The sequence below is a fragment of the Sebastes fasciatus genome, chromosome 1, assembly GCF_043250625.1.
Source record: "Sebastes fasciatus isolate fSebFas1 chromosome 1, fSebFas1.pri, whole genome shotgun sequence".
Lineage (NCBI taxonomy): Eukaryota > Metazoa > Chordata > Actinopteri > Perciformes > Sebastidae > Sebastes > Sebastes fasciatus.
The window spans coordinates 29118494-29240389 of NC_133795.1; the positions used below are offsets into that span (position 1 = coordinate 29118494).

General features: G+C 40.4%; 4 protein-coding genes across 6 annotated transcripts; 2 read left to right on the plus strand and 2 right to left on the minus strand.

Moving 5' to 3' along the window:
* Window positions 1-6696: 6696 nt before the first annotated feature.
* On the minus strand, window positions 6697-28564 carry znfx1 (zinc finger, NFX1-type containing 1). 2 transcript variants are annotated; one of them, XM_074641818.1, is made up of 19 exons: window positions 28432-28564; window positions 25935-26031; window positions 24973-25847; window positions 23609-23831; window positions 23120-23460; window positions 22772-22951; window positions 21475-21581; window positions 19566-19804; window positions 19301-19432; window positions 18915-19063; window positions 16789-16932; window positions 16563-16680; window positions 15262-15497; window positions 13746-13885; window positions 13073-13205; window positions 11549-11716; window positions 9809-9919; window positions 9508-9603; window positions 6697-9274 (listed from the first exon to the last, which is right to left on the minus strand). In XM_074641818.1, the coding sequence occupies exons 2-19, from the start codon at window positions 25978-25980 to the stop codon at window positions 6821-6823; spliced, it is 5892 nt and encodes a 1963-aa protein (XP_074497919.1). In that variant the 5' UTR covers window positions 25981-26031; window positions 28432-28564; the 3' UTR covers window positions 6697-6820. The 2 variants fall into 2 exon arrangements, with proteins under 2 accessions (XP_074497919.1, XP_074497910.1); XM_074641809.1 differs by having other exon boundaries at window positions 15262-15500.
* Window positions 28565-32919: 4355 nt separating this feature from the next.
* On the plus strand, window positions 32920-43554 carry tbc1d20 (TBC1 domain family, member 20). Of its 2 annotated transcripts, none has more exons than XM_074641840.1 (8): window positions 32920-33369; window positions 33452-33637; window positions 34274-34354; window positions 36169-36355; window positions 36805-36906; window positions 38671-38812; window positions 39389-39567; window positions 40744-40932. In XM_074641840.1, exons 1-8 carry the CDS (start codon window positions 33321-33323, stop codon window positions 40790-40792), a joined length of 975 nt encoding a protein of 324 aa, XP_074497941.1. In that variant the 5' UTR covers window positions 32920-33320; the 3' UTR covers window positions 40793-40932. The 2 variants fall into 2 exon arrangements, with proteins under 2 accessions (XP_074497941.1, XP_074497932.1); XM_074641831.1 differs by lacking the exon at window positions 40744-40932 and adding an exon at window positions 41909-43554 and having other exon boundaries at window positions 32921-33369.
* Window positions 43555-45368: 1814 nt separating this feature from the next.
* On the minus strand, window positions 45369-56434 carry rbck1 (RanBP-type and C3HC4-type zinc finger containing 1). Its single transcript, XM_074641853.1, has 13 exons — window positions 56230-56434; window positions 56083-56130; window positions 55082-55226; window positions 54615-54711; window positions 53444-53642; window positions 52838-52971; window positions 52558-52731; window positions 50590-50750; window positions 50314-50410; window positions 48283-48462; window positions 48097-48195; window positions 47055-47198; window positions 45369-46927 (listed from the first exon to the last, which is right to left on the minus strand). Exons 2-13 carry the CDS (start codon window positions 56120-56122, stop codon window positions 46847-46849), a joined length of 1551 nt encoding a protein of 516 aa, XP_074497954.1. The 5' UTR covers window positions 56123-56130; window positions 56230-56434; the 3' UTR covers window positions 45369-46846.
* Window positions 56435-58514: 2080 nt separating this feature from the next.
* Window positions 58515-116598, plus strand: necab3 (N-terminal EF-hand calcium binding protein 3). The gene is made up of 13 exons (XM_074642093.1): window positions 58515-58849; window positions 67994-68018; window positions 85722-85830; window positions 88719-88744; window positions 90505-90602; window positions 93931-94067; window positions 97448-97569; window positions 100957-101036; window positions 103552-103605; window positions 108231-108343; window positions 108992-109069; window positions 110266-110357; window positions 115441-116598. Exons 1-13 carry the CDS (start codon window positions 58718-58720, stop codon window positions 115467-115469), a joined length of 1095 nt encoding a protein of 364 aa, XP_074498194.1. The 5' UTR covers window positions 58515-58717; the 3' UTR covers window positions 115470-116598.
* The last annotated feature ends 5298 nt before the right edge of the window (window positions 116599-121896 follow it).

Here is a 121896-nt window from a genome sequence, read left to right on the forward strand (position 1 = left end):
GACAACGAGATCAACTAATGTGTGTGGATGAACTGTTTCATTGCTCGTGCCCTTATTTCTGCAGATCGAGTCAAACACACAACATAGGAAATAAAAATAACTGTAAAAGGAGCGGAGAAATTGTTTACTGTGAATGTAACTACCCTATCCTGGGAGCAAATCAACAATTGGGTGAAAGGACCTCGTGATTATTCTGCAGTGAATGCAAGAGGTCTGACGGTCAGGAATTTAAAGGATTTATTAAATACCAAAGGGAAAAACAGATGTTCAAGGAATTTGGCTTAAGTCAACATTAGAATTTGTGATAAAAGGTTATGATAATATTATTGTCTGATACGGAGGAGAGGGCAGTGGGGGGAGGATGTATGAATATTTTTGACACAAGGAATACAATGTTGATGTAGATTTTTGTAAACGTATAAGGAAAAAAAGTTATTTGCTGTGGAGGTTTTGCTCATTATTGACTGTAATAATGCCAATATATATAGTAGGGGAGAAGGGAATGTTGCCATAAAACTGGATGAATGGATAAAATGATAAATGAATGGTTAACATATCAGATGGAAATGAAAGGACATGCATCAAAATATCAGAGTGGCTTCAGAAGGGATAGAAATACAATGAACCCAGCTTTATGCTCAGAATATGAAATAAGAAAAGCACCCCTTGGTGCCCCCCATGTTCAAACAAACCACGGCAAAAGTGCCGTCTTGGATGCCCATGGTAACACAATAAAGTCCCCTCTATAGGGGCTCCTCTAGGGCTCCTACCAGGAGAGGAAAAAGTGATGCAGCGCACTCTAGTGTGCCCTTCCAGTGGAGAAATATGATGCAGTGCCTTCTAGGGTGCCCTTCCAGTAGAGAAAACACAAAACGTGCCCTCTAGGGTGCCCTTCCCATAGAGAAAACACAAAACGTGCCCTCTAGGGTGCCCTTCCCATAGAGAAAACACAATAAAGTGCCCTCTAGGGTGGCCTTCCAGTGGAGAAAACGAAAAAGTGCCCTCTAGGGTGCCCTTCCAGTAGAGAAAACACAATAAAGTGCCCTCTAGGGTGGCCTACCAGTAGAGAAAACACAATAAAGTGCCCTCTAGGGTGGCCTTCCAGTAGAGAAAACACAATAAAGTGCCCTCTAGGGTGGCCTTCCCATAGAGAAAACACAATAAAGTGCCCTCTAGGGTGGCCTACCAGTAGAGAAAACACAATAAAGTGCCCTCTAGGGTGCCCTTCCCATAGAGAAAACACAATAAAGTGCCCTCTAGGGTGGCCTTCCAGTAGAGAAAACACAATAAAGTGCCCTCTAGGGTGCCCTTCCAGGAGAGAAAATGTGATGCAGTGCCCTCTAGGCTGCCTTTTCAGTGGAGAAAGCGTGATGAAGTGCCCCCCTAGGACTTTAATATTAAGGAAAACATGTTGCAGAGCCATATAGGCTGCCCTACATGCTAGAAAACTCCTAGGCCCTCAGACAACCTGAGTCCGCCACTGGATGAATTAAATCTGTATTACATTACGGTGCGGGTGTTACATCAAATACATGTCTCAAAAAGTTCACTTTCATTATCAGGCTTTGAGATCATGTTCATAGAATAGTTCCTAGAAATAAGAAGGATACAGCTTTCACTTAATTACACATTAAAGCTGGGGAAATGAGAGGGAAACAATAAACTTTTGATGGACAGACAGAAACAGAATTATCTCAAATAAACATTAGTCCAACTGTTACTGTTACTGTTATCAGCAATACTATTAATCCAAAACAACGAGTGTAGTTTGAATTCACAAACAATAAAGACCTTCACAGAAAGTCATATTCAGTGTATATTCAGATTTACGCTTCAATGAATTCAATCAATTCAATTGGAATTGCATTCATCGTTCCAGAGTTGAACCTTAAGGTGGAGAAAAGAATCAGTGACGGTTTATCAATTCGCAGCGGAGAAATGTTTGCAATCTTGTTAGCATTACAATGGATTGAAGAGACCATTGAGAGCAGTTGTTTGTTCAGATTCAAGCCAGTTTGAGATACAGTCATTCAACAAGCAGACCAGACATTTTGAGAGAATTACAACAGGCATCATGCAGAATTCAAATGATGGGAGCGAGTGTGCTGCTATCTCTGTGGATACCAGCACATGTTGGAATCAAAGGAAATGAATTAGCAGATACATTTGAAAAAGAAGCCACTGCAATTATGCAGTGCAGTAAAAAAAAAAAAAAAAGTTTTAAAAAAACAACTTCTCTGGAGCACAAATATGTAAACAACCTCTCATTTATTATTTAGCCTAGCGGCATGGTTCATCACACATGAGGAGGCTTGGAGGTACATTAACACATGATAGTGAAAGCTAATCTTTTAGTAACTTTGCTTTAGATCTCTTGCTAAATGAGCGAGGCTGTTATGTATTCCATCTATGACACAGTTTCTGTCTCGAGTATCGCGTGTTATGTAGAAACCTTGTTCCTCAACCAGCTTTACTGATGAAAAGCCACCAAGGGAACACTAATAAGCAATTTTCTGATAATACAAACCCATTACCCTTACATAATACCAACGGTTAATTCTGTGAATATAGACCGTGTTGCATTTTCTCAGGGACAGAGTAGTACTGACCCTTTTTTCTTTGGCTACATTTTAACTGCAAAGAGGTGAAACTGATATCATCAAAACCAGATAACAAATAAAAACATTTTCACGTTTAGATTTTATTGATTCAAGACCACGGTTGCATGTCATAAACAAAATATACAATACTAAAATGATAAAACAGTGGCATCTGGCGAGAATTAAGTGCAACATATAAATAAAAGCAGAACATTCTGTAAGACACCAAATTTACTATTATGTTTTGTTTATTCACAAATAGACAGTTTGAATTGTACTTTGGCAAGTGTTTTTTTCCTGTATTAATCATTATGACCATATTCTGACATTCAAAGTATCTTTACAAAGATTGCAGACCTGCTGACTCCTATCCAAGCCTTTATATCTGAGTGGCCTTGGGGATTCTTTACCAGCACAAGTTTCAAATATCTATCTGTAATTTCAGTTTTTACACAAAAAGGTACCTTTTTTTCTTTTTACAATTTAATTCCCTGCTTAAATTCAACATGGAGATCATATGCTGATGTACTTTACCCACTTGCCCACCCTATGAACTGAACCTTTTCAATTTGTATTCAACAGTTAGTTTCAACCACCTGATGTTGTCACATTGTCGAGCCAGAGATCTGCTTAAAGGTCCATAATGAAACATATATGTACATACACCAGAGATATACACGTAAAGTAGTCAATACGCTATCCGACTGAGTTTAGCTTCTTCATTTTCTAGCTTTAAATGATCTTTTTAACAGCAACGCAAAGGGAATATCTCCCCAGCTCCCCATAAACCATACAGGTTATTTGAACTTCCAGGGTAAGGGTACTCATATTAAAGTCTTAGAGGTCTACCAAATGTCCATAGTGTCATGTGTCCAGTAAGGGTGGATATTTCAGTTTAAGAAAACTTCTGAACTGTGTACACAAAAATTATTTTTGTTTTAGTGGGGTAAGTGACACCTTTGTTGTTTAACAAGTTCTTAAACTTGGGCTCAAAAGGTGGACGGACACAACGAAATAAGTGTTGCAGTATGAGTTTGTCATTATTCACGGTTGAAAATGTTGATTCCATTGACTGCTCTTTCTGTCACCGACTGGAGTGATTTTCAAAACAGCCATGTTTAGTGTCGTGAATACATGTTTCTCAGTCCACTCATTCTTAAAGGTGCAGTGTATGGGATCTGCCGGTATCTAGTGGTGAGGTTGCAGATTGCAACCAACTGAAGCTCCCGTCTGCCATGCTTGTAGAACTATGGTGGCTGACGTGAAAATGTGAAAGACCCTCTCCAGAGCCAGTTGTAGGTTATTTGGAGCAGAGCCAGTGCGTAAAGTGAGTGGTGAAGCAAGAGAGAGAGAGCGGTGGCGACGTTATTTAAATGCATTTGGCTCCTGATCCGGACCAGTGTCTGGCCATTAAAGAGGACCTATTATGCTTATTTTCAGGTTCATACTTGTATTTGGGGTTTCTACTAGAACATGTTTACATGCTTTAATGTTCAAAAAATGCTTTATTTTTCTCATACCGGCTGTGCCGCAGTACCTCTTTTCACCCTCTGTCTGAAACGCTCTGTTTGAGCTCCTTCCCCCGCCCTCCCGAAAAGTCTAGTCTGCTCTGATTAATCAGCTGGACTATTGTGATTTGTCAACCGAACCAAACTCTTTGGACTCCGTTCTAACTAAATTTGTTTGAGGGCATGCCAATAGCCGCTATGCAAAGTGTGTTACTTGGTGACATCAGCACGTTACGGATGAAAAAGTGGGACTTAAATCAAGGCACGTCAGGAGCAGTGTTTCTGTGGGGGAGAGTAACTCCCTTTGGACTTTGGGCTTTATAATTTTGCAGCCCATTTACGTGCACAAATTACTATACAACACACTAAAGGAAAGGGAAAAAAGCATAATAGGTCCTCTTTAATTCCAGTGTTTTTTTTTCAAAACATCCCTCCTTCACATGCACACAACATACCTGGTGTGACTAACCTATCAGAAAGATCTAATATAACGTCTACCGGTAAATCAAATGTTCTGCATTTACTCATAGTGTTAAATTGCAATTTTGTATCGGGACATCGTTCATACTCTGCTGTCAAGAAATGTGGATTGTTTTTATCTTGCTGTACCTGTCTGCTTGACAGTGTCATCAAACCTCATCACATATTTGTGTTCATTACTGTGCTTTGTCTGTCAATGACATGTTTACTGCACACTGCCTTGAAAAACTTCACAAACACAAAGCTAGTTGCTCTGTCACCTTTGTTGTAGTTTTAAACTCACAGATGGCACCTTTGTCAGTATAAATGTTTTATCTCTCACATTCCCTGCAGTTATTTGTCTTCACAGATTACCGCTGGGTGTGTCAGATCCTGTTTGTTTCAATGATGCCTTTTCCACCCACACAGTCTTATCAGTTCTGCTAGTCAGTAATCAAACCACATATACAGTACATGTGTGTGTATGTGTGACGGGGCGGGGAACTTGGTAGTTTTTATTGCAGGGCCTGGCTAGCTGACAATAACATATTCTAAGGCCACCTGACATGATAGACGAGACAGTCCACCCTCTAGGATATTACCATTTTTCTGCAGTGCCTTCTTTCGTCCAGCTCTCTCTCTCAGCCCGGCGCTTGAATCCTATAAATACTGAAAGAGTGGCACCCTTTTAAAGTTTGCTCAATTTTAAACACTTGTCTTGACAGCGCATTTTTGTTGCTCTTCTTTTTTTTTTTCCTCTCCCTGCAGACAGCACAGTTTGCATTGGAGCTGGTTTTGTGACAGGGACACATTCATCATGTAATAAAGTGATGCAAGCTGTTACAAAATGCCAAAATGAAACTCAGCGACTGGGAGTCCTGTACAGTAGTGAAGAGGAATTGTAGCCATTTCAGGGTTGTTTCTTTGGCTTCGATGAAAATGATGTGCTATTAGAGACACAAGTGATTAACTCTTGCTGGGTCAACTGTGTGTGTGTATGAAAGAGAGAGAGAGAGAGAGAGAGAGAGAGAGAGAGAGAGAGAAAGAGAGAATGGTTGGAAAGACAATTCATATTTGTTGTAATGGTGAGGAAGATGTTTTACAGGCATTAGATATGTAATATTTCTACAGAAAAGCAACTCTAACAAGGCTTTATAAATATCGATTATTCCCTTGTGTTATGTTTATGTGTCTACATCAGCTTTTCTATATATGCACGTCTTGCAGCAGCATTACAAGTTCACATGTGCTAAACTGAATGCTCTCAGCCTATGATGGCCCATATGGAATATACAGTCATCATACAGTTTAACCCTAATTATATTTACAGAAAGCTGCTATTTGAAGGCACGGCTCTCCCTGCTGGTGTTTCTTACATGTGTGTGTGAAATTAAGACAAGAACGGGCTTATAGATTTAAACATGTTTTATTCCATTTGAGCAAGCATGATAACTATCGAGTCATTTCTCTGCATGATCTTTTACAGTGTTTTACTGCCACCTATTGGTGAGGTACAGAACAGCTCTTACTTGCACAAGGGATTTTCAATCTATGTGGTTTAACATAAGCATTGCAGTTAATATTTGACACATGATTTAGTAAGCTAAACATTACAAACCTGTCTTGTTTTAGATCCTTGGTACATACTTTCTGCAGCAAAGCCATATTTAAAGCAAAACCCACTACCCACTATGTCTAAAGCAGGAAATGTTAAAGACCCATGAACAAAATGTAAAAACAGTGTACAGACTCCTCCTAGTCCAGCATGACTTAAAGGTTATACTGATAACATTTTTATATAGACTAATAAAACAACAACAACAACAAAAACACAGAGCTTTTAGAAAGGTGCCAAATAAAAGTAGCTTTTCCTAAAAAATGAAATGATGATTGTGAATGAATCAACTTAAAAATCTTGGCAGGTCCAAAATTAATGTTTTGTTCATCTCTGTGGAAGATATCTGACGTTTGGTTCCCACTTAACAAAGCCTGTGAGCCAATAGTGTAACGACGTTGGTATCTCGTGGTGCCTCTGTGTCGTCAGCGATCAAGTTGCCAGTTAGTGTGGAAAAGAAACATACGAGTTTTACACTGGTGTCTCCATCAAGCTGCAGAATGCGTGAATATTAACCATGGCAACAAGTGACAACTGACGTTCACACATATAGCAATCTTAGCCTAATTGTCTGAACATAACATTATAATGCGGCATATTTAAACAAAACCAGCTGGCAGACTTCTCTAAGATGGCTTTCAGAGGTGAAACTGATCAAAGTTTAGAAGGTTGTTGACTTCAGACCAAGCAGAGTGCTGTGCCCCATCCATCTCTGTGGCGACTCGGTTGCCACTTGCCAGAGCGTGACTGGCCCCACCAATGGTAGCCTTACAATCGGGGCAGCGTCGACTCTCCATAGCCCCTCCACACTCTGTTATAACATACACATGGCCATTAGGACATTTGTGCCAGTGCCCAGACGGCATTTGCATAGCCGAGACGATCATCTTTCTCTCCTCCTCATTGATCCCCAAGCCTGTGGTTGGAAGCTTTTTGTCTAGTTCCTTCATGGCTTTTTTCACTCGGTGTTGATCTAGCTCTGTGAATTTGCCACACTTTTCCAAAACCTCTCTCATTGTTTGCACCTCGGATTTAATTTGGTCTCCCTGTCCTCTCGTGTCTGCCGCATGGCATCGGGCGTTGAGTTCAGTCAGGAGGGTGAGTCTCTGTAGCTCTCTCTGCAAATCAAAGACCTGCTGGTCTGTGAATTTTTGTTGCCAGTCATTGAGCCAGCGCACAAACTCCTCGACACACTTTCCAAAGCTCAGGCTTTGCTCGGCTGACATTTTTTCCTTTTGGATCTTCTTCAGCTTTGCGATTCTTATTAGGAAATCCATCTTGTTTTCCAGGATCCACATATCCTTTGATGTGAGGTGTTTTTTTCCCAGTCTGTCATCGATCTTGATATAGTCGTCTTGGTGTTGCAGGTCATAGAGGAGAAAGTTCTCCACCCACTGATTTTGAAGGGCCTTCCTGTGCTCCTCAATATCTGCCTGACATCCATTTATCTTCGTCTTTACCATCTCTATCTCAGAGAGACAGCGGTTGATGTGAGATCCGTATCGTAGATTCTTGCGGATTGGAGTCCGACATCTCGGACATTCCTTCAGTTTTATGGCCACCTGCTCTCCTTCATTTGCCTCCTGGTTGTCATCCATCGTCATTTGTTTGTCCATGCCTGTGGATTCAAAGATGTGTCCACAGTCCTCTAGCTGAATGAAGTGAGCTTCAGGCTCATCCTCAGTGCCGAAGAAGATCTCTGTGACCTCATCGTGATCACAGATGAGGCATTTGCTTGGACATTTGTCTCCGCACAGACCTATGCATGGGTGGCCGCAACCCAGGGTCTTGGCACAGGGCAGGGTGCATGGCAGACGGTCGCATGGCTCATGGCAAAGCTTACTGCAGCTTTGGTGAGGGCACTGCCAAGCGCAGGGCTCAATGCACGGAGCGCAGGGCTGTCCACATGGGTTCATGCACTTGCTGTGCACGCAGCAATTTTCACATGGTCTCGGACAGGGGGGGCAATCGCGAGTGCAAGGCTCCTGGCACGTGTGAGAGCAAATCAGGAGACGCTCACAGCGGTGAGAACATGGGGTATGGAACCGTCCCTGATAACACTTGCCGCAGCTCCCACGACAGGCATGGCCACACATTAGCTGTCCCTTACAAGGGGTCCTACATGCAGGCTCCTCCATTTCGGTTTTGTAAAAGCACGCATCTTGCTGGCTGTGGCCACACTTTAGTTTTAAGGGGACCTTCTCCTTGCACTGACTGGTGCATGGTGATCCACACAATGAATCACATCGATGTCCACAGGGAAGCAGCTTCATGCATGGCTCCCGGCATGCAAAGGCCTCCGGGTCCTGGTGGCAAGGAACCTTCTGTGTGTGTTGACACTTGGGTATGATCTTTTCCACCATCATTTGACATATCTTTGGGCATTCTTGATGGCACAAGAGTTTGCACTTGTGTCCCAGATCACATAAAATCTTCTGGCACTTCTTACGACACAGGTGCTTCTTGTGCTCGGGGTCGTAGGGGTGGCAGACACTTGCGCAAACGTGGCCACAATCCAAACGGAACTCGCAAGGCTTGTTGCAGCCCCCCTCCGGGGCTTGTTTGAAATCGTCGGCGCAAGACGCTTTTATCTCCTGATCTGGATGATTCTGACAGCTCAAGGTCAGAGCATTCCCGACCTGGTTCTTCTCCTTCAAGGTGTGGAAGATGTTGCTCCACAGTTTGACTTGGCCCAGCATTTCCCTATTGCCAATACAGTAGAGACCTTTCTTGGCACGAGACAAGGCTACACAGACGCGATTGGGAATGCTCAAGAAGCCAACTTTACCCTGCGGGTTGCTGCGGACCAGAGACAACAACACAATGTCGTTCTCTTCTCCCTGGTACTTGTCCACTACGTGCACTTTGACCCCATTGAACTGGCTGGCAGGCATAAGGTTGCGCAGGCAATGGAGCTGCCCGGTATAGGTTGTGAGTATGGTTATTTGCTCTGGTTTGTAGTCCTGAAGGATAAGATAGCGGCAAAGAGAGACTACAAACATCGCCTCATGTTTGTTCTGATGGCTTTTCCCATCTCTGATGTTTTCTTCATGGTGGCTGTGCTCCACAAAGAATAAATTGGTAGTAATGCCCTGTAAGACAGCATTTAATAAAACATATGTTATACTTTGATATTTAACTTTTATCATGTTTTTTTTCTGAATCTTGTACACATTGCCCGACTTTGACTCAAAATATATTTAAAAAGTCTAGGAGACTATGCAGATACTTTTTTTTTTATCCATGCAGGCAAGTAAACAGATATTCTCTGCTAAGAAAAACAAGCAGGATGGAGACGCAGCAGGAGAGCAAATAAAACGCGCACCTTGATGTTTTCGTAGTCCAACACAGAGGGATGGTTTTCCAGTTTGTCATAGATGTGTGGGGTCAGAAGACGGGCAATGTCTGGCCTCATACGGTGCTGAAGAAAAAAAAAAAAAACACAAACACAGATAAACACAGGCAATCACGTATAGATACGGAGGCACACATGCACCTACAAACATATACACAAACACCAATTCAAGTATAATGCTTTCAACTTTGTCTTTATCTGAATCATCTAAATATGTCTACACTTTATTGATTGATAGCAATAAGTAATTAATAGATGCAGAAACACAAACCTGGTAGTCGAGTCTGACAAAAGGAAGTCCCATCTTCACCAGCCTCTCAAACATGGACATCTCCAGGTTGAAGTTCTTAGCCAGATCATATACTGTGGCACTGGGGCGCAGCTAAAAGGAAAAAGATACATTTTTATTGTTCAGAAAAAGTTTAAATTAATGGCTTTGTTTATTTTTTTTGGTAAAAACTGAGAACTTGTGGTCTTCTTGTAGCCTAATGGAGGTTTTTTTTGGACTTGAAATACGCTTTTATGATCAATATAGCATTTTAATGCAAGTTTTGTCATCCAGTTGTTGTTCTATCCAGTGGTGATTAAGTTAATTTGGCAGGATTACTGCCTTATAATAGCATATTTAAAGAGCCCTAGATGATAACCATGCAAGTGAAGAATGAAGGGATGACTTCCATAGCCACATGCTAAGGTGATCAGACCATTTTCAGTTATGTAAATGCTGGTTGGGTGCTGGAAACACAGGTGGAAGCAAGCATCTATACAGTAGTAAGCCTACAAGGGATAAACAATACTCTGCTATAGGTTTCTGTTTTAGGGTGACTGGATGGGAATATAGAATGTATGCAAATGCACTCCAACTTTTTGTTCCTGTCCTTTAAGTTTTCCACGGTTTTGTCTGTACAGCATGTGCAAATTTAGCTAGAGGACAGAGTGTGATTGTGCATGTATGTGGGAGGGGTGTGGGGGAGGCAAGACGAATCCTAGTATAAATGTGAAGCATTGTGTTCCACTCGATTCAACACCAAACCTGTGATTAATGAACAGCACAACAATGCCAAAGCTTATTTTACTCGAAAAGTGTGATCCAACCACCTCCATTACATGCACAGATTCAAGTTTGGTTTTCACAATAACAAAGCTCTCAACACTTGTTCATAGAATCAAAACCAAATACTATTAAATGGCTTTAAACATTTTTTTAATCTTGTTTGCTTTGTCTACATGTTTGTTTGTTTTTTTGCCACATCTGTACTAATTTGCACAGTAGTTTAAATTAATAAATCAGACCTACTTTAATATTAATTTATTCATATTGCACATTAAATTTGACCGGCTTGTATAAAACAGTGACGAAAGCCTCAAGCAAAGTGTTAAAAATTACTTCTATATCAATGATAAACATGATGATTTACATGACTGGGTTACAATTAATGCAATTTTCAAGTAAACCTGTATTTTGAAGTCCATTCTTGTATTTGCTAAAGTTTCAGTGCAACTGTAAAGAAGTCAGGTTTGTTTGTATATTCAAATGCATGCATAAATTGATGCATAAACACAGTACAACGAGCAAATATTAGGAAAGGAGCAGACAGAAGTTACACAGCAAGAAGTGACCAGGACAGAATATTGAGAAATGTGTTAGAATTGTGTTTAGTTGTGATCGCAGATTGCTAGACAGGCTGCCGTGGCCATATGTCCTTGGCAGGCCTTGACAAGTTCTTGTAATAGTCTACTGATGTCCAGCATATCACTCCTCACTATTCTCCCTTTTGTAATGGCTGCCTTTTTTTTGCCATTTCCCTCAAGGCAACGTGCACAAACCACACAAATCCCTCATGACAGGTTGTCCTTCAAATTTTCAACAAGGCATGTACGTGTGGTAATTTCAGTCAAGAGGATGATGGCTTAATAAAATACACCAGTGCACAAATTGCCATGCAGAGTTTAATGAGACGACACCAACAGTTTAGGAATCATTGCCCTGTTTGTCTGTGTGGGTTCTTACCTGCTGGTGGTCTCCGATGAGGATGAGGTGTTGGCATGCTTGGCTCAGCGTGGTGATGGTGTGGGCCTCGAGAACCTCTGCAGCCTCCTCCACGATCACCAGACGTGGACGCACTTCCTGCAGAACTTTACGGAACTTGGCTGCCCCTGTTGTCGTCATGCCAATGACCTGATGGAGAGTATATATATGTTTATAAACACACATCTGCTATTTTTATGATTAATTCTAGTACCACAAACAGTTGTATTGCTGCCGGCTCTTAGAATTATAGTATTGATAATTTTAATGCAAGCCTATTTAATAGTGTTATGACTTTTATAGACTACAGTGCCGACTCCCTTACGTGAACCTGTTGTATCGGAGCCCCACGGTTTGTCCTGACGTTAACCTCTTACAACTACAAAATGGATTATTTCACAGGCACAATTCCCTTAAAGGTGCTAAATGCCAGATTGGGGGCTTTTTTTATTGCCTCCGCACGGCTCTCAACATGGTGACAGCTGAGCCGGTAGCTCGCAACTAACGGTGTTAACAGCGCTAACCGTGAAAACTAAGGCAACACTGCTGACAGAGCTGACAGTGTTAACCTGGGGCGTGGGAACTGGAGGTTGGGGGCTACGCTTACGCAATGGCGCCTTCGGTCGGGACGGCATTATCAGCTGTAACCGCCATATGAGCGCAGTGTAGAGCGGCAGCCGTGAGCTAGCCAGCGCGGCATGCTAACGTGCACGGAAAAGCTCAGATTACAACACACACAGAGGGAGAGTGACTTCATTCTCTGCTCAGGTAGACAATACTCCTCTTTACATAACAAATATCGGTTTGCTGTTATATTTATGCTCTGGGTATCATATAGAGCACGTTTTAAATCTACAATAGCTGTATTTCACAGTCCTTCATTTGACATTGTGGGAAATACTCTTATTCACTTTCTTGCTGAGAGTTAGATGAGAAGATTGGTTCCCATTACTACCAATTGGTTAGCTCTGTCAGCAATGTTGTCTGTACAATAAATAGGAACTAGCTAGCCCGCCTTGTCCAAAGGTAACAAAATCCTAAAGCTTAATTAACACATTACATGTTGTTTGTTTAATCAGCACAAAAACCCAAATGTAAAAGTGACAGGTTGCAGTTTTATGGGGGGCGGGGGGGGGGGTTCTGTGCCGGACTATTTCTTGGCCGGGTGCAGTAACTTCCTGGAGTCTCTGCTGATTGCCTGGCAACCTCACTGTGATCCACGAAAAGTTTTTGCTACTTTCTACTAGTTCCGAGTCACAGTGTTACGTTATTTCAGTATCATCGGGTTTGGACTTCTTAATGTCATGATATTGAATGGAAGTAAAGCAATATGCTTCATTATCCTCTCCAAACATGAAGCTGTAGGCTACATAATGCAGATAACATATGAATTCAACAAGTGTTTTACTTAACTTAGTGTGAAATTGTGTTGAAGTTTTGACTAAACAAATATCTACAGTTGGATCATTAATAAAAATGACATCAATTACTGCATATATACCGTACCGTGGCGTCTTTGAGGAGACAGAGGTTCTCATGGCGTTTCACATCGGCCAATCTGTCCACTGTGTCCTGATAGGCCTGTTCAGACTCGAGCACTTTGGCGCAAAGTTCTGCTCTGTAGCGTGCCACCCACAACCTGCAGACACAAATTAATAATAGTAAAAACACTGTGACAACTGGCTCAATTACCTGGAAATAGGAAGGCTCATTATTTGCTCTGCATCTAGAAGTATACTCAGAGCCGGGGTAAAATACATATGATGCCGTTGTACTTGATACAACTGTAAGTGTTAAACAATTACAGCGAGACATACCATATCTGTCTCGGAAGGAAATTGCCCTATTTGTTAGTTTTAAATGATAATTACGACTATGTAAACAAGAGTCTTTTTCAGTCCTGTTACGTAGTTATGGCTCGGCTCTCTGAGGTGAGAAGATCCTCTGGGAGATGTTTTCCTGGTGATTAGTGGATTTAATTATACACACTGGGAATAGACTACTTCTACCAGACTGAGGTTGCTTGGGGGATGAGAGTGGCGAGGGAGAGAGAGAGAGAGGAAGAAGAATGATGAAGGAGGATAGAAATGTAGGAAAGGTACTAGTAGATGTGGTGGAAAGTTGAGAAAGAGGCACATTGTTAGTGAACAAAGGAAAGAAAAGTGAAACGCAGACCTACCGATAGAGTCTCCATCTGTCTGGCTGTCTCAGGGTCCAAATATCCAAGACAACAGCTTCCTGTTCTTCAGTCATGGCCGTGCTCTTTGCCAGCTCTTTCCTGATTTTGTGCTTCATCTGTTTCTTCTGGTGCCGTTGAAACTGTACAGATCAGAACAACTTTGAACTACAGACATTCATTAACTATTTTAAATCCTTTTGTTATTATTTAATTAAAATATAATGTTGCACTCTCAAAAAAAATCTTAATGAACATTAAAAGGGGTAAGCTGTAGTTTAATGGAGGGCGAAGTATGACGAGGCGACAGCGTGACACAAATAGTGCAGAATAGTGACTTCTGTGACAAAGAGACTTCTGACTGGTACTCTAAAAAGAAGCAGCACCACATCGGTACTAGCATCTCTGCATTGGCTACCTGTCAAATACAGGATTGATTTTAAGGTTACTTTGTTTTTGTCTCTGAGAGCCAACTGTCAATCACTCGCGCACTTCGATCAAACGGTCAAACTAGGCAGCGCTGATCAAATATGAATCAATATTCTGTTACTGTGATGCCTATTTCCCCACAACACTCAGAACACTTGAATTACAATATGCTGAAATGTTATTATGGAGTTTTTGCCCAATGATGCTAAAATTGCAACAAGAAGCTTTAATGTTTTAACGTAAAATGTAAATCAGCTTTTGTTGTCACACAGTACAAGGCACAGCACACAGTTGTATTTACGATCTGCATTTAACCCATTATAGTATTAGCAGCAGTGGGCAGCTACTTTATAGCGCCCGCGGAGCAGTTTGGGGGTCTGGTGCCTTGCTCAAGGGCACTTTGGCAGTGCCCAGGAGGTGAACTGGCACCTCTCCAGCTGCCAGTCCACAGTCCGTACTTGGTCCGTGCGACCCTCCGGTTGGCTGAACTCCTGCCGTGCCCCATGTTTTAGTATTTTATAAACTTTTATTTCTTTAAATTGCTCTTTGTTTGATTCTGTTTTAGATTTGTGCACATATTATAATATTTTCATGTATTTTTCCATTTTAACCTATTGTTGTTTTGTTGCATTTGTTGATGATATTTTACTCGCTGTTCACTTCAACTTGTGCAGCATGTTGGTCAATTCCAGTGTAAACGTGCTTTACAAATAAACTTGACATAGAAGTAGTGTATATTTAGCTGTGTTGTGGGGAAACAGTTTGGAACACAGTAAAGATATGGATCAGTGGCGGAGAAATGCATTCAGCACATTTTTTAGACCTCAAAGACTCACATACATTTTTATAACAAATAGTTCATTTAAAACCTTTAAGTACAGTGCAGCACCAGTGAAGATATGGTTCAATTGCACAGCTCTTAGATAGACTACAAGCATGTAAATACATCTACTTCTTTCAAACCAGTCTGCTCTAAATAATAGCATTCTCATTCAATTTGTCTGATTAAATAGGGTTTGCAAAAATGTTAAACTTGTGAAATGTTAAACTCGTTACAATCTCCACATGAAAAATCGCCTCTTAAATTTACCTCCCATCCTGCTTCGCTCTGCTCAGCCTGTATGTCAACTGTATCCAGGTTCATAGCCAGCATCACTTCCTCCAGTTCTCTGACAGCCTCTTCCATTTCTTCGTTCTTTCTGCCATCTCGACCACCTTTGGGACCAATGTTGTCTTCAACAAACCGCTCCGCGTGGATCAGATCTGCCTCCTCTGCGATATCAATGAGGTCGTCCTCATCATCCTCCTCCATTGCTTCCTCTGCTGCTGCTGCTATATCCAACACGAGAATGATTTCATTCACCAGATCAATAACTGTGCAGAATTTTAGTTTTCATTAACTTATAAAGTTGCATGGAGCCTAATAAGACACAAGAAAAAGGAAAGGTCCTAAAATAGAGAAAGATAGCATGGGAAGTGAGAGAGGGGACAGACAGTATCATGATAAATGGTAGAGGTTCATGGTTTATATAAACTTCAGTTACTGAAATGGTCCATCTGAAGCGGGAGCTGGATTATCTATTGTTGTTTAGCTACAAAATCCAACTGCAGCTGTTTAGGGTTTCGAATTTGATGGTCATTTTGCAATTTTTTTGAGCGTTTAAGTGTTAATTTCAGCTTGTTTTGAGACTGCTGACATGGAGCTGCAAGGACTACCTGGCTGAGTGGCTGCTGTTTATACAAAACGCTGTGGACTGGGATTGAAAATATAATGATAGTTAACCTAAGCAGTTACTTTATGACTTAAAAAAAGACAGATCTTAGATGTCCGGCGCCATAGACTGTCGCCCATTGGTCTGTGGTTTGAGGTTATTTCAAATTCACAGTTCAGTTGAATTATTATAAATGAAATCGACTTGTAATGCTTTCTCAATCATTTATATCAATCTGTAATGATGGAGTGCAAGCAAAAGGTAAGGACAGTGTGTCCGCTGATTGACAATCCCTTTGACGTCATTACTTCTTTAATAATAATATAATGCTTTTACCTTGTCAATAACATTTTCAATGCATCCCAACAATAGCAAGGTGACAACAGCTACACAAAAACCACACTGGATATCCTGTTGTCACTAAGGTAATATGTGGAGAGTTGCGATGCAAATTTATCTATGAAAATGAGAGCAGTGCTAAACTGGTTTTTACTTGTTTTGCTTGGAAAATGTAAAGGCCTCTGTGGAGGGAATCTTGTGCTCTTACCATGATCCATTCACACCAACACAGTTATTGCTCTGAGGTGCTGTTTACAAACTATCAGTGAAAAGAAGCCAATTATCACGTCCTCTTACACTGTTGCAGTGAGAGCATCACTTCCATTGAAAGCCACCTTACCTCCATTTCCATTTGCATCCTCTGTCTCCCTCTGCAGGAAGACGGTGGAACCCAAACCCAACCACTCCATCATCAGACTGGTCTTCTTCACACCCCAGGTCGCAAAACCATCCTGCATCTACAAACCATTTCACAAACAGGAACGGATGAGTTTGCGCTGTCTTCATCTATTCTGTCTCGCTCAGTTTACACAAATGCATACAATGTTTATAGTTTATTCCCTTACAGGTGGTTGATGCAGACCGTCCCAGTGTATGTGGGAGATGAACCTGCGTAAGAAGGTTTCACGCAGGACGCCCTTCAGAGAACACTCCAGCTTTACAGTCTCATTCTGGATCCCGCGCTCCTCTGCACACAGCTGCTTGAAAATCTGTTAAACAGGTTATGAATACAGTGATTAGGTGGCGACACACATATACTAATTGACACACATATACTAATTGACACACATATACTAATTGCTACATGTATATAAGGCCTTTCTCAATCCACCCCCTTCACCCTCTCCCTACCTACTTCCACTCCGTTTGCGTGTTCGTGTGGAGGGTCCGCCATATACAGTATAAGTGCCAAACCAATTAGTGCGGAGTGGAAGTGGGTTATAAAACCCTCCAACAACAAAGCCTGCAGCGATGCCGACTTACTGGTCACGTGCAACGGCGTTTTGTGTTCATCATGGAACACGCTCCGTACAAATGTAAGTTCCGCGCGACTACCTGTACAAACATGAACTGCTCAAACTAAGATATACATTTAATATTGTCATACAGACATTAACAACTTCAAGGTTACATTGTATTTAGGATCAAATATACCTTTGTCTAGTCTAGAAAACGGTAGACGTGTTCATTTGATTGTGAAGTGTTGTGTATTTACATCTACAGGGACTGTTGCAAAAACCAAGCAGCTGGTAAACATCAGAGTTAAAAACGATAAGATGTTTACAACAAAAGAAAAGAAATGCTACCACAGAAGCATGGGAGTAAGTTTAATTTTAAGTTTCTTTGTCTATTGCATATTGTCGATCGGCTCGGAAGTCCATCCTGACCGATCTCAAATCTTAAATATTAAACATGTTTAATATTTACGGATATCCGTATTTGATCGGATATCCCGTTGTATGTGTGTGGAGAACCCCGAGGACAGCCAATGACACAGTCACATGGGAAAGAACGATAGCCAATTGAGAACCAATCTGACTGAAGCAGAAGGACAACCGCCGCCGTCATGGTGGCCGTGGCTAATGCATGAGCTACTGCCTGTTGCCCGACATGTTTGTTTTTACACTAAAGTCACGTTTGATCACGAGAGATGTCGCGAGAGTTCAGTTTTTTTTAGTCGGGACTCTTGTTGTTCATGATTGGAATCTGTTAGTGTGTGTTGTGCTGTTTTGGTCAAATCGTAGCTCGCCACACACTACAGGAACAGAACTGTTAAATTTAACATAACATGTCGTTATGTGTGGGCTCTCTCACATTTTGAAAATCTGTTAAGATTTGACATTTTTTTAAGTGTGGGCCAGCCTTAACAGTGATGTTTAACTCCTGGCTAAGACAAAAAAAGGGCAAAGAGCTGGATGGGCGTTGGAGCTGAGTCGGGCCGGGGTGACGCAGCAGAGCAGACAGCTAACAGCTAGCGACCTGGTACGGCATCCACCTGTCACTCAAAGCGGCCACGCCCTTAATTAAGCCTTACTTTAAGCCTTAATATAATTTAAACGGGTGAGTTATATAAAAATTCTTCCCCCCAGTACAGTTGTCATGATTAGCTGTAGAGACCAAAACCTTGTTTTTGTACCAGGCTGTAAACATGTTTATTTCTGCTGTAAAGTTTGTCATTTTAACATGGGGGTCTATGGGGACTGACTCGCTTTTGGAGGAACTGCAGTTTGTGGCATTTCCTTATTGGCTTCATTTTTCTCAGCACCAGAGGTTGCTGCTTGGCCGTATTGCACACGGTTTGTGGGTGTCTTTTTGTTCTCTCTCCCCCCTCTCTCTCTTTTCCTCCCCTCTACCCACCTTCTTCTACAGGAGTGGAGCACCTGAAATCAATGACTCATCAGAGAGAAGGAAAAGGACCGGAGGAGCAGTGTCCTTCAGAGACACACAGGCTGGCCAGCCGGCAGCACAGTTTTTAGGGACTTCTTTCTCTTTTGAGAACATGAAAAACTAAAAAAAAAGACTTTTTTTTATAGAATATAAAGTGCTAAATCATTAGGAATTATTTAAACTTATATCCTTTCATATATTCTCAACACGTTGCTATGCATGAGAGAAATAAAGTGTGGAGCAACTTGAAACATCAAGCTAAGTTGGAAGAGTCACTGTAGGTCAGGCAGCATGAGGAGCTCACCTCATTAAATGCAAGACGCAGGTGAGACGGCAGCGAACTTCTGAAGTCGCGTGAGCGGGTCAGCTCCCTTAGATTGAAACGCTTCAGGATTTCACTGTTGCTGCGGCCTCCCACTCTCACTATTCCATCTGGCAGAAATGTGTGAATACCTTAAATGCAGAGGCAAAACAGAAAGCTTATTTGTCTTACATCGCTCATTCAAGGTCACAGTTTGCAAAGAAAAATAATCAAATAAAACTTGAAGGTGGCCCATTAGCAAAAGTTTCTGCATATATACAAATATACTTCTAAAGAAAAAAAAGATATTCCCCCTTTTGTTGATAAGAGGCTGTGTTTTTAAATCCCAAACCACTCTGATATTCAATATTATTGGCATCAATACTTACCCTCAAGAAACTGATCCAGGGCATGGTTAGTGTAACACACTACCAACATCGGAGACTTATCACCTCCACCTCTCCAAAGGTTCTGATTGGTCAACAAAGCCTGGGCAATCTTAAGGCCACAGTAGGTTTTTCCTGAAAAAAAGGAAAGATACCTGATTTTAATGTGTTTGTTTTTTGACATTTTACAAATGTGTGAAATACATCTTTTTCCATTCACATATCAATGAAGTCATCCTTCCAACAAATGGGCTTTTCAGTATCTCACCAGTGCCAGGAGGTCCCTGTATGATGGTCAGCTCCTTTGTGATGGCCAGCTTGAAGGCTTTCATCTGAGACTCATCCAGGCCCAGCGTTTCCATTCCCGGCCAGTCCTGTGCCCTCAGGGTGTGAAATGGCCGTATTTTGCCCTTATGATTAGGGTCAGCCACAGACGACAGGTTATACATATCATCTCTTCGCAGATAAGCTGGGGGTTGCACATCTGGGCTGCACTCCACAATGTACCTGCACACATCATGGATAGGATTACATCTTTTAGCGTCTACTATCTGTGTAAAAGGAGAATGTAGAGACTTGTCATTAATAGATTCTTGTTAATATGTTCTTTCGCCAAAGAACAATTAAAAACGTACAGTAAAATCCACTGCAATAAAAATTTTCAAACTCAACACGTTTTTATCGTTAAAGGAACGGTGTGTAACATTTCGGGGGTCTTTAGTAGAAATGGAATATAATATTCAGAAATATGTTTTCATTAGTGTATAATCACCTGAAACTAAGAATCGCTCACGTTACCGCAATCTTGGAAATGGAGGAGTGAGCGGAGGGCTACTCGGTTGGTTGCAATCTGCAACCACACCTCTAGATGCCACCAAATCCTACCCAATGGACCTTTAAAGTGAGCCTATGCAACTCTTGCTGAACAAATTCCCCCACCCTGCATGTTAGGAACTAAACAGTCTTGGTGAGGTGTTGAATCACCTTATTTTGGAGGCTGTAGTTTGTGGTCCTACACAGTTATACTGGGAAATGTTTTTGAATATATATAATATATGTGATTATCATAAAGTGGGCATATCTGTAAAGGGGAGACTTGTGGGTACCCATAGAACCCATTTTCATCCACATATCTTGAGGTAAGAGGTCAAGGAACCCCTTTGAAAATGTGCGAGGCCAGTTTTTCCTCGCCAAAATGTAATGTGACTTTGTAGCGTGATTTAGCATTCTTCCCGACACGCTAAAATGACAATGGTTAGCACCAATGGATTCCTTAGGTTTTCAAGATATGTCATATGATACCAGTATCTTCACTTTACTTTTTACTGCTTTAAAACTGAGCCCGCTACAACCTCTGGTGAAAAATGTACAAAAATATTTACAATAGTTAGAGGGCCAGAGGGGGGGTCCGGGCTTAATATTACAGCGGCACTGCCCCCCTCCCATAGAATGTAATTAGATTGTGTGGATCCAGTAGTAGATGTGAAATGTATCTGCTCCATAGGTATTTGGAGCAGGTGGCTAGGCATTACACATTGCACCTCTTAAATACAAGCTCAAAAGCAGCTTGTTTTTAGTTTTGATGGGTGAAGGACAACAGTGGGTGATCTGGAGAATTGATCTCCAAATGACCCCATCTGAAGTAGGGGGTGTCTGAGGATTCACCAGGAAACGATCCGATGAAAAGATGGTTGTCTGGGAAAGAGCCAACTAGGCTACACTGTTTGCACCACAACACTGACAGAAATTAGAATCTAACACTAAGCAAAAATGATAGAAAAGAGAACCGTTTTTAATATATATAGATATTATGTTACTGATAACTCCCATGGTGCACTTCTGAAGGAAAAACTTTTTAAAGTAGTTTCAGGTCGTCACAAGAGAAAGATGGCCAACAAAGCGTATCATAGGATACATTACTTTGTGGTATCTATGAAGGGCGCTGGGAGTGCAGACAATAACTGAACTTTTGAACTCATCCATGCGTGATAGCTTTTTGGCAATACTCATGACAATTAAAACCGTGATTGCTGAACTTGCCTTGTACCATGTCTCCCCCGCTGCCCCTTTGAAAATCAAAATTTGTTTTGGAAGTGCTGTGGGATTAAATAAAAACTATGACCCGGACGGTAAAATGTGAAACTCCTCCACAGCACACAAACACACACTCGTCCTACCTCTGAAAGGGCAGTTCGTCCTCCACCTGCTCCTGTAGGCCCTCTAGAACATACCGATAGGCCTCAAAGTAGGCAGTGGTCTCAGCCATCAGGAACGATTGACCTTTCTGTGAGATAAAAATAAGTTTAGTTCTTTCTTTCTTTTTCTTTCCCCCACCCTGCATGTTAGGAACTAAACAGCCTCGTCGAGGTGTTGATTCACCTTATTTTGGAGGCTGTAGTTTGATGTGTTATATGGTTATACCGGAAGGTGTTTTTAAAATTCTGTCCACCCCATTTATATCTGTGAAGGCTGGATTAAATATTAGAAATACCTCTCATTATTTTAGCAAAATATACCTAATGAACTGGCAACTTGCATGGCAGCCTCTGCCATCAGTGTATGAATGCTGACATGTAATGTAAAGCGCGTTGTCCATTTACCATTTACCATAACTCAATGTACATTTCCAGTTATAGCTTTTGTAGATTAAACCTGCAGTAGGCAGAATATTTTGGCCATTATTGGGCAAAAATCCCTTAATAACTTTGACTTCTGCACCTCCTCATGGCTGTTTTCAGGATTTAAAAAAAACTAGCCTGTGACGGGAGACTTTGGCCAATCACAGGTCATTTCAGAGAGAGAGCGTTCCTATTGGCTGTTCATTCAACGGAGGAAGCTGTAAATCACTTGCAAACTCCAATCAAACGGTAAAACTAAGCAGCACTGATCAAATATGAATCAATATTCTGTTACTGTAATGCCCATTTTCTCGCCTCAAATGTTTTCAGAAACATCTTGTAGTGTACAGTTTAGCTGTAAAATGAGAACGTGTGCTCCGGCTGGTGGGCGGTGCTTGGTATTTCCTCAACCGATCTCAACATGGCTGTCAGGTCACAAACTTTCTCATTTTATAGCTAAACAGTACACTACAAGATGTTTCTGAAAACATTTTATAAGACAAATAGGCATTAGAGTAACAGAATATTGATTCATTTTTGATCAGCGCTGCCTAGTTTGACCGTTCGATCGGAGTTCGCGAGTGATTGACAGCTGCTCAGAAACGGCGAGGCTCCAGCTCGGCTCTGATTGGTTGTTTTCCTCCAGTCTGGCCATTAGGAGCACCAGAGGACACAGAGGCCCAGGATTTTTTTTTCAGATTACCTGTCTCATGCACTACTGTCAGGATATGATGACAGTTTTATAAAAATAACTTGTTTTAATCATATTTGATTCAATCTGCCTGCTGCTGTTTTAAGTGGCTGGAATTAGACCATAACATCACATGCTTTCTGCCTATACAATTTTACTGCCCACCTCCATTGTGGCCAACTTGAGTCTGCTTTCTTCAGTAAAGGCAATCTGGACCAGTCCCTTCTTCAGGTCTTTGGCATCCCGATCCGACACCGTGGCATACAAGAAGTTCTCAAAATTATCACAAGACAGGCAGACCAGGGACCCATAGATCAGCCTCTTGGAGTTCTCCCACTGCACAAACTGTCGGATAGATGGAGGAAGGATTTGTAATATACATGTTAATATTTCTATTTTCCATTCAATTGGCAAAATACCATTGTATCTCTTAAAGACTGTGCTTGATTGTATTAGTCAGATGTCATATAGACACTAAAAGTAACAAATATCAAAATCCACCCAGAGACTAACCTTAAGTGGCTCAATGTTAAACTGGACTTTGTAGGCAAGGCCAGTCGAGGTGCACATGGGCACCACCAGTTTTGTGTCAAAATACACTCTGATGTCATCCAACTGCTTCGCAAGGCGATGATCCTTGTCCATTTGGTTCCGAAGCAATTGCTGGATCCCCTCACGGAGGGGCCGCACAAAGTCCTCTCTCAGCAGCCGGAAGTGTGTGTCAAGGTAGATGTGGGTGCTTGTGTAGCGCCGAGACGTGAGGTTGGGTCGAAGGAAGGGCCTCTGTTGCTGATGGAACTCCTCACTAGTGGGGTAGATGGGTATGGTCCTGAAATCTTGCTGATCTTCTTCACCTGGGTTAGACATAGTGGGAGTTTCAGTTACTCTATGAAATTGTGGCAATTATCAAAACGTCCCACAATATTGTATGCAGTGTTGGCTTAAAGGCAGGGTGTCAAAATGTTAAAGATATCTACAAAAGGCCCTTAGTTGGGTTATCACCTCCAGTGCGTAGGAGGGCGTAAGCGTCCTTGTCTGAGCGCAGGGTACCCTCCTTGGATTTCTCCTGGAGGTGGTTGATCAGGTCCTGAATACTCTGCGCACTCTCCTCCGTTTGAGGCTGGATGTCCACTCCTGATGCCCTCAGGCTGTTGATGGAGGCTTGGATCACCATCAGGAGCAAACTCACAGTCCGGACCGAGCTAGCAGGGAAGGTGCTGAGGACCTAATGTGCATACAGTATATTGAGGATAGTTAGTTAAAACAGTGGTTCTCAACCTTGTCCAGGCACGACTCCCCCATCCGACTTAAACAGTGGTTTCTACGCGCCTCCCCCTGCTGATCTTTAGTGATTATAGTGACTGTTCTGATTAATAAATAGGCTAAAGAAATAATGCTTTTTTGTGATGACAATTTTGTTTAGTTTGAACTAGAGCTGTCAAAGTTAACGCTATAGTAATGCAACGCGTTAATGCAACTTGCGATTTTTAGGTTGTAGCGGGCTCAGTTTTAAAAGGTAGAGTGAAGATACTCATATCATCATATCAAACTAGAAAACCTAAGGAACCCATTGGTAAATGTCCTACTAGCTTGTCACGAAGGAGGTTAAATAACACTCCTAACTTGCGCTAAATTTCGGCAAGGAAAAACTGGCATGGCCATTTTCAAAGCGGTCGCTTGACCTCTGGCCTCAAGATGTGTGAATGAAAATGGGTTCTATGGGTACCCACGAGTCTCTCCTTTACAGATATGCCCACTTTATGATAATCACATGCAGTTTGGGGCAAGTCATAGTCAAGGCAGCACACTGACACACTGACAGCTGTTGCTACCTGTCGGGCTTGCCGTGTTATAATTTGAGCATTTTTATTTATACTAAATGGACAATTCTTGTCATTGTTTTGTGTTGTGAATTGAATTGATTTCCAATAATAAATACACACTGTGTCTCACAAACACATTCAAAGACAAATTATATCACTGGTACAAACGATGTCATGTAAAATCCATTCCCCAGTCTAAAATATGTTATTTTATTTTTAAAATGTTATTTATTTTTTTCTCCACAATCATCTGGCGATCCCCAGAAATGATCTTGCGACCCCGTTTGGGGTCCCGACCTCCAGGTTGAGAACCACTGACTTAAAGTATATTCAACTATGAAGAATTGTCAACAGAAAGAAACACAATCAGGCTAAAATAATACGGAACGCAACATTTTCTGTAAAAGTTTGAACATTGTTGCTTGGACTTGGACCCCTTAATTATTTTAGTGCACACTCACGGTGTTATTTTTCACATATTGCTTAATTCATCGCTCAGCTGAATATACTAACTGATGTTTTTTTTCCATTCACGCTGTTTACCTCTGACAGAATAGCCAGGATGTTGTCCAGATGCTGTGGGTATTGTGCCGTACGGAGGGGGTTGGACTCCGTCCCCATGCCCATCAGATAGTGGGGCAGGACGGTGCGGAAGAACCCTGAATCTTTTAGGATGTTAGCAATGTGCTGCAGGGTGCTTCTGTCGGTCCGTGCTTGGAAGGCTTTACTCAGCACCAGGCAGAGGAGTTCAACCATGTCCTGCCTCATTGTGGTTGCGCTCAGGACCTCTTTCAGGGCAGGTTTAGCGGACAGGGTGATGGCCACTGCAGATGGATCTTTTTCAGAGAGTTCTTGCAGTGTTTTAAAACCCAGTCCATTACCACGTGGTGCCCCAGCAGATTGTGATCTACCTCCATTCCTCTCTCCCCCTCTTCCTCCTGTTCTATCCACACTATGTCCTCCTCTCCTTTCACCCGCATCTGCCATCCGACCTCTAGCTTCTTCTCCGTCAGTTGCACCTTGCGCTTCATTTCCACCTCCCCCCCTCCCTCCCCAATTCGGTCTGGTTCCTCCTCCACCTCTTCTGCCCCATCTCCCTGCCTCTGCTCCTCTTCCTCTCCATCCTCCTCTTCCTGCATCTGCTCCTCTTCCTCTGCCTCTCCACCCTTCACGTCCTCCTCTCCCATATGTCTCCTCCCTGCCTTCTCTTCTTGCACCTCTTTCACCCCATCCTCCTAGCACTGCTCCTCCTCCTCCTCTTCCTCTGCCTCTCCCATGCATCCCTACACCTCCTCCTCCTCCTCCTCCTTCATCTGTCTCCTCCCTTTCAGCTGGAATACTCCCACGGCTTGGTGTTTGTCTTCTTCTACTTCTCCTTCTGCCTCCAGTAGCATTTTCATTTGTGTCAGAATCAGAACCTGGGGTAAAAATTCAATTAAAATTAACACCTAGTTTGCTGGATTTGTACTCAGGGTTTTGCTTGATTGCCTCTACTGTATATTTACCATGGTTAGGTCGTCCTCTCTCCGTTATTAACGTAGGTCTTTCCATGGTCTTGCATGTGCTCGTTGCTGAAATTTAGGTTGGCAACACTGATGATATCTGAAATGAAAGGGAAAACAACAGATTTAAGGATGATCACACAAGAATTTGAAGGATGCGTTATGTATGTATAAGCAGTGGTGGAAGAAGTATTCAGATATTTACTTAAGTTAAAGTACATACGTACAGTATTAGCTCAATTCATATCAATACGTCATAATTATCAGCCGCGACAGCACTGGTATCGTTTCCACCTCGTGAGTTTGTGTGTGAGTCATTATGGCAAAATATGGTCTGGAGACGCCTACTGTAGCGGGAACTACCACAGAAATGGTTTTGAGTACTTTGACAGATGTTTATTTATTTTTTGCCAGATATTTAATTTTAGTTTTATTAGTTGATTTATATTTTTGTCTTAAAGCTGCAGTGGGTAGAAATGGAGCAAATATGAAAAAAGTTATTTTTATAAAACTGTCACTATATCCTGACAGTAGTGCATGAGACAGGTAATCTGAAAAAAAATGATGTGCCTCTGTGTCCTCCAGTGCTCCTAATGGCATCTGTAAGATTTCACAGACTGGAGGAAAACAACCAATCAGAGCCGAGCTGGAGCCTGCCGTCTCTGAGCAGCTGTCAATCACTCGCGAACTCCAATCAAACGGTCGAACTAGGCAGCGCTGATCAAATATGGATCAATATTCTGTTACTGTAATGCCTATTTCTCGCCTCAATTGTTTTCAGAAACATCTTGTAGTGTACTGTTTAGCTGTAAAATTAGAAAATTTGTGACCCCGCAGCCATGTTGAGATCAATTGAGGAAATACCAAGCACCGCCCACCAGCCGGAGCACAGCCAATAGGGAACGCTCTCTCTCTGAAATGACCTGTGATTGGTCAAAGTCTTCCGTTACGGGCTCTCAGAAGACTTGAATTACAATATGCTGAAAGGTTATTATGGTTTTTTTTGCCCAATGATGCCAAAAACATTCTGCCTACTGAAGCTTTAATAATCGAAATCTGAATAGTAACTAATGCTGTCATATAAATGTAGTGGAGTACACCAGTGTATCAACTTTCTTCATTTATTAGAAAAAGTTCTCTTTTGATGATCTGTTATTTCACCCATTAACTTTTATTAAGAATAAAGTTAAAGTCAGAGAGAGAAGGAGGGTTTGTCTTTTACACCTTTTATATAATTTATCCTCATTTCCATTCAGTCACATGTGAAGCTGATAATTCCTGAGCGTCGGGTTTGATATGAGTTACATCATTTAAATATTCCCTGAAACATTCAGCCTAATAAATAATTTCCAGTGTCAGAATATCAATAACTACAGACGCTAACAATGAATAAATAATATAAAGATATTGTGCCAGTAGAGATGGTTCCTGGTCCTCTAAGTAGGACTCAGCCCACAGTATAAACACAGACTGCAGCTGTTATTCATGTGCAGGTGTTTGTTAAACAGGTAACAGGCTACAGAGAGAAAACACTGCTGCTTGGATAACTCTGTTTCTTTATTAGTATTAGATCAGTTCAAACACAAACTCCATCAAAAGTCTCTATAGCTGTTAAAACCTATTGACAGCTGGTCCAGCTGTGATCAGCTGCAGCTGTCATCAGAAACGGAAGCGACGCTTCAGAGGAAACGACGTCTCATGTCTCAAAAAACATATTTCCTCTCTTCCTCTCTCCTCGAGTCCTTTCCTCGCCTCCTCCACTCGCATCTCCTATGCGCGGAACTAAGATGCGAGGAGAGGAGTCGAGGAGGGGAATCGAGCCGTATAAAATGGGAAACCGAAAAGGCCCACTGAGTCAGATAAGAAGAGATGATGTCAGTGTTTACAGCTTCTGAGGAAATGGAAAGCAACCATTGTGTGTGTGCTTGCCTAGGTCTCTTCATTCTCAAGAGAAACATGTTATTTTGTGTGATATAGACTTGAATTGTAATTATGTGACATGTTTAATTCGAAAGCATCTTTTTATTCCAATAACCTACTTTATTTCAGAGTGGACTTTGCTTACATCATTACAATGACAAAGCAGGAAGTCGCCCTCTGCTGGCTGCAGCAGGCTATAGGACTCACATAGGTTTCTGTTCTCCGGAAACGGGATGAGAGCTTTTAACAGCATAACATGTCTTTATCACGGATGTACTGAAACACCCCTAAGGCGTTATAAGTATGCCTACCACACCCAACAACAAGCTAGTACATGTGCAACACCTTTTATTTTGTTTTATCTCATTTTCTCATATTGGAAACTTGGCAATAATTCTCTGCATTTCTTTTACTGACTGACTAATTATTAGTCAGGATGTGTATTTATTATTCTCAGTCTATTCTCAGTCAGCTTTATTCATATTTCCTAATATATTATTTACCCAGCATGCCCTTGGCAACACAACACAACACAACACAACACAACACAACAAATGAAAAAGAGAGAGAGAGAACTTACCAGAATGAAATATCCACTTGGCATTAATATGTCCACCTACATGAAGCTAGCAGGCCATTAGCTAGCATTACAGCACATATAAAGCCTTCTCTCAGTCAGCCGGTAGTCTGTCTCTGTGTCTCTCTGTCTCCACTGTGGCTGCTGCTCTCACTGCTGCTGCTCAGTTCAGAGGAAGCTGCTATTTATACTCTGTCATTTTCGTTTTCGTTTTCGTTTCATCAGAACAGACCGACCACACCTGCTGAATGAGCGACAGGAAGAGCACGTGTGTAACATCTACGTACACATGAGCCCGACTATACAGTGCTGTTTGTTTAGTATCATCAGGCTGCAGGTTTTATTTATGGTTATAGCTAGTGGTGGTATTCTGGTGAAAATCCTACTACAGGGGGGAAATACCCCATTATAAGAAGTATGGATCAGCAAGACATTTGAAGACAGCAAAATGGCTTATATAATACGAGGAAACGACTTTTGTTTTTTTCTCAAGATAAATGAACTCCATTGAATAACTCATGATTTCCAGTAGCAGGGCCGGTTCTAGCCCTTTTGGTGCCCTAGGCCAAATTCAGATTTGGAGCCCCCCACCTCCTACCTCCCACCACACATCAGAAATCACAATGGTTTTAAAGGTCCCATATTATAAAAAAGTGATTTTTTTTCATGTTTTTTTTAAATTATTATTATAAAGCAGGTTTAAGTCCTATATAAATACTGTGGAAGTATCGAAACACTCAATCCACAGGGAAATACACACAGCCCGTATTCAGAAACTTTGCATTTGAAACAAGCTGTCAGGATTTCTGCCCATTTGTGATGTCATTGTAAACATGTTCAAGTACAAACGCAAAATACAAGTATGAAACCTGAAAATGAGCATGATATGGGACCTTTAAAGTGGTAGTATATTTTTGGCATCATTGGGCAAAAAATCCATAATAACCTTTCAGCATGCACCTCCTCATGGCTATGTTTTCAGGCTTTAAAAAATCTCTAGCCCGTGGTGGGAGACTTTGGCCAATCACAGGTCATTTCAGAGAGAGCGCGTTCCTATTGGCTGTGCTCCGGCTGGTGGGCGGTGCTTGGTATTTCCTCAACAGATCTCAACATGGCTGCCGGGTCACAAACTTTCTCATTTTACAGCTAAACAGTACACTACAAGATGTTTCTGGGGGAAAAAATGAGGTGAGAAATATGTAATACAGTAACTATTTATTAATATTGATTCATATTTGATCAGCGCTGCTTGGTTTGACCGTTTGATCGGAGCTCGCGAGTGAATGACAGCTGCTCGGAGACGGCAGGCTCCAGCTCGGCTCTGATTGGTTGATTTCCTCCGGTCTGTGGAATCTTGCAGATGCCATTAGGAGCACCGGAGGACACAGAGACACATGATTTTTTTTTTCAGATTACCTGTCTCATGCACTACTGTCAGGATATAGTGACCGTTTTATAAAAAATAACTTTTTCCATATTTGCTCTATTTCTGCCCACTGCAGCTTTTAGACCAAAATTATGATTTTTATTTTCATAAATAACTCTATTTATGGAAATATAAATAAACAATTGGTCCCTCATATTGTTGGCTTAAAAGTGTTAGTCAGTTTCACTACAGTTTACTCTTTTATTTACACATAAATTCGGTCGAGCCGTTGAAAAATTGTGAGAAAGAGAGTAACAGGGGTGAAAGGTGCATTTCTGTCTTTTTTTATTTATTTATTTGTTACCTCAATGCAGAAAATGAGGAAAGGCACCCAACAGCATTTTTTTTTAATTATTATTATTATTATTTTTTTTTTTTTTTTTAAAGTACAACAAGTGCCCCCAGGAAGGTGGCCCCCCAGGCAACCGCCTCTATGACCTATGCCTTAAGCCGGCCCTGGATCTCGAGATAACAGTATTAAAAATAATAATAATTGCAAGCATGGTTCTCGGCTTCTGTAAGTAGGCCTAAACATATTTTGTATGTAAAATCTTAATTTGCAAGTTAGGCCTAACTATTGCTGTCAAATACACCAAATGTAAAAAGTACAATATGTCCCTCTGCAATGTTTTTTTTTGGGGGGGGTTTTCTTAGTTTTTTTTTTTATTATTGAACAAATTCAGATTTACAAACAACATGGCTCATAGATCATTGCATTAGAGTAAAATGCCAAGGTGCATACAGAACGAGAACAGATAAAATATGTAAAATTATACATGAAAATAATAATAAATTATATTAAGGGCTAGGGCTGTACCTGTAATTCATATTCTTCTATTATGCTAGGAACTTTCAAAGCATTTTTGTTTTTCATGACTTTAAGGGCTTTTATGTAAGACTTTTGTGGAAACATTCTGTGTTTCATTTAGAATGAAAACACACTTTCACTCACTTTCATATAGTGTGTATATGAAAGTGAAACCTATTGGTAAACGATGTCCTTTTGAGAGAAGTTTCCCAGATGAGAAACTTTTGGGAAAAGCCTGTCATGTATATCAATAAGCCATAAAGCTCCAGAATACATACAATGAAAAAATAAATGATCAGTAGTTTCAGTATCATCACAAAATACACAGTTAGTGGTTTCAATTCCAAATCGTTGTCGCAACAAATCACTGGATGGATGGTGATACACTCCATTTAATATTTCAAAATGGATTTCTTTTGCTTTGGGAGTTATGGGGAATTTTAAATATTTAGTTCGTAACATGTGAATAGTATTTTTCTGATAGATTTGTGAAATTGAGTTTCTGTAAGATACTATAGGGTATGAGATGTGATTAAACATATTTCATTTGTTTTGTTTGGGATTTTGATTTCATTAAAGTCACAGCCACCAACTAAAAGTTGTGGGAGACGAGGTGTGATAGGGGTAGGATTTGTTAAAATTCCTCTAATCAAGCATATAATAGAGTTGGGGATGGTCCCTCTGGAATGTAGAAGAGTGGAAGTAATTAAGTAGGAGAAAATGCCCAAAATACTCAATCTAAATCGATCGGTCAATCAATAGATTAATCATTCAACTAGTTAACTGTTATACTAATAATAATAATACGATATTATTGTCATTAATATTATTATTATTGTTGTTGTAGTTATTTATTTTATTTTTTTATTTCAAAATGGCAGTATACATAGTAACAGCAGAAAACATTAAAAACATTTACATACAGAAGAAGCATAGCGAAAACATAAACAAAGAGCTATGCCAAGCATAAAAGGACAACAGAAATGAAACAAAACCAACATAAAATTTAAAAAAAAGAGACCACGCGAGAGTATGACAATAATTTCACTTAAAAACATTAAAGATATTGCATACAATCAATGTTTTCATTGCTGTTTTGTTTTGTGAGGAGGAAATTTTTGACAGAAATAGTTCCATTTCTTTCATAAATACAAAGAAATTAGGCTTTTTTTTGGTAAATTTACACTTGTGAATCTGGAACTTGACGAGAATTAAATTAATAAGAAAAAATGCATTACTGTCTTTGTCAGTGTAATCATAGCAACCAAATATAATATTTTATATAGTATAGTGCAAAATCTGAGAAAATGTTAACAAGTATAAAATTATTGACATCTTTCCACAATTCACATGTAAATTTACAGGAGCAGAATAAATGAGAGCAAGTTTCAGGATGTGATTTGCAGAAGGAAACAATTTACATCTATGTCACTCTTTAACTTTTCTAAAAAAATGTTTTACTGGATAGAATCTGTGGATCAACTTAAATGACACCTCTTTTACTTTATCTTCAAGATTCAAGATTCCTTTATTTGTCATTTTTATGCTCCACATAAAAACGAAATTGTGTTTCTTACATCCACCACTCAGAAATTCAGTGCAAAACAATTGGTGAAAACTATAAAATAATTAACTAATAATTAAGAGCACTTATAATAAGCTAAAAGTATTCTAAAAATAGAATAGAATAAATAGTTAATTTTTTTTTTTTTCAACATATTTTTAGTATTTTCAGAACAGAAGGCTCACAGCAATGTTATGTTCAACAGTTATTCTATACAGTCAGACCCCCCCACCCTCCCCCAAAACCAATAAATAAAAATAAATGAATTATAAAAATGGGTGAAAAGGGACATTTTACATAAAATAACAGTGGTTAAACTGACCGTAAAAATAAATATATATATGTATACATATATACACATACATACCTACATATACATACACATAATACCTACATACCCATACATACAAATAAATACATAAAGAAAAAAGAAAAAAAGAAGACAATAAGAATAGCAGATAGTATCTCATAGAGTAAAGTATATTGTCCTCAGACTCTCATGAATGGTAAACGGTGATCTTAGAAATATATTTTATGTTTTACGTGATAAATAGTTAATTTAAAAATTAAAAATATTGTTAAAGGAACAGTCTCTTAAGTGCAGTTCTGTTAGAAGGATCTTTGTAAGGACCAAACTTTCTTCCAGTCAAAGTTGTTAGTAATTAGTATTTGATAAACCCAGGCGGTGACGTCCCATCCGCGTCACCGCCTCCCATCATCCCGAGCTACGTCATCATTGAGTCAGAGCAAGCTAGCTAAGCTAACGCCTCCGTCAATGTAAACATGTAAACATGTAAACATGGAGCCCTGTCAGCGGTCTACGGAGTAACCTGTACTGCTATTACGCGGCGTTTCCTACTGGTAACCAGTTCGTCTGTAGTATCCGGGTGATGAAGGCTGTGTCGTTACCGGGGCAATGTAGTGTTGTTAGCTTGATAACTAGCTAACACTGATAGCTGGTGAGCTACCTGTCAGACAGGCCGTGTGTGTGTGAGGCTGGCCTCGCTGATTAACGCAGCTACATCCAGGTTAGCCAGAGCAAAGGGAGGATGGCAGGTAATGTAATCTAACAAGGACACATCGAGAGAGAGAACATGAGTAAAGCTAGAGCTGGTGCTTCGTCACCTGCGAATGGAAGACAAGGTAAGTGTGCCATATGGTCGCTAAGGTAACGGTAGTTAGCTGTCTTCATTCTGGGTGATCATGGGTGTTTACTGTGTCTCAGGCTGGGACAGCAGACGGAAGAGGAAGACTGCGGACATCTCGCAGGCCCTCAGTGCCAGTCCAGTGGATGTGGCTGCTCTGAGGAGGATGGCTATCAGTGAAGGAGGACTGCTGACTGATGAGATCCGCTGTCAAGTCTGGCCAAGGCTTCTCAACGTGCCTCTTCACGTCCTGGAACAAGAGCCAGGTACCATGGCTTACATGGCTACATATGCACAAACCAAGCAATATATATACACTGTAGACTACATATCTATATAAGCATCTGATCACACATACCTTCCATTTCCCACTATGCATGGCAAATGTTAACATATAGAGGCTTGGCAGGTGCAAGATCTCCCACAGACTCATCCCCCCCCTCTCGGCACAACACAAAGCGCCTGGGTCAGTCCTTCATGCTGGTAGCCATCAGGCTCCACAACCAAGGCTGACCCCCACATGAGAACTATGAGGACTTTAAGACCTTTAAACATGCACTATCTGCAACCATGTTGGAGTCTAACCACTGGCGCACTTTACACTTTACACTATACATCCTATATACCAATTTATAGACTGCACATATGTACATACTATATTTATTTATTGACGGACTGTACACACTATGTTCACCCATTCACTCTGTATCTTTTATATCTCTATTATTGTTTTTATAATCTTTGTATACCTTTACCTCTCCTGTGTTTCACTCTGTTTGCTGATGTTGCTGCTTTGACACCTGAATTTCCCTCCAGGGATTAATAAAGGTTCTTCTTATCTTATCTTATACAGTATTTGACTAGTGTATGGTAATGCTGATTGTGATTCATGTCTTGTCCAGAAACGGTGGAGCGGGAGAATAACAAGGACTACAACCAGGTGCTGCTGGATGTCCAGCGCTCGCTGCGGCGGTTCCCACCTGGTGAGTAGAAGCCATACCTGCTCAGGGAACGGGTTCACGAAGCCCTGCTGTATGTGTATTCCTGCAGAAACCACTGATACAGCTACAGATGAACACACACTACCAGGCAGTGCACCAGTCCTGTGCACCAAATGTAGATATTTTGACTTACAAGTTAATGTGTTAAATTTACTGAAGTGCAACTTATAATTTGTAAATCAAGGTGGTTTGAACCAGACAGAAAACAACATATTTGCTCAGGGGTAGAGAGATTAGTTTTAATTTGGAACTTGTTGATAATTTGTGTTATTACACGGCTTTGCTGAATACTTGATTCTGATCGGTCAATCACAGCGTTCTACGGTCTGTTATTTCTTTATAGCAGACCGTTGCTATGTATAACAGAACGTTATGGATGCAGTTCTGATCTCAGACTCTGGCGGACTATTTTTGTGTCAAATTATTAATTTCTTAAACAAGTAGCAGTGTAATAAGCGGGATAATGTACAGCTAGCGGATCATTGTTGTCAGGGCGATGCAAGACCCCTCCGCTTCGCATCAGCATCGCCCTGTCGGGGTATATTTCACAATAATGACCGGCTCGCTGTACATTATCCCTTACTTGTTATAATGAGTTCAATATCAATGGCAAATGCAACATTTTTGACAAGTTGTGTTAACAGTCATTTCAGCTCTTTCATAAAGCCATCCACTTGCCTTTGCAAATGACTAAATGTCCTTCACTTAAGAAAATCTACGTATGTATCTAATTTACTACGTAAATCTATGTATTATCCTACAGAGCAATGCAATGTCAAAGCTTAGCCACTACTTGCCGTTAGTATTACTTTTGCTTGTAGTTAAGTCGGCACACAGGTTGCGTTTGAAATTCCATACTAATATGTAAATTATACACGATAACAGTGTGAGATTTTTTAGTATGTTCGAAACTATAATATGAAGCCAATAGTATGCAAATTGCATACTATTTCCAGTGAAATTTCAGAGTATGCAAACGCTGGACACTACGGCGGCATAAATATCCCACAATGCATTGCGGTAGAGACGACGACGTTTATAACAGACATTGACGGACAGCTCTGTAACGCCAATAATGCTTCAATTTAAGTGTAGGTATAAGATTTCACTTTGCTAGGCATAACTTATTTTTTAAATTAGTTCAGACTGTATGATTCTCACATATCATCGTTTGGTCACAACTCTGAAGTACTCAAATCTCTGCCAGTCCATCTCACTAGTATGCATACTCAAAGGTCATGTTTATCAATGTAACACTATAAGATAAGGTATACTTTATTGCCCCAAAGGAAATTTGTCTTGGACACATACGGTATCTATACTTCAAGGAGCTGCACCCAAAAAAAGCTTTTCTGGTGGGAAGAAATCTGCCTTCAAAATAAAACTGTGGAATTTATTATTGTTACTTTTGGAAGAAAAAAACCCTTAGCATTAATATACTGTACTGCACTTTTCAATCAGTGCAGAATTTGTACCAATTAGTTTTTTTTTCCTGAAATTTATTTTTTATTTGTTTGTTTGTTTTTCATCTTTCTGGCGGGTTTGATTGACTGGTAGGTGAACCAGCAGTGAATGCTGCCCTTCATGCTCCTTATTATCTTCTATATAATACAACAAGCACTGTTTCTACATCGGTTAATCATCCACCAGTTTAAGTCAGCATGAACAAATTATGACTGAATTGGTTATGTAAAATTGGTATTGCTGCACCTCTTACATTTTACATATTTGGGGTCATTGATGTAGTGGCCTTTATAAACTGACAGATGTATTTTATTTTGGGTGGAATTGTGCAGGTATGCCAGATGAGCAGCGGGAAGGTCTCCAGGAAGAACTAATTGACATCATCCTCCTAGTTCTGAAACGCAACCCCCAGCTGCACTACTACCAAGGATACCATGATATTGTTGTCACCTTCTTATTGGTCCTGGGAGAGCGCCTTGCTACTGCTCTTGTGGAAAAGCTCTCCACGCACCACCTCAGGTACTTAACATGTTTAATCTGCAGCAGCTTTGTTACTTTACTACCTACTACTACTACTACTACTCCTACTACTACTACTACTACTACTACTACTACTACTACTACTACTACTACTACTCCTACTACTACTACTACTACTACTACTTCTACTACCTAGACATTTTAATACTTGACAACATAAACATTCTAAATGGGCTCCTTCTGTATTTCCTGTTGCAATGTTTGTCAATGCACTAGCTCACAGGAAGTACATTTGGACCAAAGATGTTGCCCTAGCAAAAGAATAGCAATAAAAAGGTCCATTTTCTCAGTTTTGTTTCTTTATCTGTCCACATGTCGGAATGAAAAACATCCTTTCTCTCCCTCCCTCCCTGCCCCCTCCTTCACCTCCTTCAACAGTGGTCTATTGTGCACTCTGAAAGTACTCTCTGTTTTATCCTCTTTTTTAGGGACTTCATGGATCCTACCATGGACAACACGAAGCACATTCTTAACTATTTGATGCCCATCATTGAGAGGGTCAACCCTGAGGTGCATGACTTCATGCAACAGTAAGACTCTCTGATGTTTTAGTTTTTAACAGGCCAAATCAAATGATTTTCTATCTCTCGTTAGAGGATACCTGTTAGTCCCGGGCCACGTAGGACGCATGAGCAGCACGTGTGTGTCGTGGAACCTCTTGCTTTTTATTTCGCTGTCCATGTTAACAGGTTAGAGCAGCCACACACGTGTCAGTTGCGTGGTTCGCAGCAAAAATAGACAGTGAAAATGTTCCTTTGACTGTATATTGACATCATACTTGCAACATTACTACAGTTTTTTTTTTTTTTTTTTTAAATGTTATTTTTTTGGGGGGCATTTTTTAAGCATTTTTTATTGATAGGACAGTGTTGAAAGGGGGAGAGAGAGAATTGACATGCGGAAAGGACCACAGGCCGGATTCGAACCCAGGTCCACCGCTGCAAGGGACAGAGCCTTGGCGATACATGGGCGCTCGCTCTACCGACTGAGCTAACCAGCCGCCCATTACTACAGTTTTGATGTCTATATCTGTAGAATATGTCACAGACATGGAAAAAAGTAAATATTTATTTTTAACTCAACACTTCCTGTTTCCATTTCAAAATAAAAGCCCTCTAGCATTTTTTTTTTCTGTACACAGAATTCCTGCATTTGTTAACACAAGGCTTTTATTCTGAAATATTTGCAGGACAGAGTTGTGGAAAATGCAGTGACTTGCAGGGCTTCATAAATGTATTACTGGCTTTTAATCATGGATTATTATTATTTACAAATGAGCACACGCTTCTTAACCTTTTTCTGTCTGAAATAAATAGCAATGACATTTATTATGAAATGAAATGGCCATTATAAAAGGCAAACTATGTAGAAAGACAAGGCTGTTCAGTAGCAGCGCAGCCGCAGATCAACGCTGTCGGTGTGGCCACCGCAGGCATTAGAGGCGCCGCAGTTCAGCGAGGCAGCCGCCGGCTGAAAGACATGAAACTTCGCAAAATGAGAAATCCATTCTCACTTTATATGCGGTATGAACATAATTTGCAAGGTAATGCAGCAATAATTACTGCAGTAACAGTATGAATATTAAAAGGCTTCATACCCAACACAGCTTTCCCTGTGGTTTGGAAAATAATTGTTCGTCTTACGGCTGCTCCCATTAAGGGTTGGCTCAGCAGATCATCTGAAATCTTATCCTATGATCTGCATATTTGCTGTGGAACAGGTTTTACACCAGGGCTGACGCATCCTCCCCATTCACAGCGCCCAAGGGAGATGCATATTTTCATTATGAAATGTAATACCATTTATATCTTCTCTACAAATTGTTTCCACCGGTGTGTCTGCCGTCTTAAATGAATCCATTTTTTCTTAACAAGTGAGTTTAGTTATCTGAAGCAGTATTGTTCGATGTGAATCCTGCCGTACCCTGTTAAGGTCTTCTTCCAAGTGTTTTAAAACAATTATTGTTAAACTTCAGCATGCTCAAATCTAAAGATAATGGTAATGTTGTAAGAGAAGGAGAAGGGTGACTGTGCACTTACAGCATACTGATCCTATTACGACAGCTCGAGTTACGTCCGTAAAGACTTTACAACAAAGGTCATTAAGTCCTCCGTTTTGAGGGCTAACACATGACTGCTGCCCTCTATGTCTTTCAGTTCCAGATACCATAGCATAACTCCCATTTTTAATAATGAATGCTATACATTTGTCGCTGATGTGGAGCAAGAGCACACAGTTACAGATTTGTGTGCTGAATGTAAGTTGATCTCTGCCGTGTATCGATTGATTCTCAGGGCTGAGGTGGGGACAGTCTTCGCTCTCAGCTGGCTGATCACCTGGTTTGGCCACGTCCTGTCCGACTTCCGCCATGTTGTCCGGTTGTATGACTTCTTCCTGGCCTGCCATCCATTGATGCCCATCTACTTTGCTGCTGTGGTGAGTTTCCTACCGTATAATCAGCTCTCCTAGTGTGCAATTTCAGAGGGACTGATTTAGAAACTCAGCTTTCATTTACAGTACATGAACGTAAGTCTGCTGAATCAGTTATAAACTAGAACATGTTTATGAGCTACATTTATTGATGTGTGAGTCAGAGGACAAAGGTTACGCTTTGAGGAGGTGTTCTTTTTGTATGCGGCTTTGCATACCTCAGTGTCTTCACCCTTCACACACTTTGCGTGAGGAGACTCCGGGTGTCCGGTCATAAAGATAAAGCCTTAGAGAAGTCCCAGCTCCAATGATAAGCAAAGATGGGAGCTGGCCTTGGCTGCATACGTTGTCTGCCTCTTCCCATGGTCCTCTTTTAAGTTTTTGGTATGACGTGTCCATGCATACAAGCTTTACCAAGATCTCTAATAGTAAAGACAACAAAGGCTCATCAAGTTTATTCTTGTATTCATCAAAGTGAAGATTCACCAGACGTTCACAAGTCTTCCTCACCACGGCCTTGTTCAGTTATCAATGTCTAATAACAAACGTGCCTGTTATGTTTTATTGGTACTTGTTTTGCAGATTGTACTGTACAGAGAAGAGGAAGTGTTGGATTGTGAATGCGATATGGCCATGGTTCATCACCTATTGTCTCAGATTCCCCAGGACCTACCATATGAGACACTCATCAGCCGAGCGGGAGACCTCTTTGTCCAGTTCCCTCCCTCTGAACTGGCCAGAGAGGCTGCTTCACATGACAGGTACTTAACTCCTTAAACTGGGGACACACCAAGCCGACATCAAAGAACCAGCAGCGACGAAGGCCACCCGTTGAGTCGCCTCATGTTGCCTTTGTCTTGGCCAAAAAAGTTGCACTCAAACACACCGCAAAAGACTACAGCCAACGGCCAACTACCACGTGCATTCTGCACCTGCGAGAGATGAAATTATCTCCCTACCAGCAGGTCGCGGTAGTCTGTATTTGTCATTCAAAAAGGGAAACCGGAAGACCGGAGACGTCAGATATACAAGCCGTTGTTATGATACGTACATGAAACAAAGCGGTGTTTGCCGACCATTTTCCCACCACTCTCACTCACCACTTGGCTTTATTCCAGATGGCCATGTCGTTGTGAAAACATGGGTGTATTGAAATGATCAGATTAGGGCTGCACAATTAATCGACTATTCATCACAATTTTGGCTTCCGACAATTAAATGAACAAGATCGACTGCGATATTGACGTTTGAAATGCGTGCTCCACTCATAGAAAACTCCGCTGCGTATTAAATCAAGTGCTTCCTAAACTAACAGCCAGCCGGCATTCAAGATGTTTTGGCTTCACTTTTGGGGAGCTGCCACACCACTGCGCGTGCACCTTACAGTGGCAGCCTGTGAAAAACGTAACTGAATGTTGAGGCTGCAGTTCAGAGTAGAAGAGTAATGTACTGCATATTACTCGTTTTAAACAAAAATGCACTAAACTCAGGTGAAGAACATCATTTTTAAGTCTTATTTTGATGCAAAGATTTGCACAATGTGAAGGTGAAAACAGTGCTGCTATTTAAAGGGACTGTTTGTAACTTCTTACATGTATAAATCAATCCGGGTCGGTGTCCCATGCGCGCTCGCGTGTTGCTACGCTGTTCAGACTCAGACCCCCAAAACAAACTACACGGAAGCACCAAAACGGCAAAGTTTTATCTAGTGAAGCCCGTCTTGCAAAACAGTGTTGGCCACGGTCGGAGGACACGGGGGAGACCGTAGCTTTGGTCTCCAGGGCCGGAGTCTCTGCTGCACTCTGCTCCTCTGCTCCTCTGACTGCCTGCCTTCACTCAGCTCGCTCCACCTCACGTGCATGCGCGTACACTACACACTGCAGAAGAGTTAGTAGCTCTGAGAATATTTAGTGAATGTACAGTGGATGTTTGTGCAGAAAATGCTGCAGCTCCTCCAGACCTACAGAGGTTTCCCGTGTCTTGTGAAGTGACGGGGCTCCGCAGCGAGAAACGTTAGTGTCTCCGACCGGGTGCTGGCCGGTGTCTCCCCTGTTCTGAACCCGGTCGAGAGGCTGAAGCAGGAAAAGCCAACACTAGGATCAGCATTGATTCATGGAGAGAACTTCGTCTGGTCAGCTCACATTACTGCCAAGCAGGTGAACTATAGAGTGATATTGTGATTTTAGCTGACGTGTGTCACCTCACTGTTTTGACGGATGCTCGCTTACAGGACGAGCAACAGGACACTGACTTTCGTTAACTTAATGGCCACAGGTGTCGCTGTAACAACCAATTTCTGATTCTTACAAACAGTCCCTTTAATTTTGAGTAAAAAGTTTTGGTACAATTTTCTTTTGATTATAGGAGATGCACTTTGAATAAGGATCAGTCTTATTCTGATGCAAATATTTGTACATTAGCAGGAATGTAACACAACATGGAAGTGAAAGCAGTATTTATTTAAATGTTAAAAAGTGCATTAAAAAATATCTGTTGACCCTAAAATCAATGAATAATCATCATAAATAATCATGATCTCGATAATGATCAAAATAATCGTGATTATCATATTGGCCTTAATCGTGCAGCCCTACATCAGATGACATGAAGATGAAAAATGAAAAGAGCAGTCTGTGTTTTTCCTCTCGACTTTACTCGTTGGTTTGCTTTCCTCACATACGTTTCTCTTCTGCATTGATTCGTTTAAGCTGAACCGCCAATCAGAGTTATATCTCTCACCGACAAGGTCCGCCGCCGATTCAGCATGTTGAATCGAAAAAACGTTGACACGGGCAGACTAGAGCCAAAAGTGCGGGACACACCGATAAAAATTAGGCTCACCGACGGCCCCAAACTGTCCAACGGCCGACCGTCGGCTTGGTGTGTCAGGGCCTTTAGGGTTTCCACCTTGCCTTTACAGATACTAGCAATCACTCACATCTCTGCTACAACCTTTGCACTCTGAAATATCAATATTTCTGTATATAACAATAATCACTTTCTTCTACTTCTCAACTGCGGTTTTCTCACCGTTCTTTCATTAACACTTTCATTTTCTGTTTGTCTTGGTCTCTCTCTGTATCTGTCTCTTTTCCTCCTAAGCATGGCAGCCTCTACCTTTAAGGACTTTGACCTTGCGTCCACTCAACAGCGACCAGACTCTGTTCTCCGTCGCCGACGCAGACAGAAACAGGCCGCGCTGGAGAGTTCGGCGGCGAACGCTGTAGCGGCCGTGGCCCAACCTTCAACGGCACGGCGGTTGGTTCGCCTGGCCGTCATGGGTCTCACGGTGGCTTTAGGGGCGGCGGCTCTCGCTGTGGTCAACACCGCCCTGGAGTGGGCCCCCAAACTGGACTTGTTTCCTTGAACTGCTCCTCTTATACCTCCGACATATGACTGAATCCAGCTGGTGGGGTCTGTTTTCCCACGAACCATTTAATTAATGAAACCACAAACACGCAGTCGACAACACTGTCTGGAGTGTTCTCTCTAAACTGAACTAGTTAACGCTCCTCTTTCCTCTTCTAGGATGTGTGGTAACATCCTATGTGGGGCATCTAAGTCTCCAGCTGAAGGTCCTTTTTATGAACCCTGCTATTATAACAGCAACAACTGCTGGTGTTCTGAAACAAAGCATCCATCCTGTTATAACGAAGAGACTGTTTTTCTAAGAACTATTACTAATGGTGTCATTAAAGTGTATTTATATTTGGTATTAGGATAATCTGAATATTGAGTTATGCTCACAGAGATACAGTATATGCTGAAAGCTTGGTGGACTCGCGACACTTGAAACTGCTGCCAATTAAAAAAGCTGGGGTGAATGTATGAGAGTGTGTGTGTGTGTGCGTGCGTGTGTGCGTGTGGTCGCAACCCATTTATTCTATCTATTTGATACCTGGACTGAGACCAAATAGAGGATTGTTAGAATCCTTTGTATAATTTACTGTTTCTTAATTTATAGGGATGTAAGCAGCTGTATAGAGAGATGGTCATGAAACACGGGTACCTTTTTTTAAGGTCATCATTTTATTATGTTTTAGATCATTTTGTCCCGTTCTTAAGTTCTTCAAATACGCCTTTTTAGTCAAGAAAAATCTTCCTTTCTGGGACCGAGTATCTTTAAAACATGTTAACAGTTGTCACCCTTGACGACATTTTATTTCTGGCTCATAGTTGGGGGTCAGCTACACATATCTGTAAGAAGTTTTAAACAAAATGTTACTGGTGTTATCAAAGTAGATGTATTGTAGCCTTTCGTATCCCTAAACTTCTGAGGATTCGGCCCCAAAGTGGAGTATAGCTTTGTCCAGGAAGTAAAACAAATCTGACTCTACTTGAGCTTTTCAATTATTTACTCACTGAATTGTTTGGTTGCACAACCTTAAAAATGTGTCTGTGTTTCATGGCCTCTAATCACTAGGGTATGCTTTCTGCATCACTTTTTTTCTGGAGTAGATGATTAAATCTCTCCTTTATAGTTTAGCAACATATAGCTCACTCACTCAATGCCTGGTAACAGAAAATATCAGATACACAAGTGAAATGAAGGAGATATATACTGTAGTCTTTGGGTTGGCACAGTGGGGGACCTAGTTTGCACTGACTGCATTCATTTTGCAACATCACAATGAAAATGAGTTTTGATAGGTAGGTGCTTTTGTCACTCCTGCTGTAAGGGTGCTCCTGTCAGAAAAAAAAAGCACTTCAGCCTTCAAATGAATGCTATCCAATTTTTTTTTTTTTTTTTTTAAAACATGAATTTAGCTTTAACACATGCCACTTAGTAAGTTGGATTGCGTTGAGTGTAGCGTTTTCATTTCCGAGGCGGTCCAGCTCATTCCAGTCATTTTCATTCAATCACATATATAAAGTAATAACTTAGGTTTCAGTTGTGTGGCACACGCCTGAATAGCCAATTCTTATCAGATTAATACATAGGAAATAGTGTGTCAGAGCACTTCGTTCTGAGATAGTGAATTTGGGTTGTCTGTAATCTTTATAATGTATTTTGCTCAACAGAAAATCTACAGAATTATTGACTTAGTTCTAGGTCAGCTACGTTGTACTGCACAACAACCAGTCAGCTAAAAACATCTCACTTCAGGTGAAGTCATTGAAGTGACAAGTTAAGAGAAGATGCTGTATTAGGACAAGGGCATCCTGTTCCTATATGATAGTCGATTGGTTTATTGCCTTTGTGGTGAACCACTGATTCAGCTGGTAGTGGATCTACAAACTGATCAGAATGAAGGTGACCTGGAACATGGTGCCTGAGGTGTAGTCCTATTGTAATATGCACCATGTACTCTGCACTCAGTGGTTTTCATTTGTTGTCATTGCACTAAATGATTAATCTGCCTTTTATGTTTATTTTGTTATAATAAAACTGTCATACTAATGTAAAGATGTACAAGAGAATGCTAATAAACTAGAGTGATAATATTCAATGTATTTGTCTGGACAGTTATTCATATGTACCTGATCATTTGTACATATTGTCACATCAAAGTACTCTGGTATTAATATCTGCACTATATTGGTTTACAACTAAATACCATTTTTATACAGCAAGGATGTTTTTTTTTTTTTCAGATTTGATGAAGATCCACCTGAACCTGTAAATATTACATGCAAATAGTGAATCTAACTAAAGTCATGTATGATTTGGCGGCATCTAGTCTTGCAACTAACGGAGTACCCCTCCACTCACTACTCCCTTTCGAGACTGCAGTAACGTGAGCCGCCAAGTGCAAAACCGTGGTGACGTGACGTGGTGAGGACATCCTTACCATAATAACACTACTTTAGGATCGATGGAAGTCAGACGGCGGCTGGCGGTACCACAGTTTTGCACTCTCCGGCTCACGTTACCGCAGTTTCACAAGTGCGTCGCAGAACTGCGGTGGCCTATAGGTAACGTAAAAACACGAAAGGCTCTCACTAGAGCCAGTGTTTTGTCTGGCTAGAAACATGGCGGACTGGGACCCGCTCCCTATGTAGATATGAAGGGCTCATGCTAAGCTAATGAAAACACGATTCTTAGTTTCAGGTGATTATACACTAATGAAAACATATATAATAATATTATATTCCATTTCTGCTAATAGATCCCCAGAAATGTTACACACTGTTCCTTTAATAATGGTACATGGGCCATTTTAGGACATTTCAGAATCAGCTGTACGGTGAGGCTCATCACTACGTTGGCTAAACTTTCCTCAGCCGAGTTTTTCTTTGAGCTTAATGTTAACATATTTCATTGTGTTACAATAATGCTTACATGCTACTGTATGCTTTGGTTCCAGTTTATTGGAGTTGAGGCCTGTCACTTAAAAAAAACAAAAAAAAACGTTGAAGTGAAGTAGGGATGTACCGATGCGACTTTTCCAGTCCAGATACCGATACCTGATCTTTGGGTATCGGCCGATACCAGTGTTTAATTAATAATCTGTATGCCTCACTGTGTGGAAGTGACAGGGATCATTCTGTTATGGCAACATCAGGCTTGACTTAAACATTGCTTAACTTTGTAAAACAAAATGTAACAAATATATAGATATAAATTTACTGAATTGTTATTTATTATTAAAATAATAAATTGTACACCAGCAACTTGGGAAAAAATATTCAACATTAACAGTAATTACAATTCAAGTGTAAACCTTTTTAATGCAGCAACAAATTGGTCAAAACTTAAACAGGAATTAAAATTCCAGTATATAATGTATATAATCTATAAACGTAGATTTGAATTGAATAGATCAGCCCCATTGTCACCGATACCTGATACAGCTATTTGAGTCAGTATCGGCCCGGTATCCAATATTGGTATCGGTGCACCCCCAAAGTAAAGCCCAACAAACTTCATGGATACAAGACATAAACAAAATATATTGCATATGTAATGCACATTGGTTACTGTACAAACACCTGCCAAAAATACAGCATCATTTATTTGTCCACGCGTCGTATTTCAAACTGATACTTCAACGTCAATTAGTGCATCAGAGCAGCTTGTTTTGCTTTATGTACACATCCATTCAATGTAAACAACATCCTTCACCACAGTTTGATTATTCGACTGAAAGAAAATCCATTGCTATTGTAGCATTGATAACAAATTCATATTTTAGTCACTTATCAAAAACAGCAAAACATACACTGGTAACTTTAAAAACAAATACAAATTTTGGTCAAGTTCACTTAGGAAGACATGTCACTTTGGTATCCAGCAATCTTAACGCTCATTTGTCTTTAGTTCTAGTATGGACTGAATGACGGAATGAAATAATTCAAATATTCATGAATCAGCATTATAGTTAGTTGTAGTTTAATTAATTGTAACCATACCTCACACAGGTATGAACAATGGGAATTCATCAGTTATGGAGTTGTTAGCTGTGGGGTGAAAGTTTAATATACTGATTTTGAGTATTGGCCCTTTTTGCATTTTTGTCTAAAAAAGATTAAAAAAAATTATATTTATTTCAAGTTTTGAATTAAACTCAAGTAAATAAAGCAACATGATCGCTGGCTTCATCAAACTCAATTGTGATGAAAGCAGTAGCCAGAGGTCAAAATGTACATTAAGCATTAATTCATGGAAACAGAGTATTATTAAAAGCAAAAGATCCCAGTAAAGCTTATTTTCTCACACTGACAGGTAGCATCCTCAGCTGAAGAGAAGTAGAAGATATAGCTGGCCGTTTTTAGAGCTTGTGTGTAGCATTTATATCACATCATTTTTACCACACCAGCGGAGAAAGGCGTGCCTCAGTGACAAGACAACGTACTCCTGTACAGCGTCTTGTTACTACACCATTGAGAATAAGGCTAAAAGTAAGTAAAGAACACATTCATGTAGACAGCATTAAGCTAAGAGCCTAAACATCAGCTGAGGTTCTTCAGACGTTGCATGTGCTTCCAGCGTTGTATGTGTGTGTGTGTGTGTGTGTGTGTGTGTGTGTGTGTGTGTGTGTGTGTGTGTGTGTGTGTGTGTGTGTGTGTGAGTGTGTGTTCATTAGTGTGCTTCTTCCCTCAGTGGCAATTTTGGCAGTTGGGATGACAAGGCTGTTGATTGACTCGGCATCTACAGCCCCCAGATGTGTCGCCACTGCCCTGTAAGACACATCAAAAGAAAAAGTCACATGCACAGTTCCAACACTTCCGCTTACTTTCCTGAAAAAGTGTTTTTTCCGTTCCGCGTGCAAGTGAATATATAAATATATATATTTATTTTTTTTACATTTGGTCCCCAGCGAGCTTGTTTGGTGACCCAGCAGATTTCCGTCTTGCACATCAAACAGCAGATCCAATCGCAGCCATCTTTTTTCTGGACGATGATGTCACACCGTGGACATTTCATGGCCTCCCCGTTCGTTAGCAGGCTCTATATGTTGAAATACAGTGAAAAAAGCACGTACAAATGTTAAGTAGCCACAGGGAGAGAAATGCACAAATAATACAACTACTTAGACAATCAACACCTGCGGTACAAAAATGCAATTCAAGATGATTGATAGTGATTTTAAAAAGACACCCGAGGTGTTCCTGTAGCCAAAAACCTATTAAAATGGATATTAAAATATAGAGTGTGCAACAAACTAAGTCAGAGGGTCAGAGCAGGAACGTATAAAAGTATTTTTTGTAAACATTAATTGAGCAGGATTTGAAGTAAGCATTCCCATATATATTCATGTTTCATCATAAAATAATAAGTTCTATATGATGGCTTTTTTGTAGTAAAATATGAACTTTTCATGTTTACCAGTGTTTTAGTTGACTCCTACAGGATGTAATGGAGCACTTAGCTACCGTAGCAGTAGTAGTGCATAACAGTAGTGCTACACAGGAGGTGATATGTGATATATATTATTTGTGAAAGGGGTTGTATGACGGCGTATTAGGGCCATTGTAGGTTAAAAAAAATAAATTTTAAATTACGAGAAAAAAACTCTGAATTTCCGAGATTAAAGTCGGAAATTTACAAGAGAAAAAAAACATTGGATATTCTCTGAGATTAAAGTGGCAAATTTACAAAAAAAAACTCACAAATTTGCAAGATTATGAAATTCAAACTCAGACAACATTTTTTTTTCTCTGAATATTAACCCCCCTCCGCCAGCTCCGTAATTGTTTTACCTACAATGGCCCTAATACAAGGTCGTAAGGGTTGCTACTGTTACACGTGTTTCTAGATCCACACTGACCTGCAAGCGCCAAGGAGCACACAAGTGTTCAAACTTCATCCAACAGTGCAACAGACTGCAGCTTTAAGGCTGACCTACCTCTAACATCTGCTTAGTCTGCTGAGCCGCCTGGTCGTTCTCTGCTCGGATGCGCAGGTCATCCTGGTAGTCCTTGCAATTCATGTCGTTATGGATGGCCTGCAAACACACACAACCCCCTTTATGTCTCGGCTTCTACTATCACTACACAGTGAGAGTTAATATATTGAATGTCAGAAAAATTACCCTGCAGAGAATGCAGTTGGTTTCGTCGCAGAGTTCACAGTGGAACTCGTCCACTTCGTCCTCGTAGATGCACCACCCTCGACAGTTGGGAGTCTGACAGTGGAAGCTGTGATCCGAGCGGCTTTCTGCGATGCTCAGACGCAACTCCAGAAACCGCTGGTGCTCCTCTTCTGTGAGCAGCTGTATCCAGGATCATGGTAACAGAGAGAGAGAGTATGAGTGTACATACTGTAGGGTTGTTATCTTTATGAAAAAGAAATAGAGAACTTGTTATCTGCTGCCTGTTAAAGGCTCTTGAGGTTTCTCTTGAGTTAATACTACTATAACCACACCCACACTGACTGACTTGTCATTTATTACTGTAGATTTGCCATTTTCTGTTGCTCAACATGTTGCAAAGTTCTTTTTTACTTGACAGGATTTTCTTAAATAATTAAGATTAACAATAAGCATCACACATGTTGTGCTGTAATCATTGACTGCGCTCGAAAAGTTAAAAAAAATGACGTCCTAAGGTCTTTTCCTAACCACTTTTGAGGCCAAGGAAAGATGAGAAGGAGAATTCAGAAGGACTTAGGAAAAGACAACCACGGTATTAAGACAATCCGGCTGCACTTTCACTAGGCTCCGCAATGATGATGCGACGGCGGCGGATGTTCGTGACATGAGTCTGCCGTGGTGAAACTACAATGGTCTGAAGATGGACTACAAAAGGTTCCTCCGTGCGTTGTTAAATAGGTCTATCAGTGACAGGCTCCTTCACTTGAAAGAGAGATACCACAGGTCCTTCTACTGCTGGAACACTTTACATCAACATATAATAAAGGATTATCTGACCTAACATGGACAACAGGTGAGAAATATCACTTCATTACCAAGGTTGGAATTGAAATAAAAAAAGGAATATATGATAAATATTGAGTTAATTGTTCGAGTTATGGAGAAGGGCTAGGACCATATACTTCTTCCAACCTCTTTTCGGACATGTAATATTTATTTATGTTGATTATTTGTTAATAAGTTTGCTATATGTTTAATGTTAATTTTATCTGTTATTCTTGTTTTGTTTTTTACTTACATGTTCAAAATAAATAATTAATTAAAAAATAGAGGGAAAACGAAATGGTTGCCACTGTCAATTCATATTTAACATGAATCCCAATTAGTGTATGAGCGTATGAAAATATTTTGTTTGTTATCAGGAACGGCCGAATGGTGCGTCGCTTTAAATGCTGCGGCCGCAAGAAATTGTGGGATGTTATTCTCTCTTTTCCTTTGGTAAAGGACGGTCCAGTGTGTCCTATGCTAAAGGAGATAATAAAGGAAGCATTGAAGCTCCTTTCCGTTCAGAGAATTAGAACAGCTCTTATCATGGCTGATACTTAGATAATTCCGGGTCATTTCACTCCGTTATGAACCTTCCTAAGCAAAAAGGACTTTGTCTGTGCACTGAAACAACTGAAATGTCAAAGGTCACAGGCACAACAATATGCAACTCTCTGGATTATCATTATTTTTCATCTGTTATTATTTTCCATCAACTGTTAGATGAGATGGATAGACGGATATGAGGCAACAAACTTTATTAGAGGACTAACGTTTCAACGCCAGGTGCGTCTTCATCAGAGTCAAACAGTACAGAGAGTAACCTCCCCTAATCAGGGACTAATTCCGCAGACAGGCTGGAAAAACAACCCTCCCTATCTGTCCAGCCTGTGCTGCTGAATCAGTACCTGATCAGGGGAGGTTATTTAAAGAGAATGTGACTCACGACTAAAGACGAACCTGCCGTTGATATGTTAGTTCTCTGATAAAGTTTGTTGCATCATATCCGTGTGCTCCTGTATACTTTGGACCAAATCTCTGAAGTCTCTCTTGATACTAGATATCCCTGCTCTGAGAGCACTAGACAGGCCTGTTTTTTTCCTTGCAAGGTGGTTGAAGCGTGTCCCAACTCTCCCTTTTGTTTTAGATTTTGACTTTTTGACCACCCATTCTGAAAGTTTCTTGTTCTCCAGTCTTAACACTCACCGCTTTGATTTCTCGGTCCAGCAGCTTGCTGTCACATGTCTCAGGACAGGACACCTCAGCGTCTTGACTGTTCACTATTGTCCCCTTTAGACACTCCCTAAACAAGGACACACACACACACACGTAAGAAAAATACTAATAAATAAATGCTTTAAATACTGACATTTTGCAGATAATGGCATGCATGTGGCCATTGTAGCCTTTCAGAAAGCAGATGCATTACTTTGATCACTTTTAAGACATGACAAAGCTACAAAATGATGAACTGTGTGAGACCTGCAGAAGGTGTGTAGACACTCTCTGAGCACGATGCCCTCTTCTGGCTCCAGGGGAGCGAAGCAGATGGGACAGTCTGCCTCTGTGGCGTTGGTGATGAGGTTCTGTTCTTCTGTTGCCAACAAGTTCAGGAAATTCCTCTCTCGTTCCTCCTGCTGAGCCTTCAGGAAGTCACAATACAGAGATTATCTACAAATCACCAACACCCTTATCCTGTATTTCCAGAAAATGGAAAGTGAAACTGCTGCAGCCTGTCGAAAACAAAAAGCTCTTGGCATCAGCTTTAACAGTTTCCATGAGCATCACCAAAAACATCTTCTGCACTCTTTTTTTCTACTCTGTAGGGGTGTTATGTTTACTTACCCATACTTCAATCTATTAGGCTGTGTAGTGTATAAATGTCATCTAATGGTTCCGCATTTATCATACATACCATAAGCAATGTTAGTTCAACTATTGAACTTCCTCTTCTGTACAAAAGAGCCACAATAAACACAGAGACCACTGAGGTCACCACAGATCAAGTTTCTGTTTTTTTACTTTCCAAAATCGGTGCATCATGTTTTTGATAAATGACGAAATTACTTACGCACACATTTTCATCTACAAGTCATCAAAACGTGTGCAAATTGAAAAAAAAAAATCAGTATGGCGATATTGTTATTATTGTTATATTTACAAAAATGTGTCACAATGGAAAAACTGTAAAAATCTTTTACAACAAACCCCTGGATTACTATACACTCAGTAGCCATTTTTTTGTGTATGTCAGTACAATCAAATGCAATTCAATACGACTGTTCTGCCATAAAGTTTAGTTTTGTGATGCCTGTAATGTTCAGTTTTATTTTACACTGTCATAGGGCTGTTAATATGTAACTTCTGTATTTTTCAACCTGGACTTTAATTCCCCATGTTTTTGTTTCTAGGTGATTATTGTTGACAACAATTTCGGAAATTGGTCCAGTATTAAGAGATAACGCTGGCAGCCACGAAACGAGCTGCGAGAGCAAGTGAGCAGCATCAATGTCACGTTACGTCCACTAAAAGTGCTTGTTTTTGCCACTGAAAGGCTCAGATTGTTATTATAAGTGTCTGACAACATTATGGAAAGGTCTCTACAGATAAATAAAACCTTTTTCTTACCTTTCACTTATTCCATCTGTTTGTTATTGTGTCCAAGTCCCGCTCAAGGAGAAGTCTCTTTGGGAAATCTGAATATCCGTATACTCTGGCTTTAATAAATATGCAGCAATAACATTGAAAATCTTTTAGATAACACTAAGCTACGCTTTCTGTTCTCCAACACAACAAACTGCACAGCTGGCACTCACGTTTCCACCATGGATATATTCCACTATTCCACCGTTGTCTTCTGGCAACACGTCACCTCGCCATATTTCAGAACGTGACTTCAGACACTTATAATAAGAGCCTGTCGGTGGCAAAAAATAAGCACTTTTAGTGGACGTAAATGATGGTGCCAGCTTGCCCCAATAGCACCGTATTGCAGCCTGTGAGCAGCTGCCGTCTACAGCGCACTCTCTCTCAATACTGGACCAATTTCAGAAATTGTTTTCACTATTAGTCAGTTAGACACAAAAACATGAGTGAATAGGGTCCAGGTTGAAAATGATCAAAGTTACCCTTTAATGCAATTATATGATCCAGCATTGAGGCCATAGTAAGCGATGGTGTTGTATTGGACTGCATTATATTGAGAGGTGTTTCCTCATGTATGTAAATAGAGAGGACAACTATGACTTCAATAATAAACGATTCAAGTTTTAGAAATACAAAGACGACTCCAGCTAAAACACCAGCCGCACTGTGTTGCAGGTCTATTGTCGATCGGTCCCAACACAACAACCATATGTGGTGATAGGTCTAGGTGATCACGGTCACGTCAAATTTAGGTATAAATTTGTCATCAGGCTGACAAGATTTCAGGAATCCTAGCACTGTTACCTGTTCATACTGCAGCATGGCCAGGCTTTCCTGCTGAATTCGAAGAACCTCCTGCTGGTCTGGCCGGTAGATGTCAGGCACCTGGTAATCCTCTGGCCGGTCCCCTCCACACATCTCACAGCCAGGACGCGTTGGTTTGTTCAAGAACGTGCACATAGCGCAGATCCAGCCAAACTACACACAAACACAGATATACAGTATATGCTTGTACAGTTACAGTATGGAGACACTTCCAGGCTCAGTCACACTACAGACATGATGTCAGAGGTTGTATTCTGACCTGAGGTTTAGGAAACACCAAAGGTTTAGGAGGAGGAGGAGGAGGAATGTGTTGAGCCTCTGGAGGAGGAGCCGTCTTCTCACCACCTAGTCCGCCCAGCCCTCTGGGAAAAAGCTGTATCGAGTCCACAATGCCTGAGAACAGATTATCACGCCATAATACGTCACTTTAACCAGTAAATTGACTTGTTAATCCCACCTGTAATCAAGGTGGGCATTGAACCTCAATATATTTTCAGTATATGTGTCTGTATCAAATAACAAACACATCGTTTGCATCGTAGGATTGGACCGTTTCTTTGGTTTGTTTACTTATTAATTAGGCAATGTCTGATCAAATAATAAGTATTGCATAAGTAATTTGTTATTCAATTTCGTAACAAAAACTAACAAAAGATATTAAAATTGGCACTGCTGATGAAAAAGAGTCATATAAATAGTGGGAGTAGATAGCAGTTAAATTAGTGCATTCATCACTTTGCACTCAGGTTGCTAAGAGTCAGTATTCAATAGTCGATATTTTTGACAGACTGAAAAAAATAATTAAATGACAAAGAAAATAACAGTTTTTTCAGACTAGATCTCTGTGCGTGTATGTGTCACTGACCGTCTATGCGTTGCTGCTCCTGGTCCAGCTTGTGTTGGTGCCGCGTGAGGTGGGCAGCTTGGGCCGAGAGGATGAACAGGAAAGCCTGGTCTCCGTCCTGACGGACGCCGTGGCAGTACAACGTCTCCCTGTCTTGAGCCAACCGCTTCCCGATCACCCAGCGCTGCACTGAAGGGTGGAACCCAAAGTCATGGCTTATCTGTGAACACAGGATAGACAGATAATTCAATGACATTTTGATTTTAACATTTGTTACAGAAAGCGTTGAAGCACATTAGTTGTGTTTATGCACATGCATCTAAATAAAGCCACACAGACAAATCTGTATATGACAGAATAAATTACATTTCATGCTATAAAGAATTACAATAACAATATAAAACTTCAGACACAATAAAAGATGACTACTGACCTATTACCATATACTACAGTATATTGCTTGATAACAAAGGATACAAAGGAAGCACGAAAGAAACAGGTAATATTTTAGAAATAAGTTTTACGTGTTTGTAACTTAAAGGGACTGTTTGTAAGAATCAGAAATTGCTTGTTAACAGCAGCACCTTTGGCCGTTAAGTCAACGAAAGTCAGCGTCCTGTTGCTTGCGCTTGCGCTTGCTCTACATATACATGAACGAGCATCGATCAACACAGTGAGGCACACGTCAGCTAAAACCACAATATCACTCTATGTTTCACCTGCTTGGCAGTAATGTTAGCTGACCATATGAAGGTTAGAGCTAAACTAACTCTTCTGCGGTGTGTAGTGTGCGCACATGCACGCGAGAGGTAGAGCGAGATAGCGAGTGAGAACTAGCACGGTGGTGTGTGAGTGAAGGCAGGCAGAGGAGCAGAGCAGCATCGACTCCGGACCTGGAGACCAAAGCTACGGTCTCCCCTGCATCTTCTGGCCGCGGTCGAGGGGGCTGGAGCAGGATTAATTGACACTGTTTTGCAAGATGGGCTTCACTAGATATAACTTTGCTGTTTTGGTGCTTCCGTGTAGTTTGTGTTGGAACAGCGTAGCCACACGCGAGCGCGCATGGGACACCAACCCGCAATTATTTATAAGAGTGTAAGTGTAAGAAGTTACAAACAGTACCTTTAATATATTTTAGATGTTAAAGTAATGAAAAAGGCTTTTACATCATCTAATATAAGTGTTCCAGTACCTTGTCTTTAAGTTGTCCAATTGTCATGTCAGGAGAAACCACAACAGTCACTGGGATGTAGTTATCCGACTGAGCATCCTCCACTCCAACACGTAACCTGTTGAAGCCACAACAATAGAGCCTTGATTTTTATATTGAATATGCATCCAACCTCCTCTTATTCTCAGATTTCAAACAACAGTAGTAACCGCACACAGACACATACAGTACACGCACGCACACACTTCCGTTGTTCATTTCTTGTTGCCACACTTGACCTTCACTCTCTTAATGACATACTGTATAATCCAAATTCAAAACATACACCACCCTAAAAAATAAACACTGCCCTTGAAAAGACGAAAATTCGTCCCCACGAGCAACAAGGTTCATGTTTATTTTTGTTTGTTTTGGAAACATTTTAGCCTAAATAAGGAAGTCCCACACAGACACATGCATACACACAGTTCTGTTGTGTCCCACCTTACCTTATTGGGTCCTGGGGATAGGCCTGACTGTTGACGCTGACAGACACCGGGACAGAGAGTTGGGACAGTCTCTGGCACAGCTTGACTGCTTCCTCTGCGTCCCCGCCGCTCAGGGCTTCACTCAGAGAGATGGCCAGTTCCTCGGCTGCAGCACAAGGAGCAATTAAGGGAACAGTTGCTATCCTCATGTGGCTCATGTTATTGTCAATAGGGATGCACCGATCTGACTTTTTCAGTCCCAATAGCTATAGCGATACCAAGTGCCGATCTGATACCAGTGTTTAATTAATAAGCTGTATGCCTCACTGTGTGGAAATGACTGGGATCATTCTTTTTATATGTAAGGCAACATCAGGCTTGACTTTGTAAAAACAAAATGTAACAAATAAATACATAGATATATATTTATTTAATTGTTATTTATTATTAAAAATAATAAATCGTACACCAGCAACTTGGTAAAAAAAAAATTTAAATTAAAATTTTTAATGCAGCAACAAATTGGCCAAAACTTAAATAAGAATTAAAATTACAATATATAATGTATGTAGTATATAAACATAAAATTAAATTGAATAGATCGGTCCCATTGTCACCAATACCCGATACCAGATATTTGAGTCAGTATCGGCCCAATATCCTATCTGGCATCGGTATAGGTGCATCCCTAAAACACACTACTCTCAACAGTGATGGCTGTACACCATTGGATGGCACTGTTTGGTGTATTATGTGGTTTATGTTTACTCTCTATCCCTCTGTCACATGCATGTTGAGTGCTCAAGCTGAACAAAACAATAAATAGATAATGTTTGCCTACTTTAATTCAGTGGGACTTGTGTTATACGTTTATGACTATAATCAAAGCAATCCTCTGAAACACACATATATATATAAAACAGATTATTAATCATTGGGACATGAGTTAATTAGGCCTACATGTCATATATATCAGCATGAGGTCCCTCATAACAGAATCGAAACCAAGTCGAGTCGCTCACCTTCTTGCAGATCGCCTCCCGGTGTAACTTCAGACTCCATAGTGAGACCTGAAACGACAGGTAGCAGCACAACATGTTTATATATGGCGCTGACACCGCAGTTATGACTAAACTGAGTTGTAAATAAGCAGAGTTTACATATCCAACCTTCTCGGATCGTGTTGTTGTTGTTGAAGTTCTGTCCGCTTCCAACTCCCACTTCCTCTAGTCGACTTTTAGGTAAGATGGCTTGTTTATAGGGCCGATCGGAGGTAAAATCACAGCCAACAGAAGACTAAACTCGTGTATTAGTTTCCCTCTTCTTGCCGAGGCGTCCGTAGCTCTCACTTCTCAGCTGCTAGAACGGAAAGTGAAACTGACTCCAGATCAGGAAGAGGTAACTTTAAAGAGTCGATTCAGAGTCGCTGTGCTCCGCCCATCCGTTTAGGATCTGAAACTTTACGTTGTTGAGTTGTAAAAAAAAAAGAGAAGTGAAATTATGTTCTTTAAGTATCTGATTGTTCACTCTATCGTTTTACTTCCTCCACCACGTGAAATGACTGCAGGCCATCATTGGGCTGTCATACAGCTCTTCAGTTCAAAGGCTATGAAGACTATGATTTAATAATTAAAATAAAAAAAACTGAATAAACAGTCTTGCAATAGAATAGCCAATGAAATGTGGAACAGAATCATAATGGATTATATATATATTTTTTAGACAAATGTAAAACAATGACTCCAAGCATCCAGCAGATGGGAGTGTCTGATAAAAGTTAAAGTGGAAATTTACATCTCAGAGTTGTTCTCGACGTTAAAGCAGCCAGCAGTGGGTAGAAATGGATCAAATAGGATAAAAAGTACATTTTATTTATATATATTTATATATGTATAGTCCATATATATTGGGCTTTGTAACTTTGCAGACCTTTGACATGCACAAAAAAAACGATATAACACACTAAATGAAAGGGGAAAAAAACACAAACACGTACTAGGTCTGCAGTGGGTCGAAATGGAGCAAATATGATTAAAAAAAGTTGAAGTTTAAGACAGTAGTGCATGAGACATGTAAAAAATCATGTTCCTCTGTGTCCTCCGGTGCTCCTAAGGGCATCTGCAAGATTTCACAGACCAGAAGAAAACAACCAATCAGAGCCGAGCTGGAGTCTGCCGTCTCTGAGCAGCTGTCAATCACTCGCAAACTCCGTTCAAACGGTCAAACTAGGCAGCGCTGATCAAATATTAATCAATGTTCTGTTACTGTAATGCCTATTTCTTGCCTCAAATGTTTTCAGAAACAGAAAATGTACCCATATGCTCAGACCAGTATACCCTGGTTGCTCCCTCATGTATGTCCCTTGGAATGATTTGACACAGCCTATTTTGGGATTCACCGATCCGACTTTTTCAGTCCCGATACCGATAGCAATACCTGGGCCGATACCAAGTACCGATCCGTTACCAGTGTTTAATTAATACGCTGTATATCTCACTGTGTGGAAGGGACTAAGATCATTACTTTAGTCTATGTGTAAGGCAACATCAGGCTTGACTTAAACATTGCTTTCCTAACTCTGTAAAACAAAATGTAACAAATAAATACATAGATATAAATTTACTGAATTATTATTTATTATTGAAATAATACATTGCACACCAGCAACTTGATAAAAAAAAAATCTTAAAAATTAACAGGAATTACAACTCCAGTGTAAAACTTTTTAATGCAGCAACAAATTGGTCAAAACTTAAACAGGAATTACAATTCCAGTATATAATGTATACAATATACTGTATAAACATAGAATTTAAATGAATAGATCAGCCCCATTGTCACCGATATCAAATCCAGCTATTTGAGTAAGTATCGACCCGATATCTGATCCGGTATCGGTATCGGTGCATCCCTAACCTATTTATTACACAAGAGAAATGTATTAGAATGATATTAGACATGTATTAAAAATATTTGCAGATTCTAAGAGTTATAGATTAGTTAAATTAGAACGTAATCTATGAAATAGGATATATTTCATAATTTTAATATTATCCGTTGAACTATGAAGCCTTTTGTAAAAAAAAAAAAAAAAAAAAGATATAATTGTTATATGAATGAATCTGAAAAAACTTCTCGGACCCCACTTTGAGAATCACAAGTTTGAGTTTTAGCACTCTAGTTTTTGGATTTGGGATGTTCATGTTTACTAATATCTCTGTGGACTATCTTAAACCATAGGAATAAAATGAATGGATTTTGAAAATGTGCGTAGTTCCCCTTTAAATATGGGATTATTGTGTTTCATGCATTGACTTGAACTGAAGTAATTGCAACAGTAAATCAGAGTCTAAAAGAAGCATTTGGTGATGATGAATTGAACTCTCTGCTCCAGATGCACTGTCCAGATAAACGAGCCAATCACAGCCCTCCTCCTGATGGAGCCCGCTGTGATTGGCTGGCAGCTCTGCTCAGCAGCGCAGCACAAAGTTGCACAGCATCTCTCTCATCTCTCTCATCCTTCCCTGCTCTGCCTTCACTCTGGATCTGTCTCACCTGCAGCCTGCCTCTCCTCCTCTTCCTCCTCCTCCAGACTACTGCCGCTACTTTACTTCAACCTTTTCCCCGTCAACAGTGTGTCTCGACGCGTTTTCAAAGATGCTGGCTTGTACGGAGATGATCACTATGTGCCTGCAGTCGGCCAAACAGAAGCATCTTCGGGTCCAGCAGCAGCAGCAGCAGCAGCAGCCTCCGAACAGCTCCGGACAAGGGCTTACTATCTTTCATGATGTGAGTGCATCGCCTCTCTCTTTACTCTTTATAGCCTACATCACCATAAAAAGTGGTGTGTGTGTCCATCAGATTATTAACTACTATTATCTAACCCTGTTATTAATCATAACATTATTATCAGTGTCTTGCTAAATAGGGTTACTGTAAAAGTAAAAAAAAAAAATGTCTAAAATCATAAAGGGTGGAAAAATATGACTGATCTATACAGTTTATAGTTGTAAAATTAGATTTTTTCTTTGTAGAAAATTCCATAAAAGTGAAAAAAATAAATGTTTTATCAAATGTTCTTCTCTTGTATACCAACATCACACACCCTAAGGATGATACAGTGTTTGGCTCTGTGTACAGGTGTGTGTGTGTGCGTGCGTGTGTGTGTGTACCAGAAGAAAGTAGGAAAGAGCTGCAGCTGCTGCCTCTGCATGATAAATTAAGCTCTCACAGTCGGACAGGTTTAGGGACTGCTGGGGGTTCTCCTCTTTGTTGCACACACACCCACTGTACAAACACATCTGGTCTTTCAAAAGCGTTATGCAACGACAGATACCACACACACACACACACACACACACACACAAACAGACACACACGTACACCAATTGGAGTTTAAACCAATATCTAACCACTGTCTTGATTAACCCGCAGCACTGCAGCAGAAACTATATCCATCACCACAGTCATTATCCAGCCATCACATACTGTCATGTTCTGGGTTAGTAGGCCAACGATGTGTCCAAATGTGAGCTCTCACTAACTGGCATCTTTCTGTCTATACTCTGTCACTGATGCTGCAGTACACACGGACATCACTATTGTCTAAATAAGGACACATGAGTCACATTTGGCAGAATTGTCACTGCATCCATGCAAACTGTCCCTGAACAGGGCGCCGCACAGAAGTGCCTCCACACATTTTAGTCTTCAACCTTGAGTTTTTGTTCTGTTGATGGAGCACAGACACACTATAACATGCAGGCACACTCCTGGTTGTCTCAAAAACATAATTGTGTTTGCCTATAAAGCGGCTTGTGTCGGAAATAATAGTGTCTAGAAATACTAAATACTCTACAGCGAGACAAGGACATGCTGTCTTTGTTTTTTTCAATTGCCATGCTTGTTTGTTTGTTGTCTCTTTTCACTTCATTCTGTCTGTTTTTCCACCCTCGTTTAGTGAAGGAGAAATAACATGCAGACATTGGACGTCTTATTCCTGCCTATAGGCTCCCCAATTATTCCAGCTGACAGATTTTGACTTGAGCATATGGTATTCATGTGGTATTTCCACCAATCCCCACAGAGTGGAGTATACACTCAATAAAGCCAGTTAATAAGCCTCAAAACATGCATAAATATGTGGTGTGCCTGGAGTAAATGGTGTAAAGCAGATCAATGGTGATTGATTTTCAGAGATAATGAACTTTAGTGTTGCAGTATAGACATTGATTTTCATTAGTTTACTGGAGATTTAAAAAAAAAAACTACACACAATTACTACGTAGATGGGGGGTAGTAATTAATGTAAAAAACATATTTTAATTCTTTGTAATAATCAGAGTAAATTTGTTTTAAAAGTGCTGCCCGGTTGTACATGCAACAGACAGATGGATCAATACATCAATAGTGGGTCGGTATTGAGTCCTTTTCACATGATAATGAGCCACTTAGTAATGTTAGAGATGCAGAGATTCGCAGTATTTGCAGGCCAGAGAGATTTAATGATGCTGCAGGTTGGAGGTGGTTTTATCATCCACGTTGTTGCTGCTTTTTTTCTAATGTCTTTGTTTTGTGTATTCGGTGGTTGTGCATTTCTGGCACCAGCGCTTTCTCTGATTTTCTCTCCCTCTCCCTCGCATCGCTGTCCTCCCTCTCCTGATATTCATCTTTTCTCCCTCTGCTCTTGCTTTGCTGCTTTCCAGCTGGAGAAACAAATAAAAAAGCATGGTATGCGAGAAATATACATCTTAGTGAATCACTAAGAATCTCCAAGAAAAAGTGGCAAGAGGAGAAATGTGGCACATAGAACGTATACTCAATAAAATATGACATGCATGAGCTCCTGTTTCCTCAAACACATCTAAAGCCCTGCACAAAACAGTGTGTCAGCAGAGAACCCACTGTCTTAACACCTGCCACCACGACATCAGAACAGCTAGCGCTCTGGGAAGCAGGTCTGACCTTTTTCCGGGGCTCGCTGTAAATGATGCATTATCGTCTCCTGATACCAGAGAGCCCTAAAAAACACAGCCAAACAACAAACATGTTTCACTGTACTGTGACTGTTCTCCATTGAGTCAAGTAGAAGCAAGGGAAAATCTGTTATAGTGCCGAGGGGGGAAAGAAAATACTGCTGACTGAGATGGGAAAAGGAGATTTACCATACTGTACAGACGCCTAAATCAAGAATGTGTGGGTAGAATATGAATCATAGATTCATAAGGAGGGTTGGTGGGTCAGAATGTCCGACCCGCCATCCGATTAGACTGTTATCAGACCATTAAATAGGCGTTATCACTCACTATAAGCACCATAGATGTGGGTCATTAGGAGCCTACTGCCCCTACTACGCGTTAAAAGTGAACGGGAAACTTAAAAGCAACACGTTCTAATATGTTGTAAAACTGATAAAACGACATTTTTTGAACACAAACAGAAAGGCTTCTTTAGGTTTAGGCAACAAAACTAAGAGTATTTAGGTTTAGGCAAAAAAAACAGTTAGGTTTAGGTAATAAAACTACAACTTCTTTAGGTTTAGGCAATAAAAATACAACTTATTTAGGTTTAGGCAAAAAAAACCAGTTAGGTTTAGGCAATAAAACTACAACGTATTTAGGTTCAGGCAATAAAACTACAACTTATTTAGGTTTAGGCAAAAAAAACAGTTAGGTTTAGGCAATAAAACTACAACGTATTTAGGTTTAGGCAATAAAACTACAACTTCTTTAGGTTTAGGCCGTAAAACTACAACTTCTTTAGGTTTAGGCAACAAAACTACAACTTATTTAGGTTTAGGCAAAAAAGCACTTGGTTGAGTTTAGGGAAAAAGATCATGTTGTGGGTTAAAATAATTACAAACACAAAGATAAAGACCACCACACATTGCTGGTTTCACACAAGATGCATGTGGGTGGGTGAAAACACTGTGTTTTGTGTCCCATCCATCTTCCCCGACCTCCACCCCTTATGGAGTTTCACCCTGTCTATACTACAGCGCCTGACTTCTGCTTCTGCTTCTGCTCCTGTCACAATTACTACGGTCTCTAGAGGTTGCTGTCATGTTCTTTTTTTCCTTTTCTCGGTGATCTACCGTGTGAATAGAGGATAAATCCTACAAGGTGTAGTAGGCCCCTACTGACCCACATCTATGGGGATTATAGAGACTGATAACACCTTTCCAATGGCTTGACAACGGTCTAATCGGCTGGACCTGCCATCATGTTATTAAAAGCAGCATTTCACTTCAAATCAGATAACACAGACGGTAATTTGCAGCTTTACAGTCACCTTCGAGTCTAGACGGACGAATCAAACCAAAGCAATGAGTGTGTTGTGAAGTGGTTTGAAATGACTTGGCTCTTATTATTAGTCAGGACTGAAGCTGTGGAGAGACAGACATTGACAGACAGAGGGGCAGGAGTGCAGCCCTTGAGCTTGTTGACCTATGGAAAATGAAAGTGAGGGTCAGATTCTGCTGTTATTAATAACCTATAGGTCAAAGCTGACAAGCACGTCAGTCCTGACCGCTGCCTAACAATGGAAACAACAAACTGAGGCAGTGGAGTAGAATCGATAGGACAGAACAGATCACAGTTTTTTTCATTTTAATTGCGAGGCTTCTTCGCAAAATCTATGATGAAGTTACATTTATTCATGTAGAAGTTGTGTTTTGTGCCTCTGGTTGTTCTGCTAATGGAAATCAATTCTTAAACAAATTACAGTTTCTGTAGTTGAAATCTTAACTTCTTGAAAGACATCTCTGCGCACAGTGGGCTTTGGGGTCTTTTCATCCTCTTATTTTCATAGTTTTGTCAATCGATAACATATTAGTCACCAGCTTTATTGTTGCTATATGGGTCACAGGGATTTATAATAGAGCAGGTTTCTCCAGTTTAGTGCAATTATCGAAAACACCTATTGAACATAAAAGCAAAGCTGATTGTTTAAAACTGTCACCTAAACTGTCGATTGCGAGCATCTATTTGATTTTCAAGAGCTACTTCAAACTACTTCAACTTTGATCCGCCATACTTTAGTTGTGTGTGCATGCAGCTTAGCAATTCAATGGATGATGATTATAATAGGCGTTTTGGGGGCACTAACCTTCTTCGTTTTCAGTCTAGATAAGTGGTTTAGTGATTATGGTTACACTGGGGACTTATTTAAAAGCTGTCTGATCATTTGTGCGGTTGCCCAGTGCAGTCTGTGGTCCTCAGATCCCGCCTCGCCGTTAGATCTCAGAAATGAAGCTGGTAACATATTGGAGTGATTGAATTATCTTTTTCTTTCTTCAATATTGGCATCTATCTGTGTGTTCCAGTACCTGTACTACCATTAGTATGGCAGAAAAAAATATTTAGTATGTCCCAATACATAGTATGTCGAATGGAGTATGCCAAAAATACCAGGATGTCTTACTGCATCCGGTTGCATTTTGCAGTATGTAAGCCAGCATGCTTTTCTGGCTATTCTGACCCACAATCCTCTGCACAGGGGATATATGAGGGTCAATGTTCAAGGCGCAATGTTTTGATGAAGTAGTATCAAAGAACGTATATTGCTAAAAAGTCAATTGTTCGTTCCATTGCAACGTCGGTGCCCAGCAGGACTGAAAGCGACTACTGGACGGCAGTAAAACATCCGCCTACAAAGTGCCGTACAAAAGGAAAACAAAATGATTTCTCTTGTATTGTCAAAACTTTAAAGTTTCTACCGAAATGGCCTGTGTTGAACAATAAGAATATTATAAATTTCTATACTATTGTAACTATTTACTTACTTACTTATTTATTAAACCTTTTTGCCCGGCTGCTTCCCAGAGGAGCATAAAGTGAGCGATGGCCAAATGGGAGTTAGAAAAATCCATCACACAGATTTTGAGAGCAATCTCAAACTTTTTCTTGTGAAGGACCTCCAAAATAAATGTACAATAGACCACAGACCATGGATGTATAAGAGGTTGTGCCAGTTGTGCCCTTTGCTTTTGCCCTGCGTGTTAGTAAATAGCCTAACGTTACAACTACGTTAAATTCTGTTCATTTTGTGCGTGCTACTACTGGCTGATAGCCAGTTGTTTGGGAACAGAGACCTTAATACATCCACCATGGTACAGGCTTACAGTATACAGCCCATGGGTGTATTATAAGATAATAAAAGTGATGAATTACAGCCAATATGTCCATTATTACAGCGGCGTACAGCAAAAACCAGGAATTTTCCTTTGTTGACCAGGATGCAGCCCATTTTTCGAGGCTGACTAACACCCTTCATATGGGCAGCCATGAGCCATATTGTATGGCCCTGTGTCTTGTTCATGTCAGCCAACAAATTGCTTTCCCAGTGTTAGTCACTCGCCCGCACTGAAGTAATTTTGTTGTTGATTTCAGCTGCTCTGTGTCAAACAAGTTTATTATCATCTGCCTTGAAGCAAGGCTGTGTTGTGGAGTTGCTGTCAGTAGTAGTTTTGAATCTATTAAAAATAGTCTTTTTATCGTAAGTCTCCATGACAATTACTACAATAATCCCTGCCAACTCCAGACCAGACAGGACTAATGATCACACTATCAACTTCTAATGTGTTGACAAGAATGAACAGATCCACGAAAGCATGTTTTGGCTATGCACAGAAGTAAACCATCCTTGTCATACTCCTCATTCTTCAGGGGTCCAGGTTTTCCACTTTTTCCACTATGCATAACTGTAAAATGTAAGCGTAAGTTTGGAGCATTATTTAGCCTACTTCCCGACAATCTAGTATGACATGGATATGGTACCAATGGATTCCATAGGTTGTTTAGTTTAATATGATGCCAGTATCTTCACTCTAGCTTTAAAACTGCGGCCGCTGCAATCTAAAGACTGCAAGTTGCGTTAATGCGTTAAATAAATTAGTGGCACAAATTTGTGCTAACGCTTTATTATCGCTTTAACTTTGACAGCCCTACTGTGTACATACGTCAACACAGCAAACAGCAAAAGACCAAACAACACGTTGATATAATTACGAGTTTAGTTAACAGTTCCAGGATCAGCTTAAATCAAACAACAGCAGTTGGCAGCAGCAATAGCTGAAGTACGCCCCTTTCACTGCAAAGCTTTGGACACAGGCGTAATTAATAACACTAACGATGGCTCGGTTTAATTTAACTGCACCAGAAAATAAGCCAGCATTCATGATAGCATGACTCCTAAACTGTAATTCAACCATCGTTAATGTTGTTAATTACACCTGTGCTTTTCCTTGTATGACATGTTAAAATGCCTGCAGTGAAAATTGTCTGTTGAATCACATATGGGTGAAGCCTGAGGCCTGTATACTACAAAGCGAGTACAGCATACCCAGGGTATCTTCTCGTTATCTGGCTTAACTAACCCTAACAACCGAGATCACGCTCAGTAAAGCTCAACTCAGTAAATCAACCCAGGGTTTCTCTATCTGGCTGTGAGCCCGTTCACACAAAAGGGGCGGTGTTTGCAGCATATGACCGATCACAGACATGGACAAGTCTACTGTCAGCAGAGCGACAGATTTAATAAACCAAAAGCAAACTGTAATATTAGACACATACAAATAAACACATAATCCAGACTAATAGTAACAAAGCTGGAGCTGCCAAATGCAGGAAGAAGCTGGCAAATGAAAAAACTGCAGATGTTCGAATTCGTAAATTAACAGATTTATTAATTTAACGGAATACTCAAAAGTCAGATTTAGTCGTCTAGATGGAGCAGTGATATTATAAAAGGCTTTCAAAATTTAATGTATGAATAGATAACACTTCATTACGCCCTTTAATAATGCCATGGCGTGTTTGACTATTTAACCCTTCTTTCAGCTGCGTCCCCGTCTCCGGCGATGTGAAATGGACTTGGGAGCAAATTTAAATATTAATATAAAAACATAATTCAAAGCGATAAGCACCCACAGCATACAGCAAGCTGTCCTTCCTGCATTCATTGTCAATTTAAACTGTGTTGTTTCGAGCCTGCATTATGACTTTAACTTCTTCATATTTGTGTAATATTATCATACAATCTGCTCACCGCGCTTTGATTGGTCAGTAGGCAGTGCTTTCAGGTTGATCTCTTATCTGGATCATAACCTGCTCCATCGAGGACTGAAAACCCAGGGTTAACCCTGAAGTTACCTCGCTATCTCCAAATCCTGCTTCGTAGTGCAGGCCTCTAGAGTGGTGGTTGTTGTGTTGCATCCACCGGCCAGAGAATACAAATAGCAGGAGCCAAAGCAGCAGCAGTATACTACTATAGTGGTGACTGATGCTCGGAGTCAGTCTTCTAAATAGATTAACTCTGCTCAGTGAATTTTAGTGCTCCGGGAGATCAGCTGGCCTCCTGTTCCTGCTGCCTGAATCTACACTATGGGCATTATTGATGACTCAGCTTGTGGCCATTGCTCCTCTGTTAATTGTTTATTTGGATCCCCATCGAGATCCTTGGCAACAACTGCTCTTCCATATTCAAATATACAGTATAATCAACAAATGTTGACACTTACACTACAGTAAATAACACTGTCAATACAATACATTACAAATAATGTAACCCAATCTCATGGGAAGGCGTATAAATAGAACGACATTACAAGGATATTACGCATGTCGTGAGGATGCATTTTAGGCTTTTCGCATGTCATTTGTACGCCATTCAACAAAATTACGATAACGTCCATAGTTAGGTTGAGGCAATAACACCACTTAGTTAGGTTTAGGAAAAACATCATGGTTGGCCTTACTATAAGGATGTAAACTAAGTAAAATATCATGGTTGGCCTTAAAATAATGTACAGAAACAACGCAACATAAGTACGGAAATCATGTCACAAACGGCATTAACGTGACTTAAAAAACAAAACACTGGTCTCAAACACTGGTCTCCCGGTTGAAAATCCTGTGTTTGTTGGTCTTTCTCACTTTTTATTCTACATCACTAGCTAGCGAGTGTAGCATATTTACATGGATGCATTTACATCGCAGTCAGCACAGACTATATGGCGTTCAAATGACACGCCAAAAGCAAGAACAGGGCTCTTATTGTACATTAAATGCCTTGGAAACTATCATGTCATTCATATGTCTTTTCATGCCACCATTTCAGCCAACTCAATTTAATCAAATCAAACCAAACATACGACATTCAAACAAATAGAACAATTGACAAAATAATAATACATCCATCCATCTGCAACCGCTTATCCCGTTAGGGGTCGCGGGGGGGCTGGAGCCGATCCCAGCCGACATTGGGCGAAGGCAGGGTACACCCTGGACAGGTCGCCAGTCCATCGCAGGGCTGACACATAGAGACAGACAACCATTCACGCTCACACTCACACCTACGGGCAATTTAGAGTCCACAATTAACCTAACCTGCATGTCTTTGGACTGTGGGAGGAAACCGGAGTACCCGGAGAAAACCCACGCTAACACGGGGAGAACATGCAAACTCCACACAGAAAGGTCCCAAGCCGGATTCGAACCTGCAACCCTCTAGCTGTGAGGCACCAGTGCTAACCACTGCACCACCGTGCAGCCCCTAATAATACATCTCAATTCATTTTGCTTTCCCCCTAGCAGTTTTCATAACTGAGGCACCATAGCCTCTTTGCTTCTTCTGAAATTACTATTTACTTCAGAAGTGATAATTCTTAAACCTATTGACAATTGACACATGCTACGAATTGGCATTCAACCTAACATGACTCACACATAAAGAGTATTTGTGAATGCCCTTGTTCACATGTTTCTGTTCGGTTCAACAGAACGAAGTAACCTCTTACAGGAGATGTCACACATCCATATTGTGTTTTTGACAAATTGCCATAATTCATAATAACCTGTCTTATTGTAAGAACCCCTTTAGTGATGCTTGGCTAGAGATAATAACCATCTCCTACCCCCTGTCTTTTTTTTTCAGATTTTCCGCCGAGCAGACAAAAACGGTGAGTAAAACACAATGCATGCTTGTTGTTTCCCCACATGCCTCCACTTGTTATTATGCCTCAGACAATCTGGGCGGAGAAATAAAGGATTTGCATCAACGACTCTTCAAGTGAAGCTCCTTTCCTCCTCATGCACTAACAAGTTTCTCCTCCCAATTAAAATGGTGCTAAAATGCTGGATTACAGCCACGAATGGAAGAATGTGTCACACAAAATAAAGCACCTCCCTGTCAGCGTTGAAACAGATGACTGGGTGCTGTTTACGAATGAATGACTCATGTTAACGCAGGCTGAGCCAACTCAGTGAATCACTGATAAGATGGCTTTATTAGCAAGTGCAAACAAGGTAAGTCTTCAGAAATGTATACACACATGTACCCATGCTGGCAGGTATGTATTTCAGTAATATCACACATTTTCCTTATGGACTGCGCAATTTTTGGTTGTCAATCCAAAACAGGGTTATTATAGTAAACTGAAACTAAAACGGAAATAAGCAGTGAAAAACATTTACGATACAACTCCAAGCGGGTTGCGCCAGCCACGGCCGACCTGTAACGACCCCCCTTCTCCCCATCAAACAAGCGTGTGTTGCGGGCAGGTTGTGAGCGAGACTTAAATTATGGCCATTCCTATATTTCTCCAATCATATATTTTGTATGTAGCTACATACTTCTGAGACATACAGACATAGGCAAAATTGTTGGTACCCTTCCGTTATAGAAAGAAAAACCCACAATAGTCACTGAAATAACTTGAAACTGACAAAAGTCATAATAAATAAAAATGTACTGAAAATGAACTAATGAAAATCAGACATTGTTTTTGAATTGTGGTTCAACAGAATCATTTTAAAAAACAAACTAATGAAACTGGCCTGGACAAAAATGATGGTACCCCTAGAAAAGATGTAAAATAATGTGACCATAGGGACATATTAAACTAAGGTGTGTCCTGTAAATAGCATCACAGGTATCTTCAAACTTGTAATCAGTCAGTCTGCCTATTTAAAGGGTGAAAAGTAGTCACTGTGCTGTTTGGTATCATGGTGTGTACCACACTGAACATGGACCACAGAAAGCTAAGGAGAGAGTTGTCTCAGGAGATTAGAAGGACAATGATAGACAAGCATGTTAAAGGTAAAGGCTATAAGACCATCTCCAAGCAGCTTGATGTTCCTGTGACTACAGCTGCACATATTATTCAGAAGTTTAAGGTCCATGGGACTGTAGCCTACCTCCCTGGACGTGGCCGCAAGAGGAAAATTGATGACATATTGAAGAGACGGATAATACGAATGGTAACCAAAGAGCCTAGAACAACTTCCAAAGAGATTAGAGGTGAACTCCAAGGTCAAGGTACATCAGTGTCAGATCGCACCATCCGTCACTGTTTGAGCCAAAGTGGACTTAATGGAAGACAACCGAGGAAGACACCAAATCATAAAAAAGCGAGACTGGAATTTTCCAAAATGCATATTGACAAGCCACAAAGCTTCTAGGAGAATGTCCTTTGGACAGATGAAACAAAACTGGAGCTTTTTGGCAAGTCACATCAGCTCTATGTTCATAGACGCAAAAATGAAGCATCCAAAGAAAAGAACACTGTACCTAATGTGAAACATGGAGGAGGCTCGGTTATGTTATGGGGCTGCTTTGTTGCATCTGGCACAGGGTGTCTTGAATCTGTGCAGGGTGCAATGAAATCTCAAGACTATCAAGGCATTCTGGAGCGAAATGTGCTGCCCAGTGTCAGAAAGCTTGGTCTCAGTCGCAGGTCATGGGTCCTCAAACAGGATAATGACCCAAAACACAGCTAAAAACACCCAAGAATGGCTAAGAACAAAACATTGGACTATTCTGAAGTGGCCTTCTATGAGCCCGGATCTAAATCCTATTGAACATCTGTGGAAGGAGCTGAAACATGCATTCGGAGAAGGCACCCTTCAAACCTGAGACAGCTGGAGCAGTTTGCTCACGAGGAGTGGGCCAACATACCTGTCGACAGGTGCAGAAGTCTCATTGAGAGTTACAGAAATCACTTGATTGCAGTGATTGCCTCAAAAGGTTGTACAACTAAATATTAAGTTAAGGGTACCATCATTTTTGTCCAGGCCAGTTTCATTAGTTTGTTTTTTAAAATGATTCTGTTGAACCATAATTCAAAAACAATATCTGATTTTCATTAGTTAATTTTCAGTGAATTTTTATTTATTATTACTTTTGTCAGTTTCAAGTTATTTCAGTGACCATTGTTGGTTTTTCTTTCTTTAACGGAAGGGTACCAACAATTTTGCCTACGTGTGTACCTGGCCCTATTTAAAGCTAGATTGTATGTTGTGCAATGAAGGTTTCATCTATTAACAAACATATCTTGTGTGGTTGATAATAATTATAATAATTATTATAATAATGAAGGTTAATTAAGGGTAATAGGGTAATTATAAGCATGAGTGTTCATTACAAAGTGATTTACAAGGCAGACATGAAAATAATAAAGGACAGAATCCGATGCCAGATACACGCACATTTCCACATATATTTACAAACAAATATAAATAAATCCCAACGTGGTCTGAAAACTACAAGTAGCCTACAGATCAGATCTAACAGGTTGTCACTTTTTCTGTGACTTCCTGTAAATTCTTTGAAGGCTGTTGGAAACTGTCCGACTTGACCGCAGCTTTTTGTCACCGCCCCCTGCTGCTGCCGCCTGATCTCGTCTACTTTCCAGGCGAGGCGCAGTTCATCTCAAACGAACCTACTGTTGGCTCTCAACACCCACACCTTTTCTCAGGACTGTGCGGGCGTGTATAGACTGATTGAGTGACATCTTCTTGAGTTTCCTGTTAGCCTTGTTGAACCTGTTAGGGCGCGACAAATTGCACCTTTATCATTCTTATTGGTCGATGAAGATTTTCCATTCCCATCAAAGCTCCACCTACCTTCAACCTGAGCAGATGTCTAATCAGCCCTACCTAACCCTTGTCCAGTGGTTCAGTCCAATTAGGGTTGGGCCAGGAAGGTTATATAAAGCCACTCAGGCATTGACTGTGGGAGAGTTGTGAGTCTGTGTTAGTTCGGTTGTTTTCCTGGGACTTTTTATTCTTCTCCTCTGTTTCATTGAGATTATTGGTTAATAAAACCACTGCTTTTTTTGCACAGACTTTCTGCCCCCTAAGCCATTCTTCAGTTCAACATCTTTTTTTCTGCCCACTTCCAGTGCCAGACAGCCATACTAAAATCCCTCATTTATGTAGCCTAGGTTTCTTCCAGTAATACTTCAGTTGCTACAGTTTTACACTCCAAAACAGTGATCCTACATTTCACAAAGTCACATCCATTTATGGCCAATTCAGAGCTTTGGCAACCAAAGACCGTCTCAGTCATAATTCTGTCAGTGTCAGAAATTTAGGACCGAATTCTCACCATGTGACTATGATTATGTCTACAAACCAACCATCAGAATATGGCATGAAATGACACCAAATACACTGGCAAATGGCAACATTTTAAGCACCCAAATGGGTATCGGTACTCGATACCTTTTAAGGTATCGACCAAAATAACCCAGTGCCAAGTAGTATGGAAATTCCTCCAGTCAAACAATACCTGCAATCGACCTTTTTTGTGCCCAGATCTAGAAAAAAATTGCAATCTGTCAGAGCATGTGAGCGAAGTGGAGTGTTAGCAAGCGGGGAGCGATTTTTGGATGGAGCGCAGAGCGGATTATTAAAAAAGTTGGAGCGTTGCCTTATCTCCCGCTCCAGTTTTGCTCCAGTACCGCTCAAACCATGAGGTTGAAGCATGTATTGCGCACGACTGCTGCATAGTATTGTTTCCGACTCGTGTGATCCAAACATTTCCAGTAATTCCAGAGCGTTGTTGTAAAGACAACAGTTATTTTTAAAATTCACAACATATAACACAACATAACTAAGTATTCTGCTTCAGTCTATATTTGTTGGCGTTTAGCCTTTCCAAACAAAATCTTCACTGTGGTCAAAAAACTGCTCTCTCACTTGCTGCACATAAAGGATGCACCTGTAGTAACGGGGTGGTCTAGGAGAAGTCAAATGAAACTGTGGATTTACATTCATTAAAGAAAGTTGATTTAATTAAAAAAGACTGGCCCATTTAATCCGATGAAACACTTTTTTCAAATTGAGAATTTTATTTTATTTTTTTATTTTCCTTTAGAGTGATGTCATAAAATATGACAACAGACATTCTAAGCTTCATCCGAATACCTCAATAGAAGCTTTGAATGTAAAAGAAAAAAAGGTGTTCGGTAGCCTACAGCCCTAATTAAAATATAACGCAGCTTCTTTCTTTTTTGGAGCGATTGGCGAGCAATTAGAGTGCCGCTGGGGAGCGGAGGGAACGAACAGCTCTATGAGCTAGCCAGTGGGACGCACACGCCGCTTCCATTCACATGACATGTATCAAATTAAGTGCTCTATTGGCATTGGCATTGGTATGACTTTAAGGGTACTGGTATCGGTACTAGCATTGGCATTCTTTAAAAGATACCCACATACTCCTACTGTAGATGTCACACTGGCGTGCATAAATATTCACGGATGGTACACGGTTGTAAGTGCCATTTTTTTAATATGACTATACAATATCCACAACCATTCATTGAAAAATCAACCAAGATTTTATTAGTCCTGTCCCGCACAGTGTGACATGCAATGACCCAGTAAAATGACTGTTATTGCACAGTGTATAGGGGCCTTAAGGGTACTGCAGATTTGAAGTTATGGCGATCAAACCATAGAAGCATCACAAGGGATCAAAGAGGGTTTGTTGAAGTTACGATTTGTCTCAGTACCCCGTGGATCCTCTTACAGTGCTATACTGTATAGCATCAGTCTGGGATGATACAAAAAAATCATTCTGGGAGTTGTATTATGATTAAATTGCTTTTTCGTTGTAGCCACTTCTCCTCGAGTTGTCTCATCTATTTTACTTGAGTGATTGTCTTGCCTTTTAAACAAGTCCCAGGAAATGTGAGTGAACTTGTTGCATTCAGCTGTAGGCTACACAGTATGTGCTGTTGGGCTCATAGTAAATCTCAAAAAAGTTTTTCTTATAATGAAGAGCTGTGATTTTTGTGTCTGTGGTTGTTTCGCATCCTTTGTCCTTGATTTTGTGAGACTGAGATCAATACCTGACGTTTGTCATTGTTTTAGACTTTTTCTGTGTTGAAACTAGTGTTTAATCTGTTAGATTGTGCTGCAGATTTTTTTGCAATTAATTTCATTTGGAAAGATACCGAGGTAAAACAATTAATTTAAAAAATCACATTTAACCATCATTATTATATTATTGCCGCACCTATTCTAAAAGTGGAAAAATGGAATGACAGGGAAAAAAATAGTGCTGCAAACAGACCTATGCCGTCATCTTGTCATATTACCTGAACATTGTAACCTGGCGCCAGATGGTTTGTTACACGGAACCATCTGAGAAGCCGTCATTGGAAAGTGTTTGGAAAAGGGCAGGCAGGTGATTGGATCTGTCAATCAAACTCTTGCCAAAGCCAGTTGGGAGAAGAGCGAAAACATCTTTTCCATCAAGAAAATCCTTCGTTAGTATCGGCAGTCCCGTGAGTCTCGTGAGTTGTTAGTCAGTGAAGTTAACGTCAACCTTGACCATTTCCTAACCCTACTTAAGTGGTTGTGTTGCCTAAACCAACATCCTGTGAAAACGGAATTGTGTTATGAAAAGACACTATGCATGTGACAAGCGTATATTGACATGGCGTCCCTGGTCAATCCAAAAGTAACGCAAGAGGGGTAGCTCATGCGTCGGTCTCCAATGCCGAAGGGCACTGACCAAGCAGCGGTATTTGACGAGTTGGGAGTGAGAATGTGTTGCCAGTTCGGACATAACTGGTGCTGTTGAACCACTGTGGTTAGGACACAAATGCAAAGGGGATTTTCATGGGATCTTGTGATATTATTATTATTATTATTATTATTATTTATGAAGGAATATTGCTTTACTCCTATACAAGATTTTAAATATCCTCTCTGTACTGTAATACATCTGTCCTCGTTGCCTCTGCTGGTGCTGTGGCTAAGAATGCCCTTCCCAAACAGATATTTATTTCCGTCTAACAACAGATGATATAAGGTGCCAAAGCAAATCAACAAATAGTGGACATCAACGGGACATTGTTGCATTCACAGGGAGCTTTAATCAACATGCCTCCAAACAGCAATTACTTCTCAACAGCTCTTAAACCTTCGCTATGACAAGTATTGTACATGATGAATTGTTTTGTGGCTTCCAGCCAAATATATTCACTGTTGGATTTTTATTATAATGAGCTCAGCTGAGATGACTGTCATCACTGAACCAGTCGTGGAGAAAAGAATGGTGGGGAGAGGGAAGGAGGAGTGTTAGTATAAAAGGAAAACACAAAGAAGATACACGGCGCTACATTCACTGCCCTTTATCTTTCAGCAATAAACACCACTGAGTATGTTATATCAACTAAATAAAGATGAGGTCCATAGCAGTAGATGGTGTTAAATAATAAACCAGTTTTTTTATTCAAAATATGTCTGTAGTTGAAAGGAATATACCGTATATTGTACTGTGCATACTATAGTTACATAGGCAAACACATTCACCATAGAATCTGACAATATGTCAGTGTTGTGTTAACAGGTTGTTTCGCTGCACTCAAGTGGCCAAAAAAATCAATTAGTACTTGCATAAAACTTCATTCTTGATCATGGAAATTGTAATTTTTCCATAGTACTCTGCCCGATCGTCAGAGTTGCCATGTGCTAATCTCTATAAACAGATTCATATGCAGAATCTGTAGGCGATGGGACAAGATTTTGGTAGTGTTCTGGTTTTTGTTTGTAGTCTTGAGAAGTGTTGACCAATCACATTCGAGCAGGCTTTGATTGAATGTAGGTAAACCGTCAATGTGGAGAGCAAAAGAAGTGTAAGTTATTGGCAGAAATTCAATCTCGGAACCCTTCGGCTATCGCCTGACGATGATTTAGCTTTTTACTGGTTTAAAATTAGCTTGTAAACTGGCTACTTGTGAAACCATCCGGTCATACATGTCGTCTCTCAACTCCAGTCTCACATCTCGAGTTGCTAATCGGACTGTAAACAATGAGCAGTGCACGGACCAAGCCCCCAGGAAAAGCGCTGGGCTTTGAAGCAAAATGTTCATAGTGGCCAAATGGTGATATTACAACTTCTTTGTCCATCACGTGATCCCACTGGGTCCAAAAATACTTTTTCTCATAGACTTACATTGGGAAAGAGACGTCTGTAAATCAGCGGATAATTTTCTTTTTAAGGTAAATCAACTTCACAGTATGAATACTTGAATAGTCCTTATTTAAATCATTAGGTCCTAAAAGTTGTAAAATTCACTAAGGCCGAATCCAGAGTTATTTTCCTTCTTCCATTCATGTGAATGAGACCCAGACCTAGGCTGGGCCAGGAAACGCTACTGCGCCTGCTCTATGGGCCCTATGGATGCGGAAGATCGCCAGATGATGCGGATAATTTTATACTCGCAAGTCAAGCTTTTTTTGCTTCATGCGTCACTGAGCAACTGTCATAGGAATGAACAGGGCCAAGCCTATAACACTGTATCCAATTCTCTTTATACATCCATGGTTTTGACCCTTGCCTGCCTCTTGTTTCTGTAAACTTTTGTACCATAATCTGGTCAATAAATCCCTGGACTTTACCAGTCTGCATTTGGATCCCATCCCTGTTGCCTCGCATTCACCGACTATTTGAGATTTGTGATTTTGGGCTATAAAATTTACTTAACTTGAGCTTGCATGTCAACAAATCCATCTCCGTAACAACTGATGAAGACAGATACAGTTGAAAGCTGGGGAAGAAGCTAGTATGTGAACCTTGAGATAGGAACGTTTTTTTCTAAGATAAGAGCTGATTGTAAAGAACTGTGAAGCTCAGTTTCAGTTCATGTTCCCTGGCGTTTTATAGTTCAAGCATATTGCTTTTAATGGTTTAAGACAGACTATTACCCATGTGCATGAAAATCTTGAGGATAATTAGCCATCTTGCAAAACCCCAACTGTCACAAGCTAATTGGCAAAATGGTCACAGATCAGCAATCCTGATGGTAATTGTTATACAGCTTAAAGTTTAGGTTTAAAAAAAAAAAAAACAGGGCAATCGACACAAAGCTAAACTTCCAACTTAGCGGGGAAATGTTTGTCTTTTTTATCCAGATATTAATATTTCCCATAAATATACATCACACTTTCCAGTGTGATAGTTGAAGAGATCATGTCCTCTTTTTTTCTCCTCAGCTTTTAATGAACCTCGCGCTCTCGCCTGACACCTGCTCCAACGTGGAGGGAAAGACCAGCGAGCTTCAGACCATTAGCGAGGTGTAGAATCGTGAATCTAAAAGCAGCATGGAGGCTTAAATCAGGATATGGAAGCTAAAATGCAGCTTATATCAGAGCTTTGCTCACAGATGGCCTGGTGGAACACCACCCTAAGTAGAGCATTGCTACTAAGAATACCAGAATCTGAAATGGTTTGGGTAAACAGTATAGTGCATAGGAGTTTGCCATGAAGAAACCAGACCCAACTCTCTTAGCAATGCAAGTGGCTTTTGAAGCTGTGATGCGTTCATGGGAATTTATAAACCACTTAGGAGAGGCTGCAATGGGAGTAACCTTTGGAGAGATAAGAGCGCGGCCTACTTTGTGCCCTACTTTTTACAGGACTTCATCACTTGCTCATGTGCTTCTTGTTTACTCTGGTCTTTTGAGCACTTTGTTTAGAGTATTCTGACTTTTTTCTCTAAAGGAAAAAAACGGCCACGGTGTCCTGCTGTGTTGCAGAATCAGCACATTTCACCTTCCCTTTTCTATGGAAAAGTTTTTTCTCATTTTGAAATTCTGAAGTGATTTTTCTGGCTGAGTATTGAAAAGCAATGTATGCATATTGCTTTTGACTCAACCTACAGTATGATTTATAGCTACTTTTATTTTGCTATGATAATGGAATTTCCTATGGGGGATTGTGCTGTACTGCTTAGATTTTGGTTGGTTAAAGGAGGATACCCCACAATTAGATGGTGTCCTCCTTTTTCAGCTGTGCTGCGAATATCCTCTGCGTTCAACATACTGGTGGGTTTATTGTTTTTCAAATGAAACAGCTGCTTAGACAAGTTGCTCCTCGTTTCAGTTTAGAACTAGATCGCCTAGTTTGACAGCTTGGTCCAAGTTTTGTAAGCCGGACACGTCACGCTGGACGGGCTCATTTGCATAAAAGACTGTTCCCCCGCTATTTTGAAAGAGCAACGGCCAGTGAGGACTCTCCAACACTCGGCCGACCAATCGTTTAACTTTATCACTCAGTCACTCACTCATGATAATGTCCACATCGCCTCGCTTTCCAGCATTGGACGCTTAATGGGTTGCAACTAGACACAAGGCACTTGACACCTGAATGGACGAATGCTTTCCCTCGTGGGCTGCTGCTTTCAAACCGGAAAATACGCGGAGGCTCGTTTGGAAACTTTCTTCTCTTAGTTCACCGAAATGTGTTTCTGAAAACATTTTATGCGAGAAATATTTATTAATCTTAATCTTATTCATCTTTATTTCGGATCGACAAGGCTTAGTTTATAAGTTTCTCTGGAGTTTCCAGAGGCAGTGAGTCACGTCGGATGCCCGTGACTTGCATTAAGTAGCCTAGACCTCAATTTTATGCAAATGAGGAGTGGCCAATGTGATGCCCGTCTCTCGAATCGCACCGCCATGCTACCAGAATGAATCGCATGGCTGCTTTCATAGACAATGAATGGGAAGCGTGGAAAGGACGGAGGCTGTGGACATGTACCATCAGTCAGTCACTCAGTGACAGACTTTTGCATTTATGGCTGGCTCCAGAAATGTTTTAAGACTACTTTGAAGTGAATAAGATATACCAAGGCATTGTGTTTGTTCAAATAACTCCCGTTTCCTTTTAAACCAGGTCAGCAGCATTTGCTGATGCAGAGATATGATTCGTTTGCAGACTATGATAAAGTTATTCACAAGGAAACTTGTTTTGTTCTCTGAATATGTTCCAGGAATAGCTTCACATTAACTGGGAACAGGACAGGAGCAATGCTTCATAAGTTAATATACATAATGTGCATGCTATGAGTGCTTTTGGAAACTGATCTACTTAGAGAACCCCTGTGTGTTCCTTATATGACTCTGTGCCAAACATGAATGATTTATTAATTTAGAGGCATCAGCTGGCGTTTGGGTCGGGAATCTGTTTAGTAACTCAATACTGCGTCTGCTCCGAGAGGACTGTAAGAGGATGGATAAACGGTTTACAAGAATGTATCATTATCTGAGCATATGCAAGCTGTGAGGGCTAGCGAGAGAGAGAGAGAGAGTTTATGAACTGTTCAGTTATGACCCTTAGCAGGTTTGGGTCAGGATTTGTTCACGTATATAAATATTGAAATTGTAGAAATCTCCCTCGACCCTTTCTGCTTATCAAGTGACCTCATACGGGGTCCTGACCCCCAAACTTGAGAAACTCTGCTCTAAGACAACACATCTGTGCAGAACAGTACAACCAATACAAGCTCAGTGATGGATAATATAGCTGTGTGTAAAGCATCATAAATGATAAACATCACTTCAGAATGACGCTTGACTGAACAAGTATGTCCCATTTGGCATATACAGACGTAGGCAAAGTTGTTGGTAACGTTCCGTTAAAGAGAGAAAAACCCACAATGGTCACTGAAATAACTTGAAACTGACAAAAGTAATAATAAATAAAAATTCAATCAAGTGATTTCTGTAACTCTCAATGAGACTTCTGCACCTGTTGACAGGTATGTTGGCCCACTCCTCGTGAGCAAACTGCTCCAGCTGTCTCAGGTTTGAAGGGTGCCTTCTCCAGACTGCATGTTTCAGCTCCTTCCACAGATGTTCAATAGGATTTAGATCCGGGCTCATAGAAGGCCACTTCAGAATAGTCCAATGTTTTGTTCTTAGCCATTCTTGGGTGTTTTTAGCTGTGTTTTGGGTCATTATCCTGTTTGAGGACCCATGACCTGCAACTGAGACCAAGCTTTCTGACACTGGGCAGCACATTTCGCTCCAGAATGCCTTGATAGTCTTGAGATTTCATTGCACCCTGCACAGATTCAAGACACCCTGTGCCAGATGCAACAAAGCAGCCCCATAACATAACCGAGCCTCCTCCATGTTTCACATTAGGTACAGTGTTCTTTTCTTTGGATGCTTCATTTTTGCGTCTGTGAACATAGAACTGATGTGACTTGCCAAAAAGCTCCAGTTTTGTCTCATCTGTCCAAAGGACATTCTCCCAGAAGCTTTGTGGCTTGTCAATATGCATTTTGGAAAATTCCAGTCTCGCTTTTTTTATGATTTGGTGTCCTCCTGGGTCGTCTTCCATTAAGTCCACTTTGGCTCAAACAGTGACGGATGGTGCGATCTGACACTGATGTACCTTGACCTTGGAGTTCACCTCTAATCTCTTTGGAAGTTGTTCTGGGCTCTTTGGTTACCATTCGTATTATCCGTCTCTTCAATATGTCATCAATTTTCCCCTTGCGGCCACGTCCAGGGAGGTTGGCTACAGTCCCATGGACCTTAAATCTTCTGAATAATATGTGCAGCTGTAGTCACAGGAACGTCAAGCTGCTTGGAGATGGTCTTATAGCCTTTACCTTTAACATGAAGGTCTATAATGTTCTTTCTGATCTCCTGAGACAACTCTCTCCTTAGCTTTCTGTGGTCCATGTTCAGTGTGGTACACACCATGATGCCAAACAGCACAGTGACTACTTTTCACCCTTTAAATAGGCAGACTGACTGATTACAAGTTTGAAGATACCTGTGATGCTAATTACAGGACACACCTTAGTTTAACATGTCCCTATGGTCACATTATTTTACATCTTTTCTAGGGGTACCATCATTTTTGTCCAGGCAAGTTTCATTAGTTTGTTTTTTAAAATGATTCTGTTGAACCACAATTCAAAAACAATATCTGATTTTCATTAGTTCATTTTCAGTAAATTTTTATTTATTATTACTTTTGTCAGTTTCAAGTTATTTCAGTGACCATTGTGGGTTTTTCTCTCTTTAACGGAACGTTACCAACAACTTTGCCTACGTCTGTAAGCGTTGCATCAATTCCCCCGTCATCCTCGCATCCCTCAAGTCATCAGAAGAGATGCGTGCGATTGAAGTGAGGATGCAGAAATTGAGAGGAGACCAACAGGTATGAGTTTTGAGATAGCAAACACTTAATCCCCTCATCTGACTGCGGATCTTGGTTTTCCGGATGCTTTTAATGCCATCTTCCGATGCCACCTGTCACCATCATCCCCGGAGGATCTGGGTGAGATTAAAAAGCAGGATTGCTGTTTGACATAGGCAAATATATATTTTGCAATTCTTTCCAAAATATACTGTTAGACCTCTTGAATACAATATAACACTGTAATTAAAGTGCCACATTGCGGATTTCTTTTTTGCATAAATGGCAGCGACCATCTGTTATTTTCAAAGGTGTTTTTGGCCACATTTATGTGTGGAAACAAATCGGATATGAATCACTTATCTATTAATGAGGCTTTAATCCAAACACACAGATCTACATCTGCAGGACTTGGATTCTGGTGTCTCCTATAGGGCCCTGTCATGGGTCAAAGGCAACCATAACTCAACCCAAGCCGACCCTAAATCTTTGATTGTTGTCTTTTTTGCACTTGTTGCAGATGACAATTTAGCTGTACAAAGGTTGCAAAAAAGTTGCACAAACCAGTTGTTCTGAGCGTCGACAGTAATCCATTATGCCTCATATTTGAGATGTGAGATGGAAATGGAAAATTCAAATTTGGAAGTTAGCCTTAAAGTCAAAGAAAACAAGCAACCCTAAATCTTTTCACTTTATCATAAAACTCATGGGAGAAGTAAAACACACGGAGGCCAGGCTCGTGTGTTTGCTTTGGCATCCTCTGTCATGAGCAAGACATTTAACCCAGAACTGTCAAAGTGAATATAGGAGACTGCCAGTAGTCATCAGTAGTCCATCAAAACTGATTATCGAGTGTCACTTCTGAGCATAACTGCTGTCGGTCTGCTTTGGCTCCCCAAATATAGGAAGCCTTCCAAAGACAACACTGAGAGAGAAGACAAAGACGTGTGGTCTCAGATCCACAAACTAACTACAGATGGCATCAAAATATAAGTAAAACTGCATAAATATAAAAGGCACAAAAAAGTATGATATTACTGCATGAATATAGCTTCCCCAAAAATGCTTGTTATAAAATCTATACTGAGGGGATGTGTTGGAGCCATTTATAGAACAGAGAAGTATTTGTAAATAATATATATTTTGCTGAGGATAAACACCTCTATAGGGTCATTGCAGTATGCTGAATTAGGACCAATAATGACTGCATTGGTCTTCTGATTGCTTGTAATGTATATAATGTATGATAATCTTGTTTATTGGGTTTTGCCATGTTTCATTTTTGTATTTTGAAGAATAATATGTTTCAGTAAATGGTTGAAAAGAAGAACATTAACAACAGAGTTATATTGTAGCATGTGTCAACCATATACTTACTACTAGATCTTGAGAGGAAAAGATGGAGCCGCACTAACATGATGGCCTTCACCTTAAGAATTCAAATAATGTTCTCCTTATGCCCGTTACGTCCTTGCTCCAGCATGTACAATAGAAACAACAACGAAAAAACCTTGATGGCTCTGATATACAATGTCATTCACTGCGTGTGCAAGACTGTGTTGATCCAGAATAGTTTTTAAAACTCTGAATACCTTCTAGCACTGCTAGATAAAAAAAAAAATGTATGGTGCAAGATGCTGGTGAGCTGCTATACTGCTGTACACTGCAACTTCTTTTGGCATTATTTATTTTCTTCTTATGTCACATGCAGACTCATTAGAACACATCCCCACCCCCTAACTTAGAGATCCAGCGATCCCCTTTTTCTCAGTTCCGATCCGATACCTAAAGTGGGATATCTGCAGATACCAATAGAGCTCTTTTTGCATAAAATTTGCATTGCAATGCAATTTTGCATTAAATTTGAATATATTACAAAACAATTTATTTGAACTTGTAGGCTTCATATACAAACAGGAGTGCAAATTGCTATGGCAACTCCTTGACTAAAACTTGAATAAATCAGGTACACAGCAATTATCAACTACTAGTAAATTTCTATACTACAGCTGTGAAAGAAAGAAATATCTACACTGTTAACCCCCCCATCTCAACCCACGGCTTGAGAACTACCTTTGCAAAGGTGTATCATATTTTTTTCCCAAGCCAGTCAGAGCAGACTGGGCTTTGTCTGGATAGGGTCTTAATTGAGACGGGGACTAAAACGGATCGTTTCAGACAGAGGGTGAATACAGGTATATTCGGACGGACAGTATAAGAAAAATAAAGTGTTTTTTTTGTACATTAAAGCATGTAAACATGTTCTAGTAGAAACCCAAAATACAAATATGAACCTAAAAGTGAGCATGATATGTCTCCTTTAAATAGACTTTTATGGTGTTGCAATTATTTTAATGTTTTACTTTGTATCTCTGACAGAAATGGAAGCACAGAGCCAAACTGTAAACCTTTAGTTCTTTAAATCACAAAAGATGATTAAAAGGGCTGTCAAAGTTAACGTGATAATAACATTTTAACGCAAATTAGTTTTAACGCCACTAATTTCTTCAATGCATTAATTGCAACTTGCGATTTTTAGGTTGTAGCGGGATCAGTTTTAAAGCCACGGTTTAGATACTGACATCATATGAAACTAGAAAACCTATTAATCCATTGGTACCAACCATGTTATACCAGCTTGTCGCAAGAAATACTGCTCCAAACTTGCGCTAAATTTTGGCAAGGAACAGCTGGCATGGCCATTTTCAAAGGGGTCCCTTGACCTCTGACCTCCAGATATGTGAATGAAAAAGGATTCTATGGGTACTCACGAGTATCCACTTTACAGACATGCCCACTTTATGATAATCACATTCAGTTTTGGGGCAAGTCATAGTCAAGTCAGCACACTGACACACTGACAGCTGTTGTTGCCTGTTGGGCTGCAGTTTGCCACATTATGATTTGAGCAGATTTTTTATGCTAAATGCAGTACCTGTGAAGGTTTCTGGACAATTTTTGTCATATTTTGTGTTGTCAATTGATTTCTAATAAATATATACATACATATGCATAAAGCAAGCATATTTGTCCACTCCCATGTTGAAAAGAGTATTAAATACTTGACAAATCTTCCTGTGAGATACATTTCGAAAAGATAAAAAATGTGTGATTCATTTGCAATTAATCACGATTAAATATGGACAATCATGCGATTAATCACAATTAAATATAACAGCCCTAGTTCAAAGTCATGTTGTCAGTTTGATCTTGCTCTTTAAGTAGAGGGAGAACAAAAGCACATAGAGAACTGGAGGAAGATAAACAAAAAAAGACTGATCTGAAAAAGAGAGAAAATAAGCCAAAGTGGCGAGAGGCCACGCACATTACACATTCTGGTCAGAGGTAATGATGAACAGTGTCAAAGAGGCTCCAGCTGAACAGATGGTCTGATTGCCCTTGAGTTTCCAGCTCTGCTGAGTCAGCCAACTGGAACTCCATGGCAGATTAAACTGATCCCGTTTTACCTCGTCTTTGTGTGGACACCAGGGTCATTATTTGGGTGGATAACTCAACAGTCATCCTGCAATCAGACGGCAAAAAATGAGTGGTGATGGTTGCTTTATGGGAGCAGCAATGACATGGCTGGATGGCTTTTGTTTGCTTCAGAGACAGCTACTGTCTGTTTGCCTGATTCAACAAATACTTCACAGCCATACTCATTTGTCTGTATGCCATCTTGGCTCCATTTTATCACTCTGACCACTCACGCATTGACGCACTGTGTGCCCAGTTCCCTACTTCTTATTGCCCGAGTGTCTGTCGCTGCTCAGAAAAATGTTCTCCACAGACACAAATCTATCTGTTGGTGTGGACTCTTTTATGAGGATTAAAACATCTAGCGGCTTCTCTCTGGCAGGCCAACTGCTGACTGATCTATAATCTTTGCCAGTAGACAGATTGATACAGTCGTAGGCCCGCGGAGGAATGCTTCTTCACAGATGACAACCGAGCTATTTATCCTCCTGTTATTGATTTTTTTCTGTGCCTTGTCTGTCACAACAAGCTGTGCTCGCAGTTAACGAGTTTGGGGAGAAGTAGAAAAATCCAATCTGTTGACAATGTGTAGCTCCCTCCATTTTAAAGTTTGTGGAATATTTCTGCACAGTTTTTTTGTAGTATTCTGATTTTAGTGATGATGACTTTCAGAGTTTTATACATAAAGTTGAGATAATGTTTGACTTTGATGATGATTTTTTGTATTTTGTACTTTGAATTTTGATGGGTTAATTGTTTAAACCAAGACAAAAATGTCAAACATCCTCTGGTTACAGCTTTATATCATTGTTAATTGGAAACGCTCCAGTTTTGGGCTGTCGGGTTGGACAAAAGAAGCAATTTGAAGATGTCAAATTGGACTCCCTTTTCATTGTTATCTGACATTGTATAGAACTATATTGCTCTAATCAGAAAAGTAATCAAAAGTTTCATTGAAAATGAAAATAATCACTAGTTTCAGACCTACACAATGTGGACCTGTACTCCAGAACAACAAACCAACCAATAAACCAACGGCGGTGAAAACATAACCTCCTTTCTAAGCCTTCGGCCTTGGCGGAGGTAATAATAACAAACCAGCACAAACTCAGTGGGGTTCTGCCTCTTCAATGAACCTCACAAAGTAGAAAGGATTTAGATGAAACAAAAGAACTCATTTACACTGAGATGGTGCTCATTAGGTTGTTAGATTGGTGTGCTGACAGACCAGAAATAGAAAAGAGGAGTATAGACACAAGAGAACTAGATAGAGCTTCTAGACAGTTGAAGCATATTGGTGATGGCTAAATGTGTTGTGTAAGATGCTATTAAACATATCTGGAATATATTTGAGTCCTTTTCAGATTACGATTAATAACGTGTTCTTAAATTATAGTAGGGCTGTCAAAGTTAACGTGATAATAACGCGAAAGAGGTTAAATAATGCTCCAAACTTACGCAACATTTTGGTGAAGAAAAACGGGCACTGCCATTTTCCCTTGACCTCTGACCTCAAGATATGTGAATGAAAATGGGTTCTATGGTGTTCCACGAGTCTCCCCTTTACAGACATGCCCATTTTATTATAATCACATGCAGTTTGGGGCAAGTCACACTGACAGCTGTTGTTACCTTTGGGCTTGAGTTTGCAATGTTATGATTTGAGCATATTTTGGTTGATGTGCTTTTATGTCTTGAGCATCTAAGGTGGTTGTCTGTTACAGTAACCATAAAGCCAAAAACATAAACAAAAATAACAATAATGCCACTTTTATGTGTATATTATTCTTTATTTGTTTGTCAATCTTTAATCTTGTATACAAGGGAACTCCCTAAAGATGATCCTCATGAGAAGTTTTTTTTGTTTTTTGATCTCATAAGAGGCAACACCCTTATTTTTATTATGCAGTTGTTCTTTCTATAATGATGTAGGCCTATACTTGCTCTGTTTCAGATGATGGCAAGCTGTCATTTGACGAGTTCAATGCTTACTTTGCGGACGGGATCCTGACTACTGAGGAGCTGCAGGAGCTGTTCTTCTCCATAGATGGCCGACAAAATAAGTGAGTATTTAATTTGAAATGCGTTCTGATTTTAATCCCTCTTGGTGAAAAATGAATATCAATGAATATTTCTACAAGTGCTGTATTAAACGTGTGCCTTTCACAGTTAGAAAGAAGCAGAGCAAAAGAGTAAACAGCACGTGTTTGAAGCTTAAAGGCACAGTTAATGTGTTCCTTTCAAGCCATCAGTTACAGGCTAAATGTCTCACAGCTGGAGGGGGGTCTTCAGTAAAAATGAGCCCTGCAGCCAAACTCAAGCAGGCTGAATTACTGTTTACCCCCTTCCTTTGGACATAAAATACTGTGGACTACACACCAGCCACTTCAAAAACCTACTCCCCCGAAATTACAATCAAAAGAATTCAGCCTGAGGGTTGCTGCTGAAATCACTAGTCTGCAGAGAATGCTTAACTCACTGCAGCCGCGGAGGAAAAAAACATTTCTCCCCTGTCATGGTGGGATGTGTAATGGTTTTAAATTTCATTCTTTCTATGAAGCCAGTTCTTCTCTATTTTCTTTGGCAGATTAGGGACATTTGCAATCTTTTTCATTATACACTTCTTTGCATATTACAAACACTAGAAGGCAAATGCCGGGTACACACTACAGTGGCTCAGAAGTCCACCCGTAAATAGTCTGTTAAACATCTTCAATAATTGAGAACCAAGCTGACTGAAGCGGATGGACAACCACTGCTGTCATGGTGGCTAATGCATGAGCTAATGCAAAACGCAAAGCATAAAGTAGCAGTGAGATTGACCTCAGAAATGGAGGACCAACTTGTTGATTTGTGGCAACAACACAAGTGTTTATTTAACATATCACCATTACTTCATCCATCCATCCTTCGTGAATTTTTTAGTACAAATTAGTGCAAAAACTAACGTCGCTAATTCTTCCTGCCCATCATCCGGCATGTTTGTTTACACTAAAGTCACGTTAGATCGCAAGAGACTTTGCGAGATTTCAGTTTTTTCAGTCAGGACTCTTGTTGTTCATGAATTTAATCTGTTAGTGTGTGTTGTGCTGTTTTGGCCAAATCGTTGCTCACCACACACTATAGGAACACAACTGTTATATTTAACATAACATGTCGGTATGTGTGGGGTTTCTCACATTTTAATCATCTGTTAAAGCTTCAGTAGGCAACAATTTTTTGGCATCATTGGGCAAATATTCATAATAACCTTGACGGAAGACTTTGACCAATCACAGGCCACTTCAGAGAGAGAGCTTTCCTATTGGCTGTGCTCTGGCTGGTGTGCAGTGCTTGGTATTTCCTCAATAGATATCAGCATGGCTGCCGGATCACCGACTTTCTCATTTTACAGCTAAACAGTACACTACAAGATGTTTCTGAAAACATTTGAGGCGAGAAATAGGCATTACAGTAACGTTTGATCGGAGTTCACGAGTGATTGGGCGGCAGACTCCAGCTTGGCTCTGATTGGTTGTTTTCATCCGGTCTGTGAAATCTTGCAGATGCCATTAGGAGCACCGGAGGACACAGAGGCACATGATTTATTTCAGATTACCAGTCTCATGCACTACTGTCAGGATATAGGGACCATTTTATATGAATTACTTTTTTTTAATCGTTGTTGCTCTATTTCTACCCACTGCAGCTTTCAGATTTAAAAAAATCTATTAGTGTGGGCCAGCCTTACGCAAGGCTCTCTAAACTCGGCTGTGAAATCATACGTGTCAGCTCAGGTAAAATAATGAATTCACTGTGATTTTCAAGTCTCTGTGTTAGTCTCGCAGGATGGCACTCGCAAGCATAAACAAACCCACGCGCACAAGTGCATTGATTACTGTACTTTGTAAGTTTTTCTTTTGTGCACCATAACCAATTACAGCTAGTGTAGTGCCTGGCTGCAGTAACAACCCTGCATTTATGTTTGGTTGTGTCGCCAGTTTTTCCATCACTGTGTGATAAATTGCTTTTGGACATGCTGTTATACGCCGGGACTGACTGGCACTGATGTGACACACCAGCCGTCGGACCTCTCTAGCCACGCTCCAAGCTTTGAGGCAGTTTGGCATGAACTGAGCTCTGATGTCTAATTAAAGAACGTTCTTGTTCTGAATAAAAGTGCTCTTAATTATATAATACCACTTTTGAAAGAAAAAAAAATCCAGGCTTTGGTATTTAAAGTCACATTTAAGGCACAGGGAATATTCCCTCTCTGCTAAAAATATAGAAAAAGATAAATATTCTCTTTGGTCATTTCTGGAACAGAGACTTTGGGGAATTTATTGTCGCTATCAAAATGAAAACAGCGACTGAAAAAAAAAAAAGCAAGCGTCGTTTTGTCCGCAGACGCTAGGTGAGCTTTCTCATAACACAAGCCATTGAGCAGCTTCACTTATGGTCTGCATCTGACAATGAAAATGACCTGTGAAATGCCATTAAAGCAACAGGGGAACTTTTCATATAATAACGGTGCCGCCTTTATCAAACTGAGAACAATTTAGCATCCAATGTTATCCATTTCTGCCGTGACTGGTAAACAAAGGAGTATCGATTTCAATGTTTTTTACAACAGTGGAATAAATTCAAAAGAAAAGGTACTTTCACAACTGTGTTAACATGCAGCATTTCTATCTAAAACTACACTAGGCTGTATTCTTCATGTAGAACGACAAAGAGCAGAACACTTATTTTCTAAGCAGAACAAATATGTCAGCTTGTGAAAATGACAGGGAAACAATCTGTACTTATTAAAGTATGGTTTTAACACTGGTGTCTTATCTGTATGTCTTAATTTCTAACACAGTAATATTCACACAGCTTGAAGCCATACAATTTATCATGACATTGAATTTCTCTAATGAACTTTCTCAATATTTTCCCCATTTATCTCTTCTTCTGTTCCGCCCTGCAGCAATCTGGACACTGGCAAGCTATCAGGTTGGTGGGAAAGTGCTTTAATTTCTGTAACATTTCTGCTGTCTTTAAAATTCGCCAACATCAGTGATTGTCGTCTTATTTGTGGGTCCATATTTTTAAGTGAGCACGGAAGCAATAGTTTGACATTTTGGGAAATGTTCGCTTTCTTGCTGAGAGTTAGATGAGAAGATCGACACCACTCTTTGATCTGTCCGTGAAATGTGAAGCTACAGCCTGGAGATGGTTGGCTCAGCATAAAGACTGGAAACAGATGGAGACAGCTACACATTGTTTTTGCACTTCACTTTTTGCGCGAATTATACAAAACGAGACATAAACATGTTAGTTTGTGAGCTTTAGAGTCGGGTTATGCTGGAAAAGAACTAGTTAGTAAAACATGTTGCCTGACCATATCAGAAGGCAAACAGGTTTATAGAAGATCCCAATGTCCGCACTCGAAGGTAGGGTGAAAGCCGTCATACAGAGGTGGGAGATATGATACTATGGGGATAACGGCACACATGGTCACACAGTCTCTCCTGGAAAGAATCGGTAGTGTTGCATTCAGTTGTACACATGAAAAGCCTTGAGAGAAGTTCACAACTTGGCTCCTTTACCGGCTTCACACAGCTGGCCGAAGTAGGAATGAATGTTGGACACATTTTCAGAGAAGTTTCACGAATGGTCGACCTACTTTGAGCACCGGTCAGGAGAGGACGTTTCCGAAGCTATTCAACTAACCAACGAGCAGTTCTGATAGAGTATCCTCACATTCATCACATTTACCGTACAGACATGAGAGTGGTGTCTCATCTAACTCTCCACAAGAAAGCGAACAAGTGGATTTTCCAAAACTATTCCTTTAAATCATCTCTGTTCTTTAGATTTATTTGGGTGAAAAAGTATTAACAATACCCTGCGACCAATAACACCACCATCCAACTGCATCACTGGAAAAAAAAAACCTTGGCACGGATCTATTGACCTATTTTTGTTATCATCTTAAAAATGCATGCGTGTGTCTGATGGCCTGAATAAAGTGAAGAAATGGGGCAGAGACCTGTAAATACCAGTTGTACCCAGAATAAAACTTGTGCATAATTTATTGAATGGAAATGGCATCTTTTCCATCTGACGTCAATAGAGGTTGAGTTGTTTTCCATCACAGAATGTTCCGCTTGTCTCGGATTTAGTTCACAGTCTAGTCGTTGTGTTGTCTTCTTTTTTTTGACCGAATTTCTGAGAGGCATAAAATTCAGGTGAATCTAAGTGCGAGGAGTGTAAAAGATGCTGCTGATCCATTAACCTCGGATCCGTTTGTCATATTTAGTGCACTCTTTGCTTAGATTAAAATGAGTTTTTTAATTAAAAACACTTTCCCCACACATCTTTTTTACTTTGATTCATTTAAATAAATATGTTTCTCAGTTCTGTGAACTCCATTACTTCTGACATATGAGTGTGTGTAGGAGTTTCTTTATCATTTGACTATATTTGGTATCAAATTAATCCTTACTGTCACCAACTGTACACTGGTGTGATTGAGCTACTGTTATAACACTATGATGATTAAAACAACACAGTATTCATTTCATTGGGCGCATAATTACGGAGCAAAACTAAACATGGATATGTCTAAGATATCCTCACTGCCCTTGTCGTGGCCTTCTTTTAATTGGCATCTGTCATAGCAACATATAAGAGTTTGTCTACAAACTTTCAGGAGTTGACTGTTCTGACATTACAATGACACTGACAGCTTGTTTCCTATTTCCTATTAGATTATTTTTCCCAGCACCTGGGGGCGTACCTCAATGTGCTTTCAGCTCTGGAGAGCCTGAATGTTGCCATTTTAAAGGCAATGGACAAAACTAAAGAGGTAAGTTTAGTTTGATGTGAATTTGCCTTAAATCAAGCTTGTAGTGCAAAAAGTCATGCTGAGTGAAAGTGTTCAATTGCACACACACACACACAAAGTAAGGGGTTTGTGCTACAAATATGCTTAGTTTTCTGCTGAGAGGAAACGCTGGCATGCACAGATGGAGTCATAGCTGTGCCAAGTCTCCCAAAACTGATGAGTTAACAAAAGAGGAATAAAACACACCTCAGCCACACACATTTCCATTACATTCCCGCTGTATTAGGCTTGATTTTAAAAGGAATAGTCTGACATTGTGGGAAATATGCTTACTCGCTTTCTTGCCAAGAGTTACGCGAGATATCACACTCCAGTGAATATGAAGCTACAGCCACAGTGACGGTTAGCTCAACTGTCTTAGACTGGGAACAGTGGAAAACAGCTAGCCTCGCTCAGTGTCCAATGGTAACGAAATATGCCACCCTATAAAGCCGGGGTGTCCAAACTTTTGCCCTTGGAGGGCCAGAACTGTAACTTAAACCTGCAGTAGGCAGTATAATGTTGGCATCATTGGGCAAAAATTCCATAATAACCTTTCAGCATATTGTAATTCAAGTGTTCTGAGAGATAACTAGACTTCTGCGCCTCCTCATGGCTCTGTTTTAAGGCTTTAAAAGGTCATTTCAGAGAGAGAGCGTTCCTATTGGCTGTGCTCTTGCTGGTGGGCGGTGCTTGGTAATTCCTCAACTGATCTCAACATGGCTGCCGGGTCACAAACGTTCTCATTTTACTGCTTAACAGTACACTACAAGATGATTCTGAAAACATTTTATGCGAGAAATAGGCATTACAGTAAGAGAATATTGATTCATATTTGATCAGCGCTGCCTAGTTTGACCGTTTGATCGAAGTTTGTGAGTGATTGACAGCTGCTCGGAGACGCCAGACTCCAGCTCGGCTCTGACTGGTTGTTTTCCTCTGGTCTGTGAAATCTCGCAGGAGGACACAGGAGGACACAAAGGCACATGATTTGTCTCATGCACTACTGTCAGGATATAGTGATCGTTTTATAGAAATAACTTTTTTTAATCACATTTCCCCCGTTTTTACCCACTGCTGCTTTAATGGTGGGATACGGGCCAAAAGCGTAGCCTACAAATATTGTATTATAAATATGCAAAATGGTACTAGGATCCCAAGTTCCCCTATTTGAATATCATTTTAGCTTTTACATAGTTAAACCCTTAAAACCCACCTGCTGAATACAAGTGGGCTCATTTAAAGTGATACCCAATTTATGCAATTCCAAGACTGTTCAGGGCAGAAATATTCAAATTTTTAAAAATAACACATTTATACTGCATTCAAAAAACTGCATGTTTTTGCGTGTGATTATCATAAAGTGGACATGTCTGTAAATGGGAGACTCGTGGGTACCCATAGAACCCATTTTCATTCACATATCTTGAGGTCAGAGGTCAAGGGACCCTTTTGAAAATGGCCATGCCAGTTTTTCCTCGCCAAAATTTAGTCTAACTTTGTAACGTTAATTAACCTCCTTTGTGACAAGCCAGCATGATAGGGTTGGTACTAATGGATTTCTTAGGTTTTCTAGTTTCATATGATACTGGTATCTTCTCTAGCTCTAAAACGACAGCTTCCGACAGTAAAGTCGGTCGGGATCGCTGGCAATCCCGTGGGTTTTTGAATAGGTGGATTTGGTTGCTCTTGGACAGAATCAGGGTAGCTGTCTCCCCCTGTTTGCAGTCTTGCAAATGCAGTCTTTCTTGTACTAGAGTGGTATCAATCGTCTCATCTACCTCTCGGCAAGAAGGTAAATAAGCATATTTTGCAAAATGTAGAATGATTCTTATAAAAAATATTGGATTAGTCAAAGAGCATTTGTCACAGTTGGTTGAGTGGGAAGTATTAATTGAAATGTATCTCTCCGATTTTTACCAATATAGCTCAACATATCCTCATATAACAGTTCATATGATATCTTACGAAAAGTTATTCCTAATTTTTCCTATATTTTCCTACGAAGGTCCAGTAACGTGACGAATGTCCAGTAACACATGTCAATTTACGCTCGTTACATGCATACAGTCTTTTCAAAATAAACTTCCATCTTCACAGGAAACAACTTGGTTAGGTTTAGGCAACAAAACTACTAAGTTAGGTTTAGGAAAAGATTGTAGTTTGGGTTAAAATAACTGCGGAAGTGGCATAACTTATGTACAGAAGTTATGTGACAATGTTGACTTCTGGTTTCAACCTGAATATGTAGTATGAATATGAACACCGGCCTCCTGGGCGAAAGTCCGGTGTTTTTTGACCCACCCATCCACTCCTACCTGCTCCCTATGTGACGTTTGTTGCTCTTTATACTTCCTGATTCACGATTACGTGGATTACATACAAATTGATTTCGTTGGATGTATACGAATTTACAGTACATTACTTTTCCTAGGTATATTTACAAACGGTGTATGAGAACAGCCTTTGTAGCTTAATGTTGGAGAGACTTGCCAGCTCTGTATTTTTGACAATCTATGAATATGAATCATGTTACTGCAGAAAACTACTCACTCGATATTCCAAATGTTCCAGCGTGTTTAACAAAAACCCCCAAAGAAGCCTAACACTTCCCAGTGCAGTCTCACTCCATTATTTAATTGCTGTTGAGAAGATTTTAAAATCGCCTCAGGACTTCTTTAGGTAACAACCTCGAATCAGGGATTTGAATTGTAATACAACAGAAAACAGCCATGCTTGTTAAAGGAGAAGAGGAGAGGCGATGTGTGCTGAATAATTATGCATCCTGTCTTAATTAGATCACCTTGTTCTGGCTCTTCTTTAAAGCTGTCGGGGTGGGGAAATCCACGGGGGAATTGTGCAATCGCGAGTTAGCAGCTGTGGTCTGTCACAGAGCTCTCTGGACTGCTAATCCCATGATGCATTTTCAATAGAGGTTACTTGTCATAAGTTTGGACAAAGAGCTACCGCGCTGCTACTTCATTAGCACATTGCGCGAATAAGACTCCTCTGAGAGCGCGTAATCATGTTCGAGTTTTGGGGAGTCGAGCAGCAATTATGTCTCCTATTAAAGTCCTTCCACCTTGGAATTTTGGATGTGCGGTACTGAATAATGCATGCGTTCAGAGAATTAATTAGCCCATTTAATTGCCGCTGTCACACATTTCACAAGTGCCTGTTGTTGTTTAGGAGAGGCTATCAAATCATCTCTCTCTCTCTCTCTCCATCTCTGTGGTCTGTCTCGATGCTTCCCTTGTTGCTTCTGTTTGAGTGTCATGTGCTTTAACCTCTCCTTCTGTGTGTCTCTCAGGAGTACCAGGGAGCCAGCGTGCTGGGCCAGTTCGTCACCAGGTTCATGCTGAGAGAGACGTCCAGTCAGCTACTGTCTCTACAGAGGTCCCTGCAGTGTGCCATGGAGGCTGTGGAGGAGCAGAGCAGCCCTGCCCCGTTAGTACCGCAATATGACACTGTCTGTACTGCACTGTACTGTGTTGTATTGCTGCAGGAAAGCACTCCCATAATGCATAGCAGCATGACCCATATGCTATTAAAAAGGAGGAAAATAATAATAATTTTATTTGGTAACACTTCATTTTACAGGTCCGCAAATGTCATGGTTATTAGGTGATACTTAGCAAGTAACCTATTTATATATTGTTATTAAATAAGGTTTATAATAAAGTAATTTTCGATAAATTTTGAGGTAAATATTGGAGTAATTTGGCAGTAATTCCAGGGAAATTTAAAATAGGTTACTTGCTAATTATAACCTAATTACCATGACATTTGCGGACCTGTAAAATGAAGTGTTACCCTTTATTTATATTTAGCAAAAACAAGCCACAAAGTGCTTTACAAAGACATAAAAAGCAACACAAATTAACAGGTAGTAATAAATAGAAATAGAGTTTATACAATAAAAAGTACTAAAGTACTAAAAACAGTAACAACAAGTAGAACTAGAAGTGCACTCGGTGAGCGCAGACCTCCGCCAAGGCAGGTGTTATATATACGTCGCTGCCCACAGACAAACCAACAAACAAACCAACGCCGGTGAAAACATAACCTCCTTCCTAGGCCTTCGGCCTTGGTGGAGGAAATAATAACAGAAGAATAACCGATTAAGAGAAAGCAGTTCTGAAAAAGTGTGTTTTTAAAAGAGATTTGAAAGAGAAAACAGAGCTAGCCTTCCTGATCTCCTACTCTGGCAGGTCTTTCTCCCAAGAGACCGGTGTTCGTATCCTGTGTGAAACCAGAAGCCAAAGTTGATTTATTTGTCACGTAACTTAACCTAAGTTACGACATTTCCGGAGATATTTTAAGCCAAAACTTTTCCTAAAGCTATCCAAGTAGCTTTTGTAAGGTAACTTCCGTAATTCAGTTACGACACTTCTGGAGTTATTTAAACCCAAATCACAATCTTTTTCTAAATGTAACTAAGTAGTTTTGTTGTCTAAACCTAACCAAGTCGATCTATTCCTAAACCTAACTAAGTAGTTTTATTTTGAAAAGACTGGAGCGGACACTGACAGATGAAAAATACGTTGTTGAAAGTCGTGCTGAGCGTTGCAAAAAAAAAAAGTAACACGAATCGAATAGATTACATTTTGTGACTATTTCATGAACTGCCTTGACTGTGTTGTGCATTCAGGCTCGTAAGAGGTTAGTAGGTCAGTGATATAATCAGGGGCCAACCCCAACCGTGCTTTAAAAGTAATGATTAAAATGTTTAAATCAATTCTAAAAACCTACAGATAACCAATAGAGAGATGTTATGTGGACTCTTCTGTTGGATTTTGTGAGTAGTCTTGCTGCAGCATTTTTAACTAGTTGCAGTTTGGAGAGGTTGTGTTGGGTGAGACAGGAATGTGGTGAGTTGCATGAGTATAAACGGTCTAAGTCAACATCGGTCTAAGCAGTAAGGAAACTCATCGAATCAGTGCTACCTCAGAGGCCTTTCTTTCAAGGTTTGTTTTTCTGCACAAAACTTTGAATCTGCTACATTCAAACAGTTGCCTCACTAATAGGCACACTGCTTGAAATTCAGTATTTCTGTCAGAGCCTCACGCTTTCATATACATGTAAATTGAGGTCATAGAATAAAAACAGATCGAAAACGCTGTCACCAATTTGGGGATTTGGTGAACCACTGTGCAAAGTGTAAAATGGTAAAATGCAAAGAGTACTTTTATACTTTCCTCTATACGTTGTAGTTCATCAAAGACGTCGACACGGGCCCCCGCGTTTCTTTGATGCATCAATGCAGGAGATGCTCAGAGGAACAATCCATCAAGGACATTTAATGAGTAGAAATCTACTTCGCCACCGGTCACTGTCATGACAAATAGCTTTCAAACACTTTTGACTGTTCAAATAACAAAGATGTTTTCCCTCCCACTTTCCTCAATATGGTAGCTTGCAGCTGAGGTTGCCTGTTACACTGCGTGTGTCGGGGCTCAGCTGAGCTCTCCCCCCGTCTGGGTTGCCACACTGGTATTATTGGAAATAATGGAGTGATTATAGCCAAGGTGAATTATTGAGAGGGGACTTGGCGAAGCAGAGGGGGGAGCAGAATGTGATGGGTGGCATTGAAATACAAAACAAGTGAGTCACGGAAAAAGAGAAAGAGAAGAAAGATGAAAAGTTAAATGAATGGTGCTGAGATAAATAGAAAGAAAAAACAGAGAGAGAGAGAGGAAGAGAGAGAGAGAGAGACAGAGAGAGAGAGGACATGAGGATCTTTTTAGCCACAAATAACTCTTTTAAGATTGTGCAAACAGGTATAGATTTTGGAAAGAGAAAGAGGGAGTGTGTGAGTGCTGGGAGGGGCTGCATTAGAGACATATTGAGTTGGCAAAGAACCGCTTATTTCTCTCTCTGCAGTGGATGTAGGGCTGTTGCAGTGGCCTTTGGGCTCCAGGCTGTTCTCAGCATGAGAACCTCCTAGCAATGCGCTCCCTCTGCGCTGTCAGCGTGACGCTGCACACACACACACACACACACACACACACACACACACACACATACATACACGTACACATAATAACGTGCACACGCAAAGACACAACAAAAGGAGGGAGGGAGAGAGAGGCACACACTATAACAAGAACAAACAAATGTGCACGGGCATTTAGACACACACACATAGAGACAGAGAGGCACACACACAAGTGAAATCACAGTATACACACACACACACATGTTGTGAGCGTGTGTCTCAAGTGTCACACACTCTCATAACCACACAGTGCTCGACGTCCTGCCCTTGACACCATGCATTTACAGACGACAAACACTTTCCATCTACGACAGAGCTGTGTGTGTGGTGTGTGTGTGTGTGTGTGTGTGTGTGTGTGTGTGTGTGTGTGTGTGTGTGTGTGTGTAAGTGCAAGGGCACGTCCTCCTTAACACCTACCCTGTGGGTTAATAGGCACTGGTTTGTATCTGGCCCTTCTCTAAATGTTTTCACCTCTATTCTGGACGTTTGTTGTTTATCTCTGGTCCTTGTGTCTCCGCAGCATTGACTCTCTCTCTCTTTCTCTCTCTCTCTCTCTCTCAGACATTAACCTATCTCACTTTCTGATTTGAATCAATTATTAATGCATCCTTCCTTACCTCTCTCCTCGCCTCTGTCTTGCACCCTCTCTCCTCTCTATCTTCTCCCTATCCTCCTTGTATTCATTCCATTTCCTCTTCTTTATTCCCCGTGTGGCTACCGCTGTCTGCCATATCTTAAATTTCTGTTCTATATATTCCCCCCCTCTCTGACAGTTACTGTCTTTCTCTCTGATGTTTGTCTCCCTGGGTCTCCACCGCTGTCATGGCAGGAGAGAGGTAAAGGAGCCGGAGCTGACAGCAGTACAGAGGAATGGCAGGCGGTGCGGTCGCAGGATCCATAATAACCTGTGCATGTCCCCATCAGATCCCTGCTCTAGCATCCTGACCACGGGTAAGAGGAATGTCATATAATATTGAAACCGTGTTCCCATAAAACTGAAAGCCAGTTTATAACCCTTACATTTTACACTTGAGAGATTAATGTGTCTCTCAACCCTATATGCCCATCGGTTCCTACTGAAGATGTAATCTATAAAAACGGGTCAGGAATTTAAGGGATGTTGCTACAGTATGTACGCATCCTGCAACTCGGACGCATTAAAAATCCGAAAAGGTTCCAGTAAACACCCTATTTTTTCCCTGATAATGGTACATTGTGAACAACAAATCTGTGTTGAAATCATAGAAATAAACAAAAAGAAATCTCACTGTCAAAAACGAATTCCTCGCTGCACAGATTTCATTTCAACAATCAAGGCTACAAACTTGATATTGGTAAATAAACTCACGTGGCCACAGATCGATGCCATATTCACTCATCTCCATGACGACCTAATGATGCTTTACTGTCCAGGGGAGGCGCCGCCGTGTTGAAAAAATATTTTCACCGACAGCCACCTTCTTATCGTTTGCGCATATTGCTCACGCAAGACGAGATCCCGTTTTGTTCATAGTCTCAATGAGTGAAAGGAAAACATAAAAACTAGTGCTGTCAAAGTTAATGCACATTTTTTTTAAAGCGACTACTTTCTTTAACGCATTAACGCAATTTACGATTTTTAGGTTGTAGCAGGCTCAGTTTTAAAGCTAGAGTGAAGATACTAAACAACGCTCCAAACTTGCGCTAAATTTTACAGACTGTGAAATTTTAAAAACTGTCGTGGCCATTTTCAAAGGGGTCCCTTGACCTCTGACCTCAAGATATGTGAATGAAAATGGGTTCTATGGGTACCCACGAGTCTCCCCTTTACAGACATGCCCACTTTATGATAATCACATGCAGTTTTGGGGCAAGTCATAGTCAAGTCAGCACACTGACACACTGACAGCTGTTGATTTTGACCATGTTATGATTTGGGCATATCATTTCATGCTAAATACAGTACCTAGCATTTTATAGGGGACCCCTCAATTTCCCTGGGACCCACTCAAATGACCACCTGTGGGTGCTGGGGACTCACTACATTGAACATCTCACTGGTATATACAGTACATAGGCTACTTACATTTTTTAAAAATAGCTAAATAATTTCCTGGGAATTGTAATTTTTATCAAACATTCCTCCATCAGAAGTTTTATTTGCTACAGACTGTTTTCAAGTGAGAATTTATAGCAGCAGGATAGTTTCTGTGAGATTGACTCAAAATGATCATGATGCAGATCCCACCCAGTGCAAACGTGTGTCTTGTTTAGGTGTTTTGAAATTGAATAGCATTTTTTTGCCAGCTACATATCTGCTCTGTAAATCACTTGTCCTGCGTTGTCCTGTTTTGCATAGAGCAGTGATGTCCACATTCTATCACAGGCAGAGCAGACGGTCGGTCACTCTGACACAGACAGCAGCTACACAACAGAAGAGCCGCAGACTTTGAACAATAACTCACATCAGCTTCTATATTAAAGTCTCCTTCTTATCTAACTCACAAACACACATCTTACCTGCAGCTTAGCTCGTTGAGCGAGCCTGCAACCAAACATTCACCGGGGAAAAGAGCACTGCTAATGACATTTGGTAGGCTAGACAGCCAACTAGCTGTTCAGCTGCAGCACATTAAACTATACTTAATACTTTTTGGACAACAATAAAGCTCCATGGCACAAAGGTATAAGTTAGATCAGTTTTAGTCTCCCTACTTGGACAAATGACACCATACTATAGATCAACATTTCAAACATCATGATAACATTCCCACCAGAGCATATCCATAATGAAATGTACTTTTTATTGCCATCCATTGGGGGAATTGTGTTCAGTGGTGTACATATGGATTATTCCCATCACTGTCATTATGAGTATTCTTCATAATTAGAGCCGGCTGTAAACTCTCTCTGAGGGCTTTTTTTTTTTTACCTACAAAGATCATATTGACATTTTCTAAAGACAATTATTTTATGTTGAGCCTCATTTATTTTCTTCTTCATAGACTGAACATCAGATATTGAGCCTGCAGGGAAAAGCAATGAACCCTGGCGGTCAAAAAACTTTGAAAGAAATGTCATCAGGATCTGGATGTCTTTTTATACACATAATAAGAAGTGTGAATCATCATACAGTAATTGCCATATATGGGTGAATGATTTTATATTCGTTCATAATAATTGTTTTCTCTGAATGCTTTTTTTTTTTTTTTTAAATGGAAATAGATATATGTAAGATTGTTTTGTTTACCATTTGTACAAGGAGGCATTTTAACATAAGGCATGAAACCACTTCTGCATTGCCCTCTGTGTTTTTATGCCTCTGCACCAGCGACAGCAGTGGCCGGAGGCATTGCATTTTTGGGTCGTCCATTCAACCCATTTTCATGAACATGATATCTCTGGAAGACCTGGAGGATTTTGAGACAAGCATCCACTTGGACTCCAGGAAGAACTGATTCGATTTTGGTGGTCAAGGTCACAGTGACCTCATGTCCATCCCATTCTTGTGATCTCTCAGTAACGCCTAAAGCGAATTTCTTCAAATTTGGTAGAAACGTCCATTTGGACAACATGATGAATCGATTTGATTTTGGTGGCCAAAGGTGACCTCACAGAACACATTTTTGGCCATAACTCAAGAATTCATATGCTATTTATTATTCCAGTTATTACAATTTAACACAAATGTCCAACAGGATAAAATGATGGAGGTGATGACATTTTGGACAGACATGGTTGTAAACTGCAACTTGACTGGTTGGTGGCGGTATACAATACGATACGATACGATACGATACGATACGATACGATACGATACGATACGATACGATACGATACGATACGATACAACTTTATTGTCAGTTTGCACTGAAATTCATTTTGCATCCATGGGCAGCTCAGTTTGAGAAAAAGTACACATACCATAGACATACTGTTACCATAAATGGACAGACAAAAGAACAAAACACATCACCATTTTCATACATAACCCATTACAAAAATTACCATCTGTCCTCTGGATTTACATGTCTTTAGCAGCACATTAATTATTATTTAGCAACAAGATGGTATACAACCGTGAGGCGGTAATTCTAGTTTGACCTTGACAGCTGATGGAAAGCATCTGTTTGGACAAGACTGAATGGGGTCATTTCACATCAATCAAATGATTAAACACAGAAAGTAAACTCTCAGCTGCAAAGTATATCTCAATACTATAAAACATAGACTGCTGTATGTATTACTGCTACTACTGCATTTACTCAAATCCAGTCAGAAGTAGGCCTGTATACACGATGGAACTGGGACACAGATCTACATTGTTGTTCCGATGATTTAGTACTGTGTTGTCTCCAGGTGTGTGCATGGAGGACGGAGAGAACTGGTGCTCTCAGATCAACAGGCTGCAGCAGCTGCTGGATAAACTGGAGTGTCAGGTATGAAGCTTTTCCTTCCAAGTGGAATACAAATTCAATCTGAAAGGTTAAGCAAGCATGAGCACATACAGAGCTTCAATATGTTGACCCTCTGGGCCCCCTTTACCAGCATTACCAACAGGTAATGGAAACAGTTTAATAGGATATAACAAAGGATGTGTGTTTGTTGTGCTGTCACAGGTCTGCCACCTCAGTTTTATTATTAAATAACTGACAATTTATGCAAGGAATATGCAAAATAGTAACACCAAATGCGTTGGCTTTTCAAACATTTTGGGGCACGGAATTATTTATGTGTTAAGAATAATGAAAAGTACACAGGTGGGCGACACACAGCACTGCAGGTTGTGCACAAATCTACCTGTAAACCTGCCTGCGAGGCTTTTAGGAACACGTGGATTTCACATGGTTCAATGTTCTGGTTTTGTCATTATGTCTGGGACAAGGTGTCAGCTCAGTGCCTTGAATGGTTTCAGCCGTGATGCGGAAAACGATTATAGTCGTTAAAGTCTTACAAACTGTCTGTTATGTTAGATATTGTACATGTTCTGCTCAGTTTTGTACTGACAGCGTAATTCCAAGCACGCTTTTGTGTGTTTGTGATTGTCAAAAAGAGCAAAGGGTGCACTCACAGCATGAAAAAAGATCTGTGTATCTGTCAAACAGAGCACGGCTACCTCTCTATCTCTCATTTCTGTGTCCTATGACCCATTCTTGCTACCACGCCTCAAAACCTCTTACACACTCCTGCCACATCTTCTGCTCCACCTCATTCTCTCTCTCTGTCTGCTGTTTCTTTATTAACTCCCGTTATTCCCGTCTTCTGATGCTCATTCTTCCTCTCCTTTCAGTGTCTCTCAAAGCATTTTTTTCTCTCTCCAGCCCTGGGTTCTGCCGACCCAGAGGGACTCGGAGTGCAATATCAAAGCAATTCATAACCTGCAGCATGCTCAGAGTGCAATATCCATCCCCACACTTCAACGCCACCGCCGCCATCACACACACCTTCTGTCCATCTCGCTCCCTTTCTCTGCTCTCTCAAATGCAACAGAATGAGTTTTTCTGCCTCAAAGGTTATGTTCCCCGACAACACACACTCACACACATACAAACAAGAGCCATAACCTTTAAGACGGAAAGCTCATTCTGTTTTTATTACATTGACTGTATTTCATTATTCATAACATCATACATTTATAGAGTACATGCTCTATATAGCCTACGGATATGGTTGAAAGAAAGAAATCATGTGTGGTGAATCACATGGGTTCCACTTGATTTTTTTTTTTTTTTAAAGTACATATATCTACTCTAGGAAGGCTACAGCTGCCTTTATCCCATCATTCCGTTATCTCCTATTATTATCTAAAAGAAACACAATGACATTATTGAATGATAGTATCTAACCCGCTGCACCCGATTCAACTGTTTCCAGGTCATTAAATGTGCGTTATTAGGGGCCTTTCTACACCTACTATGTTGTTTTGGCTTAAAATAACTGTTTCAAAAGTGAAAGTGAAGCTTACGGTTTTGAACACACACCCTGGGTGAAAGTGTTTTATGTCCCATCCATCACCCAGAGCATGGTGCAGGCAGGAAATTACAGCAGTGGCCTATGGGTTGTAGCTGCTGCGGTAGTGGGCCAATCACACGTTACGATAAATCGAAGGACGCTTGCAGTGATTGGCTGCGAGCAAAACAGTCATAATTTTTTAGATCTGGGCACAAAAAGGACTGATTGCAGGTATCGTTTGACTGGAGAAGTTTCGATACTGGGTAGGTCGGTGGTCGATGCCTTAAAAGGTATTGAGTACCGATACCCAGCCCTACCGACCTCCACCCCCATATGGAGTTTCGCGCTGTCTAAACTACAGCCCCTGACTTACGCTTTTGCTGCTGTCATAACTACTATGGTCGAGAGGTCGCTGTCGTCTTCTTTTATTCCTTCTTTCGCTAATCACCCACGTGAATAGATGATAAAACCCTCTAGTGGGTGTAGCAGGGCCCTCCTGACCCACATCTATGGGGCTTATAACCACCGATAACACACATTTAATGACCTGATAATAGTCTAACCGGCTGCCTTTACAGCCCTGTAGGGGATTTGTCTTGCACAACGGCCTTTGAAAAATGGCAAATCACACACACAATCCCATCAGATATCATAGAGCAGGGCACAATATACTTAGTCCATTTACTTTGCCTACTTTTATTCACCCCATTAGTGCCTGCAGGTGCAATTTGTCCAGAGGTGCAAATGTCTGTGTGCAAATATCAGTATTCTTTTGTCTTTGTATGTGTTGGTATGATGAGGTGATGTTTATTTAGCATGGCATGCAACATTATGCAATGGAATAAGATTTAAGTGAAATATGTCTAAATGAAACATCTGATTGTTACGATTTGTTTTTGTAATGACTATCAAAAGAATATATTGATCATCACTGACCTTTCTCACCCAGATGTTTAACAAAGCCAAGAAGTTGTTCTCATATTTGTTACCTTCTTGTTTCAGGGTCCCAAGTTGGAGCCACTGAAAGAGGACACACTGGCCAGCACGTACAAGTCTGTAAGTCAGCACTGATATCAATATTTTACCAATCTGAGTGAAGAAGCGGTGACTAAACGTTTTGTTTTGTAGTTTTTATCGAGCAGTTTTTATCATTAAAATAGAATTTGTTGTCAGGACAATCATTGTAATCAGTTAGTGATTACCTAAGTGGTGCGTGATTATACCACAGGCTGCCACACACAGGGTATTATTAAAGCAAAATGTAGAAATGATAACAATGGTGGTCATCATAACACTCAATCATAATTCAACATTTTACTAACCACACACACACACACAAAGATTTTATTATCCATATAAACCAAACTAACATTTTACAAGCAGCTTTTCAGAGCAATCAAACACTCAAGGTTGAACTGAGGCGTTTCCATTGTAATGTTGAAATTAGACACTTTTCTGCCTGCGGCTACAGCACAGCAGTTATTATATAGACCGACTCTCCTTGTGAGACTACACAGTGGTTTGATTGCAATGATTGCCTCTCACTGTGCAAATCAAGTAGAGTACAAACTAAGAAAGGACTGACTTTAGTGGATAATTGCTGATTATAACAGTGTTTTCACATTTTGTTCATTTAAAAGGAACCACACTTAGCTTGTTTTCATTTAACATGAATAATGCATATATCTACATAAAATACAAAGAGTGCACACACATAGTTGAGGCAAACCAACTGCCATACGTTTAGGAAAAACATCATGGTTTGCCTTAAAATAAGTACGTAAAATATGTACAAAACAACGTTATATAAGTAGGCCCATGGAAAACACGTGACAAACGTCACTGACGTAACTTACAAAACAAAACACCAGTCTCCTGCGTTGAAAGTCCTGTTTGTTGGACCCATCCACCTGCCCTCCATCATAAGCAGTCTTTCACACTTTTTATTCTAGTCACTATCTCTGATCTTAGCATATTCACGTGGATGCATTTACTTTGCAGTCAGTACAGACTCGAGGCGTGAAAATACGCCTAAAGCAAGAACGGCGTTCTAATTACACACTTTTGCCTTGGGCATTATCGTGTCATTCACATGCCTTTTCGTGCGACCGGGCTGGTTGGTGGTAATTGTTTTGGTACAGCATGGTAGCTCAGTTCCAGTGCAAAGAAAGAGAGAAGAAAACAAGACTCTGTCAAAACCGAGTATATGGCTGGACAATGTATGGTCAGAATCTGTGCAAATCTGTGGCTAAATAGTACACAAATAGTCAGTGGTCATGTCTATAATGTTTAATCCAGCAGTATATGTCCACCAGGTCCGGCGAGGACACTAGAAGACGCGCTGCTCAACTCAACTGGAATCGTGGAATGCACCTGATTGGTCCCTGGTTTTCTGCTTGCCGTTTCAAACAGGAAACAACATGGCGGCCTGCTCGTAAACGTTCTGTTATTCCATCTAAACAATCCACCAAAATCTACCTCTGAAAAAAATTTAAGCGAGAAATAGGTGATGCCACTGCTGAATCTCGTTTCATTTTAGAACTAGTTCGCCTAGTTTGACAGCTCGGTCCAAGTTCCGTGAGCCGGATGCGTCACGCTGGACGGGCTCATTTACATAAAGGATTGTTCTCTGCCTTTTCATTTTGAAAGAACAACGGCCAATGAGGAATCTCCAAAACTCGGCCGACCAATCGTGTAACTTCATCACTCAGTGACAGACTTTTGCAGCGTTTGTAGGACTGGCACTCTGCGGTCCAGCCAACAAGCAAACAAGACACCATAAACCATTACAACAACACACACAACAAGGACACACATGAATGTGAAAATATATATAGTGAAAATATGATACTGTATGAACAGTTCAGTTCCCCAACCTACCAAGTAGCCCAACAGGAAAAACATACAATGATTTATGTACCAGTGCAAACAAGTCCAGTTTAAGTCCAGTTCAGTCTGCCTGCAGAGCTTATATACTGTGCTGTGAGTTGACTGGGGAAAGGTCACAGCAAATTATATCGGAGGCTGTCCAAACTAAATTATTTTATTCAAAACATTTCACCACTGCTAGTCTCTAAATACATATTTATCTTATGATTCTACTCCATTAACACCCCCAGTTACTCCTCTTTTTGCTCTTTCTGACACCTCCAGTAGTTACTGTATGTTACCATAAAGCTGACAAGATATACATTATTTGAATCTCTTTTTTCATCTGTACTTCGCAATTATTTTCTCTAGAAAATGCTCTTTACTCATCCAGTTTGTTCACTGTCCCCATGCATTCTAAATGTCAAGCAACACACCGGTTTCCTTCTCAAACCAAATGATACCATAACCTCCTGTACCAGCAAATGTCTGCTTTCCAGGCACATTTATATTCATTCCAGCTCATTCCGGCTATAAAAATCAATACATGGCAAGCCTCAAGGTGAAAGGATGTTCGACGTGAAGCAGACGAGGGCCGGTTTATGCTCACAAGGCTCACCTTGAAACAAGAGAGAGTGAATCAAAATCTGTCTGAGTGTATTCGACGTTATCACACATGGACAAAGGAAGTTACTGACTGACGATGCACTTGAGAGGTAGAACTGGCGTGAAAACACCCACAGACAGGTGAGAGTGCCAGTAACCATTTTTAAGGGTAACTATGGTGACAGTTATGTCAAAGTATTTATATCAGAAATAGTAAAGTGAATTCTGTTTTAACATGTTTCTATAAAACCCAGTAAAAAACAAATATTGAAATAAAAGTACGGCTATGCTTGTGACAAAGAGCTGAATGACCAAATACAAAAATACACACAATTTCAATGCATAAACCCATGTCCCTTTTTACTGTGTATTTCCATGCACAATATAAACCACAATATTTAAATGGTATTTTTTTAACCTAAATTACAATACTATATATTCTCACTCACCTTTAGTGGATTCTGGTCATGTACATTGTTTTGATTTTATGTGCTGAGGTTTTGAAGTATCCTCCTGTAAAGTTTCTGCCACGGCAATACAATTGAGCTGAATGTAATTTTGTTTGGTCCATTGAAAAATTGCACTTTTCAAAGGTTCTATTTTTTAGTAGAATGAAGTTCAATAACAACTCTTTACAATGGGATCTGTGGGTTATTCAGTTTTTAAATGTAATTTTTAAAGGAACAGTGTGTAACATTTAGGTGGATCTTTTTGCAGAAATGGAATATATATATATATATATATATATATATATATATATATATTAATAAGTAGGTTTTCTTTAGTGTATAATCACCTGAAAATAAGAATTGTGTTTTTGTTACCTTAGAATGAGCCGTTCATATCTACATACTGAACGGGTCCTCTTCACGGAGCTGGCCACCATGTTTCTACAGTAGCCCAGAACGGACAAACCAAACACTGGCTCCAGATAGGGCCATTCACATTTTCACATTTTCGCGTCGCCCACCATAGTTCTCCTACACGCTTGGATCGTGTTTAGAAGGTAACCCCAAAGTTGAGAAACAGTCACAAAATGGTTATGGTTAGGATAGGTCGTCGGGCAGCGAGTCTCGTACCTTCTAGACACAACCAACATGTTTGGCACACGGGAGAAGTTTAAATTGGTTGCGATCTGCAACCTCACCACTAGATGCCACCAGATCCTAAGACTGCACCTTTAAATGCTATGAGCATCATAGATTAAATGTAATGCTCTTCCTTTGTATTGGAGTTGCAACAAAAATCTCAAGAGATTTCAAAGATTGATATCTAAAAACTAAACCGAAAAGGCACATACAACCAAAACTCTGTCTCTTTGAAATGAAGGTGAGCCGACCTTTCAATCAAGTCTGTGGAAACAGTGCTAACAAACGATAAGACAAGTTTAATTGTATACTGGTTGAAGTGGTGACTCACTCTCGTCAATTGCAGCATGACGCTGTGCATCGGGGGACCATGCAGGCAGAGGACTTTAGTTCAAGCCCAGTTTCCCCGAGGAGGACGCTGAATCACCGCCAGTTGCGGGGACGTTGCTCATTAGATGGGCACATCAATCGATAAAGGGAAATATATATTTATATATACATCAGAGTGTCTTTTCTTTTACTCTGTCAGGAGGTCCATGGATTTATGTGGAAATCAGGCGTTTTATGAAACATTTCCATGGAACATTTTACATTGATACGTTGAGTGTGCTGTCACTATACCTCACCAGCAAACTTCAAGGAACAAATGTAAAAAAAACAACTTGCAACACTGACGTACTGCGAGTTCACATTTAATCGAGAGGGAATAGCCTCACCAGCTGCTGCCGTCAGTATGAAGTGACAAACTGTTCTAATGACACTGATGAGGCATCATGGCAACACGGTTATTATAGGGCAGATAAATCACTTTGATGTGTTTTTCATAGCTTAGAATGTACGGAAAGAACCTTGAATTTCACTTTTAATTATTGGTGCCTCCATAAAACTGAATGTACTGACAGAGTGCCTCAGTGAGAGCAATACTAAGTGACATAGAATGTGTTTATTTATATCTCATCGGCTGTCAGTGATAGATAGATATGTACCCTTAGGAATGTATAATCAATCAAATGCTTCAATAGTTTCCATCTCGTCACACGCCTGGACCTCAGGGGGTGATGTGAGCAGCCAACGTGTCATCTCATCATTTTCCTCTCTGTCTCGTCTTGTTGCCAACAGAACATCCTGTTGGTTCAGAGGCAGCTGTCGGTGACCGATGAAGATCTGGACAGCTTCCGGAAAGTTCTGAAGAGCTACATCGAAGCCACCGCAGCCAACTCTGACAACCTGCAGTGAGTGTCTTGCAGACAAAGCAATATATCTGTTAGACAATGTGTCGGGCTCTGCTGCTGCTGAGGTAGCTTTTTGAAAATTGAAGCAATGTTGAATCAGGGGTTTGTCAACTGAGCCAAAAAGGATGTAAACTGAGTGAAAAGGATGGAAAAGTTCTGTTTCATCCTCCATCATCCTTGGATAATATAGCAGCTTTTATGTGACCCCAAACTCTGAGCAGCTTGAAAATTAATTCAATTGATTTAAGAACAATTTCATATTTTCACAAAGTGACACTGTCACTAATGTATCTTAATGCCGCAATCCTTGAGTTTATCACAAACATTCAAAATCATCATATTTGGAGATGCATGGTTTTTATTGGACAGGAATGGTATGAAAAACTGTAATCTGTAAAGTAACTAAAGCTGTCAGATAAATGCAGTGGAGTAGAAGTATAAAGTAGCGTAAAAGGGAAATGCTAAAGTACAAGTACCTAGAATTTGTACTTAATTACAATACTTGAGTAAATGTACTTAGTTACTTTCCACCATTGGTTCTAGCTGACATCTATCTAAAGATTCAAACTTCTTTCATGTCCTTTACTCTCTCTCACTTTGTATCCTCTTCTCGCCCCACTCTACTTCTCTTCTCCACCCTGCTGTCAGTGTGTCCGTTCAGAAGCTCCCTGGAAAGTTGTGTTACATAATGTATGAGTTCTGGCAAGACCGCATCTCCTGGATGAGGTCAGTATGGTGTGTGTGTGTGTTTGTGTGTGTGTTTGTGTGTGTGCGTGTGTGTGTGTGTGTGTGTGTGTGTGTGTGTGTGTGTGTGTGCGTGCGTGTGCGTGTGTGTGTTTGTGTGTGTGTATGTGTGTGTGTGTTGTTGTGTGTCAGATATTGGCAGACTGTTTGGCACTCTTAACTTTTTGATGAAAATGTTCCCCACCAGTGAAGATGAGCAGATGGCCCGTCCCTCAGCTCGCACACACACACACACACACACGCACACACACACACACACACACACACACACGGATGTAGCTTAAATGGTTTGAAAAGATATCTATATGCATATCTATGAATATATCTATCTGCATGAAAATAAGATAGAAATGTGATTTTTAAAAAATCAATAAAGATTTTCTATAATATGAATATTTACGCTTTTGTTTATTTACAAAAAAATTTGACTCTTTACAAATTTAAAGGACCAGTGTGTAGTTTAGTGCCATCTAGTGGTGTGGTTGCAGATTGCAACCAACTGAGCACCCCCTCCACTCACTCCTCCCTTTCCAAGACTGCGGTAACGTGAGCCGCCGAGTGCTAAACCGAGGTAACGCCGTAGTATCTTTCAGGACATTTTTGCTTTAGGAGCAACGAAATTCAAACGGCCGCTGGCGGTACCACGGTTTTGCACTCTGCGGCTCACGTTACCACAGTTTCATAAGTGTGTTGGAGCACTACGGTGGCCTTCAGGTAACGTAAAAACACGAAAGGCTCTCTTTAGAGCCAATGTTTGGTTTGTCCATTCTGGGCTACTGTAGAAAACAAACATATCTCCCTATGTAGATATGAAGGGCTCATTCTAAGCTAACGAAAACACAATTCTTAGTTCCAGGTGATGATACACTAAAAAAAACATTAAATATTATATTCCATTTCTGCCAATAAATCCCGCTAAATCCTACACACTGGACCTTTAACTCACTATAAAAATTGAGTTTGGACTGCCTCCAATGTCTACATACAATAAAAACAAACATCTTCAAAACGGTTGTCATTTTAAAATGCAGTATATCTCCAGTGAGAATCTTTATATTTCATCATAAATAGTGGACAATTAATGTAGCTACAGGTGAAGCTCAACTCCGATTTCCTCTTTAACCTGTCTCTTTTTCTCTTTACACCCCTCTTGTGCTCCTTCGTTGTCTTCTCTACAGCTACCTGCAGTCCAACAGCAGTAAAGATTTCCAGCGCTGCGTCATTGACATGTTGGAGGATGCTGAAGTAGTTTCCACCATGTTGCTCCCAGGTTTGTATATGTGTGTGTCTGTGAATGCATTCATGTGTGTATATAGCATTAATGAGCATTAAATGTCACGGATGACAATACGCTAGAAAACCAGCGCTGCAAACCCTAGTGTGAGATCAACACATGTAAGATACGGCGAAACCTCCATAAACTTCCAGACCTCCGTGATCATATAGTATGACACGCATCCAGTTTTGGCTCAGTGACGGCACATTAGACCCAAAGGGTGTTGAGAGGGATGCTAGACACTCTGCTCAGCTGCTCAGTGCCTCTGTGATCTGTCATTTCCCTGCTGTTTCCGAGTCGCTTGTGATCACTCAGCCTTGCTTCTCCCCTGTGTCAACAGCAATTCCAAGTAGTTTTGAAGGGTATCTTTAGAAAAATAGCCTGGCTGGATGGTGGAAGTGAATATGGAAGCCACAAGTATCCACGCCAGGGATCTGCTCACATTCACCAACTTTGACCAGCTTTGACATTGAACTTGCTATTCAGCCTATCTTTGCTCATCTTAGGCCATGCTGCAAAATGGTTATGTCTGCTCGCCCAGACGATGCAATCAGTAACCAACCATGCAGTGTAGCCTGGATGACATGTCTCCCAATTCCAGGTGTTTTTTGTACAAACATGTTCTTTGTTGCTGTTGTTGTTGTTGTTGTTGTGTTTGCCAAAATATTTCTGGAGCTGTTCAACCACCATCTACATTTTTTTGCAATTGTGTGTAGCTCCTTCATTTCCTCTTTGTAGCTCCTTCATTTCCTCTTTGCATTGCATTGTGGGACAATAGCGCACATCAATAGTAAACACTTGAAATTAAAATGAGTTTTTTTTAGTATGCATACTAAACTCAAACACACTACTTAGTCACATCTTCCACAGAAGTGGTATTTAATATGGAAATGGGACAAAGCTGTAGGTCATTATGTTGGCCTATAAAAGCCCTTTTGACATCATTGGCTGCTCGTCTGTCGGTTCTGCTGGCCAACTGAGAGATAAGATTAGTTAAAGGTTCAATGTGTAAGATCTGGCCACATGCTCCAAACAAATAGGGGGCAGCATTTCACCTCTACTACTGGCTCCATACAATCTAAATATACAGTTGTCAGTTATATATATATATATAAAACAAAAAGAAGCTAACTGCTGTAGGCTGCTAACTAGCAACAGGACAAGAATGTGCAAAATTCGACCAAACTGCTTGAGCTCTGATAGCCGGTCAAAATAACATTTGTGGGGAGTCGAGCAGTTCCCCGGGATCAGACCCACAGTGCCTGGTATTATGCACTGGCGGAATTCGAGCTAACAGCCGTCCGTCCCCACACGCTCTACACCTGGCAAAGTAGTGTCCTGCGGCGGGGAGGATGAGGCGAGAATGCAACAGATAAAAGCCATTCTTAAAATGAATAAACCAACACCAGTTTGATTCATATTCCCTTGAGTTCACAATAATAATAAAAAAGATTTAGGAACATTTTAAATTTTAAATATTTTATCAAAACAACCAAACACTAGTTTGATTGGCTTTTCCTGAATTGCACAACAACAACAACAAACATGATTTAGAAAAATAAATAAAAACAAAGCTAGTGTTTTTTGCAAATGAACCCTTCAAGTTGTTTTCTCATTTTTGACACTTTGAATTTAATCCAGCAAACAAACTATCAAAACAAACACGTACTTTCAACATGATTGACAAGCCCTCGGGGCAGCTCTTCTTCATCCTCTCCTGTTGGACTGAGGGCAGACTGGACGCTACAGTGACTCACTATCGCCTATTACAAGATAGGACGGGCCGGGGCTAGCTGGTTAGCATGCTCATTTCAGAAGATATCTCTGCAACACAAATAGACGTGTTTGATATAACATCAACACTGTAACCTCTTCACATTCTGTTTGTACATTTTTTTAATATTTTAAACTCAAATTCTGGCCAGATCTGACACATTTCACCCTTAATGTGGTGATTGTGCTGTGTGTCACAGTCAGCTGTTGCATTAGTACATTAGGTCTGGATGTGTTATGATATGTAAAGATGTACTGAAACCTTCCATCTGTGGAAATCGGGGGTGCGTCCAGAATTTCTGGGCCTCCTGACAATTACTCTCTCGAGAATTTGCTTATTGAGCCTAAAGGTAGAAAATGTTTTCAAATCAGGCATTTACTGTGAAAATATTGGATGTTTCTGAATAAATAGATATCAAAGTGGGGATATTCTCTCCAAACACTCGGGGCTATGTTCACACTGCCTGTTGAAAGTGAGCCGGTTCTGATGTTTTGCTCACATGGCACAGATTAAATATGTGTATATTGTAAAGGTGTGTAAACAGGGCAAAAAATATTTTTTTGTCTTCTTTTGGACACATTTCCGTGTGGGAAAATGTGTCCAGCTGGCAACCTCATACCTCATACCACATTGTGACGCACATAGTAGCACGAATCACTGCCACACGAGCCCAGGCTACAACCATGACTCTTCTCTCTTGTCTTGACTTTTGATTCATTTGTTGCACGCCTTTAAATATGCTTCAGAAAGCAATAGGGCTAATTATAATTTCTGCCTCTTTACGTCCATTGCAGATGGTGATTTAGCCTTGTGGGCGGCGCTCGTTGCTAGGTTACTGTACGTGGTTGTTTACTTCCACATCTGTGACTCGCATGTACGCATGCTGACAGTTTCAGACATAAACAGTTGTGGTGTAAACACTGTAATCAGATATGGGTCGGTTTAAACAGCAGGTGTAAACAGGCAGTGAAATAGATCTGAAGAACAAAAACAACCTAAAAAGACTAAGAAGGTGTTGTACTTTCAGTGCTTATTTAAGATAACTGCAGAAATTCAGCGTGTGTGTGTGTGTGTGTGTGTGTGTGTGTGTATTACCCACGTTGTGGGGACCTAAACCTGTTTACACAATCACATTGTGGGGACTCGCCTTCCAAATGGGGACAAAATGCACGTCCCCATAACGTAAATCATTATATTTTAGGGTGAGGACTTGGTTTAGGGTTAGGGTAAGGGTTAGGTTTAGGCAAGTAGCAGTTACAGCTAGGGTTAGGTTGGTCTCCAGGAAAATAATGTAAGTCAATGTAAATGTCCACAAAAGTAATGAAAACACAACTGTGTGTGTGCGATAAATCTCAAATTTCAAAATATGTTTGTCGGAATAAAAACTAATTACAATAAGCCTGGAAAATTACAATTTAAAATAGATAGACAATATTTGATTCAATTAAACTGACTAAACTGAAAATAATATATAATAATAAGTAATAACTTGTTTTTACTGTAGTAGTATTAGTTGACGTTTGTCTCGTTAATTCTCCTGGGGAAGAGTTAATAAGTTATGAAAGATTAGAAGTTTGATTAAGTTACTGACAACCAGTAGCAGAGAATGTACCCTGGCACTGATGATGCTTGCATGCTGTGCAGCATTTTCAGTAAAATAGCTGTTTCTTATAGAACAACGTACTGTATGTGTTTGCCTTGAGGGACACTGCCTATTTTTCTCAAAGAGCAGACCAGATCATTAGTCATTGCTCCGAGTCTCAGATGAGTTTGGCTGCGGAGGATACACGCAAGGCCACAGTGCACTGATTGGAAGAAAGAGGGAGGATAGATATGAGGTGTGCGTCAGAAGCGCAGGAAGGAGTCGCCTCTGGAATCAATAATAGAAAAATAAATAAAATTCTGCTGCTGCTAGCAGAGGCTATTATTGTCTGTCAGTCACCCGACATTGCCTTCATATGTTGTTTCCAGGAGGAGCTTTGCATCAGCAACCAGGTGTTTTTATATAGAGGACCTATTATGGTAATTTTCAGGTGCATTCGTTTGCATGTTAAAAAAATGCTTTATTTTTCTCTTACCGGCTGTCCTGCACCACGTCTTTTCACCCTCTGTCTGAAACCATCCCAGTCGCCCGGAAAAATGTTGGCATTGGACGTTTCTGCAAACCAGGGATACACTTAATTTTAACATTTTTGCATTCGGTCAGAGCAAGTGACGTAGTATAAATAGTGAAAAGACACACACCAGGTGCGCGGGAGGGGAGGTGGATGGGTCCAACAAACACAAGGCTTTCATCCAGAAGACCTCTGTTCATGTCCCGTGCGTTACGTTACAATCAGCAGTTCGTTTGTGTCCCGTATTCACAACTTCCAGTGTCACTTTCTCTGTACAACGTAGTATTTTTAAGCCCAACCATGTAGTTCTTTCCTAAACCTAACTATAATGGTTTTGTTGTGTTGTTACGGTTGTTACGTTACCTTCTTATATTGTTACTAGGGCTGTCAATCGATTCAAATATTAATCATGATTAATCGCATGATTCCTCTGTGTCCTCCGGTGTCCTCCGGCGCTCCTAACGGCATCTGCAAAATTTCACAGACTGGAGGAAAACAAGCACTAAGAGCTGATCTGAGGTCTGCTGTCCAGCTGTCATCTATGAGAGCCGGCTGTCAAACACTTGCGAACTCCGACCAAATCATCTTGTAGTGCAAGGTTTAGCTGTAAAATGATAAAGTTTGTGACGCGGCCGCCATTGTAAAATCTGTTGAAGGAACTCCAAGCCCCCTTCCACACACACACACGTTTCCCAAAAAGCCCAGTCTGCTCTGATTGGTCAGCTGGCCGACTCTGTTGTGATTGGTCAAACGAACTGAACTCGTTGGACTCCGCTCCAGCTCCGATCTAACTAGCTTTGTTTGAGGGCGTGCGAAACTAGCTGCTAGGCAGGTATTATGCAAATCATTTGCTTTTTATCTGCCCTGTGTTTGCTGGACTTTGACTATTACGTAAAAAAGAGGTGGACGGTTTGAAAACAGCAGAACAATGTGCTTTCAACCTCATGACCTTATGTCCTGTATCTATAAAGCTTCCTGAAAATGATTCATTCATTTTAATTGCCGAAATCCCCGAATGACGTCAATCATTTACACATTTGTTATTTTGCTGATGAAAATGTTTGTTGCTTAAATTAGAGCTTAATAAAATGTAAATTAGATTTTTTTTTTTTTTTTTTATGTACCCTGCCGTGTGTGTTCCTGTTGCCGTGTGGTGACCTAACTCTCTACATGTGGTGTGTTTCCTCAGCTTCCTGGTGGATTATGACTAACAACTAGCAACTGAATCCAGAATGTCACATCTACTGCCTACACTGTCACACGGACAAAGACACACTGGCGCATCAACTCACCCACCCACACACACATGCACGCACACACACACACACACACACACACACACACACACACACACACACACACACACACGCACACGCACACAAGCACACACACAGAGGAATTCAAAAGGCATCCATGTGTTTCAAAGCAACAGGAGACAGAGACGACGGCGTCATCCAACATTCTCCAGCAGCATCTTTTAATGTCCCTCTGTCTTCGACATGCTCATTATCGTGCCGCTTATATCAAACGGGATAGTTTCACCCTATAGCCGATCTATTGACTTGAAAGTGACTGATTTTCTGCAATGCAAAAGCCTTTTTTTTCTCTCCACATAACCCTGTCTCTCACTTGGCCTTCCCTCTCTTGCAGTGTTTGTCTGATTTTATGCCAGTGGAGAACAACCAAAAAGACGCTTAACATAGGCTACTAGAGCAAATCCAGTTGAAATGAGAATTACAATTACCATGCCGGTAGTGTTATTGTGCTTTTGATGAGTTGTTTACTGTTGAATACAATTAAATAGGAAGAAAAAGCAGAGAGGATGAGGAGATGAAGGGTAAACTTGCATGCTGATGACTGAAGAGCTTTCAGTCCTTTAAATCCTGGCTGTATATGCTGTATGATACTGTTTTTCTTTCATTTAGCTATCCTACTGTCATGTGCACAGAATGCCAAAAAGGCTATTATCAAAAAAGCTGACATCTATCTATTGCTAGATATATTAGTGGTCAGTTATTTATATTAGTTACATCTTCTCTGAGACACACTCTTTGTCTCAAATGTAAAAGTATCTCTAAGAGTGTGCGTATCTTTAAGGGAAGTAACACTTTGTAAGGAGATCACTAAGTTGTATCACTAAGTTATGAAGAGAAAATATATTTAATGTATCATGTATTTATTTTGACCATTGGTAGAGTTTATTCCATCTGTACATATGGATCTCAGATATATTCATATTTATGTTGTGTTTTGGTTCCGTAATGTACACCCCCAACTGTAAAGAAACTGAAAAGCAACTTTAAACACAAAAATCATTAAAGCTACTAATTGTTTTGACAAGTGCAAATGTCTCTGTATCTTCAGTTTTCTACCGATACTTTCCTCTGATAAGGCACTTTAATACTTTTAATTCATTTTCATTCTAATCTGAAATGTTTCTGTCCAAAATGTCCCCCTCACAAAACCATTTAATGCTGCATTAATTAAGTATTGGAGTAGAATAATCAAAAACAAGCTGACAGATGCACAGCACTCATTGACAGATTATCAGTTTAGATAGAAGTTGTAATGCCCAGTGCCTGAATTGGACCAAAAAAAGATGCCAGTACGCTAATTCAGCAGTTTCATGACATAATCATTGCAATGTGTCTGATATATTTATATTTATACGTATATCTTGGTAATATATCCCACTTCAAATGTACTTTTGTATGCATCACATTAAATACATTAGGCCTACACACTACATATATTTCCACAGTTTGTACATAAATTAAGGATGCACCGAACTGACTTTTTCAGTCCCGATACGATACGAAACCTGGGCTTTGGGTATCGGCCGATACCCAGTACCGATCCGATACCAGTGTTTAATTAATAAGCTGTATGTCTCACTGTGTGGAAATGACTGGGATTATTAGATCCGCCAAGGTCGAAGGCCTAGGAAGGAGGTTATGTTTTCACCGGCGTTGGTTTGTTGGTTTGTCCGTTAGCAGGATTACTCCAAAAGTCTGCGATGAATTTGAACAATAGCTATAACTAGTCAGTGTCCACATAAATAAGTAGCACATACAAATCATAGAAAAAGGTCATAATAACATGTAAACAAAGACCACAATATCACTTACAGTGAAAAGTCCAGTTCATCACAGGCAAAACTTAAACAGGAATTAAAATTCCAGTATATAATATATAAACATAGAATTGAATCCAGCTATTTGAGTCAGTATCGGCCCGATATCCGTTCCGGTATCGATGCATCCCTATCATAAATGTATATTTGGTTAATAAAACGTTAATGTAGCTATTGATACAAATAAAATTGTACACAAATATAATATTGCATAGGCTATATGCTACAATAAAACTAGCTTAAAATATGATATCTGTTGGCCTACAGATTAAATTGGATAATGAGAAGGAATACCAAAGGCATTTTCAGCATCAAGCTATATGTTTGCACAGAGACGCAGTTATGCAGGTGTTTAGAGATGCACACCTTGACTCCCCAGGAGGTGGCGGTACGCAATAATGACAAAAATCAGAAGTACCGGTACAAGGCAAGAATCTGGCAATACGATACATATCACGATACAGGGGTTACGATTCAATATATTGTCATAGTAAGTAAGGTGATATATTGCAATTTTTCATCTTAATTTTAGGAAAACTGACATAGAGAGGGTGCATCTCTTTACAAATGAAATAGAGTATTGACTTAGTCAATCTTTGCATGTAAACTATTAATTAAATATCAATATTGCGTTTTTGAGAATCGATACAGTATCACAAAACATAATATCGTGATATTCGATATTTTCGATATTTTCTTACACCCCTAACCGGTACTCAGTACTGATGAGTACTGGCCCATTTCAGGCACTGGTTATGCCAACATGTTAGCAAATGTATAGTAGGCATCCAGCAGACACAAAGTAACATCACAGAGGTCACATGTCTGGCTGACTGATGAGTGTAAATCAAATTTTCATTGTCTTTTTTAGTGCTGGTTTCACCTAAGAAATATTTCTGGATCCATAGATTGGCGAAGTTGCTAACTTGTCTCTCTGCCATTTGGTGTCAGGAGGTCAATTACAATATAGGTTTATCAGAGCTCAGACTCAGCTTTTTGTTCTCAGACTCAACCACCAAATAAACTAAAAATGTAAACAATCAAAAGAGGATAAAAAGCTCATTAGTGTGTCTCATTTGGGTGATAATTCTCTATGGGTACATCACAAGCAACTGCTTTCACGTTACACATGGTCATTTGATTTAGTGCCACACACAAAAAAAAATAATATTGAAGCTGCTTTAAGTGGAATCATCATCATATTATCTGGCATATACCAGATAAGTCTGAATTTAATTGGAGTAAGGTGTAGAAATCCAAATGATCTGATAAGCGAACTGGGAAAAAAAGACTGTCTGGCTCACAATTAGGGATCATAGAAACTCCATTTCTGACTATATTATTCATCGGTGTTCTGTGAGCTATGAATTTCCCACAGGGCCTTGAAATAGTGACCGTTTCTGTCAATGACATTGGACACCTCCCTCATCAAGATTATCCAACTGTGTGAGCAGAATGCAGAAGATGTATATATATATATATATATATATATATATATTACAGCCCCGGCAATCAGCGCAATGATGTGTCAAGTCTGTTCCTGTGCACGCATTTGTTTGTTCGAAAATTTGCATTTATATATATATACGTATATATATATATATATATATATATATATATATACAGTATTTGTATAAAATAATTGTATTTCTTGTTATTTTCTAAGCTATTAATCACCTTGGGATTGACTACATTACACCATCACACAAAAGCAGGCTTTTGTCTCTCCAAAGCAGCAACAGAAGGGTTGTGACACCACTGTAGCAGCAGTGCATTGCAGTGTACACATTGGGACTTGGGATGCTGCTAATGTATTGTGAACTAAGGTTACGCAGAGAGCTCAACAGAAGTCCTTGACCATGTTTCCATTTATCTTTTGCAATCACAAAAGTTTGAAGCGAATGTTTTACAAGCTCTGAATAGCAATGAAAAGTCCAGATCCCTCCTTGTAGCCAGTTGTCAGGACAAAAACACAAATTTTCAAACAAACAAATGCATGCACAGGCACAGACTTGGCTGACACATCATTGCGCTGATTGCCGTGGCTGTAATATTTGATTGCATGGTGATTACTGGTGAATTGGAGCCATCTCATCTTCATCCTCTTGTCAGGCAGGCTGTCTGCTGGTGAGACGGACTGAATACATAGTGGCGATGGAGGCAGCCGTGTAGATGAGGCAGAGGAGGATGTGTACCCACACCTCATGCTCCTCATCTGTTCTTTCTAAAGGCTGAGGGGCAAGTGTCACCACTTCATCTATTACCAACACTGGAGAGGGAGGCTCCAAGTTACAGCCAATTATAGGTAACAAAGAAATGAAGTCTGCCGCTGCTTTGAAGAAGAATATTTCCAGTAGACGTCACAGACAGATGAAGGATGCAAATTAATTTTGTTTTCCCAAAAGCAACCCATGTAGCCTCAACATTAGTTAAGCAGCTGCTAGAAAACAGGTTGAAACACTTGTGTTTAAAGGTGCAGTTCACTCAAACGTGTTCGTCTGATGTTAAAGGAATAGTCCAACATTTGGGGAATACTCTTCTCGAAGATCAAAACTCAGTGAGGCTCTCTGTGAATCCCTCATGTGTATGAAGGTAATCTGAATCCAGTGAGTAGAGTGGCGGACCCCGCCATTAACAATGACAAACACTATTCAAAAAAAGGGATTTGATCTCATGAAAATCTTAAGGATTATAACTTTAAAGTAGGGCTGTCAAAGTTAATGCGATAACGTGTTAACGCAAATTCATTTTAACGCCACTGATTTCTTTAATGAATTAAAACAACTTCCAATTTTTAGGTTGTAGCGGGCTCAGTTTTAAAGCTAGATACTCGCATCATATGAAACTAGAAAACCTACGGAATCCATTGGTACCAACCATGTCACGCTAGCTTGTTGCGAAGAAGGTTAAATAGCGCTCCAAACTTACAAAAATGTCCATTTTCAAAGGGGTCCCTTGACCTCTGACCTCAAGATATGTGAATGAAAATGGGTTCTATGGGTACCCACGAGTCTCCCCTTTACAGACATGCCCACTTTATGATAGTGTCACATGCAGTTTTGGGGTGAGTCATAGTCAAGTCAGCACACTGACACACTGACAGCTGTTGTTGCCTTTTGGGCTGCAGTTTGCCATGTTATGATTTGAGCAATAATACAATTATAAAGATACACATACATTTGCATAAAGCAAGCATATCTGCCCACTCCCATGTTGATAAGAGAACTAAATCCTTGACAAATCTCCTGTGTCATTAATTTTCAATTAATCGCGATTAAATATTTTAACCAATAGACAGCCCTACTTTAAAGACATCAGAAGTTTGTTTCTAAATGTAAACTCCACCTCAGAGTCTAACAAAATGTACCCAGCTCCGAGGGTCACCTCATGTTACATGTATACACAAGATATAAATTCACCTCCTACGGCATTCTACCTGATTTATTGTATATGTTGGTGATACAGCAGGGGTTAACTCGCTCGTCTCTTCCATTTTTGCACACAATGTAGAGATTCAAGAGCTGCTGCTGCTGCTGGATGAACAATGTGTACACTGAAACCACCGAGGAATGCATTATTCTCTCAAAACCAGGAGTCTCAAGAGATTTCTTCTTGCAGTTATATATTCCAACGAGATACTGAAACAACATAAGCACAGACCGGCTTCTTTGACTCTATTGAGGTTTTATTAGATATATGTCTGATGGGAGCTGTGAAGTCAATACATTGGTTTAAAAAAAATAAAAAGCCACTGGCACATTTCAGTACTCATTCATTTTAATTAAATAACATTTGCATATTATTCATTTCATGGTCTTGAAACATGGCGTTCTGCGTAGTGAAAGGAAGTGGTACACTGCAGAATAGCCAAAGTTAAGTTCTTTGAATACCAGCGTGCAGTTCTCCTTCAGCAGTAGCTTTATATATTCAGTCAGGTGCCCTTGGCTCTGATGTGTGCGAACACTGCCCATCACTTCCGAGAGCCAAGGGCCAGGGCTAAGGTGACCAAGCGACATCTGTTGTCCTGTTTCATTCCTCCCTATTGTTTATTTCCTCTGCCTTATTGTGCGGACGGCAACGCAGAAGGCATCCAAAGTCAAAGCCTGTGTCACCTCTTTGTGTGCGTTGTGAATGTAGCAGAAAACCTTGAAGAATGTTACCACAAAAGCACGAGGTATTTTAAAATCTGATCTGACAGTGGGTTTCAGCCAACAGACACAAGCGTATATGACGTCAAAGCAGCAAAATGAAACGGCAACTAAAAGGAGAAAATACATGAGAATTCAATCGGACACAAGCTGAATAATTATTGTTGTGTGTCTGACGTGTTCAAGTGCAACTTATCTCCTCAGAAATCCAAAGACTGGAGGCCAAAGGTGACAAAGCAACAGCTGTTGTCATTTCATGCCTCAGTATCTTCATTTCTTTCACCCTGGAAACGTGATTGTGTGGGAGGTAACATGGTCAGAGGGTGTCCGTCTGAAAGACTGAGTCAGATCGTCCTCGGCGACT

Bases quoted from the DNA above. Each gene is read 5' to 3' on its own strand.
- znfx1 (XM_074641809.1), bottom strand. From the start codon at position 25,980: ATGGAAAGACCTACGTTAATAACGGAGAGAGGACGACCTAACCATG. The intron at 23,832-24,972 runs GTAAACAGCGTG...TATGCACATTAG, and splicing joins TCCTGGCTATTCTGTCAGAG to GTCCTCAGCACCTTCCCTGC. The intron at 9,275-9,507 runs GTGCGCGTTTTA...GCTGTCTTACAG, and splicing joins TGGACTACGAAAACATCAAG to GGCATTACTACCAATTTATT.
- tbc1d20 (XM_074641831.1), top strand. From the start codon at position 33,321: ATGAGTAAAGCTAGAGCTGGTGCTTCGTCACCTGCGAATGGAAGACAA. The intron at 33,370-33,451 runs GTAAGTGTGCCA...ACTGTGTCTCAG, and splicing joins ACCTGCGAATGGAAGACAAG to GCTGGGACAGCAGACGGAAG. The intron at 36,356-36,804 runs GTACTTAACATG...CCTCTTTTTTAG, and splicing joins CTCTCCACGCACCACCTCAG to GGACTTCATGGATCCTACCA.
- rbck1 (XM_074641853.1), bottom strand. From the start codon at position 56,122: ATGGAGTCTGAAGTTACACCGGGAGGCGATCTGCAAGAAG. The intron at 52,732-52,837 runs GTCAGAATACAA...GTTTGTGTGTAG, and splicing joins TGGTGTTTCCTAAACCTCAG to TTTGGCTGGATCTGCGCTAT. The intron at 47,199-48,096 runs GTAGGTCAGCCT...TTCAACATATAG, and splicing joins AGACTAAGCAGATGTTAGAG to AGCCTGCTAACGAACGGGGA.
- necab3 (XM_074642093.1), top strand. From the start codon at position 58,718: ATGCTGGCTTGTACGGAGATGATCACTATGTGCCTGCAGTCGGCCAAA. The intron at 68,019-85,721 runs GTGAGTAAAACA...GCTCTGTTTCAG, and splicing joins CCGCCGAGCAGACAAAAACG to ATGATGGCAAGCTGTCATTT. The intron at 109,070-110,265 runs GTCAGTATGGTG...TCTTCTCTACAG, and splicing joins GACCGCATCTCCTGGATGAG to CTACCTGCAGTCCAACAGCA.